At 37.3% G+C, this 144,179-nt stretch overlaps 7 protein-coding genes and 3 pseudogenes across 9 annotated transcripts; all 10 read left to right on the top strand.

Moving 5' to 3' along the window:
• Window positions 1-9,106: 9,106 nt before the first annotated feature.
• LOC113321474 (ATP-dependent DNA helicase SRS2-like protein At4g25120) lies at window positions 9,107-18,410 on the top strand. Of its 3 annotated transcripts, none has more exons than XR_003346688.1 (30): window positions 9,107-9,415; window positions 9,505-10,795; window positions 10,912-10,953; window positions 11,035-11,198; window positions 11,285-11,486; window positions 11,916-11,972; window positions 12,056-12,161; window positions 12,253-12,386; window positions 12,497-12,571; window positions 12,781-12,906; window positions 13,005-13,136; window positions 13,220-13,303; window positions 13,398-13,511; window positions 13,619-13,719; window positions 13,864-13,930; window positions 14,327-14,377; window positions 14,866-14,943; window positions 15,038-15,247; window positions 15,356-15,394; window positions 15,855-15,926; window positions 16,019-16,105; window positions 16,191-16,247; window positions 16,470-16,681; window positions 16,766-16,859; window positions 17,152-17,202; window positions 17,343-17,405; window positions 17,544-17,603; window positions 17,702-17,764; window positions 17,879-18,024; window positions 18,161-18,410. XR_003346688.1 is itself a non-coding variant. In XM_026569389.1 (29 exons), the coding sequence occupies exons 1-29, from the start codon at window positions 9,213-9,215 to the stop codon at window positions 17,966-17,968; spliced, it is 4,125 nt and encodes a 1,374-aa protein (XP_026425174.1). In that variant the 5' UTR covers window positions 9,107-9,212; the 3' UTR covers window positions 17,969-18,410. The 3 variants fall into 3 exon arrangements, 1 of the variants encoding a protein (XP_026425174.1); XR_003346684.1 differs by having other exon boundaries at window positions 18,107-18,410; XM_026569389.1 differs by having other exon boundaries at window positions 17,879-18,410.
• A 30,618-nt stretch (window positions 18,411-49,028) lies between these two features.
• On the top strand, window positions 49,029-50,384 carry LOC113274435 (1-aminocyclopropane-1-carboxylate oxidase 5-like). Its single transcript, XM_026523828.1, has 3 exons — window positions 49,029-49,531; window positions 49,654-49,990; window positions 50,127-50,384. The coding sequence occupies exons 1-3, from the start codon at window positions 49,029-49,031 to the stop codon at window positions 50,382-50,384; spliced, it is 1,098 nt and encodes a 365-aa protein (XP_026379613.1).
• Window positions 50,385-51,387: 1,003 nt separating this feature from the next.
• LOC113339446 (legumin B-like) lies at window positions 51,388-53,176 on the top strand. The gene is made up of 4 exons (XM_026584717.1): window positions 51,388-51,727; window positions 51,823-52,082; window positions 52,210-52,677; window positions 52,775-53,176. Exons 1-4 carry the CDS (start codon window positions 51,388-51,390, stop codon window positions 53,174-53,176), a joined length of 1,470 nt encoding a protein of 489 aa, XP_026440502.1.
• A 2,592-nt stretch (window positions 53,177-55,768) lies between these two features.
• On the top strand, window positions 55,769-64,626 carry LOC113274425 (annotated as a pseudogene).
• Window positions 64,627-81,456: 16,830 nt separating this feature from the next.
• Window positions 81,457-83,448, top strand: LOC113274415 (annotated as a pseudogene).
• Window positions 83,449-84,183: 735 nt separating this feature from the next.
• On the top strand, window positions 84,184-85,985 carry LOC113339439 (11S globulin subunit beta-like). The gene is made up of 4 exons (XM_026584713.1): window positions 84,184-84,592; window positions 84,684-84,943; window positions 85,018-85,482; window positions 85,584-85,985. The coding sequence occupies exons 1-4, from the start codon at window positions 84,244-84,246 to the stop codon at window positions 85,983-85,985; spliced, it is 1,476 nt and encodes a 491-aa protein (XP_026440498.1). The 5' UTR covers window positions 84,184-84,243.
• An 858-nt stretch (window positions 85,986-86,843) lies between these two features.
• LOC113274405 (11S globulin subunit beta-like) lies at window positions 86,844-91,010 on the top strand. The gene is made up of 5 exons (XM_026523805.1): window positions 86,844-88,035; window positions 89,259-89,534; window positions 89,617-89,882; window positions 89,972-90,436; window positions 90,528-91,010. Exons 1-5 carry the CDS (start codon window positions 86,844-86,846, stop codon window positions 90,921-90,923), a joined length of 2,595 nt encoding a protein of 864 aa, XP_026379590.1. The 3' UTR covers window positions 90,924-91,010.
• A 1,178-nt stretch (window positions 91,011-92,188) lies between these two features.
• On the top strand, window positions 92,189-95,177 carry LOC113274395 (legumin B-like). Its single transcript, XM_026523798.1, has 5 exons — window positions 92,189-92,231; window positions 93,442-93,717; window positions 93,809-94,074; window positions 94,217-94,681; window positions 94,782-95,177. The coding sequence occupies exons 1-5, from the start codon at window positions 92,189-92,191 to the stop codon at window positions 95,175-95,177; spliced, it is 1,446 nt and encodes a 481-aa protein (XP_026379583.1).
• Window positions 95,178-107,127: 11,950 nt separating this feature from the next.
• Window positions 107,128-113,235, top strand: LOC113339428 (annotated as a pseudogene).
• LOC113274384 lies at window positions 113,115-114,041 on the top strand. Its single transcript, XM_026523793.1, has 3 exons — window positions 113,115-113,214; window positions 113,299-113,822; window positions 113,909-114,041. Exons 1-3 carry the CDS (start codon window positions 113,115-113,117, stop codon window positions 113,909-113,911), a joined length of 627 nt encoding a protein of 208 aa, XP_026379578.1. The 3' UTR covers window positions 113,912-114,041.
• The last annotated feature ends 30,138 nt before the right edge of the window (window positions 114,042-144,179 follow it).

The following is a 144,179-nucleotide window of genomic DNA, read 5'->3' as shown; positions in this document are numbered from 1 at the left end:
CGGACCTTCGTGTTGTCCTGTATGCCCACAAGACATTGTGCAGTTGTTCGCACCATCTTCCCTTATGCTCGTCTAATTGTTTTTTGAGTATAAGGGCGAGGGTCTTGTTGGTAGCTTCCGCTTGTCCGTTGCTTTGAGGGTATAAGGGGGTGGACTTGTTCTTTCTTATTTTAAAGGTGTCGAAGAGCATGTCTATATTTTTTCCCTGTAATTGCTTGCCGTTATCAGACACAATTTCAGCAGGTATACCAAATCTGCAAATGATGTTCTGGAATATGAAAGTGAACACATCCGCGTCTCTGATCCTGGCCAAGGCCTTAGCCTTCACCCATTTACTGAAGTAGTCCGTGGCTACTATCAAAAATCGTCTCTTCCTGGATCCTTCGATGAAAGGCCCGATGATGTCTACTCCCCATTTTGCAAATGGCCACGGGCTATCGACAGAGTTTAGCAATGTTGCCGGCGCGTGGATTTTTTTCGCGAAGCGCTGACATTCTTCGCATCGTCGGGACATCCTCGCAGCATCTTGTATCATGGTCGGCCAGTAATATCCTTGCGTTTTTGCCTTGTCAGCTAGTGATCTCATACCGCTATGATTCCCTGCGTCACCATAATGGATATCCTTTAGAATTCGATGCCCTTCTTTTCGGGATAAGCAGCGTAGTAATGGTCCGAGGAAAGATTTCCTATATAGGACCCCGTCCCGAAGATCGTATCTTCCCACTTTGGAGAGCGTCTTTCTAGCTTGCTTCCGATCCGCAGGTAGGCTTCCTTTGTCGAGGAAGGCATGTATTGTCACCCTCCAGTCATCTTCATTGCTGAAATCTTCGTCTTGATTTGCTTTTGACAAGATGTCTTCTTCATCAAAGTCGTTATGGATGTCTTCTCCTACTTGGTCTTCACTATATTCTTCCATCGTATCTTGATTGGTAGCGAAGGAGAATTGAGATGCAATCGAAGGCTCGTATACCCTTGCTATTTTAATACCTTCGGCATTTTTATCCCTCAACATGGATGATATGTATGCTAGGGCATCCGCATGCCTGAGGTCCCTTCTGCATAAGTGCCGGAACTTAATGTTCGGGATTTGTGAAGCCAATGTTTGGACCAATGCCATGTAAGCTGAAAGGGTGTCATCGTACACATTATATTCGAGCGCGATTTGCCGTATGACCAGCTGCGAATCACTTGTCAGCCTTACATCGGTTACCCCCATCTCTATTATTATACGTAGGGCATGTATGACAGCTTCGTATTCAACAATGTTATTGGTATGCTCTTTGAATTCCAATCTAAGTGCCTGTATGATCCTTTCTCCAGTTGGGGTGATGATGACAATACCTATTCCTGCCCCTTCCTTATTTTTAGATCCGTCGACGAAGACTTCCCATTGTCTATGACTCGCAGGTTCGAGGATATCCATTGGATCCTTGATTGCTTCCTCGGCTTCTGGTATTCCCTTGATCTCTTCGTCGTTGTCTAGAGGGAGGTCTGCTAAGAAATCTGCCAGAACTTGGGACTTCTGAGAATGTTGAATTTCATGAATGATGTTGAATTGGTCCAGATGGGTGTTCCATTTGGCTATTCGGCCCACTTTTCCTGTGCTTTTGAGGACTGCTTCCAATGGTGCTCTGCATGGTACCCTGACGAAGTGAGTTAGGAAGTAGGTTCTCAGTTTTTGGGTAGCCCATACCAGTGCGAGGATGAGTTGTTCAATCTTAGTATAATTTCTTTCCGCGGGATTGAGTGTCTTGCTGACGTAATAGATAGGCTGTTCTATCTTTGTATTGGTTTTGACTAATACCGCGCTGACTGCGTCCTCCGTTGCTGCTATGTACAGTGCCAAAACTTCATCAGGGTCAGGTTTCTGCAGGATAGGGATCGAAGCTAGATGTTCTTTGATATTTTGGAATGCTTCCTCGCAATCGGCGGTCCATTCGAACCTGCTCCCTTTCTTAAGAATATTGAAGAAATGTTTGCACTTGTCCGAAGACCGTGCAATAAATCTGCCCAACGCTGCTATGGACCCATTGAGCTTCTGCACTTCCTTTAGATTCTTTGGTGACGGCATCTCTACTATGGCTTGAATCTTAGCTGGGTCTACCTCGATGCCCCTTTTCGTTACCAGATAACCGAGGAACTTCCCTGAGGTGACACCGAAAGTACATTTCTCCGGATTTACTTTCATGTGATGTTGTCTCATTGCATTGAAAATATTCCTCAGGTCCTGGTGGTGATTTTTACGCAGCTTGCTTTTGACGAGCATGTCGTCCACGTAGACTTCTAGGGTTCCTCCAATCCATGGTTTGAAGATAGCATCGACCATCCTTTGGTATGTTGCCCCTGCGTTTCGGAGCCCGAAAGGCATTCTGGTATAGCAATAAAGGCCATGTGGTGTATAGAATGCTGTGTGTTGCTGATCTTCTTCTGCCAGGGCTACTTGGTTGTAACCAGAGTATCCGTCCATAAACGACAGCTCCTCGTACCCTTCAACTGCTTCAACCAGTTGATCTATGCTCGGCAGGGGATAGCTGTCCTTTGGACACGCCTTGTTGAGATTAGTAAAGTCGATGCATATTCTAACCCCTCCATTTTTCTTAGGAACAATGACCATGTTGGATATCCAGGTAGGATACTTGACTTCCTTGATAAATCCTGCGTCTAGTAGCTTCCGAAGTTCTGTTTCTACCGCCTCATGATATTCTGGAGCCACTTTTCGTATTTTCTGCCTGAACGGGGGTGTGCCCTGTTTGATGCGTAGTTCATGTTGCATTACTTTTGGGTCGATCCCTGGCATATCTCCTAACTTCCAGGAGAACACATCCGCATATTCCTTGAGTAATTTGGTTAAGGAATGTTCTCTCCCTTCGCCCATGATGGTCCCGATTTTGACCCTCTTCGGGTCTTCTTCCGTTCCTATGTTGATTTCCTTAGTGGGTTCCACGGGTGTGAACATAGGCCTTGGGTTTCCGAGGACTGGGGCGCTCTTTAATTGCTATTTGGCGTGTTTCTGCTCTTTGTTGATTGTTGAGGTACTTGTTTCCGAGCCTCGGACATTACCCTCTTTCGTCAAGCCTTTTCCTGTGGTTTCCTTAAGGAATAGTTCTACGGCTTTCTCTTGCGTGGTTTCTTGATTTCTTACTCTTCGGATTTTTCGCTGTTCTTCTTGCTCGTTGTTGATATGATCCTGAGTGGCCTGGCATTCTCGTGTAGCGATTCGATCTCCCTTGATCTCCATAATTCCCTCAGGTGTTGGAAATCTTAGGTACTGGTGGTATGTTGCCGCAACTCCTTTGAGCTTGTGTACCCACTGTCGTCCAATAATGGCGTTGTAGGGGGAAGGGGTATCCACCACACTGAATCGGGTATCCAGTTTCATGGGCCCTGCGTTAACCTGTAACACAATGTCTCCCAAGGGCTTCGTGGCCGCTCCATTGAATCCGTAGATGGTGTGATAAGAGGTCATCAACTGTTCATCATGGAGCTTCATCCGCTTGAATGCGTCATAGAATAGGACATTCACAGAGCTTCCCCCGTCTATGAGGATTTTTTTGAGGTTACATCCCGCTATTGGTAATGTCAGGACCAAGGGATCGTTATGGTCTTCCATATCTTCTTCGATATCCTCGGCGTCGAAGATGACAGGTAATTCCATCCATTTTTCATGTTCGTCCACTGTTATCCCATCGACCTTATATAACTCGCAGCGATCTTCGAATTGCTTCCGTAACCTTTTTCCAATCTGTGCTGTGAGCGAGGGTCCTGTGGCTTCGGAACACGAGATGGTGTTGATTGTTCGGTTTTCTTCCGGAAGTTGGACTGGCTTGGTTCGTTTGGATCTGTCCTCGGTAACCTCCTTCCGTATGTAATGTTTGAGCTCACCCGCATCAATTAATTTTTGAATCATTATTTTAAGGTTCTTGCATTTTTCGGTCTGGTGTCCGTTGAAACAGTGATACTCACAGTAATCTTTAGACTTTTCGGATCTTGGGGGCTGCTTTCCCTTAGACCATGGCCATTCTAAGTTTTCCCTCCCTTTGATCTCCCGCAGGATACGAGCATAGCTAGCGTTGAGTTTCGTGTAAACTTGGTCTTCGAATTTTCGGTCGCCTGTTCTTCGTTCATCCCTCCGTTCCTTTCTATCTTCGTGAGGTCTCTCATCTGAGGAACCCCTTTTGGCCCATTGGTTTGTTCTGCTGAATTGGTGCGGTGAGACCTCTGCGGATATGCCCTCGGGTTTTCCCGTTGAATTTCTTCAAGTCGAGCGTGCTTCTCGATAATTATTCGGAGATCGCCTTCTGTCTTGGGCACGCTCCCGTGAATTTCAACAAATAGGGGACTCATTCGGTCCAAGCCCCACTTATAGCAATTGATGCTTACCACTGGGTCCACGCTTCCTATGGCTTGGCAGATCCTATGCCATCTGTTTGTGTATTCTCTCGTGGTTTCCTTGTAGCCGATTGCTAGTGAAAAAAGCTTATCCATCCCAGTGTTTACAGTCTTGTTGTACATGTATGTTCTTAAGAATTTCTCTGCCAGTTGGTCGTATGAGTGTATGGAGTTTGGTGGCAGATTATCAAACCATGATAACGCCGATCCCTTCAAACTTGACGGGAAGTATCTACAGAGTACGGCGTCGTTCTGTCCCCATCTTGCTAGGACGCGGTTGTAGTACCGAACATGTGCAGCAGGGTCGCTGGACCCATCATAGCATTCGAACGTCGGGACAGGGCATTTCAGGGGAATAAGGGTGTTGGCCAAGCGATGCGTCAGGGGCGTGGAGTTAGCTTCTCTCATAACCTCTTCTAACCTTCCCCCTCCTTGTTTATTTTTCAATTGCCTGATCTCTGCCATCATCTCATCTCGCAGTTCCTCCATTGCGCGTTGGTGTTCTAAATTCTTCAGATCATTTCCGTTTGATTCTCCATCGTCATAATCCGGGTCGGATACGCTATGTCTCCTTGTCGCGTCTTCATTGGTCGCTAGGACGACTCTGCAGTCTTGGTTTGGCTCTGGTGCTTTGGAGCTTGCTTCATCAAGTTGTTGGTTGGTCTTTGTGCTTAGAGCAATCCGCTCCTTTAAATCTTGATTTTCTCTGGCCAAAAGTGCTACAGCTTCTGCGTAAACCTGTTGGTTCCTTCTCAGTTCCTCGAGCTCAGCCATTAGTTGGTGTGATTGGTTGGACCCCTGATTGGGAGTCCCCGCACGTGCCGCTACAGCCGTGGTGCCGCCCTCCTCCATGGTCTGTACTAAAGGTGGCAGGGGTTCAACTTCTGTTGCTGGTGTTTCCAAATTGGAGTGAGCGCCCCTCTACGGTGCCCGAGCCGCCGGTATGGTTTGATTCTGGTTATTTGTTAGCGGCATTCCAAAGGTTAGCAGATGCGCGGGTTGGAATGTTCTGGATTCATCCACCCTCTCCCTTGGTTGGTTAAGTTGACTCATGGCGAAGGTATTGCTAGCCTCCGCAGCCTTCGGGACTACCGCGGCTTCCCCGTATTTTATCGTAGCTGCTCTGAGAGCCGCCATTGCAACAGAATTAGCGTTCATGGGTGAAGTGATTTCAGTGGTATCCTGCCTTCGATTGGTCATTTTAGTTTTATCTCCTTTCTGCTTGCTTCGGGTGATGATCGGGGTTGTCCGGGGTGTTTCTTTTGACAAAGCTTTGGATTTTCCTGCTTCCTGCGTCTTCTCCATCACGTGCCTTTTTGTTGACGAAATCTAGCGTAAACCTGCCTTCTTTACTCACAACACGTTCCTCTGTATAAATTTATTCAAACAGAAACGGGGATGTCCGCGTGAAGCGGGTTAGTTGTCGAAATACAATTTTTCAAAAGCGGGTTTATTAAAGGCGATCTTTAGTATATAAAAAAAAACTGAAAATTGTAAATCCGACGGATTAGGACAATAACCCATGCTTGGAACACTAACTCTTATCGAAGGCAAAAGGTGGGTTTTTGAATATAATACTGTTGACGAATGATCTATACAGTCAGAGCTGATAAAATCGGAGCAATCGTATGTCAAATTAGAATGAAATCACAGGACAAGATAAATCTTTTACCGGGACGAAGTCCCTGTTTCTAGCGCCAAATTGTGGACACACGAACTACGCGGGGTCCGAATGCCCGCAATCAATTGTTAAAGTCTAAAGTGATTACGATGATGATACCCTGATGTGGGTTCATTGGCTCAAAACCCGCGGGTTTATCATGGCCTCCTCCAACTTCCCCATGCGTAGCGATTATGCATGGGGTACAAATATAAAAGGAAAACAACATATATAAGTAAATGCATGCGGAACTAAATGAATGTAAAGTGCTGAAATGTAAATAAGACCAAGGTTTACGTGGTTCAGCACTAAGGCCTACATCCACGGGGTTTGTTGTTCTGCTATATTATTCACGGTTACACGAATAGTTGAATGACTTGGGGTTTACATATTTCTCTCCACTATGGGATTCCTTACCTTTGCTACTCTCTCTCTCTCTCTCTCTTTCCTGATGTTTTTTCGATCCCCTTCCCCCTTTGTGGAGATTGGGTATTTATAAGGTAGGAATGTGGGACCCATCTCTGAAGACCGTTGGAACCTTATCTTCTAGTGTCTTGTGTCCATCACGCAGAGGTCTGCGTTTCCCCCTCGATCCCGCGGAGGCATCTTCGCTCGTTCCATAGGTCGGTCGACACGTGCACTGCTCAGAGTGTTTAATGCGGGTGGTTGAGGGGTCTGCTCGTGTCAGACAAGTGTCTTATGCCCCTGTCAGTCCGTGTCAGCTGACTTTCTCCCCACCGTTGATCTTAGCTCCTCTTCTGGGGATGAGATAAAGCAACTCCTAGGGGTTTATTTGGTGCTTCGCGACGCATCGTGTTTTGATGTCTTGGCTTGCATGCTTTCCACGTACCTTTCTGTATACACGTGTCCGATAGTGAGATATATGTGTACACACAGAGTACCAAATCAAGAAGAAGTCTTGATTACGGTATTGGTCATCCCCAACTGAATCAGATGGGTTAAACGACTCATCAGTGCTTATTAAGTTTGTGATTGCTTCCCTTATGAGATTCCGATAAAAATATATTTCAGCTATTCATCCCAGCGGAACCATTTTTGGGTTTTGTTTTGTATTTGACATCAAATCCATTACACCCTGTAAACAAAATCAATCACAACTTTTAGGTACTCGTCATCATTGTCATCAAAAACCCTGCTTAGTGATAGTTATTGGATATTATCTGATAAATATCTGATATCCTGTAGCTTAGCCTATCGAAATCGATATCTGATTTTGACATTCTATAGAATATTATCGGATACCGGATATCTGATAGTGCTTAACCTATCGGCTACAGATTTCTAAATATCTGACGAATATTCATCCGTTGATAGCCCTATTTTTGTAAAAAGCGGATATGTTAGTCTCCTTCCAATACTTTCTAGTTTTTTATTTTGTTCCTAAAACATGAAATGTTGTGGCCGATACACTAGCAAAGAAAGCAACATTGTACTTTAGATTGGGAATGCACATCCCTATTTTATATTATGCATATAAGTATCGGATTCGGTGTTGGTGAAGAGTATGGAGTGGGGGCTCCGAGTTGGACAAAGCCGGAGCCATCACTACGAGATGACGTGGTAAATATGGGTTTCCCTGTAACGAAGACTATTGGTTGTCTAGTAAACCTTATCACCAAAAAGAGGTGTAGGATCCATATTGAGAGTCCTGTGAAAGAGGATACTAGATTACAGGTGTACATCATCCTAATATCAGGCTTTGTCTATAAAAGAAGGCCAAGCATTCCAAAGAGAGAGAGGCATGACTTTTTTTTTTTTGGGTGTTTACAATGCACAAACAATTTTCAGCTGATAAATTTACCTGACATTTTTAGGGCGACTTCGAAAGTATTGGGGGCGATTTTTTTATTCCCAATCCATAGACAAGGTTAAAGGACGTCCAAAAGGATAGTAAAATACGTTAATGATCGGAAGCTATTTTTGAACCGATTGTTGAGAGTAAATCGGTAGTTAAGAAACGCACAGAGACTGCCGATTAATATGAATTTGTGCTAAATACGTATTTGGGACTACTATTAATCGGAAGTTAATGATAAATTCATTTACTACTGCTTATAGGCTCAACCAAAATTCAAAAAAAAAGAGATTTTTGTAAAATTTCATTTTGTGGCTACTCTGTATTAGTTAGTTATATGAACTATTTTGACTACCGAATATGGTTGAATATTTGCAAAGAGAGCCACTGTATGAGCGGAAGTCAGGATTTTACCTCAGTTACTATCGATTAAAGGCCCAACCAAAATTCAAAAAATATATCTTGACTACCGATTATGGTAGGATATTTGCAAAGAGAACCACTGTATAATCGGAAGTCAGGCTAACTTCATTTACTACATATTATAGGCTCAACCAAAATTCAAAAAATCGAGAACTTTTTCAAAATCTCTTTTTAGGGCAACTCTATATTCGGTAGTTATATGAACTATCTTGACTACCGTTTATGATAGGATTCCGGTAGAGAGGTCTACTTTATAATCGGAAGTCAGGATACCTTCATTTATTACCGTTATAGGCTCAACCAAAATTCAAAAAATAGAGAATTTTTGCAAAATCTCATTTTGGGGCTACTCTATATTCGAGAGTTAAATTACCTAAATTCACTACCGATTATGATAGTATTTTAGCCAAAGGTCTACTTTAATCCGGAGTCAAGATAATTTTATTTACCACCAATTATAGAGGATTTTATTTTGGGGTACTTTATATTCAGAAGTTATATAAACTAAATTGACTCCCGATCGTGGATTAACTTCCCGATTATAAAGTTATATACCGATTGTAAAGGATAGTTTGACCATTAAAAAAATGGAAGATAAGGGATGGTTATATTTTACGTTTGGGTGACTATTTTAATCTTTTTATGTCGCCCCTAATTCTTTTCAATGGCCCCTTCAGGGCCAAATAAATTTATTATTAGGAGAGATTCTCTTTTGCCACAATACAGTGCCCACAACATTTCTACGGCGCCTTTACGAATAAACCATTATTACCAAATTTAAACACTTTTCCAATTAACAAAAACGCGGGCTAAAAGAAAGAAAATAAATCTAGGGTTTCTCCGTCTCTCTCTCCTCTCACTCTCATTTTCAGGGTTCAAAAATTGGGAAAATCGAATGCGAAGATCCAAAATCAAATCAACAATATGAACAAAGAAAACGTTCCACCAAACCCTAATTTCATCAATTCTCACTCAATTGAACTCACTGAAGAACAAAGAAATCGAATCACACAGAATTTCAGAGCTGCAAAAGCTCTTCTCAGTCGCAAACGCCCCTTCAATCACTCATCCTCCTCCCCATCATCTTCATCAACAGTTTCTAAGGTTAATCATCATGAAATTACAAGGTAAGTACTGTTACTCTTTTCCCCCTTTAGATTTATTCGTTTATCCTTGAAATCTCCCCTTGATTTTGAACATTTTGGTGTATGTACAGAAATGAAAATGAAAGGGGGAATGTTTGTAGATATCCACTTAGAGAAATACACCAGCAGCAACAATTTAATACTCCGATGCCGATTGCTAGGAAGAAAATGTGTATTAAATCGTGTCCTGAACGAATTAAGGATGTAGAAAATCGTGTGAATTATGGTGGGGCGGTGAAATTAGAAGGTCCTGTAGGGATTGAGTTAGTTACTCCGGTGAAGAAATTTGAGTGTAGGAATAATTTCAGTGATGTTTTTGGTTTGGGTTGTGATATTGGTGAGGAATTTGATGAGGGGATTTTGAAAGAAATTGATGCTATATGTGAGCAAAGGTCCGCCGTAAAAGGGGAGAAGTTGGGCGTGAATGGTGAGTCCTCTGGTAAATTTGAGAAGAATGTAGAAACTGAGTTAGAGACTATGGATGTTGAATTGGGGGTTGATGAGGTGGTTTTGAAAGAAATCGATGCTTTGTGTGAGTCTGCGGGGAAGACTGGAAGGTTGGGTGTGAATGTTGATTCATTGGTTGAATCAGATGAGTTTCTAGATACTAAGTTAGAGAGTATGGAAGATAAGGTTGAAAGAAGGGTTGCAAGTGGGAATACTTCTCGGGATAATAACATTGAGAACTTGCTGAGAGTTGATAATGTTGATACTCCTCAGGCTAAGAACATTGCAAATTTGTCAAATGTCGAAAGTTTTAGTGCTTCTCAGTCGAAGAACTTTGAAGACTTGGTGAAAGTTGAAAGTATTAGTACTCAATTTTTTTTTGATGATCTAGTTTTGAAAGAAATTGATGTTATATGTGAGCAAAGGTCCGCGGTAAAGACGGAAAGGTTGGGTGTGAATGAAGAATCTTTGGTTGAATCTGATGAGGCTATAGAACCCAAGTTAGAGAGTGTGGATACTTCTGTGGCTAAGGACATTGAAAACTTGCCAAAAGTTGAAAGTGTAAGTACAATTATGGCTAAGGACATTGAAAACTTGCCGAAAGTTGAACGTGTTAGTACAACTCCGGCCAGGAACATTGAAAACTTGCTGAAAGTTGAAAGTGTTAGTACAATTACGGCTAAGGACAGTGAAAACTTGCTGAAAGTTGAAAGTGTTAGTACAACTCTGGCCAAGAACATTGAAAACTTGCCGAAAGTTGAAAATCTTGTTAGCACTTCTCAGGCTAAGAACATTGAGAACTTGCCGATAGCATCTATGGAGTATATACAATCGTTGAATGACCAGCAGAAAGAGGCAGCTTGTAGTAATATATCGACCCCTTTAATGATAATTGCAGGTCCTGGCAGTGGGAAGGTTCGTTTTACTTCGTTTTCTCCTTTTTGGCTTTTGTTTTTTAGCTAAGCATATTGGTGATTCATTTTCCCCTCTGAAGTTTCACTGCAATTAATTTTTTGTTTTTGTTTTGTTAGACTTCGACGATGGTTGGGCGTGTACTGATGTTACTGAGTAAGGTACTAGTTTCAGTGTAGTGTCCCTCCTATTATTTATTTTGTGGTTTTGGTTATTGTTCTCTGACCTTTAATACTTTTTAGGGCATTGAGCCTTCCAACATCCTGGCCATGACTTTCACGACAGCAGCTGCATCTGAAATGAGGGATAGGATTGGAGCAGTGGCAGGGAAATCATCTGCGAAAGAACTTATGATCAGCACTTTCCACTCGTTCTGTTTACAGCTTTGTCGTTCACATGCAGAGAAGTATACATTCTCTATTTTGCTTAACTGATGTTTTATTTAGTAATCTGCGGGATTGCTAGACACATAATTGCTTATGTTTATCCCAGGTTAGGACGCACACCCGAGTTTCTTATATATGGTCAGGGGCAACAGAGACGAGCTATCATTGAAGCTGTGCGGTTGTCGGAAACTGGAGGAAATGATGGGCAAAATCTCGATGCATCCAAACTTGATCAGAACTCCAGTGATATGACGTCTGCACATAATTTCAAGGATAAGTCAAAAAAGTGGCAGAAGTTTGTTACTCAGGTCTGTTCTGCATACACTTGTTATACTGTTTTGCTTCTCCAATGTGGAAATTCCTGCAGATTCTTTATCCCTGCTTGAACTCTAGCTAAAATTCCCTCTTAACTATTAGTAAAAGTCCCAGCTTGAGTGACGCTGCTGAGTACTCTTCAAACTAACAGTTCCTAGCTAACAAGCAGTAGACAGTAAATTCTCACATTCTCGAAGCTGCCTCTTCATTATTCTCTTTAAAATAATCTCCTCAAGTGTATTCCATTATATTCGACTGACATGTTGCATCTGCAAAGGTATTACCTAGTGACAAGTTCATGCATTGTACAATTTTTTTAAACTTTTTTCTCTTCTTTCGGGCACATCCTAGACTGTATCTCTGTTCTGTTTTTCTTGATATTACATCTTAGTTATTTTTATTTGCTACTTTTTCCATTGCAGGCTAAAGCTTCTGGAAAGATTCCTACAGACTGCCAAAAAATGGGTGATGAGATTGGAGTAAGCGGATCTGATGTTGTTTAAAAGATCTTGTTGCTGTTTTGGTCAATGTTTCCAAGTTCTCATCTCTTTATCTGTACCAGGCTACAATTCTCGGGAACTATGACAAAATTCTAGTATCCTGCAATGCTCTGGATTATCATGATTTAATTAGCTGCTCAGTGAAGCTCCTCACTGATTTTCCTGAAGGTATATATTGCATATTATCATTTAAATTATAACTGGTTATGCAAATTCACTATTAATTTTACTTCAATGTATGATGTTCCTCAATATTCAGTATACAAGGAGTGCCAGGACATGTGGAAGGCCATTGTAATAGATGAGTTTCAAGATACTAGTTCAATGCAATATAATTTCTTGCGTATCCTTGCGTCTCATAATCACATAACTATTGTTGGAGATGAAGATCAGGTGCACCTTATCAGTTAACTTTCATTTGAAATTTCTTAAGCTCGTGATACGACATTCTATATAACATATGAAAGAGTTCTGAAGTCAAGTTGCTGTATATTTTATTGCAGTCCATTTTCAGCTTCAATGGTGCTAACATTTCTGGGTTTCGTTCATTTCGCACAGATTTTCCTAATCATAAAGAGGTGATCCTTAAGCTCTTCAGTCTTGTTTTTTTTTTTATTTTATTTTTTTTAATTTTTGCAGTTACCAAATTCTGTGGAAATATATGAGAGTACAAGGTTTTGGTATTGATTCTGCATAATGGTCACTAGTGATGAAATTTTGTCAACTTCCTGGTAATCGCAGCATTGGCAGGACTCCTTGTAAAGTTAGTTCTTTTGGTTTCTTGCAGATTAGATTAACCAAAAACTACCGCTCAACACGCTGTATTGTTGAAGCTGCATCATCTCTTATCCGTAACAATTCAAAAAGATGTCCCCTGAAACAAGTTGTTTCTGATAACTCCTGCGGATCAAAGGTATGTTCACTATAATTTGTTCTTAGTTGCTCAAGATTTACAATGTTAATATTCCATGAAATATGGTTAGAGAATTTGTCTGTTTTTACAATGTGTAGATAACTGTTAAGGAATGCTACAAGGAGGATGCACAGTGTGGTTTTGTCGTTGATAAAATATTGGAGATCAAGTCTAGCTTTTCGGATGCTAAGACTTCCTTTGGCAGTGTAGCAGTTCTTTATCGGAGGCAGGTAAAATGTGTTCTATCTTTCATATTTCATATCAATTTACAGTTTAATTGTATCTTCTAAAAAATATTTTGTTTATATTACAGATCTCTGGGAAAGCATTCCAAGCAGCTTTCCGTGACAGGAAAATACCCTTCAATGTACATGGTGTGGCCTTTTACAGGAAAAAGGTTGGTCTTTTTTTTTTCCCCTACTTCTAATCCTTAGGATGCAACGTGACAGCCATATGTTTTGGATTTGACATAGTAATTTGTGTTGTAACAGGCCGTTAAAGCCATTCTCGCAATGCTTAGAACATCATTAGCTGGTTGTGATGATGGCTCATTTCGTCAAGTATTCAAGGCCTTTTTATCTTGTGAAAAAGAAGAGAAGAAAAGGGTACTTGCAACAGTTATCTCTGCCTTGTATCATTATTTATTTCTTTGAATTTTCATTCCTCTGTTTGAATTCATGTTCAATGTCTGGGATTACTTTTTTTCTTTCAGGTGGTTGACTATATTGACAAAATTTCCACTACTAGGAAAATCAGCTTTATTTCAGCTGCCTCTGACATCTTTGCTGCAAAGATCTCTGGTACCTTTAAGAGGTCTTTCTTCTTTGATTTTGCTAACACATCATTGGGCTTTCTTTGAATATGTTGTCTACCTTTGATGCTGGAGGCCTTGGATTTCATTTTCCATTGATAACACTTCCCGACTGCTTGAACTTATGTTTTTTCTAATGATCACAGAAGTCAACTTTCCCAAGGACGCAAAGTGCTATCAACGCTTGACATGATATCAAAACTTGTTAATAGGGTAAGAGCATACATTCTGAAACTATTTAAAATCTATGCTCTATTCAAAATCTATGCTGGCCTATATAATGTAGCTTTTATGTTGAATTGTAAGAGGAGAAAACTGATCCTCTTGCAATCTGCATATAGTTGAATCCCAAGTTCTTGAACATTTTTTTCCTCAGGTAGTCAGAGTAGAGTCAGTAGACAACATGTTATCACAAGCCCAACATCAATTATTAAACTTTTTTTATGTTGTTTTGGTTCCACCATATTCCCATTACATAGGAAGAGAAAGACTGGAGATATGGCCTCAAGATTTCTTGGAACTCACCCAGCTCCAAAATCATATTTTTGTAGTAGCTGTGCAATACAACTTTATTTTAGGAAGGATGACATCATCTATTTGTTTTTACAGGAACAATCAATTTCAACTGTTATAACTTCAGTGGCGAACATGTTACCTCAGGTCTGCTTCCATATCATAGATTAACTTTATGGATTTGATAGAGTTGCAGTATAACTTTAGTTGGTTCATTTGGTGATGTCATTTTCTCCCATTTTCTTGCCAGTGTAGGTTAGTTGTGCTTGATATTCTTATTTCATATCAATTTTAAGGAAAAATTTACAGAACAGTTCTTTACCCTTGATTTCGAATGGTTTAGTTAGAAGGAAAATGGGTACTTAAGATGTTTTGAAGATAACTTTGAAATTTGTCAGTAGTTTGTCACATTTATTCGGTAAGCAGGGGATCTGGCAAGGTCGTACTAGGAGATATTGTGTATTTCTGTTTTATGCACTGCTGTATATATTCATAATTTTCACACATAAGTGAAAACTAGCTCCATTCTATTATTGCAGTTTTAAGATTCAGTGTTTTATGTAGTGTCTGTTCATCTCATCTGATGCGAAAGTTATCCCAGCAGCTCACAAACCCCTATATTTTTTTTTCTGTAGAAATATCTTCTTGAGCAACGGGCAGTTGCTGATGTTGATGGCGGGAAGTTGCTGAATGAAGATAATGATATTAGATCTGTAAGTTCACACTACCACCTATTGTTTAGTAGACTTTTGTTGTTATATTATTTGGAATTTTTAACAAAGAGATGTTGGATATATTACATGGCAGGTCCTACAGTACCTGTTGGATGATGTCTCTGATTTCTTATTAGCACATTCCAGTAATAGCGAGTTAGAGATTTGTAATAAAAATGAAGAGAAAGGCTGTGCTAATGTACTCAAGGCGTTCCTTGATAATATATCCACAAGGGAGAGTGAAAATTTCCGTGTTAGGAAGCGTGATAATGGGGATTCTGTTACTTTAACTACTATCCATCAGGTGCTCCACTTTCTTAATTCCATTTTGGTATTGTTCATTGGATTTTTGTTGGTATTTAGAGCCGATATCACATTTTATCTTACTTTGTTTTATGCTTGGTTCTTCCAGTCGAAAGGGTTAGAGTGGGATACTGTTTTCATCATTAAGGTATGTGATGGAAACTTCATTTGAGTTTTTGGAGTAGTGGTCTGATTTGTTATATAAACACCAAATGATAAATTTTGACAGCTCTACATGGATGAATCTGCGGATAACATCCATGAAACTTGACCATCTGTGTAACAGCTTCATCTGTGTTGGGAACGTCTTGTGAAACTTCTTATCTAGGTCTCTCTCGATATATGGATGAGTCACTTTACAATGAGAATGATCTCTTCAACGCGAGTTTCTCCAAGTTATATATAGTGGAGTGACACGATTTCGTCTTTACTCGTTAGTAGTTCGTTTTCGTCGACATAACTGCCACTGTGTTGTCACACCATATACTTTCACCTTAATATAGCTCTTGAAAGTGGTTAATATTTCTCTGTGTTTGATGAATTTGATTTTAAAAGAAGATGAACGTTAGCCGCCTCACATCTTTAACACCTCCATTCATTTCATTTAGGCAAATGAATCAGAGATACCTTTATTACATGAATCTAATGGTGCTGTAAAGGAAAATTGTGCATCTCTCGAGGTAAGCATGTGTTGTTTTCTTCATACAGTAAACCTTTTATTCTGCTCTTTTCAAAGTTCACATTTTTCTCACCGGCTTTAGTGACTCGATAGGAGGAGCGACGACTGCTATATGTGGCGATGACTCGTGCTCGTAAGAAACTCTATATTTTGTATGTTACCATGGACTCGAATTGGCAGGTAACTTCCCCCCTCCCTCCGTCTATCTCAATAGAAACCTTTGCAGTTGGCAGCCTGGTTAACTAACAAATTGAAACCTTTTCAGTTGCTTCAACCATCACGTTTTCTACAAGAAATTCCACGCCATCTTCTCGATGTTCAGGTATGTAGCATTTCCTATGAATTTAAGGAACATTTATTGAGAATTTCAATTTAATGTAGCTTCTGTAACGATACCTAGATCATTTTGATGCTGTTTACCACCGCTCTAGTCAACCATCTTGACAAGGAGATCCCTTTTTCGAGTAGTGTAAGTCTAGGTGTTTCGAATCTTAATTCATTTTTATAAGTTGTGGGTTGACGAATCACTCCACGTTCAATGCAGGCTGAATTGACTAGAAATGAAATGTCAAACATGACCAAGGATCCCCCAGGAGGAACTGATCAGTGTGCTGATGTTGCACTCAAGGGTCAACAGTTTCGTGAAGTAGCTTTTGTTGAAATTGGTTGTCCCGATATTCCAGGAGCCAATGTTGTGCCTGATGAGTCATTAGAGTTAGCAGAAGCATACAACAATGGAAATAGTTTTTTAAAAAGGTATCTTTTAAACATTGTCTTTTTCTTGGTTTGAATGGTTTAAAGACTCAACTGCTGCCTAATGTAAGTGCTATTCTTTTACAGGTTCATTGTTGAGGATAGGTCTACTGTATCCCATGTATTCCATCAATGGGCCAAGAAGAAAGCATTTGAAGACCCTAAGCGGTTGCTTGATAAGGTCTGTGCTAGATTCTAGTCAACTCTTTTCCTGTGATGGATTCTCCACTTATGAGATAGACCGAATTTGTGGGCAAGGTGGGATTATGCACTTATTCTCCTGAATCCAGACCCACATGCGAAATTGATAATGCCCATCATTGCTGTTTTTGTTGCCTAATATAATGTGAAATAATGCGTTGTTTTTTATGTTGCATTCACTGTTTCACTGTTGATGTCAACAAATTTCTATTTCTGGAACGCCAAGATTTTACATTGAACTTATTTCAAATTTTATTATGCAATATTTGCAGATTGGCTTTGTTATTGATGAACGGTTGAGAGCCAAAACTACGAAAAACAAGGTTAAGCAACTGCCAGTTTCAGTTTCTTGAACATTTTTTTTTCTGAATGCATCAATCAGACAAATTTAAGCATCCTAATGTGTCCGTTGGTTATTATTAGGGTAACTGTTTCTGTTTGTTGACCTTCCTCAATTCTTCAGGATGTTTTGCGCAAATTGAAATCTTGCTTGAAGGATGATGAAGCCCTCGGTTATGCAGAATATGTAAGCTCATCAATTCTCATTTCTACCTCCGAATTCGTATGTTATTATATTTGTCGGTGTGACGTGCTGATAATACACAAGATTTTCGTCATTTTAAGATTCTAGTTGTAGTGTCTGACCTAGGTTTCGGATTATTAGGTTTTGATGTGGGAGAAAATTCCTGCTGATAAGCGTGCTCATCTAATGAGAGAAAAGCAGGTAATTTTTCTATTTCTTTGGTAAGTTTTCCTTCCTAGACTTTATTCATTGATATACAATGTTCTTGAATGCTGTGCGTCATGAATTTTCATTTTCAGGAACATTTCCTGAAACTGAGAATGGAAAATGCTATGGGTTCATCTGAAGCTACACCAAAACAGGTTATTCTTGTGCTTCATTCATTTCAATATTTGAATCTATTCATTTCTCTTCTATATTTTATTGTTGTATACCAGATTTATTGATCTGCTATCTCTGTACGTCTTCTACGGCAGATCTCTTATCTACAAAGTCTAGGATGTACAGTTGTACCTACATCACGTCTCCATGCTTCTCGTTTGATTGAGCAGTACAAATCACTATGACGAGGGATGGCGGTTCTGGCGATGGTGTATTCATCTGTACTATAATTCTTACAACGGCAAGTTATTTTAAAACGGCAAAGTTATATGCTTCAAAAGTTTTTATTGTATTCCTTGTAACAATTTTGTAGTTTCCGACAGGGGAAGCATATGTACCAGTTCTTAAGTTTGTAACAGCTTTGTATTTTCCAACAGTGAAAGTTGTGGAAGATGTTCATGAATGCATGAATACTTGCATCAGTTATAAAGCTCGAAGTTACAGTGTGAGTGATTCTCATTAATGTCCACCGATTTCTATGAAATTAAATATTGGATGTGGCTATCTGAAGCAGTGTACAACTTGTGATGATTTTTCATACTGTTGAGACATGCACCTGACATGAGTCATTCGTTCATACCTGGTTTTCCTGGTAGCCTATAATATGAAGGATGGTTTTTTCAATTATGTCTCCGTAGAAATTCTTGGAGTGGTGCTCTTTCGCTTTTGAACCTGTGATTTTGTTTTGATCATGATTCAATGTTTCAGTGAAAGGCTTAGTGTGATTAAACATGTTTTTAGATATTGGAGTAAGCTAAATATGAAAAGTAAAACATATATTTAGTATAGTGAATATACATACTTTTATCAAGCTGAATGAAATCCACCCACATCAAATTGCATCAAGAGAATAAAACTGTTAAACGTCGATAGTTTTGTGAGGTGAGAGCGGAGCCCCCTGAAACCCACACTCAAAATTAATTAAACATTATATATCTTTCTGATTAAGATAATGATTTTATAAATACCATTAGATGAAAATGTGTTAATATTTTTCGAAATATAGACCATTAGATTCGTAAGGTTAAGTGATTTCTTAAAAAGGTTTCTCAAACTGTTTTGTTGCAGAATCCGCACCTTTATCAGATTTGTAAACTCTTTTTCTTATTTTTTAACATCCATATATATATATGACCCTGAAGGCGCTTTTTACCGTTACTGATAAGCTTTACATATCCCACCCCACTCTATCTATTTTAGCATGAATAATGGCTATGCCAGATCTTCAATCCATTTTAGTTAGTCAACTACTTGTGGGGTTTGTCAAACTTTTTTGTTAAACAACAATGATACACACCGTGATGTGCACCGAAAAGGATCCGACGATCTAAATATCATCCTCTCGGCATTGGGATAGGGGTGGGACATAAATGGGCCCTACCCTTCTCACACGGTGATGGCCACGGTACACGATTCACAGTTTATCAATCATTTTCGTTTGTTTAAGAATCCGGACCCTTATCAAATACGTTATTTTGTCTTTTTCTTATTGGGTGGAGTTCACCAGATATTGAACTTTTCCATATGTCTAACTGCTTAGTTTGAAAGTTTGTTTGTTCATTCAACCCATTATATATGGCTGTTCCATTTCAAGCTTTGATAATATGCATGTTTATAAGAATTTTGTTCAGTATTATGACCTCTCCACATTAATCAGCCGATGGCGGAACTTATTTTTGTTGTGCAGGTACACCATTATGAATTATGGGCTAAGTTCATCATCATCATCGGAATTTATCGTTTAATTTGCTGTTTTTTAAATAATAGTTTATCGTTTTGTAACCAAATCCTAGAAACTTAGTTACTTTTATTGTAAGATTTACATTGGTCAGAACTCAAGATCTTAATCCTTTTTGTGTAACTTGAATCCTGAACCAATGAATGTTAAATTGAATGATTATTTGTGTGCAAGTTTAATTTGGTTCTCACTTGAGTTTGATATGATTGCCATTTGAGTTCTAATTTGAGTTTTCATTTGATTTCATTTGTATTTTCAATTGAGATTTAGTCAGGCTGGACAACCATTCTGAATCTTTTTTTTTTCAATATTAAGATTTATATCTAGGACTAATCATCGTCAGTCATAAATCATTGACCGTTAAAGTCAGTCGTTGAACCGCGACTCGCATAGCCACATCTTAGATGAAACAGACGCTCAAACATCGATCCTTTCGGCGACTGACAAAGCAAGTCATAGATACGAGTTATATGACTTGCTTTGTCGGTCGCGAAACTGCTAATTTCCACTAGAGGGATGGCGGTTTTGGCAACCATATGTATTAAAATTCTTACAATAACAAGCTATTCTAAAAAAAACCGACGACCTTGAATAAATTTATTCTTTGGAAAAGAGAAATTTATTCATCACTAACCTGTTGTAGCATGTCTTTTAGCTGAAGCTTGGTGAGGAGTTCCATGTCAAAGAGTCTTCATCTTCTGAGTTTAGTGTCGGAGGTTGTCTCAAGAAAGAGAAGAAATCAGTGAGACATGCACCTGACATGCATGCAGTGGCGGAGCCACTTGAGGACTAGGGAGAATTTGAATTACATTTTTAACCATGCTATTTTAGGATTGTTAGGTATTTGTCCCCCTAAAATTTATTAAATTGCCATGATAGGTCAAGATTATAGCAAATTTTACGGATCTTTTTTTATTTCGTCTAAAAATGTACTGGCAAGAGGTTTGAGCGGTGTAAATTTTCTTTTAAGCATGAACTATTTGTAGAAACAAAATAAAAATATCAAAATGTTAAAGCATTTTACAGCTTCTTGGTAGAAAAACGTCAAACAAATTTCGAGCACCCACGGCCGCCAATCTATGTGGCGTTGTGTTTGTTCTTATTCCCATTTGTTCTCGTAGGCAAAAAGTTCTGGCTGCGCCACTGCATGCATGAGACAGTCATACCTATTTATTTTCCTTTTCCTTTGAGACTTATAATATGGAAGGGTTCTTCAGTTACGTCTTCATAGAAACCCATGAAGTCATGTTGTATTGCTTTTGAACATTCTTTTTATTTATTTTTTGTAAATATTTTTTCTCCCTTGAACTTGTGTTTTTTTTTTTTATTACATGATTTTCTGTTTTTAATAATGGCATATTTTTGTTCTTATTTTGTTCTTATTTTGACGAAAAGGTTGAGAATGGCTGCTTACTAGTTGAAGGCACGTTAGACAAGTTTTTGGATACTGGAGTAAACCAGAAGCGGAGAACTAAATTTACATCTTGTCATTGTGCTAATTCTCCGTTATCTCTGCGCACTTTTACCCCAAATGCAAACGGCTGAGTTTGAAAATTTAGTGCAATTACAATAGGCCAGATTGGAAACAGAGGTTCAAGATTGTGTTCACGGAAGAAACGGTGGAGAATGGTGGGTTTCGTATGTATGCTATGGGATCAACCGATTTGATGTCTCTAGGAAGCTTTTTCAAACGGTCTACTTTCCCACATGGATCATGGTTATTTGATTTGGTGACAGAAACATTAAATTTTACGAGTGGAATCACCAATATTGTATGGCCAATTGAGATTTTTTTTGCAACCGACAGCAAGTAACTTGGAGTTTCAGCAACCATTTGCATCTGGTGTCCTGCAAAGCAAACCTGTGGCAGCTGGTGCCCGGCAAAACAAAGCTGTGGTTGATTTATGATGTTGTTTCGCATGCACTTGACATGAATTATACCCATTGTAACTCTTTAGAGAGCCTATAAAAGGGTGGCTGCATCAGTCACGTATATTTTCATTCACTCGGAACTCTCTGAGGTTCTATTCGCGAGCCATCTTGGAACTTGTATGTTCGGATTATCTACTTCATGGTCTCTAATAGGTGTCATTAGTTTGACATCATTATAATTCGTTATCTGCCGTTGAAGTGTTGGAGTAAACCAAAAATAAATTATGATATGTTCTTGTAATCCATCAAAATTATTAAAGATTACTTGTTCAGAATAAGCAAAATGAGGAATTTATATTATAATATGGTCACGGTTGCCTGTATTAACCAGGAGTCAGTTGATTACATTGTTGTTGAAAGGTGATGATATCCAATAACAAATTCATTTAGCCGGCAATATTTGTGTCGTTCTGTTGATCTTATTCTCCTTATTTATTACTCCCTCCGTTATTTTTTAATAGGCCAGTTTCTATAAACAAATATTTCAAAAAATAGGCCAGTTTCCTAATTGGGAAAGTCAAATGTTACTTTAATTTTCTGGGACCACTTTTCTTTTAACTTCTTTTGATGACAAGTGTTATGTGGACCATTTCACTTATTTCTTTGGCTGACAAGTGTCATGAGGACCATTTCACTTCACTTCTTTTCTTGACAAGTGTCTAGAGGACCACTTTCAATAATTAGTTCTCTTAATTTCCTTAATTTTCTCAAAAAAAGAAACTGGCCTATTAAAAAGTAACGGAGGGAGTAGATGAATGCATCTGTTGTTTATTATTCAAGTTGCATTTCCTCATAGTTTTCATATGCCCGATGTAGCTATACATTCTATTCAGTAGAGGAGGAACAAGGTACGAGCATACGGCATATATTCAATTATGGAACTTAAAACAAGTTGAGAGTCTCTCACCAATTGATACCAAATAATATGAATGATTCTGATGATTTTCCGTACTGTTGAGAATGCACCAGACATGAGTAGTCATACCTTGTTTTCCTTCGAAACCTATAATATGAAGGATTTTTACTGCAGTAATTTCTTCAGAAAAACTCTTATTCACGCTCTTTCACTCTTGACCTTGTGTCATTGTTTTTTTTTAACAAAGTCGTATGTTTTCAGTAAAGGATTTGTTACGAAGGTAAAACCAATTTTTAGATATTGGAGTACACTAAAGGTGAAGAGAAAAATATATACATCCGGTTATAATGCTAATTTTTCACAATTTCGTTGAGTTAAAATATATGGACAATGACCGCTTAGTCGAGATTGTGAATATTAGGGTAAAGAGAAGAAGAGGGTTTAGAAGAATGGTTCCGTATATTCAATACGTTTTTCACACTTGGTTTATTACAAAGAATAGACAACCTATTTATACAAACAGACTTTGTACAATCCTAAACATGTAAAGTCTTGGAATGCAAGTATTTCCTAATATTTACCTTTCCTAGAATACAAGACATTCTATGTATATAAAGTTCTAGAACATTACGTTATTGATGATGCTCTAACACCCTCCTGCAAGCGCAATGGATCATCTTGAACCGTTAGCTTGAGCCTCAGAGAAGCAAACCGGTCTCTAGGAAGAGGTTTGGTAAATATATACGCCACTTGATCTTTAGAAGAAATAAATCGAACATCCAGCTTTTTAGAAGCAACTTGATCACGAACAAAATGATAGTCTATCTCTATGTGTTTTGTTCGAGCATGAAATATGGGATTAATCGTAAGATATGTAGCTCCAAGATTATCACACCATAGAACATGCGGAGATATAGTTGACACTTGTAATTCAGAAAGAAGAGATTGAATCCACATGTTTCAGCAGTAGGAATAGCAAGACCACGATATTCAGCTTCAGTGCTTGAACGAGACACTATCTTTTGTTTACGAGCACTCCAATAAATAATATTATTTCCCAAAAAATACAATATCCACTAGTAGAACGACGATCTTCCAAGGAACCATCCCAATCTGAATTCGTATAAGCAGTGAAAGACAATTGCAAAGTGTTGGAAGGTTTAAAAGAAATTCCAAAAGTAGAAGTATCTTCTAGATAACGTAATATACGTTTAACTAGACTCCAGTGATATTTTGTTGGAGCGTGCATAAATTTACAAACTTTATTGACTGTGTAAGCTAAATCAGGACGAGTAAATGTCAAGTATTGCAATGCACCAACAATACTTCAATATTCGGTAGCATCAGTTATTAAAGTGCTACGATCAGACGATATATCCCCAGTTGTGCTGAATGGAGTTTTAATTGGTTTAACACCATCCATTTTTGCTCTAATAAGAAGATCATGAAAATACCTCCTTTATGTAAGAAATAATCCGGAAGACGTACGTTTCGCTTCAATTCCAAGAAAATAAGATAAGGAACCAAGATCCTTAATTGAAAACTCATCTTGTAAAGAAGTACAAATAGATTGTAATCCTGAAGAACTCGATCCAGTAAGAATAAAATCATCAACGTAAACGAGTAAGAAAATAATACCAGTGTCATCACGTCGAATGAGAGTGAAGAATCACACTTTGAAGTAACGAATCCATTCTGCAATAAGAAAGTACTGAGTCGATGGTACCAAGCACGCGGAGCCTGTTTTAATCCATAAAGAGATCGATGCAGTTTACAGACATATGTAGGAAAGTTGGGATCAACATATCCTGGTGGTTGTTTCATGTAAACTTGCTCTTCAATATTTCCATGCAAAAAGGCATTCTGAACATCAAATTGATTAATAGGCCATTTATGAGAGAGTTCCAGTGTAAGAATGACTCGTATAGTACAAGGCTTTACAACCGGACTATAGGTTTCACCATAATCAACACCTTCCTGTTGATTAAATCCTTTTGCTACTAGTCGAGATTTATGACGTTCAATAGAACCATCCGGTTTTCTTTTAATACGATAAACCCATTTACAGCCAATGATATTCATAGAAGGATGATATGGTACTAGAGTCCACGTACCATTTAGAAGTAATGCATTATACTCATTATCGGAGGATTCACGCCAGTCTGGATTTTCCTGATCTTGTGAATAACAGGTTGGTTCAAGTTCAGAGTCTGCGACAAGAGCATATTTAGATGTATTAGGCTTAAATATCCCGTCCTTAGCCCTGGTGATCATGGGATGACCTGTAGTTTCCGAAACACTTGTAGTAGTCGGTGTGGAAAGCTCTTGAGCTGACAAAGTAGCTGTCGCAGTAGCAGATGAAGAAGCTGACGCAGTAGCTGACGAAGTAGATGACGCAATAGCAGACGAAGAAGCTGACGCAGTAGCTGACGAAGGAAGTGCAAATTCTAAAACACCAGGTGATGATTCAGCTTGAGGCAAACTGTTTGTTATCATATTAGAGCTACCAGTCGGCAAATGAGTATCGATACTGTCACCGGGAGATGGTGGAGTTGGCATAAAATTATGAGAAGATCTCAGAAAAACCGGAAGATCATGCATGGAAGCAGATGTTTCCTGATCGTTGGTTGAGGGAGATGGTGTCGACGACGCAGCAAAGGGAAAGATAGTCTCATTGAACACGACATGACGACTCACATAAATCCGAACAGTAGGTTTATGAAGACATATGTAACCTTTATGCATAAGACTATATCCTATAAAACACAAGGAGATGATAAAGGTTCCATTTTATGAGACATATATGGGCGAAGATGAGGATAATATAGACAACCAAAAACACGTAAAGATTGGTAATCTGGTAAAACGCCAAAAAGAGTTTCGTACAGAGATACTTGTGCAAGAGATGAAGACGGCACACGGTTCATTAAGTAACAAGCCGTGAAAAAGGCATCATACCAATAAGAAGAGGGGATAGAAGCCATAGATAGCAAAGTAAGACCAGTTTCATGAATATGTCGATGTCGACGTTCAACTAAACCATTTTGTTCAGAAGTGTGTGGACACGAAAACCTATGAAAAATACCATTTTGTTGAATATAAGGGGTGAGTTTGCGATATTCTGCAACATTATTAGATTAGAAAATTTTGATTTTCCGATCAAACATATTTTCGACATGTTTTTGAAACACAAGAAAGGTAGAGTAAACTTCAGACTTATGAGATAAAGGGAAGATCCAAGTAAAACGACTGTGAGCATCAATAAAAATAATGTAGTATCTATAACCTTCATTAGACAAAATATGAGAGGGACCCCAAACATCAGAAACAATTAAGTCTAGAGGATGCAAATATTAAGTCATACTAGAAGAAAATGGTAACTTATGACTCTTATGCTCATGACAAGAAGAGCAAAAGGTTATAGTTTTACTAGATAATGGAAGGGAAAATTTTGAAATAATATGACGCACAGTTCGCATCATAGGATGTCCTATTCTAGAATGCCAATTACGCAGACTTGCTCTTTCATCGACACATGCTTCTGGAGAAATTGAAGAAGCATCCAGTTCATAGAGACCACCTTCCCTACGGCCGCGTAGAAGAACCTTCCCTGTACACTGATCCTTTACAAGACAAAAGTCAGGATGAAACTCAAACAACACATTATTCTCACTTGTAAGTCGAGCAACGGTTAACAGATTATGGGAGATATGAGGAGTATAAAACGTGTTGGAGAGATGTAACTTACGATCATGTGTCCCTAGGATTGAGGAGCCAACACGAGAGATAGTAATAAAATCACCATTGCCAAGTTTGATCTGATCAGGTCCATTATACTCTGAGTGAATATGTAAGCGAGAGAGATCATTGGTAATATGATCTGTAGCTCCACTATCTGGAACCCACGGAACAGAAGAGTCATAGCTTGATGCTTGAGTAACATACGCACGAGGAGCATGTAGGATCAGAATCTCGCAGAAATAATGCCTCAGGGGAATTATCAACAACACAACACAACAACATCTCCCCCTCTTAATTCTCAACTTGTTGATGGATTAAGAAAATCAAAAGAAGAACTAACCTTGGCAGCTCGCTATATGTTGTTTATCCGATAACCTTTCGTGGCCTTGGCCAGCTTTTTCTGCGGATTAAGAAAATCAAAAGAAGAACTAACCTTCGCGGCTTGTTCAATTTCGTCATATGATGTTTATTCGATAACCTTTCGTGGCCTTGGTCAGCTTGTTGTGTGGATTTTCTCCAAAGTTGGATTAATAATTCGAAGCACCAAAAATATACTCAATCATCTCATAATCCATTGTTCTTTAATCACCAAACACGTTCAAAGTACCAACAACGTACTTAAAACTCCATATAGTATTACCCAAACGCCAAACACATCAGCATGTTATGTTCTCTTGCTCTTCCATTAGCTAACATATGACCTAAGTGTTGGTCTTGTAAATCTTCTCTAATCTCATCTCCCACCCTTATGGTCAATGAAGCATTTCCTTGGTTTTTCTCTTTGATAGAAAAACGCTCCAATTTATCTCTTTAATAGAAAAATTATCAGGATCAAATTAATAATTCAACTTCGACTTTCAGAACATACCTCACTTGAATGCACGTTGGTCCCGTAATTTGCTAGGCACATTGGTTGCCCACTTGTTCCCGTACTGGCCTAGAACTTGCCGACTCAATGCTCGTGTGTCCGTGAATAATATACGACAATCTCTGGTCTACGGGTTGACTGTCTCTATATTTTCGTCATACATTTCCTTTCTTTCGCTCCACCTCCTTTACTAACGCTTTTCGTTTTATTTTTCTCTTTATTAGAAAGACATTGCAGCTATTTCCTTGATAAGCAAAACACTTTGTTTTTCTCTATATTAGAAAAACATTGCAAGCATTTCCTTAATAAGCAAAACACATTGTTTTTCTCTTTATTAGAAAAACATTGCAAGCATTTCGTCCGCATGTGTTCTTCAACATTTTTCCTTTGCTCCTTTCGCTCCATTATAGCTTCAGATTAATTATATTGTAATACTTTGTTTTCGCCTTTCTCTTTACTAGAAAGACACCGCAACAATTTCCTTCATAACCAAAATACTTCGCCTTTGTCTTTCTCTTTTATAGAAAGACATTGCAAGTATTTCCTTCATAATTAAAATACTTCGCCTTTGATAACTAAAATACCTCGCCCTTGTCTTCCTCTTAATTAGAAAAACATTGCACGTATTTCTTTAATAAATACATGCAAAAAGTTCTCATTTGTGATTATAAATTCTCTTTTATAATGTAACAACTAGGGAAGACATACCTCCTCGGGCGTTTTTTCCTTCCATCTTATTCGCCCCCAGTACTTGCCACGATACTGAAAATGATGTCTTCTATTATTCTATTTCTTTAAACAAGTTGGTTTTGATTGCATGCTAGGCGTCACTTTAGCCGCCCCTAATATCTGAAGAGATATTCTCGAATAGAAAAGACGCCCCCTTGTGAAGCAAGAACTAGATCTATTATATCCGCTCCTCACTTGCTAGATGGATCTGGTCTTATGGTATCTTTTCCATTGCCATCTTATTTTGGGGTTCATCGTGATTTTTCCTTTTGGAATCGCCACGAAATGTTATCTTGGTGTGGCGTGTCCCTCGGTTCCGGACCCTTTCGACGTACATGAAAACTTTGACTTCTTTGCTTATCTTCAATTGATTATGTTGCTGACTAACCTCAAGCAATAAATCAAAAGAAATTTGAATTCGATCATGTTGCTATGCACGAACCTCGAACTCGGTCATATTTATGATTTTCATCTTTTTTCCTTAACTACCAGCTGGAACAGTTGGTTAAGGTCGCACGCATGGCAGCTTCGCTGGATGATGACCTGGTAGGACTATGCTCCAATGCTGACGTGGACTGTTCCATGATGGTGATGACGTGGTAGAATGGCCTGACGTGGCATCCATGCAAAAAACACAAGTTGCTGAAGTGGTAGTAGTCGATGATGTGGCACATAGATCAAACACCAAACACATGGCGCTTAGCATGGCGTCATGCTGTACTTTTAGCTCACTAAAGTCGGACATGCTAGTCTTGTAAACTTTTGAACATTATATTGTTACTTTAAGCTGGCACCATGCTTACGGCAGAGACAGACCCTTCTATGACCCATTGTTCGTCTTCCCTTGTATAATGCTTGGCTCAATATGTAGGTTGTAGCATTTGGATTTCTCCGGCTGTTTGCTTCCGTACTATATTCAAAAGCTTCACCGCCATAATCTTCACGAATTTGAATTCGTATAAGATTTCAAAAACTCGGCATCTTGTCAAACTCCTGCAGCTTCCCAAGTTCATATTCGTCCATAGATGGCTTTATTCGGAATCCTAACAGTCATTTGGTGCTACAACCCCTCGTAATGAGTTCATAAACCCAAATTACGTAGCCCATCCAAAATATGCAGCCCGTACACGTTGGTTCATGACCTTAATTCGCGCCTTCACCTTTCTTTGACGACCGGACTGAGATAGCACTTGCCCCTGGCTTTTGAGGTCACGTGAAATGATGCCAGCTCTTTTCTGTGAGCAACACCGTTTGACTCTTCTCCTCCATAGGAACCAAATTACCGTTCTTAGTCACTGACCATCGTAGCGTATTAAGATTCCAACTCCTCGTAAAATTATGGAGTCGATTCCTTGTGAAATTAAGAAACTAGTTCTTATTGATCTCAACTTTTGTTTTCCTATGATTACTCAAGCAGTTATTTTACGCCATGTTCTCAAAGCTGGCAGAATTTCGATCCCTGTAAGAGTTAAGATTTGCTTCTGCAGTCGTCGTTTCAGCCTTGCTAACTTCGTATGGTGAGTGCTGCTTTGCTCCTTTTCACGCCTAGACTTCTTTGAGTGACGATCATTGTTGTGATCGACCCTCTGCCTATGCTTCACATGATTTGTTCCTTCATGTTTATCCCTCTCGGCTGCATAGTAGTGATCATTATTGATGTCATATCGATCATTATAGCCATCATCACGGTGATCTCAGCTCTGGTTTTCGTCCCTGACGTCCTCTTTTCTTCTTTCGTTGCTTTGGCTATGTCGACAACGACGATCGTCATGAAGTTCACTCCATTTGTGTACATTGGCAAACTCTCGATGTTGGTATGATCTTGATAGCTAAGGAATTAAACCTAAAACTATGGTTATATTTACACCTGCAAGTATACAGGGTCAGATAGTAGATAATGAATAAGCAGGGGAAGTCCACAGGGACAAGGAGGGAGCTGGTGTTGTTTCTACTTTTCTAGTGACAGTGGGAATGAATTTTGTGTTGTGTTGAAACACAACTGAGCTGTTTTGGTATGTGACTGAAATAGTGACAGAAAGTAAAGCAATGCAACAGGGTACCAAGGCTTCGAATCCACCATTTTACCTACGCTAAGGAAATCTCAGTTCAATACTGCTCTTGTCCCTTGTATAGTTATCAGTGAGCTTCTTGGCTCAACTGACTAACTAGATGGCAGTGGAGGTTCTATGCCTGCTGCTCATCAAAGGGTTGGGTTAGAAAGGAGGCTAAAGGCACTAAGATAATTCTAAACCTTGTGATAGTTGGGGCTCTCACACTGCAACTACCCGCAGAGAAGCCACTTAGGTGTTTTAACAACCTAAAGGATGTTCTTTGATTAAGACTGTCCTAAACATTTCAGCACAACAAGCACAATATCTAGCTTGGATTGAATTAGCAGAAGCATCATGATTTCATCTCCCCCTTAGCAATTAAACTAGAACATGATGAATTGAACAACTGAAATTTAACAGTTGAGGTCCTGGCTATTCCAGGCCTCTTGGTGATGCTCTGGCTAGTCCAGGCATACCCTCAACACAACACCCACAACCCATATTTATAGTTACAAGTACTTTCCCCAAAATACCTAATTTACAAAATTAGGGTTTTGTGTTCTTCCCCAAATTCAACAGTAAACTAGGGTTTCGAATTTACCTAATTAGATGGGACAATTGCTCTTCGACCCATGTTTCGTCTGCCTCTCCTTGTCCATCTCCATGCCCTAGCTTTTATCTCTTCCATCATTGATATCTTCCAACCAATTTCTTCAACTCACACGTCACTGATGAGATGTGACGCTGCTGAAATTAGTTGACATATATCATGGATAGTTGGAGGTAAAGATGGGTTGCGTTTGTAAGATGATTTGGTGGCGACAGGGAGTGGTGGTGATGATGGAGCTCTCTGCAGAGAGCAGTTGAAGAGGAGAGGGAGAGAAGAAGGAGAAGAAGTCGATGGGAATTAGGGATTAGGTTCTGTTTTGGGTGAAATAGGTTTAGGTGCTATGGTGTTGGGCGGATCAGAAGGGTTTGATGAACAGCGAGGATGAGTGTTGGATTATCACATCTGGATTGAATCGAACGGCACGAGGGAAACATGCTTGGAGCGACCGTTGGATTTGTGATACATCAAAACTGACGGCTCAGATTAGAGTTAGGTGCTGTGATGTTTGACAGGAACTTCAGAGTTTGATGCACGATGATGAGGCGACCGTAGGATGATGTGATGGATCCTATCTGACGGTTCTCATGGAAATGGGTATGGATATTGGAAATGGATTTGGGTAAGGGTTATGGGCCTTGGGTATGCCAAGCCCATATCTTCTTTAAGAACAATTCTTCCTCTTCAAGCCCACTTCTAGTTTATCCGGCTCTTGCAAACATCATTCTTTGCTGCCTTCCTGCGGGAGTCTTGACCGTTTCTTTGCTCTTTTCTCTCAAAAATACAAAATTAATTAATAAAAATATTTATTCTTGAAAACAATGAAAATACAGAATATGGGATAAAATGTAGAATTAATGCACATAAGATGAGTTAAATGCCAAGAAAAATATATAGAAATATGCACTTTTTAGCACTCATCAAATACCCCCAAACCTGAATTTTACTTGTCCTCAAGTAAAACAAAACTAAGGAAATCCTACCTATACCACTGTCGCTGGTCTCTCGAATGCATTTAGCATATGCACTAAGCCTTTTAAACCACTAAGTGTCCCTAGTGGACGAGTGAAGTCTCGTGAAGGTTTGCTTAGAACGTACCTACAAAGTTCTAGGTCAAAATATAAGCTCAGATTCCATCAAATGTGACATGTGCAAGACAGTTTAAGCTTACAGCAAAATGGAGATGTCAATCTAGCTATCTAAGGCACAATCCTAGCACTGATAACAAAAAAAGACATGTGATAAGAGTGTAAAGTGTATCTACACATGTGTCTAGAATGACCTGAAGTTATGACTACTAATCACCAAGAGATAGTTTTTAGGCTAAGAACCGAATTCTAAGCCAAGCTAGCTGTCCGGCTTTACGAGAATTGTGAATGTTCACCCAATGAGTTGGTGATATTTCAGTTTACCCGCGTTATACATCGATGGCTGCACCCTCCTTGCTTATTACAACAAAAAGATGACTCTGTACATGACTCTTATTTACATTGATTACTCTCTTTTATTTTTGGAACAAGAGAGAACTATTGTCTTTAACATGACAAAACATGGAATAAATAAATACTTGATTGATTTGATTTTTTTTTTTTTTTTTTTTTTTGATTTTTCTGAATTTTTCTGATTTTTTTTTTTTTTTTTTGAAAAAAAAAACTTTGATCTTTACAACATAGTGACACTTTTGATACATGAACAAAAAAGAAAAACATAATTACATGACTCTAAGCAAGAGGTGGCCCTTATCGAATGCATCCGGTCAAATTCTATGGTTGCTTTTCTTAACGTATCCTCCAACTTCTACCCCAGCCAACCAAAGAACAAGCTAGTCAGGTCTCATTCAGTATTCTAAAGTGATTGGCAATCTAACTTCATATCAAACACCTTGAAGATCGAGGCTATACATGTATTGGTAGATCGTGCGCGTGCAAGTTTCTTATCACTATGTGAATTGTGCTAGAATCAGGGTGCCTAAATATCTAGACTAAGACTCCTAATAATTACATATTTGCACAAGAGTCAACATTTCAAGGTAAATGAGCTCCATTTTTATGATTTTTTAATTTTTTTTTTTTTTTTTGGAATTTTTAAATTTTTTCAAAAAGGAGCTCTGCTTTTTTTTTTTTCAATTATGGCATATTATCAAAGTATCTACTTTTCACCCCCAAACCTAAACTAAACATTGTCCTCAATGTTTCAAAATATGAACAAAATTATAATACAACATATGAAGAGGATCATGTTGAGTAGAGAAAAAAGAAAGAGAATACCCGATTTGACGGCGAAGGCAAAATTAGAACTCCGTTATTCAAGGCAAGAATCCAACATATGTCAGCCGAGATCATATTGGATTAGCAAAATATATACACAAGGAACAAAAGGGTTTTAAGAAATTTTATCTACTGGATTATATACAAAAAATTCACCATACACTAACAATCTAAAGAGTTGAGGATCAACCCAAAAGAAAAAGTGTTGAAACATAGACAGTTTCAAAACACTAAAATTGGACTGAAATGAGAGCGAGAGTGAAAAACCGGATGAATCACCCCCAAACCTGTAATTTTCAGCAGGTTTACTTTTAAGCACAAAATCTTTCCATTTTAGGGGTGCAGGATTCACAAGGTCTAACTCAAAATGGACTTTGTTTGGGATGGACAAACATGCATATTCCAACTGTGGCTCCTTAAAAGTATTGTATTTAGATGCAAAATAGTCCAAGAGGACTTGAGAGGCACACAGTTCCAATCCTAGGTTGGGAATATTCAGAAAAGTTGGTTTAAAATTTTTGTTACAAACCAAATCCAGGTTGGGTGGAATAATCTCAATCTGTGACTTAGGCAAGAAGGTGACATCTAAGTTTCTCACATGCATGAGATCAAAAGTACCAATATTATCAGTCACATCAGCATTTTCTAAATCATAATCAAGTTGTGTAGCATGCTCATCATCACAACACAATTTCACAAGTCCAAATTCAGAATCATGGTTATCCGAAATATCCAAATTAACATCAAAACAAGCAATATATTGTGGCTTAGGTATGGAATCAGACACATCAACTATATTTTCATGCATAAGATCATTAGTGTCAACAGAAGATTCAACATTACCTAAGTCATGCTCTTCACAGGATAACTGCACAATATCTAAATCAGTAGCCTCATCACATGTATATGGAATACTAGAAGAAACATCATTCATGAAGGTCGGGGCAGAAAAGCCTAATGTATTTGAACCCAAAGGTTCCATAACATTTTCAGCATAGACATGTTCTTCTAATATAACATCATCATAATCATCATCATCACAAATACATGAAAATCCTACTTTGTCAAAACCATTAGTGTTTTTCGTCCATACATCTGCCTCTAAAATAGGTGAATATGGATTGACATTTTCAGCAATAGAGTATGAAACACTATATCCAGAATTAAGCTCATTGGGAAAATCAACATCTGACTCATGGTGATTACCCATATCATGTGGCATGGTCCTAGTTTTCCTATAGGTTTCCCACTGATGGGTTTTCTCTACAACTTCAACTAGAAATAACCATGCATCGTCCACAGTTTTATCAATGAATTCACCATTACACATAGATTCAACCAAGGCTCGAGACTTAAAGTCTAGTCCCTCATAAAGAATGGCGACCAGTCTCCACTTCTCGAGGCCATGATGAGGACACTCAAACAACAAATCATTAAATCGTTCAAAATAATGAAAAAGTGTTTCTCCATCTAACTGGACAAAACAATTAATACTTCGACGAATAGAGATGGTCCTATGATGTGGAAAGAAATTTCCGACAAATTGATTTGTGAGTTGGTCCCAAGTGGTGATTGATTGTGGTCTCAAACCGTAAAACCATGTTTTAGCCCTTTCCTTTAAAGAAAATGTAAACAAGCGCAATTTCAAAGAGTCTTCGGATATATGGTCAGGTTGTAAAGCCCGGACAATTTGTTCAAACTCTCTTACATGGTTATAGGGATTCTCAGAATCGAACCCTCGAAATCTAGGAAGTATTTGTATCATGCTTGCGTTTAGTTCAAATGGGCCATCAGTCTGGGATAAGACGATACATGATAACTGACTTATTATGTTAGGGTACATGTATTCATGGAGACTACGGAGTTTATTCACACACTCGCCCATTTTTTCAAAAAATTTGGTTTTAATGGGTTTTGAAAATTTGGTTTGAAAGGGTTTTGAAAAGAAAATTTGGTTTTGCTTGGGATAAAATTTTGGTTTTTGAAATAAGGAGCAAATTTTTTTTTTTTTTTTTTTTTTTAGCCCAAAATTTAGTAAAGTTTGGTTCACAAAAGAGGCAAGCCCAAAATCCAAAAATTTAAGTTTAAAGCAAGCCCACTATTAAGAAACTACAAGCCTAACAAACAACTAAATTACAAGCCCAAATAAAGAAAGAAATAAAAATAAAACTAATTATTACAAACCCACACAAAAAAAAAGAGAATAAAAATAAAACTAAAATTATTACAATCCCAAACAAAGAAAGAAATAAAATTAAAGTTAAAATAATTATTACATGCCCACAGATTAAAAATGGAAGCCCACAGGTTGGGTTCTCTTAATGGGTTTAGGCTTACCTTTGAAGCACATCCCAGCTGTTCAGCTTGGTTGCAAAAGCCCAGTTGGGCTTTGGATCATCCTTCTTCAACTCCTTAACAGAGGCCCAGTTGGGTCACAACTTCTACTCCAACAACACCAGCCCAGCAGCAGCTTCAACAGTTACAGCTCCAGCACCAACATCTCCAAAGTTCCAGCAGGTCGCACAGCTGCAAGTCCTCAGCACCAGCAGCTTCTCAGCACCACAATACTAAAGTATCAACAGCAGCAGCAAAGCTGCAATGCAGGAAAATGCAAGATGATGTAATAAGCAAAGTGTGCAAGAATGATGCAATAATAACTTAAGGTGCACTAAAGATGCAGGTAACTTAACCTACACAAGATGCAAATGTAAAATACTAGGATGCAGTGCAAGAATGTAGTGACAGGAAAATGAAAGTAAACAAAAAGAACTGAAAGAATGTAGATGTGCAAGTGATATGCAAGATGATGTACCTAAAACAGAATGTAATGATAGAAAGATATGCTAAATGCAAAATATGTTGCAGCTATGAAGTTATGAAATGAACTGCAATGCAAAATATGCTAAATGCACAATATGCTAAATGCAACAGCTGAATGCACTTACATCTAAAAATGAACTGCAATGATGAAACAGGCAGTAAATGAGGAAATAACTTGTAAGAGTGACAGCAAGAGTGACAGATGAAGATGCAAGAATGAGGTTATGTGCAAGATATGCAATGAAAGTGCAAATATGCAGTGACAATGAAAAGTATGCAGTAAAATGCAGAAAATAAGAGCAAATATAAATAGCAAACAGCAACAGCACCGCTACCGAGTCCCCGGCAGCGGCGCCAAAAACTTGATAGCTAAGGAATTAAACCTAAAACTAGGGTTATATTTACACCTGCAAGTATACAGGGTCAGATAGTAGATAATGAATAAGCATGGGAAGTCCACAGGGACAAGGAGGGAGCTGGTGTTGTTTCTACTTTTCTAGTGACAGTGGGAATGAATTTTGTGTTGTGTTGAAACACAACTGAGCTGTTTTGGTATGTGACTGAAATAGTGACAGAAAGTAAAGCAATGCAACAGGGTACTAAGGCTTCGAATCCACCATTTTACCTACGCTAAGGCAATCTCAGTTCAATACTGCTCTTGTCCCTTGTATAGTTATCAGTGAGCTTCTTGGCTCAACTGACTAACTAGATGGCAGTGGAGGTTCTATGCCTGCTGCTCATCAAAGGGTTGGGTTAGAAAGGAGGCTAAAGGCACTAAGATAATTCTAAACCTTGTGATAGTTGGGGCTCTCACACTCCAACTACCCGCAGAGAAGCCACTTAGGTGTTTTAACAACCTAAAGGATGTTCTTTGATTAAGACTATCCTAAACATTTCAGCACAACAAGCACAATATCTAGCTTGGATTGAATTAGCAGAAGCATCATGATTTCATCTCCCCTTAGCAATTAAACTAGAACATGATGAATTGAACAACTGAAATTTAACAGTTGAGGTCCTGGCTATTCCAGGCCTCTTGGTGGTGCTCTGGCTAGTCCAGGCATACCCTCAACACAACACCCACAACCCATATTTATAGTTACAAGTACTTTCCCCAAAATACCTAATTTACAAAATTAGGGTTTTGTGTTCTTCCCCAAATTCAACAGTAAACTAGGGTTTCGAATTTACCTAATTAGATGGGACAATTGCTCTTCGACCCATGTTTCGTCTGCCTCTCCTTGTCCATCTCCATGCCCTAGCTTTTATCTCTTCCATCATTGATATCTTCCAACTAATTTCTTCAACTCACACGTCACTGATGAGATGTGACGCTGCTGAAATTAGTTGACATATATCATGGATAGTTGGTGGTAAAGATGGGTTGCGTTTGTAAGATGATTTGGTGGCGACAGGGAGTGGTGGTGATGATGGAGCTCTCTGCAGAGAGCAGTTGAAGAGGATAGGGAGAGAAGAAGGAGAAGAAGTCGATGGGAATTAGGGATTAGGTTCTGTTTTGGGTGAAATAGGTTTAGGTGCTATGGTGTTGGGCGGATCAGAAGGGTTTGATGAACAGCGAGGATGAGTGTTGGATTATCACATCTGGATTGAATCGAACGGCACGAGGGAAACATGCTTGGAGCGACCGTTGGATTTGTGATACATCAAAACTGACGGCTCAGATTAGAGTTAGGTGCTGTGATGTTTGACAGGAACTTCAGAGTTTGATGCACGATGAGGAGGCGACCGTAGGATGATGTGATGGATCCTATCTGACGGTTCTCATGGAAATGGGTATGGATATTAGAAATGGATTTGGGTAAGGGTTATGGGCCTTGGGTATGCCAAGCCCATATCTTCTTTAAGAACAATTCTTCCTCTTCAAGCCCACTTCTAGTTTATCCGGCTCTTGCAAACATCATTCTTTGCTGCCTTCTTGCGGGAGTCTTGACCGTTTCTTTGCTCTTTTCTCTCAACAATTCATCCAAGTTTTATTTAGTACCTAAAAATACAAAATTAATTAATAAAAATATTTATTTTTGAAAACAATGAAAATACAGAATATGGGATAAAATGTAGAATTAATGCACAGAAGATGAGTTAAATGCCAAGAAAAATATATAGAAATATGCACTTTTTAGCACTCATCAGATCTCTCGCTGCTGGAACGAGGGATAACAGCTTCTTCGATTTCCTTTCTTTTCTCTAACGCAACCTTAAGGCGTTTGTTCTCTCTTTCAATATCTTGCAAACGTTCCCTTACTGTTAGTTCGATAGGTGTTACGTGAGGTCTGCTAACCTGTGTAACCCGTGGGTCATCGACTCGAGCAGCTAGTGGTATATTAGCTTGCATAGCTGGTGAGACATTAACCTGAGAAGCTGACCGAACGTTAGCTGATTCTGCCGACAGATCGTCAACTCGAGAGCCTACTCCTCTGTTAACGAGGTCGGCCTGTCGTCGTTCATGGATGCTTGGATGCTGTTCTTGAAAACCTTCTCAATGATGGAAGCTTCGACTGATGGTTGGAGATGGTGAACTGCGCATCGAGATGTTGTTCTCTCTGAACCTTGAAAAGATCCCTCAAACCGAGATCGAGATGATGTTTCCGATGACGACATCGATGTTTCTCTTCCATCCCGTTCGTCGTAATCTCCTTGGACAACAAAACTTCTCAACGTTCGAGGTTTTCTTGTTGATTCATCAAACTTCCGATGGGTACATCTACATCCATCTCAGGTTGATTTACTCCTGATGCATCCATACGCCTCTCTTTTTCTTTTAACAACTTTGGCAGAACTTTCTGCGACTTTTTTGGATCTTCCCACAACTTTCTTAAAACGTTCAGAATCCTTCAGAAACTTTCTGAAAGTGTTCAGAAGCTCCTGCAACTCTCTGAACTGTGTTCTGCAACTTTCTGCTACGTAGTTGGAACTTCCTGTAACTTTCTGGTACGTCGTTAGACTTCCTGCAACTTTCTGGAAATTCTGAAAAGGTTGTGAAACCTTATGTGACCTCCGTAAAGGTTGTGAAACCTTCTGTAACTTCTGAAAAGGTTGTGAAACCTTCTGTAACTTTTTGTTCACAATGATTTTGAAACCCTAGTTTCGAAAATCGTTTGAGAACGGCTTCTATCAAATGGGGAGCACGGTCTTTTCTTCGTATTCTCTTGGTCGGCGCCAAAAGATGTTGGTGCAAAAATGATCACTCCAACAATCTTCGAGATGCGGGAAAGTTGATCCAATCGCTACCGTTGATAAAAATCTCCAAAGAATTGATAAAAAGAGGTGGGGGTACCTGCAAAAACACTTCGATGCTAAAATCAGCGGATGTTCTATGCAAGTGTATTATGGTGAAAAGAATAGAATTCCGTACCTTTTGATTTGAGATTTTGCCTATATATATATAGGCAGAAAATAGACGTGGCTTTAGGGTTTTGATAGTTATCCAAATAACCTCCCTCATCTGTATAAATCCCAAATAACAACCAGATTCATGATAAATTCTAATATTATCATAATCTTCACTTATTCCAAATAATTATTATCTTAAATAATAATTATAACTACTTAAGATAAATATCCTCTTTTATCAGGATTTATTTTAAATAATATTTAATAATTATCTATAATAACTATTTCATGAAAATCTTAACCTCTTTTATTAAGATCTTTTAATCCATGGAGTTGTGGGTTTCCATAACAAACCCACAGGTTTCCATAATAAACCGGATTTAGACTTCCATTATAAGCCTCATGTGATACGCACATACGCTATTTTAATAGGGTAAAAACAGTGACCTTTCTAGCATGCATTGATCCAGGTTAATCTCCAACTCTTAAAATCCATCTTTTAAGTCATTAGACATGACCCATTTCACATGAAACGGATATACTGTAAGAAATAATCCCATAAGCTGTTTAGCCAAAGAACAGTGAAAGATTTTCGATAGTTGCGACAGCCTCATTGCAAATCAAACAAAGGTTAGACTGCAACACCATACCTCTGTGCTTCAATACACTTCGATTTGGAATTGACTTATGCAATGAACCCATGTCAGGAAAATAACCTTAGGAGGAATGGTATGTTATCGAGATTCCCATAAAAATCAAAGCCCTCACCTGCGTTCATTAGATGCTCGTATAACCCCTTAGAAGAGAAGGAAATATCAATTTAATCAGGTTCTCCGTTCTCTCACGGTTAACCCTACTACACTCAGATCATGCTTCAACTCAACTTTTCAGAAATACAGGGAGGAAAAATATTTTAACTTGCCCAATTATCTCTACTTAACCTAAAATTTCTCAACAGATTCTACTGATTTGTTGTGGGTTAGGGAGGACAACTGTCCTCCCTAGTCCTCACGTAGCTCCGCCACCGCCCCTGTACCGGTTGACTCTGCCGAAACAAAAAGAAAATACATAATACATAAGATAATTACCAAAAAAATTACCATGCATCGGTATGGCAATCCAGGTCATTCATTCATAAAATCACTAAAACCATGACGCCGTCACAAAGAAAGAAATTCAAATTATGAACCCAACTCAATCTAGAAAAATTGTATGTGCCTTGGTTGTAGCAAGAAGGAATATCACTCTAGAGCGAAACCTATATATATTTGATGTAGGCAGACGATGCAAAAGACTAAAAGCTTCATGTTTATATGGTGCATCCCAAAAGGAAGGAAATCATCAGTTGGATGTTCTTACCATCACGTGCCAACATTCAACTGATACTGCCCAAGATGTCATCATAAGCTTCTCCCATGATTTTCCAGGGAAAATACACAAAATCCCCAACTTCAATCCCCAAATATAAACTGTAAAGGAAAATCAAAACTGTAACAATCAAAATTGTAAAGAAAAATCCCCAACTTCAATCCCCAAATCCAAAAAGCTTTGGTGTGAAAAGTTCTCAAATCCGAATACCCTGTGTAGTTGTAGAAAATCCTACAACACACCCCATTAACTATTCCAAGATCTAAATCTATTTCACAATCAAAATAATGATTAAAGTGCTAAATTGTAAAGAGACAAAAGAATTTACGTGGTTCGATCAATGTGATCTACATCCACGGGGTTAGGTTTCACTATGATTATTGAATTACATATAGATTACAATTGAGACTCCATTAATGAGTATTTGGAGCTCTAGTTTCTTGAAAGAAGAAGAAGAAGATAATAATACCAATTATGTTTCTCTCTCTACTAATGTGTCCTCCCTAAAGTGTGTCCTCTCCTTTTTCTCTCCGGCCTTTCTCTTTATATAGGTGTTTACATAGTGAATGACAGCTCACATATAGTGGCGTACAGCTCATATGGTCCCATTCTTGTGCTAACTTCTTCCTTATACATGTGCTAAGTTCCCTCGCACTTGTGTTACATTCTCGCACGCTAAGGAAGTAAATGAATCTCGCACACTAACAAATACTTATGCGATATTTGGATCCTACACCCTAAGTGTATAGTATCCCAACTTTTTGTAGTGATGCATTCATGTGGAAAAATATACCAAAAAAAAAAACGGGAAGTACAAGAAGCTAAAATAGATTACCTCAAGAAGAAGACAATGTTGAGCATCAAATCAATTTTGCATAGCTTTGCATGCTGTAGTATTAAATCCTCTAGATAGATTATCCCGGATTTAAATCTTTTTTTTTTGGTTTCCTAATGTAGTCACGGTTTCTGAATATGGTAGGTTTACCGCTTTGGAAGCGAAATACTAACGAATTCAAAGTTGGGTTTGGTTTTGATGAATAGAGTTTAGAACGCGGTAATGAAGATTTCCTTTTTTATTTATTTTTCCTTAATTGTTTTTAGTCCATCATATGTCGCCAAGTGTCCTCACCAAAAGCCTCTTTTAACAAAACTCTAAACAGACCAATTTCGACCAATAGGAAGTGAGGGTTTACACACCGTTCAACGTGGAAGATTTTTTTATCTAGGCCTTTAAGTCTTTAGATTCCCAAAGGAATTAAGGCGGCTCAGTTTCTAGATTCATGCATGTTTTGAAATTTAGTTTTTAAATCAGCAATTAAGGTTTTAAACAAGGCGCAGAATTTTAGAAAAAATTAATAATAATAAGTTTTACGGTTAGAATTCTCTTAAAGATTCACAAAACTTACCAAAACTCTTGCAACTGCTTTGAAACCAAAGCATGTTCGTATTAGGCTAATTAGGTTTATCGGTAGGAAGATCCCAACCTGTTTTGGTTCATTCAGCGGAAGTTTTAAATTTGGGTGTTTCTTTTTCATTCAACGGTCGGAAATCTGAGAGAATTCTTTTTTTTTGCCTACTGGAAATTTAAATTTCAAATTCTCGGGTCTTAGTTTCGGATCCGGTTTTTCTAATTGGGACAAGATTTATCGCTACCCATTTGCAAAATGGGTCTCTTAAGAGGATAAAGACGATAAAAAATGGGGTACAGTTTATTGGTTAAAAAAATATTTACTTTCAACTTACTTTATCCATCTGTTCGAAGGGTATTAGGTTTTTCACAAAAAGAAAAAGCATAGTACGTTATGGGTGGGGGATAGACAAGACCCTTTTATAAACGTGTCGTAAAAACAACGGTGTACCACTATTTAGACAGCTTGTTATCTAGACGTGTCTCACGTCGGCTGGTGTACAACAACTTAGCCTTTGCATTGGCTAGAAACAGACCCAATAGGGGTAAAAAGTTCCTCTCTTTTCAATTTACTTTTAATCTGCCTTACAAAAAAAAAAAAAAAACAAGAAGGTAGAGAATAGGGGGATTCAGTTAAGATATTCCTGGAGAATGAATACTCATTCTCATTCTCTGATATTCCTGGGGTAAAAAGACCCAACAGCTTTAAAGAATAGAAGCTTCCTCATCAGTCCCTTTCTCTCTATTTTCAGTCATAAAGTTTCTTCAAAACTTATCTTTAAAAGCCTTTTTATACTTTTACTTAGCCGTAAGAGTTGAGATCTTTTCTCAGTGTGAAAATTGTGGTAAAATGATTCCAGAGTCACAAGTTTTAACTTTCCGTAAGATGAACGGTACCCCTGCCCCTGTGGAAAAGGCAACATCCAAAAAAAGACTTTTCAAAACCCAAAAACTACCCTTTGATGTACCTGCTCTTAAAGGTTTTACACCTGAAAACTCAATCATAGGAAGGATTTTTTCAACCTCTTCTTTTAACAAAACCCACATTGCTAGAGCTTTGAAATTTAGATGGGGTAAATCCACTAGTTTTAAAATAAAACAAATTGGGGTCAACGTTTTCCTAATCTCTTTCGCTGATAGGGAAATTATGGCTGGAATTTTAACAAATGCTCCTTGGCACCTTTATGGTGATGCTTTTCCAATTGCTAACTGGTTCTCGGGAATGCAAATAGAAAGAAACATTTTAAAAACCATTGCTGTTTGGGTGAAATTTCTTTATTTGCATCATTTCCATTTTAGGAACCCACTTGGGGTTTGTGATCAGTATTTCCCCTAAAAATGCAATCCCTTTGCCTGGCCATGATGTTTTTGCTCGAATTGATATTAACATTGAAAGACCTCTAGTTACAAATGCTAGAGTTAAGGTCGGCAATAACCCGGAAAGCACAGTGTTTTTTTATCTACTTAGACCTTCCATTTAGAGTCTGTGACTATTGTCATCGTTTAGGTTACATCGAGGATGGTTGTGCTATTAAACATAACTTGCCACCGGAGGATATTTATGATGATGGACCAATCTCGGTCTCGGAGCCTGAGTGCTCCGAGTCACAGAGTTGGGCCACCGATTTCAAAGTGCTCATTAATGAGCAAATCGATAGAGAAACGGTATCAGACGTCGCATATGGGTCGCCAACTTATTTTATTTCACCAGACTTGGTGCTACAACCTTTGGAATCTCTCTCATCTCCTTCTTCAATCAACTCAGTGCAAATTATTTCTTCTGATGAGGATGGAGAAAAAGAGGAACTTTTGGATCAAGTGGATTTAATATTGGGTAAGAGACAACGCTATTGGGATTCTCCTCTTCATCGCCTTTTCTCTCCAGCTTTTTCTTACCAACCCATCTCAGGTCTAGATTTCAAAACTCAGAATACGGGCTTACTTCAAGATGTAGTGAATCAAATTCTATCTTCTCCGGATAATGCGGATGATTTTATACCCTTAGAAGACGAAGATTCGATCGAAGAATTCTTCACACCAGAGGAAGATTTGTCTCCGAGTAATCTACCAAAGCCGGCTTTCGGCATCACTTTCTCTGATTCTTCTGAACCAATTAGCTCTCCTAAGCCGGGGGTTTCAATTTCTATCTCTGATTCTCTAGTTTCTATGGATTCCCCATTTTCTTCCATGGCCTAAAATGACTCCTTCACTATTGATGTTGAAAACTCATTTTTTCATCCCAGGAAATTTCAAATTTTCTTGCATCTAATGATGTTTTTGAAACAAATAGTATTAATCAATTTGGGACTTTTGCTGAGGGAACATCATCACAATCCAGGGACACTCTCTCCATAAATGAAAAGATATAACAATTGAAAGTCAATGCTGCAGACAAGGGTAAAGGGAAGAGCCAGGTATGTCTCATTCATTTCTATTTTACCGAGAATTTTATAACTTTGACAACTCAACATTCGTCATCTAACTTTTCTTCTAGATTCTTAAAGCTAAATTTTCTTGCTCTTATTCATTCTTAGCTTTTCTCACATTCCTAAGATAGACACATACAAGATTACTGAGGTCACATCTTCTAGTTTATGCAAAAACATCAAATTTCTTCTACTTTAGATTAACTGTTGTTACAGTCATAATAACAGACACTTAAGCTACTAAGGTATAATTTAATTATCTAATTCTGGTAAGATTGGCCTTTATCTATTGTTGTTAACCTAGAGTTACTTCTCAATTGCTATCATGAAAATTCTGGCTTGGAACACACAAGGGTGTGGCCAGAAAAAGAGTCAACAACACCTTCAATCTATTTTAAATATTGAAAAACCAGATGTGTTGTTTCTATCAGAAACTAAGTCTCAAAGGAGCTTAATGAGAAACATTCTTTCTTATTTCCCTAACACCCACATTGTAGATCCAGACGGAATAACTGGGGGACTAGCAATTGCTTGGGTGGATGGTCTTCATTTTGAACATGATTAACATCATTGTTAAAAACAATTTTCATTCACAGGAATGGTACTAACTTGTTTTTATGGGGCACCAAAACATGAACATAAATTAGAAGTCATGGAGTACTTAGAAGATATAGCACAAAGGGTAAATTTAATAAAAATACCTTGGTTAGTGATAGGGGACCTAAACATAATATTTAATAGTGAGGAAAAATTAGGGGGACTTCCCTTTAATAGGAAAAAATTTGAACCTATCTTGAATCTAATTCAAAGAACTGGTCTGGAAGATTTAGGATTTAGTGGAAATATCTTCACTTGGAGTAATAAGAGAGAAGGTACTGCTAATATTAAACAAAGGCTAGACAGGGCTATGGCTAATGCAGAATGGAATATTGAATTCCAAAAAGCATCACTTCAACATTTGGTAGCCATAGGTTCTGATCATGGACCTATTAGTCTGTCAATTAACTCTAATCAGGTCCAGCTTAGTCCAACTTTCAAATTCTATGATACTTGGCTCAAGGAGGAGTCATGTTTACAAGTCATACAAAATTCTTGGAGACAGGAAATAACATATAACCCTGACGTAGATCTCTTGAAAATATAGAGGCAAAGAAACATAGTGAAGCAAACACTAGAATGATAAGTAAAAATCTAAATCTTTGTATGACACACAAGAAGAAATTGCTAGACAGCAATCTAGGAATAATACTATCGCCTTAGGCAAAAGAAACACTAAATTATTTCATGTCACAACTCTGAAGAGAAGAAAGAGAAATAACATAGATTGTTTACAAGATAGTTTGAATAATGTAGTAACCTCTAGAGATGAAATACAAGTAGTCTTAACTTCTTATTTTTTCGGATCTGTTTACGGAGACCTCTGCGAATGATGAAACTGACATCTTCTCACTTCTTCAACCTAGTGTTTCTCTTGAAAAAAATAAACAACTAACAGATATCCCTTCCTCTAAGGAAATTTGGGATGTTTTAAAGAAACTTAAATCCAATAAGGCACCTGGGCCTGACGGATTCCCTGTTAGTTTCTATAAACACAATTGGGAAACAGTTGGACCTCAAATGGTGGCTGTTATCCAAGACTTCTTCAAAACCAAGAAGCTAAATCCAGATTTAAATAAAACTTTCTTATTTCTTATTCCAAAATCTAAGAACCCAAAGAACCCTACTGATTTTAGGTCAATTGGTTTATGCAATACCCCATATAAGGTTATTGCTAAGCTATTGGCAAATAGATTCAAAAAAATCTTGGAAAAGATCATTTCAACGCTTCAATCTTCCTTCTGTTCCTCAAGACAGATTTCAGACAACATCATTGTTGCTCATGAAGTAGTGCATTCCATGAAAAAAAGTAAAAAAAAAAAACTGGGAACATAGGCTTAAAAATTGACATGTCAAAAGCATTTGACAGGGTCAATTGGAGTTTTCTTATTAAGACTTTATTTGCCTTTGGTTTCTCTTCCGATTGGTGTGAACTAATATTTCAATGTATTTCCTCTTCTTCAATTTCTGTCATTCTAAATGGTAATCCCTGTCAGGAGTTGATTCCAACAAGAGGAATCAGACAAGGGGATCCTTTATCCCCTTATCTATTCATATTATGCATGGAAGTCCTCTCTAGACAACTTACCCATTTAGAAAATATCAAGAAGGTTCAAGGAATTAAACTAACTCCTAAATCGACTCCTATCTCCCATCTATTTTTTGCAGATGATTTTCTCTTATTTACTAAAGCAGATTTAGGTAGTTGTAAACATCTGTTAGATTCCATACACATATTCAGTAGAGCCTCAGGACAAGTTATAAATTTCTCTAGACTTAATAAAATGGTTCATAAAATACACCAAGGCATCATCTCTAGACTTATGAAGATAAAGAAAATCAACATAAAAGATACTCATTTAGGAGTGCCTCAGTTCATAGATAAATCAAAGCTTAAGACCTTTGATAGTATCATTGAAAAGATGGAACAAAGAATCAAGATTTGGCTAGCTAAAATCTTATCGCAACCTAGCAAAATAGTATTAAACAAATTTGTTCTGTCTAGCATGCCTGTATTTAGCATGGGCTGTTTTGTGCTACCAAAGAAAATCACTAAGAGAATAAATGATATACAAAGAGATTTCTGGTGGTGAAAACACTCAAATTCTAAGGGTACCTACATTAAATCTTTTGACTTTCTCTGCAAACCGGTAAATCAAGGAGGTTTAGGCTTCAAAGAAGCGAACAAGATGAACCAAGCAATGATTAGCAGAATTGCTTGGAGATTGGTAAGTCATCTTGATGATTTATGGGCTCAAATCTTAAAAGGTAAATATTTCAAAAAAACAGGAGCTCTTCACTCTAAGAAGAAATCACAGGCTTCTTCAATGAATAGCTCATATTAAGAAATATAGCATATGTGAAGTTGGGGATGGTACATCTTGTAGCATTTGGGAAGATAATTGGATACCAAATAGGGAAGAGCCCCTGGAAACCTCTTTCCCTGATGGTTTCTCTAATATAACACTTGTGTCTCTGTTAATTAACAGAGACACCAAGAAGTGGAATATCACACTGTTAAATACTATGTTTGACACAACTCTTGTTACAGAAATTTTAAACATTAGAATTTTCTCAACTGAAGAAGGGAAAGGGAATTTGAAGAAAGAAAAACTTAGATGGCTGCTTACTACTAACGGATATTTCACTGTAAAATCTTTATATGCCAAGCTTCTAAATCCATCAGACACCACTTCAAAGAAGACAAGTAAATTTTGGAAGCAATTGTGGAGTATGAACACTTCAAAGAGAATCAAACTATTTATATGGAAGTGCTTACAAGATGCTTTACCCACAAAACAAAAACTAGGGCTTCAAGATGAAGAGAGGAAATGTGTGTTCTGCCAACACATAGAGGAATCAACTTTTCATCTCTTCTTTGATTGCGATTATGCAAAGTCTCTCTGGAACCTGCAACCAATGCCTGCTCAGGGAGTAATTTCTAACCATACATCAAACAAGCTTTCCATCCTCGACATGTACAAAGAATGGATTAAAGGAGACCTGAATTCCATATCTTTGGCTCTGGCAGCCACCAAATGCTAGTTCATTTGGAAAGAACGATGTCTTAGAGTTTTTGAAAATAAATGTGGAACCCCAGAAAAACTAGCTCTCGATATTATGAGACATTATGAATACTGGCATCCTACTATTCTTTCAACTGGTTTAGTGCACTATAACAACAAACCTCAAGCCCAACCTTATTGGTTATTCCCAACAAGAAACTCGCATAAATTGAATTGTGATGCTTCATGGAAATCAGCTAATACTAATGTTGGCTGTTGTTTCATTCTGCGCAACTGGACAGATACTTTCAAGGCAGCAGGCATGGGAAGCTGCAGGATTCAATCTGCATAAGAAGCAGAAGCTATAGATTTTCTACAGACCACTCAATGAGCCATCAACAACAATCTACAAAATCGGGCAATTGAAGGAGACAATCAAAACACTATAAAGTATTTACAAGGCACACAAAACTCAATCAAGTGGCAATGCAAAGCAATTCTGGATGAAGTGAAGAAGCTAGCAGGAAGCTGATATCCTTTGAAGGTTTTCATTTTGTGGATAGAAGGGTAAATAGAGCAGTAGACCATATAGCTAAAAAATGAAGAAAAGCATCACAACAGCTTACGATCTTTACTGAATCTCCTTTGTTTTTAATTCCAACAATAGCTTTTGACACAGTCAAAGCTCAAGAGATATGTAATTTAAACTCCACTCTTGTTTCCCTTGATGAAGAGACTAATCATACAGTTTCAGTCATCGGACGGACAACTCATCACGAGCTGATTCCAAATGAGTCTGAATCTACAAATTAGTTGCTTCTGTTTTAATATATCTGGTTATTTTCAAAAAAAGAAAAAAAAGATTTGGAAACATCAAAATCATATATGTCAAAACTAAAATTACTCTCTAAATCAATACATATTGATTTACGGATAAATGAATAATATATTTCATTTAACGATAAATAAATAATCTCGCTAAAATATTTTTTCCGGATCCCAAATGCATTTTATCGGGGTTAGTGCTCTCATTTTTGGCAGGAATATAAAGCCATATAAGAGAAACATGTCATCAAAAAATTAGTTTCAAACACACTGTTATTTATATTTTGTAAGAAAAATGACAATACTATGCCATAATTATGTCAATATAACCATGTCATTGGATCCTACCCCATATTCAAGTTGCATTTAATCATAATTTATTATTTTGTTTTCTTTTATTCTTCCAAATTTCCATCATTGGATCTTCAAACGAAATAAATAAGACAACGAAATAGAATATTCACTCAAATCCAAAGTTTTCATTGATGTAGTTCATGAGTAATCTTGTGATATTCATTATTGACAAGACATATGGTGAAACATCCTAGGTTGGACCTTGGAGTATACAATGTGCCTTTCTTTTCTCTCTATTAATCGCTCACCTATTTGAGTAAATATGTATTAGTAACCTAAGGGCATATAACATTTATTCAATTATGGATCTTATTGATCAAGTAGAATGGCAGCAAGTTGAGAGTCTCTCATCAACAGATTCAAAATTTAGTGTCAAAGATTTTGTATGGTCCCAGGAAGAATGGCCAAAGATCGATCACAGTGATTTCGAATCTGGAGATAACATACCCATGATAAGTCTAAGTAAAGTTATCAAGGGGAAGAAAGACGACGCTTATCGACAAACGTGCAATGACATGGTTGTTGCTTGTGAAAAATGGGGATTTTTTAAGTTAATTGGTCATGGTATTAAGCTTGAGATTATACAGAACATGAAAAATATGTGTAGTGATTTGTTCGATCTTCCGATGGAGAAGAAAATGAAGGGTGGTAGATTAAATTGTCTACCATTAGGTTATAGTGCTACTAATCCGGATTATGGGAAGAATTTACCTTGGGCTGAAATTATTCAATTACTTCAATCACCCCAACAAGTAGTTGGCTTTGCAACAAAGGTCTATGGTGATCAATATCATCTCAAATTCAGGTAAGCACCCTATTTATGCGATATTTGGAAATATTATCGGTTCTTGGATTTTCTCTATGTGAATCTTACCTGTGCATGACATTTAAATAATCATAGTGAAACATTATTGTGAGTATGTGCAGTGATGCGATGTTGGCTTACATGGACGAATTGGACAAGTTGGGTATGCTCATTTTTGAGATGTTAGCTGATGGATTGGGACTACCAAGTGATTTCTTCAGCAGAAATTTCAAAGAAGAGAAAGAAGCAACAATGATAAGAGTGAACAGATATCCAAAATGCCCGCTGCCAGAGAAATGTTTAGGTTTAGGAAGCCATTCAGATCCACACACTCTAACCATTTTATTACAAGATGATGAAGTTGGAGGACTCCAAGTACTTAGACCTGCTGATAATCAATGGGTTGGCATTAGACCTATTCAAAATTCCTTTGTCATCAATATTGGTGACACTCTTGAGGTATATTGTCTTAGAGATGGATGGACTCGTGAGTTTTTTTAACGAGAAAAGGTGATTCATTGAAAATGTAACAACGAATCAGAGCTTCATTTTGAATTGACGTCGTTCTTTTGCTTGTTGTGTTTTGAAATTGCAGGCATGGACAAATGGGAGATTGAAGAGCGTGGTACATAGAGCTGTGGTGAACAAGGAGATGAGTAGATTATCAGCAGCTTATTTTCTTAGCCCAAGTAGTCAAGTTATGATTGAGTCTCCACCACAACTCATACAACCGATATCTTCTAATGCTAAAATGTACAAGCCTTTCACTTGGGGTGATTTTAGGAAGGAGTTATTGTCTCAAAAAAGAGTCTCTGGAAAAACTGCCCTCCACAGATACCTCATATCTCCATAGTAGCCAATGGAGTATGGCACTGTTTAGCCTTTTATGGCCGCATGTTTAAGATGTCAAACCATAGATTTTGCTGCAATTACTTTTGGATTTCGGAATGGGCTGGCATTGGTTCAAGCACTCGTTCAAATAACTTACACAATAAATTTTAAAAAAAAATAATAATTAAAAATCTCCATATGCATTCCTGAATTTTGATGGATATGAGCATCTTGTTTGGAGGCCATTCTCTATTCGGACATTCAAGGATCCCATCAGACTTGTTTTTTCATGTTTTTTTTTTTTGAAAGTGAAAGTAAAAGTAAAAGCTGAGTGAAGTTTTTGAGAGCCAGATAAACTTTTGAAAGTGAAGGTAAAAAGGTGAGTGAAGTTTTTCGGAGGCCGATAAGCGTAAACTGTCTACCTCTAATACGAGAATCAAAGTCAAGCCCCTGGCGAACTGGGCTAACCTAAGCTTGTCACATCCCCAGAATTAAATGCCCACAAACGCCCCAAAATTGCTATTTGCTCTGTGACGTCTCTATTACTCAGCCATTTCGGTACAAAATATTGTGATCGATTTCAATTATGCACAGGGTGAGACAATTTTGATCATGAACTTTAAATGTTGTCCATGATCACCGGAAAATCAGAGCACTATGATTTGGCCCGGCCATGAGCTGGGCGTGCAGCGTGCTGGAGGAACTATTCTTTCAGAATGATAAAGAGTATGGTTGGTACACCATATAATATTTGTCACCACTTTAAAATCCAAACCACACGAGTTTTGTCTTCTTCTAACTGAATTTCAGAGGCTCTTATCACACAGTTGTTGATACAATGGTCAGTACAGAGCCATGCAAATTGCAATATGGCGTGAAAAAGGAAGAATATTTCACCAACAAAATGAAATGTGTCACACCCATAATCCCTTTTCTCTCCTATAAATGTCAACAAACACCAGTTGATAATTCATCTCATTCCTTAGAAAACCCCCCTTCAATAAATTAATCCTAGCTTGTTAATGATGAAGTCTTCATCTTTAGTTTGTCTTGGTTTTTGTTTTGTTTTCGTGTTGAATGGTTGTTTAGGTCAGATAGAACAACAAGGTGGAGGATGGCAAACACAGCAACAACAGCAACAGTCACGCCATTATCAAGGTCAAAGTGAATGTCGAATTCAAAACTTAAATGCTCAAGAACCAAACCGTCGTGTTGAGTCCGAAGCTGGTGTTGTTGAGTTTTGGGATCAGAATAATGAACAATTCGAGTGTGCTGGTGTTGCTGCTACTCGATATATTATCCAACCTAGAGGACTTCTCTTGCCATCTTTCGCAAATGCGCCTAGACTTGCCTACATTCTTCAAGGTATGTTCCCTTGTTACTCTTTGAATTTTATTTCATGTAATTTGTAAGAAGAATTACCTAAACGCTACAATATACTCATGCACTTACAATTCCAGGTAGGGGATTGACCGGAGCCCTTATCCCTGGCTGTCCTGAAACTTTCCACTCAATTCAACAGTCCCAGCAACTAAGAGGAAGCCAGCAACAGAGATCTAGAGATCAACATCAAAAGGTCCGTAGCATAAAACAAGGTGACGTTTTGGCGTTGCCTGCAGGAGTTTCTCATTGGTGCTACAACGAGGGTGAGACCCCACTTATCGCTATCGTTGTTTACGACACAAGCAACAATGCGAACCAGCTAGATCGCAACCTCAGGGTATATGAAATGATTAATCCTTTTTGACTTGCATAGATATCTATCACGCATGCACCCATATAGCAGTTAATAATTATATTTTAATCAAACTAAAAATAGCCAACTATATATGTTTAATTATATGTAGAGATTTCAAATAGCCGGAAGCCAGCAAACACAAACTAGGTCATACCAACAACGACAACAACAACAACGTCAACAGGTAAGAGGTCAACAAGATGTCCCAGAAAACAACATCTTCAGTGGCTTCAATGTCGAAACTTTGGCCGAGGCTTTTGGAGTTAGCACCGAGACGGCGAGGAAACTACAAGGACAGAACGACCAGAGAGGTAACATCGTTTTCGTTGAAGGTGGGCTTCGAGTGGTTAGGCCACAACAAGGAGAAGAAGAAGAGGAACGAGAACAACAACGTTACAGGACAACAAATGGGTTAGAGGAAACTATGTGCAGCATGAGACTCAAGCAGAACATAGCCAATCCAACTAGGGCTGATGTTTACTCAGAAAAAGGTGGAAGAATCACTACTCTTAACAGCCAGAAGTTGCCCATCCTTAACTACATCCAAATGAGTGCAGAGAGAGGAGTTCTTTACCAGGTACGAACATTTCTTAAAAGATTTCATTAGCAATCAAAAATTTTACCAGAACATAAGTAATTTTTGTCTCACAAAATGCATGATGTTGTGAGTACAGAACGCTTTACTTGCACCACACTGGAACTTGAACGCCCACAGCGTGATGTACGTCACCAGAGGAAGCTGCAGGTGTCAAATTGTTGGTAACCAAGGTCGCCAAGTCTTCAACGGTCAACTAAACCAAGGCCAAATGTTGGTTGTCCCTCAGAACTTCGCCGTGGTTAAACAGGCTGGAAATGAAGGATTTGAGTGGGTATCATTCAAGACTAATGACAACGCAATGACAAGTCCATTGGTTGGGAAGACTTCTGTATTAAGAGCAATGCCCGTAGATGTGTTGATGAATGCTTACCAAATCTCAAGAGAAGAAGCACATAGGCTGAAGAATAACAGAATGGAGGAAACAATGGTACTTACCCCAGGATCTAGGTCTCAGTCTCAGACCAGGGCTTCTGCTTAAGCATATATGGTGCATGTATTAGTTCCTTTTGTACTGAGAGTTAACGTTACTAGTAATAAGTCTGATCTTCATAAGGCTGAAGTTGGTTTAGTAGCTTACATCTACGAGTCAAGATGTCACAATAACGGTTAGACTGATAATGAAATAATTTTTCTTCACAATCTTCTTTACTGGCTTATTTGCATATGAGATACAAATTTTCCTTGTGATCCAAAATATGCACTGAAAAAGAATATTTTTCCATGTGATCTCAAACCATGGCTTTGACCTTAAAAATTCACGTCCCCTGAAGTTGCAAAAAGAAAATCCTTTCTGACAGGTGCCACGTCGCCTGATGTTGCAAAAAGAAATTCCTTTCTAACAAGTGCCACTGGGGACGATACCACTGACCCGAAACTCCCCAACACTGAATTCTTTACCGATAAAGAAAAAACAACCATGAGTGTCATGCTAAATTCTTTACCAATTTGGAGATGGGGTATCGTGTTGTTGCAGAGTCTGTAGGAGTGGGATATTGCACATATCAATAAGTATGTGAAGTAAGGATCATCTGATGTAAACGAGGACTATCGCGCATGGCAAAGTTCAAGTGACGTATTGGACGATGTCAACAAAATCACGAGTAAAGTTTGATGTTCTATGCGAGAAATAGTTTGTGCGAGAATGAGTGATTGTAAATGGGCGAATGTATCGCACAATGATTCCGAAAATAGTGGATCTCTTAGCTGTCATCCACTATGAGGAATCACTATATAAAGGAAGGAAGTCATCACGAAAGAGAGAGATCTTTTAGTGTGTGTTAGACAAGAAACTAGGAGAGAGAAAATTTGTTTGGAGAGTAAGTAAAGTCATTGTAAAGTCATTGTTATCCATTGTATCCAATTATAATCCTTGAAAGTTAATAAAAAATTCATTTTGATTACTTGAGTAATAATCTAGATACATTGGAGTGTGGTTGTAGGTTTTCCTGCAACTACATTTTGGCGCCAGAAACAGCTTTGGGTGATAAATCCTGTTAACAAGTTACAAAATCTTCAAAAGATAGATCTGAAACTTTTGGGAATATAGAAGAATAATAAAGAATCTATGGAGAAAGCAAGAATCGTAACAATATAAGGAAGAGGTAGAGATATACAATGTAATTCTATAACTAAAGCATCAATCTCTGATGCGGATTTTCAAGAAAGAATAACAAGTAGAATTCACAAGCGAAATTATGAAGGAAAGAAGGTGGAAATGATGGAAAGATAATCTTCATTAAAAGAATGGGAAAAAGTGAAGATTACATTTAAAGCAGAAGAAATTCCGGAAGAAAATTTAAAGAGAACAGATCCGTTGGTAATTACAGTCACAGCTGAACGAGGAGAAAACATTGTAATGAAGAAAAACTCAGAAATATGGGTGGTAGATAGAACACTTATAGATACAGGAAGTGGAGTGGATGTCTTATTTTATCGCACATTCAAAGCAATAGGATATGAGGGTGCAGAGATGACACATCCAACTTACAATGTTCATGGATTCAATAAAGCAATCACAAAACCAAAAGGAGAAATTGAGATGCGAATATTACTGGAGAAGTAGTAACAAAGATAACACTGTGCGTGATTGATATAAAATAACCATACAACATGTTGTTGGGAAGACCGTGGGTGCATGCGATAAAGGTTGTAGCATCGACATTACATCAGTGCATCAGGTTTCCAATCCCAAGTGGTATAGGTGAAATCAAAGGAGATGTAACGAGTGCGAAGATTTGCAATCAGATAGATGTAAGAAATTATGCAGGGAAAGCAAAGAACTGAAAGGATCGCTGGAGAAAAGCAAAAGAATTAAAAAATGATGATGAATTTCGGATATACATGATCAGAGCGAAAGAGGGAAAAGGAATACCAAGTGAAGTACCAGCGAAGACGAGTGAGCAGATTAAGAAGATTAAAGAACCAACACCAATGGGAGAACCGAAAGCAAATTTTACCGCAGTGGAACCAACGAAAGAAATAAATGTTGGATCAGAAGAAATGAAAATGTTAAAAATAGGAACTAAAATGGATAAAGAAGAAGAAGAAAAAACGGTAAATATCTTGCGAGAATTTGTTGATATCTTCGCATGGAGTATGCAGGAAATGCCAGGAATAGATCCGTCTGTTGCATGTCATAATTATTAAAAAGAATGTAAAACCGTTTAAGCAAAGAATAAGGAATATTGCGATTGATTATCATCCACAAATAGAAGCGGAGTTACAAAAGATGTTGGATGCAGGGATTATAAAGGAAGCGAAATATCCAGAATGGATAGCAAATATGGTGGTAGTACCAAAAAAGAATAAGGGGATACGGATCTGCATAGATTTCACTGATTTAAATAAAGTGTTTCCGAAAGATAGTTTTCCTTTACCAGTTATCCCTCAAATGGTAGAATCAGCATCAGGAAATGATAGGGTATCAATGTTGGATGGATATAAAGCTTATAATCAAATTTCTTTGGATGAAGAAGATCAAGAACATACTGCTTTCTTCGCACCAAGAGGTTTATACTGTTATACGAAAATGTCATTTGGATTGAAGAATGCGGGTGTGACATATCAAAGAATGGTGGAAAAGGTATTTGAAAAGTGGATACATAAAACATTAGAGGTATATGTCAATGACATGTTAATTAAGAGTAAAGAGGCGAAGGATCATGTCGATGATTTGCGAGAAATCTTTGAGCAGATGCAGAAATTCAATATCAAGGTGAATCCAGAAAAATGTGTGTTTGGAGTATCATCAAGGAAATTCTTGGGTTACATAGTGTCCAAGAAGGGAATAGTGGTTGATCCAGAAAAAGTACAAGCAATTAGAGATATGCCACCTCCTGCAACAGTGAAAGATGTTCGAAATCTAAATGGATTGATAGCTTCGTTGGGAAGATTTATCTCACGATCTTCGAACAAGTGTAAACACTTTTTTAACATATTAAAGAAGGGGACCAAATTTGAATGGACGGAAGAATGTGATAAAGCATCGCATATCATAAAAAATTATTTGGTGAATTTATCAATTATGCAAAAGGCCAAGCCGGGAGAAGAATTGCTACTCTATTTAGCATCAACATCGCATGCATTAAGTGTAGTATTGTTACGCTCAGATGGGGGGATAGAAAAACCAATATATTACATAAGTAAAACATACAACTCACCAGAGAAAAATTACTCAAAGATTGAAAAGCTAATTCTCGCATTGGTGTATGCATCATTCAAGCTTCACATTCACTTTCAAGCTCATAAAATCAAGGTATTAACGAAGGTACCAATTGAACCAACAATGAAGAATTCAAAAAGATCAGGGAAAGTTGAAAGGTGGAATGCACAGTTAGGAAATTATGAAATTAGTTATGAGATTTTATCTTCACCAAAGTCTCAAGTTATCGCAGAGTTTCTCGCAGAGTTTCCATTAGAAGAAGATGGATATGTAGAAGAAATGATGTATGTGGATGAAGATCATGGTAATCTTAAAGACTTATTAACTGATCGGAATTCAAATAGATGGGAAATATTAGTAGATGGGTCATCCAATGGAGAAGGGAATGGTATTGGTATTGTATTCATTTCACCAACAGGAGCGCGAACGGCTTACTCATTCAGATTGGAATTTGCATCCACAACTAATGAGACTGAGTATGAGGCAGTTGTACATGCGCTAAGGCTAGCAATTGAAATGAAAATAGAAGATGCACGAATAACTAGTGATTCACATCTGGTAATTCGCCAAGTAGAAGGTACATATAGTACAAATGAACCATCTTTGCAAAAATACAAACAATTGGTTATGGATTTAGCAACGTGAATTCCAAAAATAAGTTGGAGACACATAGGCAAAAAGGACAATAGACTCGCAGATGCATTGGCCTTCATACCCTCTATGTTAATAGATCCAGTTGCAAGGGACATAAAAATACAAACACTCTTTTTACCATCTATAGAGAAAAGGAGAAGCAACACTAAAATATGTGATGACAATAGAAAATATGGAAGAAGAAAGTGTGAGCGAAAACAAAGATTGGAGAACTGAAATCCATTTATACCTAGAAAAGGGAGAAGTACCAAGAAAAAGGTTGGAGGCACATAAATTAAAAAGTCGTGCGACGAATTATGAATTGAGGGAGGGCATTCTTTATAGAAGATCATTACTTGGACCTTCGGTCAGATGTCTTACGCGAAAATAAGGGATAGAAATTTTAAAGGCATTACATTACGAAGATGCTGGTAATCATAGCGGAGGAAGGTCACTCGCGTATAGAGCAAAGGTACAAGGCTATTATTGGCCATACATGCATGAGGATGCGAAACAAGTCTCAAGAAGATGTGAAGAATGTCAACGTCATGGAAAAAAGATACATGCACCAGGAGCGATGCTAAATTCATCAACAAATACGTTATCCTTTGGAAAATGGGGGATTAACATTGTTGGACCATTTATACCAGGAACAGGACAACAGAGATATCTAATTGTCGCAACAGATTATTTTACAAAATGGGAAGAAGTGAAAGCAGTTCAGCATATTCGTGATAAGGATATATTCACATTCATCTTTGAAAATATTATATGCAGATTTGGTATTCCTACACAGTTGGTATCTGAAAATGGAAAGCAGTTCGAGGGTGAGAATATAGAAATGTTACTTAATGCATTCAAAATTCAAAGCGGCAAATCTACTCCTTTATATCCACAATGAAATGGACAAGTAGAAGCAACAAATAAAACGATCACAGACAACTTGAAGAAGAAGTTAGAAGGGCACAACAAAGGATGGTGCGAACAAGTGCATAATGCAGTATGGGCTTACAGGACAACAAGGAGAGAAGCAACATGAATGTCACCTTTCTGTTTAACATATGGGGTAGAGGCAGTATTACCAACAGAAGTTATCATTACAACAACAAAGAAAGAAGCTTGGGAGAAGAATCTAAGTGCAGATCTAATTCTAACAAAACTTGATGACTTAGAGGAAGCAAGAGAAGTCGCTTTGAAACATATGGAAAATTGTCAACAAAGACTAGCTCGAGAATACAATAAACGTGTTAAGATAAGAGAAATCCAGCCAGGAGAATTGGTGTTGCGAGAAATCCCAATTTACCAGAGAGGGGGAGATGGAAAATTGGAAAAGAAATGGGATGGACCCTATATAATAAAAAGGATAGTTGGGAATGGAGCTTATGAGTTAATGGATCCAGAAGGGCGAGATATGCGCCGCAGATTAGATCGTCCTTAGAATAGACAATATTTGAAGAAATATTATCCATAGGAGTTTACGAATTTTGTCACACAAGTTAACACATATGCGAAGTTAAGCATATGAATCCTTACCTTGGAAAGGGATATAATATTTGATTCAATAAAAAATTTTGAAAAGTTCGCCCATATTTAAGAAATTATTTTTTAAGAAAAAGACAAATGTAAGACCTCAAATAAGACCTTAATAAAAGGCACCAGAAGTGATTTTAATAAGATTGGCTAGGAATTCGAATGTGGCATGCAACCTAGTTGGCATACATGCAAGAGGCAAAAAAGTAAGACCGATCGCATGTCATAATCGGAGAACCTAGAAAGCATAACTCAAGGGAAACCTATACCGACCCTGGAACTTGAGTCATGGAGATTTGGGGTGAGAAAAAACGAAAATGCCCATCCGGGAGAGGTACCTTAAATTCTCAGTCTAAGATAATAATCTTAGATTGAGAGACTAAGGTGAGAAAGTCTCTCCTAAGGAGTGCAGAAACTCGATCAGGGCGCCGAGGTACACGGTTGAGTCAAGAGAGCCCGGGGCATCTGGAGCGTACCTTGCCACTCTTGACAAGTCCTGACTACGATACACTCGGTCCGAAGATACCCCACTTAGGGTGCGGTCTCGCAACCATAAACCTCATCGGTAGTGGGACGTGAGACTGCGAAATCAACTGGTTGTTGAATTAACTGGACAGGAAGAGCCATAACCTTAACCCGATAGAGGTAAGCTTCCTTGAAGGGGCAATCATGGGGAAGATAAGGACGTCACCCTCCATTAGGGAGATGAATTGTGTCAAAAGACGTAAATATCATAAGACTTTTTACTCAAGGGAGTATTAAGACTTATCATATTTATGCGATAAAACTTGAAGAGGAAATAATACAAGAAAAAGATAAGATAAGATCAATGGGTCGATACACTACACTGTAAAGACCACCTGCGATCTCATCGCACAGAAATAAGGCAAGATAAGACCTTTACATAGGAAGGCAAGATAAAACCTCATAAGAAAGAGTATATATAAAAACTAATGATTGTTTGGTAGGAAATTCAAAATTTATCATATCGCACACTTGTTTTATACAATAAATCTAATAAGAGGCAAATATGGGAATTGAAATAATACAATATTATCTTCCTTGTAACAAAAAAGTTCAAAATGTATCAAAACAGAGAAGGGAAATATTGGGTGAAAAGAAAATTAAACATGTTCAGCAGCTACATCTTGTTCGACTAAAGTCTTTTCTGCATCAATATTGGATCCAGGATTCTCTATTTCGGCATTAGTCTTATCAACAGACTTGTCCTTCTCAATTTGATCCTCTTCATCCTCTTGATCCTTCTCATAATCGCTCACAAATTCATAATCACTATCCGGTTCAGGGTACTCTTCATCTTCGCCTACATTAAGAGAAGAAATCTTTACCGCAGGAAGAGAGTTGCTTAGAAGAATTCCATTAACTACAGATTGAGCACTAGCATGAGCCTTGCGAATAACTCCCCTTTCAAGGTTTTTAGCATTGATCTCTAAAAAAGATTGTTGATGTGCGAGTCTTCTTCGCGCTCTATCTCGAGAAGCATCAAGAGAAAGTTCAAGGTTCGCATGAGATACTTCCAGGTTCAAACGCTCTTTGAGAACTTTGGATAAATCAGATCTCAATTGAGCAATAGTAGATTGATGTGACTTTTCAGAATCTGCAAAGAATAATAAACTATCAAAATTGGAAATAAAGCTCGCGCTAATGAAATTTAAAGAAATAGTTAAACAGTAACAAGCAAGTCAACTCTAGATGACTACCTTCTCAAAACTTAGAAAGGAGAAGGGTGTTATTCTTCATACTTTCCATAGCTTTATCAAAATCATCACCAACTGAACCATTAAGATGGGAGGAAATCTTCTTTTCATCAGCAGAGAGAGACTTATTCTTTTCCTTAAGAACATCATGAGATTGCTTTAATTGATTATATTTTTCTTGAAGCAGATTCTTCTTCACAGTCAAATTTATTTTACTTTGAATGATTTTTTCGTTCTGGGTCTTAAATTCCTTAAGCGATGTCTCATGCTGTACTTTAAGTGAACGAAGAGCTCGCGCTTGATCTTCGTTTATTTTCTGAAGAATTGAATATTAATTGGTGCGAAAACATTGCTTCTTTTCTTAAGAAAGAATGCTTCTCCTTGGAAAGAGTATGATTTTCTTCTGACAATGTTTCATACATTAGATCGGCATTACATGACAATTTAGAAAAATGGGATATTTGACTATTTAATACTTGAATTTCTTGAATGAGATGGTTATTTTCATGGGTTAGATTATTAATCTGATCAAGTGAATATGAATGTTGATTATTTAACTGGTTTAGATGAGTCTGCAACTTCTCGTTATTCACTTGAGTATCCTCAGCAAGATATTGAAAAGTATATCTCTGCAAAACTCGCATCTGGTTTAAATCTTAATAAATGCATGAAGAAATTTAAGGAATGCTGGTAAGCAAAGAAATATATCATAGGGTACAGTAAGCAAAGGAGAAAAAGTCACCTCTAAGTTCTTGGTTTCGGTTGCGAAGGTTTTCAGCCTCAAGATTTGCAACTTGAAGTTCTCCCCTCAATTTCTGGACCTCTTGAAGTTCCATTTTCAACCTATTGACTTCATTCTCCAAGGAAGAATTTTGTTGCGAAAGTTCCAATTGAGAGCAGCTAGATTTAAAACGTCCTTCGGCAAGAATCATTCATCGATTAGAATCCTAAAGAAGAAAGAAGACAAGGATAAGGGGTTAAGATATTAAAGTTAAGTGAATACATGAAAAAAGGCACTTACCAAGACATCTGAAGCAGTATGGAAGCTTGAATCAATGTGAGAATGGATCTCATCTCTTGTAGTGCTATCAGAGGAAAATTCGCACAAAAGTTTACTTAAAGCAGAACAAATGCGAAGTTTGCAAGGGTCATTAGTAGACGATTGAGCAGAGTTGATGATGTAGGATGGAGTTTGGGAAGCAAAATTCACGTTATCCAAAGCTTTTTTGCTAAGAGAAAGGGAATTTAATAACAAAGAAGAAGACGAAGAAGAAGGGATGGATATAGGAGGAGAAGGAATAGTAAAATTTGTAGGGGAGGATACATTAACATAATTTGGTTGAGGATTAGTATGGTTGAATGAAGAAGAAGTCTGATTCGCATCCGATGAATTCGCAGAGGGAGTAATAAGAATATCTTTTGTCCCTTGATCAGCAGCAGTTTCTTTTTCACCAGGAAAAATTTCTTCAAAGGTGACAGAAATATTTGCATCAGAAGCTTGAATTGGGGTGATAGAGGCATTAGTAACAGAAGTTCGAATTGTTGCTAAAGGGATGACGTCTGCAACATCAAAGTCAAGAATAGAAAGATTTGACTTCACTACTGTGGGCTTGCGAGCTTTCTTAACCTTTGGTTTCTTGACCCCACCTATCTCACTATCAGAAACCTGCGAAAACAAAGTAGATAAGAAATAGAGGCAACAAAATTGTTTAGTTAAAATTAGATATTTCTTACTTCTTTGTTGTGTGAAGTTTTCCTCTTATGAGATTCTTTATTTGTATCATCTGAGGAACAATTAGGGTTTGGAACAGTTATGCTCGAATAGTATGGGAATTGGGTTAATTAAAAAGATAACAATTACAATCAAGAATCATAATTATCATAAGAATAAAAGGATAAATCTTGAAAGAGGAAAGCAAACTTTGCATTTTTATCCATGGCAACAGCAGCAGAAGAACAACAGCGGTAGAAGCAGAAGAACAGTAGTAGCAGGAATGAAGCAAACATCGGAAGAAAGAGAAATTTTAGTGAAGAAGAAAAGAAAAATCTATTCTTCTTAAAAATAAGTCAATAAATAGGTAGAAGAGACCACCGGTTATAAAAGGTTTGAGCCAGTAAAACCCTCCATTTTTTGATGAACAGCCAGAAACTTATATTGTTCATGTCTCTAAACTACACAAACCCTCCATTTTTTCATCCCACCTTGATTGGTATACTTCAGCACTTCAATCTCTTCCTCCTCATCTTTCTTTGTTGTCTCATCCTAGAGAGGTTATAATTTATTTATACATACAACCATGTTATCCATGGTTTCGCTGTTCGGCTCACACCTTCTCAAGCCTCTTATCTCGGAAGTTTCCCGGGAATAATTACAATACTCCCTCAGCGGATTCACCAAATCCAAACTACCCGTACACCTAGTTTTCTCGATCTGAATAAAAACTCTGGTCTGTGGCCTAACTCAGAATACGCCAGTGACATCATTATTGGAGTTCTTGATACCGGAATCTGGCCTGAAGTCAGAGTTTCAACGACTCGGGATTAACCAATTCTGTACCAAAGAAATGGAAAGGTGTTTGTGAGACAGCGCTTGATTTTCCCAAGACATCTTGCAACAAAAAGATAATCGGAGCTCGAACTTATTACCAAGGAATTACGTTAGACGAGACGAAAGACACAAAATCACCAAGAGATACAGAAGGACATGGTACACATACAGCATCTACCGCTGCTGGATCTGTTGTTAAGAACGCAAGATTCTTTGAATATGGTGTTGGAGATGCGCAAGGAATGGCAACAAAGGCCAGAATCGCTATTTACAAGATATGCTGGAGTGCTGGATGTGCTGATGCAGATATTATTGCTGCGATTAAGCTGTGAGTGATGGAGTGGATGTGATTTCATTTTCTGTTGGTGCCTACGGATTAGCAGTTTCATATGATCAAGATCCGACTGCTATTGCAGCATTTGGTGTTGTAGAGAAAGGAGTACTAGTTTCTGCATCTGCAATGAATACAGGTCCGGATCCTTCTACAGCTGTTAATATTGCACCTTGGTTTCTAACTATTGGAGCATCAACAATCGACAGAGAATTTCCTTGTAATGTGATTTTAGGAGATGGTCGGAATTTTAGTGGTGTTTCATTATATTCCGGCAAGTCACTTGGAAAAACAGAAATAGTCTTTGCTGGTGATATTGATGAATATCTGCGCAGAGGGGGAGCTTAATTCAACCCCAGCCGCAAGAAAGATTGTTCTTTGTGATCCGGGTAATATTGTAACCCACGGAAATGCAGTCAAAATAGCTGGTGGTATTGGAATTATTATGGCCAATTGGGATGTGTATGGTCCGTATGGAGACGGAATGACTGTTGATTCACCTATGATTCCAGGAGCTAAGGTGGCCTTCAATGACGCGGTTGAAATTGTAAGCTATAGTAGGTTACAGCAGAAACCAGTGGCGTCACTCAAATTCAGAGGAACCGTGACTGGATCTTCACCTTCAGCCCCTAAAGTTGCTTCATTTTCTAGTCGTGGCCCTAATCTTATAGCGCCAGAAATTATCAAGCCGGATGTTATCGCTCCAGGTGTTAATATCTTGGCTGCTTGGACCAGAGCTGTTGGTCCATCAGGTTTAGAAGTGGATAAAAGACGGGTTGCGTTCAATATAATTTCTGGTACTTCCATGTCATGCCCTCATGTGAGCGGAATAGCTGCAATGCTTCGGAAGGCTCATCCTAACTGGAGTCCAGCTGCAATCAAATCTGCTATTATGACTACAGCTTATAATTCAGACACCGCAGGTAAGCCAATCACTGATCAGGCTACCGGAAACATTTCAACACCATTCCAAGATGGTGCTGGACATGTTGACCCCAACAAAGCCTTAAACCCTGGCTTGGTATATGATATCCAGACAAGTGATTACATAGCGTTTATCTGCTCCATTGGGTACAATCAGATACAGATGTCTCTTTTTATCAAGAATAGGAAGGTCGATTGCGGGTTACGCAAATTCCCTGCAGGACCGGGCGACCTGAATTACCCATCATTCTCTGTTGTTTTCAAGTCACCCAAGGACTCGGTTATCAAGTACAAGAGAGTGGTCACCAATGTTGGGAAGCTGGGAGTTGCAACTAATTACAGTGTGAAGGTTAAGAGTCCACCTTCTGTTAGAATTGGTGTCTCTCCAAGCTTACTTCGATTCACCTGGACAAACCAAAAGTTATCTTATGAAGTAACATTCACAAGCTTGATTTAAAGTGATCCTGACACTACTAAAATGGAGTTTGGGGCAATCGAATGGAACAATGGTGTGCACGTCGTGCGCAGCCCTGTTGCTTTAATGTGGAAAGCTTCTAACACGAGTTTGATTTCTTCATTTTGAAAGTTTTCTGATGTTGTATGTAACTCAATGAAATAAATCGGTCGCTTATATATGTTGTCGGATATAAATAAAACTTTGTCGAATTTCTATTTTTTATCGTCACTTGTTTAATAACTTGTTTTTGAGGACTAATCGCCATAATTATTTGGAAGCTATTTGGAAGCCATGTGCTTGTCCTGTTTTCTCAAATCTGAAATAGAGATTTAATTACTGCGAGTTTGTCTGCGTGCTGTAAAGAATTTTCGTAAAAATTAAATTTCTCCGAACTTCCATTTTTCCCATTATTTTTATTAAGCTTGATCAATGAGATTGATCGACTACTCTCACTATTTTGAAGATTGGTCGGTGACTCTGCGGAGAATGGATATGGACTGGAAACTCTAGTCACCCGGAACAGAAGTCTTGTCATAGGCCATTCTTTCAGTCCAACATCAATAAAGGCCCAACAAATTTTGAGAAGACCTATGGTCCTATACCAAATTCCTTTTTTTGTTTCCTGAAAAGGAAATTTGTATATTTATACCAAATTCCTTGGTCATAAACATTGGTGACACTCTTTGAGGTACATTCTGTTAAAGATGGATAGCTTGAGTTTTTAAGCATGAAAATTATCACTGTATGTCTCCTTGAATTGAGTTCTAGAATTCAGGTTCAAGGTTAAATTGTACTGTATAAAAGAAAATGTAATAAGGTCAGCTGACCCCATTTGTGTTTGCTACAAGCTTTAAATTGTATTTTTTTTTTCTGATCGAAAGAGGAGATATTATTAAAAGAAGAAGAATTTAGAGAGAGCTACCAGAGGTACGTAGCTAAGAAAAACAAAAGAGTATTACATAAAGATAGATTCCCAAGTGTTGTGAATAGAACTTGCAAAATTCAGATGGACCTTCTTCCCTGCTGTTGATGCCCAGCTAAGAATCAAAGATTTAACCTCAATAACCAGGTCATCATCAGTTTTGAAATTATAGTTAACCTCAAAAGTTCTACAGTTTCTTTCGCTTCACAGAACCCAAATTATTGCAGCTGGAATTAAACCCCATATGGAACTTCTTGAGCATGAAAAATAGTTATGCTCCCAACATTGCGCCAATGAGTACATTGTGTTTGGAAAATCCCACGCCCAACTGCCTCTAGGTGAGAGTAAAGACCAGACTTTCTGAGCCACTTTATAGTGAAGAAACAAATGCTCTTGAGATTCCTCAGCATCTCCACAGATAATGCAGGAGTTATGAATACCCATACTTTTCAACTGTAAGTTATCTATGGTGTTAAGCTTCTCGTGTATCAAACACCAAACCAGGAACTTTACTTTATGAGGGATTGATGCTTTCCAGATAATAGAAACTGGGAAATTTTCAACACCATCTTCAGACACCAATTTTGAGGACAAGCATTTCACACTGAAAATACTTGAAGTTTGTAAACACCATCTCCTAGTATCAGGATTGGCATCTAAAGTAGGTGGTGTATCTCCAATCTGCAAGAGAGGAGAAGCTTAAATTGTTGCTTAAGAGTTAGATAAAATCCTTTTGAAGTCCAACTTCTAGTTGCCATCAGTGGTTACCATATCTGAAAGTTTTGAGTTTTTCTCTCCTGTAATTTTGTAAAGACAAGCGTACAGGGAGTTGAGAGGGCCATTTCCTATCCAGTGATCATTCCAAAAAGAAATTTCATTACCAGAATGAATATGAAGAGTAAAATTTGCATAAATAAGATGATTTGTGTCTGCAATTGCTCTCCAGCAAGAAACTCCATAAGTACCTTTGACAACATCTGGTATCCATCATGAGAAGACATCACCATATTTATCAATAATGATTTTGTACCATAATCTGTTTTTCTCCACACCAAACCTCCAGCACCATTTTGCCAACATAGCCTTGTTCATAATTTTTAAATTACAAACACCCGAACCTCCTTTATGAAGTGGAGCATAAACTAAGTCCCAAATAACCAGGTGAGATGTCTTGGATCCTGACTTATGTTCCCATAAAAAGTTTCTCATCTTCTTATTCAGAATTTTTATAACAAAAGCTGGTGCCTTGAACAAAGAGAAGTAATATAATGGAAGAGATGAAAGAATGCATTTAAGTAGAGTCAACTTACCCCTTTTGAAAGATTACATCTTCTCCATAATGGAAATATGGCTTCAAACTTCTCAATAACAAGATTCCGAAATATGTTTCGAGTTAGATTTAGCTCCTAATGGCAGTCCCAAATAAAGAAAAGGAAGTTTGTCTGTACCACATCCAAATTCAGCAGCCCAAGAATCAAGTTCTGGAATATTACCAATAGTAATAAGTCTTGTTTTAGAGGTTTTTACCTTTAAACCAGCAATATATTCAAAGCAGTGGAGGGCAGTAAAAAGATTGAGAAGTTCTTCTTTCTTATGATCAATAAAGAAAATTGTATCATCTGCATAACGGAGATGGTTCACCACCAAACTAGAGGGAGATACTGAAAAACCATGAAAGAAATTCAAAGTTGATGCCCTGTCCATGTTTCTGGAGAACCCTTCCATGGCAATGTTGAAGAGAAGAGGTGAGATAGGACAACCTTGTCTAAACCCTCTGGAACTTTTAAAATAACCAAAAGCACTTCCATTGATCAAAACAGAGAAGGAACTTTTAGAGTAAAAAAAAAATTGAGCCAATGACACCACTTAGTGCCAAAATCCATCTTACTCATCACAAACTCTAAATATTTCCAATTAATTCTGTCAGAAGCTTTTTCAAGATCTATTTTACAAACAATGTATGCCTTTCCTGATCTTAATCTAGAATCCACAAGTTCATTAGCAATGAGAGTTCCATCTATGATTTGTCTACCTTCAATGTACGCACATTGCACAGGTGATATCAGTTTATCCATGGCAAGCTTTAATCTAGAAGCAAGTACCTTAGCATTGATCTTGTAAACACTAGTCAAAAGGCATATAGGTCTAAAATCCTTAATGGTTTCAATGTGATCTTTTTTTGGAACTAAAGTAATAAAAGTGGAGTTATGCTTAGAGTCAATGTTAACAGTAAAACAAAATTCATCTACAGTGTTCATGATATCCAGTTTGATAAAAGAAGTGACCCATAAACAATTCAGCTACAAAATTCTGCTATAGTGTTCATGATATTTTTTTAGATGGTATCTATTACAGTTTTCCAAAATATATTAATTCTCCAAAAGAAGTGCCCCAGAACTAATTTCCAACTGCACCCCATTTACATATTGAGGCTTTGACATCAACTATAACAATTTCTTCTGATCTTGGAAGTTTTTTCCATCACTCGCCTGTTTCGTTCATTCCAAATGGCCCAACGTATATCAAAACGAATTAAAGGCCAAATCTTCCTGCCCCTCTTTCTCCCCTTTCTGAATTTCCATGCCTCCTTTGAGCTAGAACTGAACCACATTTGACCCATCTGATATTAAATCCATTGACGAAGTATGTTCAAACGCTATGAGTAAAGCTGCAGGAGATGATAAAATGATTCTGGAAGTAGATTGCAAAGAGAACACATTGTACTATGGACCTGTACTCCTCTTCGTAAGAGATTATCTATGGTTGCAATACCATTTTGGCTAACACACCACATAGAAAACTGAACTTTCGGAGGAATAAACTTGACCCAAATGCAATGGAAAGGTACCATAGACTGGGCATTAGGGGAATGTTCAACTAACCAAATGTGGCAAGATTTAGTTGAAAAGCCACCTGACACAGCATATTGAAAAGTATCTTCATGATCTGTAAGAGTTGGTGGATTATTTATAAAAGCAAACAGATCCATCATTTTTTGTAATTCTTCATCTTTGAGATTTCTGCATAGTCTCAAATTCCATGTCCCATTTTCCACCACCTCTTTAATAGTTGCATTTTTCTGACTTGATATTTTGAATATCCTTGAGAATCTTTTCTTGAGTGTAGTATTTTCCTTCCATTTATGCCACCAAAAGTAAAATGCATCACCATTTCTTACCTTGCCTGCAACCGTATCCTCTATACCTGATTTTTCTTTTTGGATTACTTTCCAAATGCCTCTCACATGTGGATGTTTAGTATCTTTGACCAAGAGATCATTTTCTTTACCATTTCTGACTTTTTTCTTTAGAATATCTCCAGGTCCATTTGTCTAGAAGAGCTCTATTTGTTGTTTTTAAATCTCTGGTTCCCAGTCCTCCATGTTTCTTTGGATTGCGCATCCTATGCCAAGATAGCCAGCTAATCTTCTTCTTTTGTGGTGTTGATCCCCTTAAGAAGTCTCTCATAAGCCTTTAACTTGGACTGGCAAGTTTGGCTTAAGCACATTATTTAGGGCTATAGATTACTTCATTTACCCAATAGAAAATGATAAAGGTGTCTAAATTTGCTGAAACTACCAATTTACCATATATTAAATATTAATATATACAGTAGAAACTTTTTTAATTAATACTCGATTATTTAATAAACTCTCTTAAATAATATTTTTGGCCGGTCCCGGATCGGGGATAACGTGCCAAATTAATAATTCGCTAAAATTATAAGATAATACATTTTTGATTACCTATGGAGACCCCATATGAAATATAAATTAATAATGCATATATATATATATATTCAATATATTAGTGATTTACGAAGATTTTTTGAAAAATGATTTAATTGTCTTATGATTTTTGCTAAAATCAATATTGCATTGAATTTCATCTCTAATTTTTCTTATCATTGTAAGAATTTTTGGTGTTGTTTTCTCATATCTCATCAAGAAAGTATTCAATGTGATTGCCGCTTTAATAGCCTCGTTTCGTGAAGGGTGCTCTACTGTAGAACTTTCATCATCTTCTTTCACATCTTTAACAGTTACCAAAATGCTCTCGATTAGTTCTTCATCAGTCAACCACTGTGTAATTTCATTTTCTTTCGGATATTTTAAAGACATCTTCGACATCAATTGAATTGCGATAACCCAATTTTTCGATCAAATTTTGCACGTCTTGAGTAATTTCACTGACTATATGTTCATCCAAATTGTCTAAACTTGTGTTATCTGTTGATCAAAGTTTACAATGACGAAAGCATCAATTTTTTCTAAACTTGTGATAAGATATTTATCTATAAGTTATAAATTAATAATTAATAATTTATTGGTTAACTAATATCTCGTTTAATTAATAAATTCTGATGGTCCCGACAGCATTAATTTATAGAGTTTCTACTGTACTACCAATTTACCCCCATTAACTCTTAATAATAAAACCTAATACTAAAATCAGATTCATTTCCATCCCCCTTATAAATTGATTCTTCTTCTTCCTTTTCTTTTTGAAGCCAAAACATTGTCGATTATCGATGATCCAAAAACGATTAATATAGTTTTTTTCTTTTTATAAAGTGTCGAAAAAAACTAGACTGAAGCATGCTACTAACAGGAAATTTCCTAGTGAGAGTAATCCCGGAATTTCTCAAGCTATTCGAGACAAACATAAAAACGCAATGGTTGAGGAGTAAGAACAATCATTGATCGCACACCAAGAGGAGGAAATGGCTCGAATCATGTACTTTTCCATCAACCCAATTCTCTAAACTAGGTTTTAGTAACATGCAATCGCTGAAAAACTGAAAATTTTGAAATCAAATTTTGAGGGTGCACCACTTACACCGATTCTTAAAATTTCATTCACCTGGTTTGTAAGTGTTCAGAATCTGTTTATACGGATACTTTTAAAGTCCGTATCTGAAAAAACTAAAAAATCCATAATTTTGACTACCTTTAGAATCAGTCTATGTGGGCATTCTATGTAATCCGATCCTAAAATTGGAACTTTTTCTGCAATTTTTTTGTTTTTGCCAAGAATCAGATTACATGTGCAGTATTAAAAACCGATTGTGGCGAGGAAGATTTTGTATGATTTTGCTAGGTCGGAATCGGTCCATGTGGACATTCTTGAAATCAGATTGTGTGAATAGATTTCGAAAAAAAGTCGTCGTTGAGTCTTTATCTATATAAGACAACCTCTTTGATCCACTCCCACATCACGCCCTAAGCCTAGAAAATGGAATGAGATCCGGAAGAAGATATGCTGCTCGTGAAATTGTTCATCCTCGTGTTACACGAACGTCTCGACGAATTATGTTCAACATTTCGGAAAAAAGTCAAATAATTCTATTATGAGCATACCACTACTCAAAAAAATCGTAAATGGAGAGATTTAACTTTTTATTTCCAATACATAAGAAGTTCAATGCAAGAGTATGTTAAAGTTAGCAAAATGGTGAACGATCATCATCCACTAACTCCTCCTCTTGAAAAACTGAGTAATTAGATATTTGTATATGTATGTGATCGTTTAATGATTGCATACTAACATGTAATAATTCATTCAATTGCAGCTGGAACTAATTAACGGCCTATGGAGAATTCGTAATGGGTAAAAGAAGTTCATTTACCGTAAGGAATTTAAGGTATTGTGTCGTCGTGCTCGGAAGTCCATTGACGATGTATTGACGTGCCATATTCAAGAATTCGCATATTGTATTGTCATGTATATGTAATGCGCTAATTTTCTAAACTGCGTAATGAATATTTTGTTTCTGAAAGTATGGAATAATCAGATTATGAGGGTATTCCTAAAAACCAATTATTGTAATCGGTTTATGTGAGCATTGACAAAAACCGATTCTGAGTTTTCTTCGTTAATTGAAAAAAACCTATCCAGAATCTGTCTATTATTGCACTAACATAAACCGATTATGGGTCGAGATTTCAGAAAAAAAATCAAAATTTATTCAAATTTTGATGATGAATTAATGGTAGTTAATGTTAGGGTTAACTTGATTAAACATCACCTAATCATCCAAATTAGCACTAATTAATAAAGGATAATTTTTTCATTAAGTTAAATATTTGGATAAGGGATTATCCATTTTGCTTCAAAATATTTTTTTGCCTTGTAGGGCCTAGTCCCCAAACTAGCCAGGTTCACTTGGGGTGATTTTAGGAAAGAGTTATTGCCTCAAAAGAGGGTCCCACGAAAAACTGCATGCCCCCGCACAAAGAGATGCCTCGTATGTAGGGCTGGCAATGGTTTCGGGTCCTCCCGTGTACCACTAGACCCGGACCTGGACCTTACTTGTAAAATACGTCCGATTTCTAATGTTTCCTAGTCTGGTTCTTAAATCTGTGGGCCCAAACCGGACCCGTTTAAAGACCGGTGTACCCGTCGGTTCCGGACACCCTTTGGGTAGTAAGAAAACTATGAAAAAGATCTTAAAAACTTAATTTCCTTCTCTTTTTAGCTTGAATCTAAATTACTTTTAGAAAAAATTATTGTTATTAATTTGTTAATTAATGTACTAAATAAAGATTAAATATAAGAAAAAAATGAAAAATGAAAACAAAAATCAAAGCCAAAACTAGCAAAATGCTTATAATTTTGCTAAAAAAATGAATAAAAGGATGAATAATCGGACACCCGATGGGTATTACCCCTTTGGACCCGTTAAGATTCGGGTTCAATCGAGTAATTACCCGTCGGATCTTAAGTTGTTAATGGGTCTAATTTTAGAATCCGGAACAGGACCCGAATCTGACGAGTCCGGTTTCGGGTAATGGGTATCCATCGACAACCCTATCATATATCCTTACTTCCGCGGTAGTTGGTGGAGTTTGGTGAAGGATTTTCTAACGGGTCCGGTTTCGGTAATGGGTATCCATTGACATTATCATATGTCCTTACTTCCGCAGTAATCGGTGGAGTTTGGCCAAGTATTTTTTTTAAAGATGGAGTTTGGACTGGGCATTGTATTTAAGTTAAGGGCACGTATTTAAGTTGTCACGTGACGCCCATCTGATATTCTTTTATTTTACTGTGAAAATTTACTTTTCCGGATGGATCATTCATTGGGCTTGATTAGTGGATACATGCATCTTTGATCGGTATATAATCTATATTCAAATTCCAAATCGTTCTATGGAATTTTTATGAAATTAACAAACTCAGGCTGGAATTTCAAAAAGTGTCTTATGAGAGTTAGATTAGACTTTTTGTCAAAGTAGGCTATAACTCAAGTTCAAAATTGCTATAGTTTTTTTTTTTTTTTAATCAGGCCTCTAACAATGACTAGCTACAGCTGCAATTAACCAGTCTTGGAGTAGTAACTCCCCATACATCGTTTTGAAATAAATGAACAATAAAACTAGGTAAATTTCCTATCCAAAGTTCCTTCATTTTCCTTGGCAGTTCTATCTTTATCAAGTTTGTCCGCAACATTATTAGCTTCTCTAAATCTGTGACCAAAAATCAGTTTGTTGAAGTAGCCTTTCATATTGTTGATTTCCCTGATGAAACTCCTAGTTTCCCACTAAGGTTTGGTCGTCCCTTTGCAGAGTTGAATTGCAAATTCTGAGTCACTTTCAACCTCCAAATCAGCAATCCCCAGCTCCATAGCCAAACGAATCCCATCTCTAATAGCCCAAAATTCTGCAACATTATTTGTGTTCTTGAAAATATGTTTATTAAAACAAGCAACAAAATCTCCTCCTTCAATCCTAATGATGCCTCTAATACCTGCAAAACCATTTGTCATTAGCAGATCCATCAGTATTAAGTTTATAAAAACAAACACTTGGGGCCTTCCAGGCAATGTGGATCTCCTATTTGTTCTTGATTGGCTGTTCCATTCCCTTATTTGCATAATAAAACTCTCTAGCATTCTGGATATCTTTAGCAAGCACCAAAGGAGAATGAAATTTCACATTTTCAAACACATACTTATTCCTGTGGATCCATATACTCCAGAGGACTAAAAGACATACATCCTTCCATTGTATACCTCCTAGTTTAACATTAATAGAGCAAATTTTCCTTAAGAAAGGTGGTGAAATAGGTTCAAGGTCAAACTGCACACCAAAGCGATCCCTAAGTTTCCCCCAGATAGGTCAAGTACAATGGCATCCAAAACACAAGTGGACACTAGTTTCCAGATCCTTATTACACAATAAACAACCTGGATGACTGCCAACACCTTTACGATAAAGAAATTCATTCACTTTTAGCTTGTTATGGCATAATTTCCAAAGAAAGAATTTATATTTAAAAGGGCATTTCAAGGCCCTAAGGAATCAACAATCGGCATTAGAAAGCTGAGGATCATTGTTACTTACCTGGAAGTGCTTATAAGCATCTTTTATAGTAACATCCCCAAAATTGCTTCCTGACCATATAAGACTATCTTGATTATCATCACCGTCACTAACAAGAATAGCCCTAACCAGATCCACTATGTAACCAGGAATTCTGTTAGTAAGTTTTCCAATACTAGACATCCATGGGTCTCTCCAGAAATCAACATTAGAACCATTATCTACACACCACTGCACACTATTCTTAATGGCGTTCTTACCTTTGACAATACTTTTCCAGCAAACAGAAGATCTAGAATTAGCATCAACATCCCAGAAATTCTGGGTTTTAAAATACTTAGCCTCCAAAAGCTTAGTCATAGTACTACTAGGACTAGAACGAATTTTCCAAGCCATTTTAGCATGGAAGGCTAAATTGCTTAACTCCAAGACTTCAATACCTATACCACCAAGGTCCTTGGGCTTACAAACAGTTGACCACTTAATATTGTGCATACCCCTTTTATCCTTGTCACCTCCCCAAATTGCTATAGGGTTCATCATTTTACTTGGAGTATTAAAGTCCATATGATACAAAATATCTGTAACCCTGTATTAATGTTGCCCAAATTGGTTAGATTTTTATTTTTGGACCAACATTTACCTAATTTTTTTTGTTACAATTTAGGAATGTCTTTTAAAAAAACCAGTATTGGTGCAGTTTTCTTAGCTATGAGAAAAAATAATTTGGCGCATGTTTTTTTTTTTGACACGAAGATATACTTTTTCTCTTTTCTCTTTCTTCTTTATTTTCTCCTCCCTTCTAAAAAAAACTCTAGGGTCTTTTCATCTTTCTTGCTACGATCTGGTCCAAAAGGACCAGATCTGAGCAAGAATTCCATTTTATTTTCTAGTTTTAGGTAATAGTTTATCGAATAACATGTTTGTACATCATATTTTATGTATTTTGACATGTTTCTTCGCCGTTTTGGGGCGATTTGTCTTCGTCATTGTGGGGCGAGTTCTTCGATCTTTGATAGCTGGTTCGTGGCTTGTTACTCTTGATTCAAAAACATCAACGATTCGATCTACAAGTTTATGGGCAAAATACTCCTTCCTTCCAGGAGCATCTCTTTTCAAAGAAGAATACAATCAAATCAAATGGTCGGAATTATTTCCGGAATATACCATCATCTCTCCCATATACATGATCAAAAATTGAGTATCTCTGCGGTTTATTGCTCTTTGTCTTCACGATCTACTTGTAGTTGATATCTTTATTTGTATTAGGGTTTTGATGTTTTTGTTTATCTTGTAAGCGAACATGTAATCACTATTTGAGTGAATTGAAATTTGTAGATTGACCAAAAAAAATAAAATAATAATAATAATAATTTGGATCCTTATAAGGGTTCCCGGAGGTCGAAAGTGTTCACATAAAACTTCTAGCCAGAAATAGTGTCGTTAGTTGGATGGTTTATCGTATGAATTTTGACAAACAATGCTAGGTAATTCGAGAATTTTCCCCAAACTTCTCCCCATGTGGTGGCACAAAGATATTGATCCAAGACTGTTTAGTCGAAGCCACTACAGGCTACTAATGGATAATGATAGACCATTCAGTTAAAAGGTTCACATGCTATTTGGACATGCTCCCAGAATTTATTTTTGAATAATTTTTTAGAGATCATGGTTTTTTTGAGGGGACCATGATTTTATTAGGCCACCTTCCCTATAGTTATATGGGGTGTCCTAAAGTGTTGAAATGACTAACTTACCCTTAATATCAAGACCCCCTTCATTGTATGGTGTACAAACCTTCTTGCATGATAAAGTTTTGAATTTTCTAACTTCACTATTGGCAGACTATAAGAAATTCCTTATAAGTTTTTCACAAACTTTTATACTGAAGAAGGCCATTTATAGACAGTCATATTTTATAATGGAATACCGCATAACACTGACTTGACAAGAACTAACCTTTCAGCAAAAGATCATAATTTTCCTTTCCATTTTGCTAGTCTATGTTGAATCATTTCTACCACTGGCCATACCATTACTGAAGTTACTCTTCCAGGAGCTAAGATTACTCCTAAGTACTTATCAGGAAATTTAGATAATTCCATGTTGACCATCTCACATACTTGTTGTTTCCTAGAAAAAGAGACTCCATCTATGAAGCATTTACTTTTATCTTTATTGATTAGCTTCCCTGAGCTAGCTTGATAGTCATCAAGTAAAGTGAATAAGCTATTTAAGGATTTCTTGGCTCCATTGAAAAAAATAAAAACATCATCTGCAAAGAAGAGATGAGTTGGATGAATACAATTTTTAATTACCATAGGAAGTATTTTACCTTGATTCACTGACTGAGAAATGTTTCTAATGAGAACATCTTCCATAAGCGCAAAAAGAAGTGGTGATAATGGATCACCCTGCTTTAAGCCTCTTCCTATTGAAAAAAAAAAACACAAGGTCCACCATTGATCATCACTGACATTCTTGCTGATTCAAAAAGTGTAAGTAACCAATCAAACCATGAGGATGAAAAACCATATTTCTGCAGAACTTGAACAAGAAACTTCCAGCTTACATAGTCATAATCTTGAGAGATATCAAGCTTGAAAGCTACATTAACTCCCCTTCTTTTTTTCTTCATTTCATTTACTATTTCTGAGGCAAGCAAAATTTTCTCATGAATACTCATATCCTTGATATAAGCTGCTTGTTGAGGAGATATCAATTTGGCCATAAGAGTATTCATTCTTACTGTAATGATTTTAGTGAAAATCTTGAAAAGAACATTGCTTAACCCAATTGGTCTAAATTGGTTTGCCTTTTTAGCTCCTTGACATTTGGGAAGAAGAACTAAGAAATTAGAATTCATTCCTCTTGGTATGAACCTTCTTTTCCAACAAAACTGAATTGCTTCCACTAAGCGAGAGAAAATGATATCCAGGTTCTATAGAAAATACCAGAAAAACTATCAGGACCATGAGAACTCTCTGGATCCATTTGAAAAATGATATTTTTGATTTCTTCATAACTTGGCAGTTCATCCAACATTTCTTGGTCTGAAGTACTTACTAATAGAGGAATGACATCCAATAATTTCTCTGAAATATTAACTTCTTGAAATTCAAATTTTTGTTGAAAATGTTGAACTAAAGAATCAACAATGAGAGAAGGATCAGATATGATATTACAATTGTTATTTTCAAGCTCTCTAATTAAATTTGTTGCTTGCCTTATCTTCATCTTGGTATGAAAGAAATGAGTATTTGCAGCTCCTTCTTGAATCCATTTTTCCCTTGATTTTTGCCTTAGCAGCACATTAGCTTGTACTTCTCTACTGGCATGTTCATTTTGAGCTGTAACTAAATTCTTTAATGCTTCCTCATCAAAAGGATTCTCATCAGAATATTGCATTGCCACACTAAATTTTTCTTCTGCTTCCTTTATCTTAACATGGACATTTCCAAAAACCTTCCAATTCCAGCCATTTAACTCCTTCTTTAAGGCTTTTAATTTCTGCATAAAGATATAAGCTGGATCACTTGAAATATGTTTTGCCCAACACTCTTTTACAACTGATAAAAACTCAGGATGATAAATCCACATTTTCTGAAATTTTCTTGGACAATTAGGAGTTAGGAATATTAGAGCAACCTCCCAATAGTGGTGCATGATCTGATACTATTCTTAAACCAACTTTATAACCCCAATCACCAAATGTCTGTAGCCATTGTTGATTAAAGACTGCTCTATCTAGAGTACACAAAATTCTGTTCTTGCCTTGCTGGCAATTTGACCATGAAAATTTAACCATGTTTTAGGAGCTTGAATGAGCTCACAATTGTCTAAACAAGTTGAGAATTCCAGCATTGAAGCTCTGTTAGGAGACTTACCACCCATTTTTTCATCAAGTGAAATAACTGCAATAAAATCTCCCAAAGATATCCAAGGTTTTTTTAACTCACTAATGATTTCCATCTCAGACCAAAAGAATCTTCTTTGAACTTTCTTTACATGAGCATGAACTCCTGATACAAGAACATCTCCAATACTCACTGTGATCATTTGACTAGAAACAAAAATTACATGTGGAGTTGAAATATTTTTACTCCAAAACAACCAAATGTTACCCTTATTTTCAGATGTAGAATTATGAATCACCATACTTTGCATTCCATCTAAGTTTAACTTTTCACAAAAAGAAGCACTGCATTTAACTTTTGGTTCTGCAATCCAAACTAAGGAAGGACTACATTGTTTAACTAAAGACCTTAATTTATCCTGAGCCCTAGGTCTTCTCAGGCCCCTGATATTTCAATATACTATCTTCATTTAACAGGAGGAGGAGGATTTTTAGTACCTCATTTTCCTTGATTTTTCCTGAAATTATAATTATTATTTGCTGGAACTTGTTTAGTTACCTTTACTGGATCAGTTGGACTTGTAGCAGTTGATGGAGATGCTGTATTAGATACCATTTCCTTTTCAAATATTTTGGACCAAGAGGTCACTTTAACAGCTTCATTGGATACTTGGCCAGTTTTTCCATTCACAAACTTAATAGTAGTACTTCCTAAACTGTTAACATTCTTTGGTGTTATGACTATTGGAACTTCTTTAATGACAGCTTCGTTAACTATTTCACCTTCTTCACATTCAAGAGGACTGAATTTGCTTTTTTGTGACAAATTATTTCCTGTAGTTAACTTGATAACTTGTGATTCATGAATAGTGTTAACTATGGAGTCCTCACCTGCTCTTTCTGATACATCACAAATGTCAAAAGGAATTTGATGCTGCTTTGCTGGTGTAGTAAATTGCTTTTGAACATTCACTTCAGCTGCATTATCAACTTTAGATTTATTCTGCTCAACTTTGCATTCAGTGGTTAGATGACCAATGATTTTGCAGTTATGACAAAATTTAGGACATACAAGAATTTAAATATCTTGAGAAAATCCTCCAAACTTTGTACCAATCCAGATTTTGTTAGGAATAGAATGAGAAAAATCTACTTCAACTAAAATATTAGCATAATAACCTACTTCGCAATTTGCAGTAGCAGTATCAATCTTAATAGGAGTTCTGATTTTTTACATATTTTGAATAAAATTTCCTCCTTCCAAAATTCCAAACCTAAACCAGGTAACCTAACCCAAACTTGAGCTTCAGATGTACGTTGTGATGATGGTCTGAAATTTGAAACCCAATTTCTAACTTGTAATACTTGATCATTCACTTCCCACATGCCATCTTTGATGGTCATTCGATCAACTTCATTATCCAATTTGATTGTGAAGAAACCTCTTCATAATGGAATGAGTTTACATTCACCTACTAATTTCCATTGTTGACGTAGAATAATAGCAACATCCACAAATTTGATCTTCTGTAAATATATATAATCTACCAATAAGTGAGAATTTCCATGGATTTAGACCCTCTTCAAAAATATCATCAGGTAAATCTATTGTTGGAATTTTTGATTCTGAGTTAAACCTAAGTTTGTTGAAAGAGAATCATCAGGACAAGGTTTTCGGACAAGGATCCATGAAAACCACCTGAATTAATGATCTCTAATCATGAAATATGAAGAAAAAAAGAATTAATGAACTCGATTCCACCTGAATTGATGAAGCTGAGCACAAAAATTGAGATTCGAACGAAGAAAATTTTCGCTGAGTCAGTCGCCGATTTGCAGAGCGTTAATTAGCACAAGAATAGCTTATCAAAAATTCAAATTTATTTGTTAGTGAAAAAAATGAACAAAGATATTCTCATAAACCCATTACTTGTCATTCGTTTTTGGTTGAATAAATGAGAAGCAATCATCAAAATGAGTTGAAAATGGAAGTTGCAGAGAGGTTTAATGGAGGTTTTTTTCAGACAAAAGTTCGGTTTACGTCGCAAAAAACAAGTCCCAGCCGAACTTTTAGTTCGGTTACGTCGCAAAACGTTCGGTTTCGTTGCAAAAAGTTCGGTTATCACGAATTAATTTTTTCTTAACCGAACTCAGAGTTCGGTTGATTCGCAAAAAATACTTTTAACCGAAATCCTTGTATTAGAACTCCTTGCAAAAAATACTTAACCGAACTCAGAGTTCGGTTGCTTCGCAAAATAAGGAAATCACCGAACTTTAAGTTCGGTTGGTAGAGCAATTTGATATGTAACCGAACACACAAGATGTACCCAAATAAATTTTTAAGTTCAAAATTCGGTTACCTACCATTTTATACTAGATAACCGAATATATCACTGTAACTTTGGGTTTTTTTTTTACCGGTGAGTTCGGTTAGATACGCTTTTGGAAAAAAATTTGCGAACCAACCGAACTTCTTACACTTGGAATAATTTTTTTTTAACGTAAAGTTCGGTTGGATAGTTGGTTGGTATGAACTTTGCGTACCAACCGAACTATGTACAGTTGGTAAAATTTTATTTTCACGTAAAGTTCGGTTAGTTATTGTTTGCAAAACAACCGAACTTCTAGACCCTAAAGTTCGGTTACATTGCGGGCAAACTGAACATTACACTGTACGACTAAAACCTCCATTAACGAGCGAGTTCGGTAACCTGCGTGTTTGGAAAACGTAACCGAACTACACTTTCAGGTGTGTTCGGTTACATGTTCTTGACATATGGTAACCGAACTGGCCCAAATCTACATAAAAAATTTCATTTTTTTGAAAGTTTGGAGCAATTAAACCAACATTATCTAAGTTTGAAGCATACCTGATAACCCAAATGCTCTTGCTCCGGTTGTGGTTGGTAAAATCCATTGTTTTCATCTTGAGATTGAGTTTGGGGAAGAATACAATCACCATCTAAGAAATAACTCATATCCGGATCATTGTGAAGATTAACAAATACTCTAGGAGAGGAAGGAGATGAAGATTCAGATGTGCTATCATCAATTGAATCATCACTTGAATACTCAAGATAGTGAACTCAAAACAACTTTTATTTTCCATGTTTTTCTTCTTCATCTTCTCTAACTTTACTCTCTCAATAATTCTACTTCTTTAGCTTAATCATTTCACTAATGATTTCACTAATCATTACCCAAAATTAATCAAGAGGGTAGTTTAGGTATTAATATAAATATATAGATAAATGATGACCTAGATTTACTTCTAAATGTCTTACTAAAAATAGAACCATGGTCCCAAAAAATGGTTCTTATTTTTTTGATTTATGAAAACAAAAAAATCTGAAACTAGTTTGGTACACAATTTCAAACCGACTTCTAATATTTTTTCTTTTAAAGGAAAATATTTCTGCTCATGATTTTTGCTTCTAACATTTAAAAGGGTTATTAGATAAGATAATAAGAACCATGCCATGAGGCAGAAGGTGGGACGTGGGATGTATGTACTTAGTAGGTTGGCGATATTGATTGCAAATCTTGAAAATCTTGCAAAGTTGCAAGTGACACACAAATGTTCACTTGTTGAGCAGAGTCCTATCCTATATTAATTACGTTTTGTTTAGTCAAATTCACATCAGTTCATCTTTTTATCCTTCGGGTTAACCCCTGGCTGTCCCTTTATTTCCTTTTCGAAAACACCACTTCTTCTTTCTCTCAAAATTAAAATTTTCAACACTCTCTTTCACAACAAAACCCCCAAATCATTTTCTCTAAAATTCTAAGTAACGAAGTAAAACCCCAGAGTTTTTTTTGAGTTTATTTTTCTGATTGAGTGTTAGTATATTCAAAATGGTTGAGAGAACAGAGGAAAAAAGAGCAGCAGCTGCAGCAATCGGTATTGATTTGGGAACAACATATTCATGTGTTCGAGTATGGAAAAATGATCATGTTGAGATTATTCCTAATGATCAAGGAAATAAAACGACTCCTTCTTATGTTCCTTTTAACGATTCTGATCGTCTAATCGGTGATGCTGCTAAGAATCAAGTCGCCAGGAATCCTACCAACTCCGTTTTTGGTAAAGCTTTAAATCTGCCCTTACATTATCATTCATTTAGTAATCTGTTCTGTTATTTTGTAGATTGTAGATATTACAAATTTGTTTGATTGATCGTTCTTAGAGATAATTAGCATTCTAGAGATGATTTTCTGAGTATATATATATGATCTGGTTTCTGTTTTTGTAGATGCAAAACGTTTAGTTGGTAGAAAATTCAATGATAAATTTGTTCAAAGTGATATTAAGAATTGGCCTTTCAAAGTCATTGCTGGAGTAGATGACAAACCCATGATTCAAGTCAGTTACAAAGGAGAGGATATGCGAGTTACAGCTGAGGAGATCTCATCTATGATTCTCGCAAAGATGCAACAAACTGCACAAGACTATCTTGGTTCAATTGTTACTGATGCCGTCATTACACTCCCTGCTTACTTCAACAATGCACAGCGTCAAGCTACTAAAGATGCTGGAACCATTGCTGGCCTTAATGTAATTCGTATCATCAGCGGCTGCTATCGCTATGAGCTGGATAAGAAGGTAACAGTGATAAAGAGAAGAATGTTCTTGTTTTTGATCTAGGTGGGGGTACTTTTGATGTTTCGATACTCAAAATTGAAGTGGGTATTCTTGAAGTCAAGGCTACATCTGGAGATTCACATCTTGGAGGAGAGGATTTCAATAACCGGATGTTAAATCATTGTGTTAAAGAGTTTCAGAGGAAGCACAACCAAGACATTAGTGAAAACCCAAGGGCTCTTAGGAGGTTGAGAACAGCATGTGAGAGTGCAAAGAGGGCCCTCTTCTCTACTACTTGGACGATGATTGAGGTTGATGCTTTGTGTGAAGGAGTTGATTTCTATATGTCCATTACTCGTTCTAAATTTGAAGAATTGAACTTGGATTTGTTCAAGAAATGTATGAAATCTGTTGAAAAGTGTATGAGGGATGCCAAAATGAACAAGAGCAGTATTCACGAAATTGTGCTCGTAGGTGGGTCTACTAGAATTCCCAAGGTGCAGTCTCCATTGCAGGATTTCTTAGGAAGGGAACTCTGCAAGAGCATCAATGGTGAGGCTAATGAGAAGGCGAAGGACTTGTTGTTGTTGGATGTCACCCCTCTTTCTCTTGGTGTTAACAGACTTACAGGTGTTATGGATGTTTTGGTCCCAAGAAACACCATGATACCCACAATGAAGGAAAAAATCTTCTCTACCTACGAGGACAATCAACTCTATTTTCGTATTCAGGTGTATGAGGGCGAGCGAACAAGAGTTTGTGATAATAACTTGTTGGGTGATTTCGAGTTAACAGGAATACCTCCAGCACCTCGCGGTGTTTCTAAGGTGACAGTATGCTTTGAAATAGATGCAGATGGTATACTAACCGTATCGGCTGAAGACAACACATCTGGTAAAAAGAATGAGATTACGATTAGAAATAGGGAGGGGAGGTTTTCGGAGGCTGAGATCATGAGGTTGGTTGAAGATGCTGAGAAATACAAATTTGAAGATGAAGAGTACAAGAGGAAGATGGAGACAAGGAACTCCTTGGAGAATTACATATCCGACATGAGAAGAACTATGGATAGTATTGGAGGGAAGCTAACAGTGGAAGATAATAAGAAGATTGAGGCTGCACTCGAAAATGTCAGTCAGTGGTTGCGTAACAATGAATCGGGGGACTTAGGCGATATGAATGACCACATGGAGGAATTAGAGAATATATGCAGCCCTATCATAACTAAAATGAATGGGCGGCCTTCAAAACAGCTAAGAAAATAAGATGTATCAGCAGCGTTGTACAGGCAGAGCTGAATGCTGAATTGAGGAAATCGACTTGCAGGTTCCTTTTATGCTTTTGGTAACTATTTGCTTAGCAATCTTGAAGTCTTCATTTGTTTATTAGCCTCAAATTTCTTTATCAGTTTTTTGTGGTGGTTTCAATTTGCTCTGAATAGATATTTGATTCGCCAGTTCATAAGTCATGACTTCCACATTACGATTACGTGCATTTGCTTGGTAAGCTGTACACATTTGCATCCATTGATCACCTTAAACTTGAATAATGGAACATGTGAAAGACTCAGAGAAACTGTTAAAATACCATGCTAGTCAATGCTTATCTATATGCATGATCAAGCAAGGAGTTGCACTCGCATATGATTACAAGCTTCCCCACTCAAAAAGTGATGCCTCTTGTTGTTCCTTCTATGCTGTATTTTGAGACATCTCTCGTGACCACTTCACTTGAAGAACTTTTTCTTTTGATGAGCATCATGTGGTTGGTACACCAAATAGTTCTCGTCTTTACTTTAAATTCCAAACCCACATGTTTTGTCTTCTTCAGCACAGAGTGCACTGACGGAACCATGTTTTATCACACAGTTGTTGATACCATGGTTTGCACAGAGTCATGCGGATATGCAACATGGCATGCAAATGAAAGAATCTTTCACCAACCAAATGAAATGTGTCAAAGACTTGATCCCTTTTCTCTCCTATAAATGTCAACAAACACCATTCCTGATCCTTCATCTCATTCCGTAGTAAAACCCCCTTCTACAAACTAATCCAAACATGTTCATGATGAAGTCTTCATCTTTAGTTTGTCTTGGTTTTTGCTTTCTTTTCGTTTTGAATAGCTGTTTAGCTCAGATTGAACAACAAGGAGGAGGATGGCAAACACAGCAACAACAGCACCAGTCGCGCCATTATCAAGGTCAAAGCGAATGTCGAATTGAAAACTTAAATGCTCAAGAACCTAACCGCCGTGTTGAGTCCGAAGCTGGTGTTGTTGAGTTTTGGGACCAGAACAATGAACAATTTGAGTGTGCTGGTGTCGCTGCTACTCGATATATTATTCAGCCTAGAGGACTTCTCTTGCCATCTTTTGCAAATGCACCTAGACTTGCGTACATTGTTCAAGGTATGTTCCCTTATTACTTTTCAGATTTTATTTCATGCAAATCGCAAGAAGAGTTACCTAAAAGCTACAATATACTCCTGCACTATTCCAGGTAGGGGATTGACCGGAGCCCTTATCCCTGGCTGTCCTGAAACTTTCCACTCAATTCAACAGTCTCAGCAACTAAGAGGAAGCCAGCAACAGAGATCCAGAGATCAACATCAAAAGGTCCGTAGCATCCAACAAGGAGACGTTTTGGCTTTGCCAGCAGGAGTTTCTCATTGGTGCTACAACGAGGGTGAGACCCCGCTTGTCGCTATCGTTGTTCACGACACAAGCAGCAATGCCAACCAGCTAGATCGCAACCTCAGGGTAAATGAACTGATCAATGCCATATATGTTCATCATACAGACAATAACTAACAATATATGTTATGTATATGTAGAGATTTCAAATAGCAGGAAGCCAGCAAACACAGACTAGCTCATACCAACAACGACAACAACAACAACGTCAACAGGTAAGAGGTCAACAAGATGTCCCAGAAAACAACATCTTCAGTGGCTTCAATGTCGAAACTCTGGCCGAGGCTTTCGGAGTTAGCACCGAGACAGCGAGGAAACTACAAGGACAGAACGACCAGAGAGGTAACATCGTTTTCGTTGAAGGTGGGCTTCGAGTGGTTAGGCCACAACAAGGAGAAGAAGAAGAGGAACGAGAACAACGTTACAGGACCACAAATGGGTTAGAGGAAACTATGTGCAGCATGAGACTCAAGCAGAACATTGCCAATCCAACTAGGGCTGATGTTTACTCAGAAAAAGGTGGAAGAATCACTACTCTCAACAGCCAGAAGCTACCCATCCTTAACTACCTCCAAATGAGTGCTGAGAGAGGAGTTCTTTACCAGGTACGAACATTCTTCAGAAGATTTCATTAGAAATCATAAAATTTTACCACCCAGTGCGAAGAATGTTTTATCTCACAAAATGCATGATACTGTGAACGCAGAACGCTCTACTTGCACCACACTGGAACTTGAACGCCCACAGCGTTATGTACGTTACAAGAGGAAGTTGCAGATGCCAGATTGTAGGTAACCAAGGTCGCCAAGTTTTCAACGGTCAACTCAACCAAGGCCAGATGTTGGTTGTTCCTCAGAACTTCGCCGTGGTTAAACAAGCTGGAAACGAAGGCTTTGAATGGATATCATTCAAAACTAATGACAACGCTATGACAAGCCCATTGGTCGGAAAGACTTCCGTTTTAAGAGCAATGCCCGTACATGTGTTGATGACTGCTTACCAAATCTCAAGAGAAGAAGCACAGAGGTTGAAGAATAACAGAATGGAGGAAACAATGATACTGACCCCAGGATCTAGGTCTCAGTCTCAGACCAGGGCTTCTGCTTAAGCATATATATATAATGCATGTATGAGTCCCTTTTTTACTGAGTTAGTAGTAAAAAAAAAATAGTAGTAATAAGTCTGATCTTCATAAGACTGAAGTTATTTAACTTACATGCATCTACGAGTCATGATGTCATAATAACGGTTAGACTGATAATGAAATAATTTTTTTTCACAATTTTTTTTTATACAAAATTGGTTAAAAAGATCAAAATCAACAATTCCTGGGTGAAAAAGACAGTTAGATTTTGATACTGTTTAAATGGACAAAAATGTAAAAATAAGCAGGATGTAACCAGTTTCATCGTGCCCATTTTCAAATATTTTTTCTTATTTTTAATTTACAAAGGATGTATCCAGTTTGATCCTTGCTATTTTTTAAATTAAGCTAGGATAAATCCAGTTTCATCCTTACTATTTTTTTTGGTCATTTCTTTCAAAGTATTTTTTACTCGTCCATTTGAACCGTGATTTAAAAATATTTGGACAAATGACCCATTTTCCATTTTTTTTACTGGCTTATTCGCATGAGATAAGAATTTTCCTGTATCCAAAAAATGCACTGGAATCGAATATTTTTCCGTGGGTTCTCAAATCATGGCTAATACCTAAAGTTTAGGTCAATCGAAGACTGCCATGCTAACTGTCGCTTGTGCATCTGAGTCATTGACACAGATCACAGGGTAAAGGCAGTATCGCTGCTCTCGCAAAACAAGGGCCTGTTATTTAAAGCCCATAATAATAAGTCAAGGTAAACTAAGAGCACCTTATTGGAGAAAACCCTAGCTGTACAGCAAGAATCACAACACAATAATCACTTTGCGGAGAACCTATATACAAATTGCAGCAGCCGTTCTTATTGATGGAGAATTTGAGTTCACATGTTGTACTAGAAATACTATCTCGATTACCCAAGACCAGGGAAGGAATCAAATCCAGCTTACAATGCAGAAAAGTATGCGGACTATGGCGAAATCTCTTGGGGAAACCCAAGACAGGTATGCTTTTCGCAGTTATGCCTAGATATCATTGGGATATCAAACTTTACTACAAAGAACAATCTACTGAGATGTTAAATTTCAAGTGCACCGAAAAACAACTAGATTTTTACGAGACAATTACAGATATACGGACTATGTGTATTAGGGAGAGGGACTTCAGCCTGGTTGGTTCTTGCAATGGTTTGGTATGTTACAGAACTCATGATTACACACTCGGTATTTTTATATACATTCTCAATCCCATCACTGGTGAACAAATTCGTCTTCCCAAGATGGTTCCATATTGCAAGTGTGCTGCATTCGGATATTGTCCCTCCATCAACCCCTTCACTGTTCCCAAGATGGTTCCATATTGCGGGTGTGCTGGATTCGGATATTGTCACTCCACCAATGTGTACAAAATTGTCCAGATTTGTTTCTTTGGAAATTCCAAGGGACGCGTCGTAGTTTACACTCTTGGTGATGGCATGGGGTGGAGAGAATTAGGAAAAACTACCTATGAGTTCCTGGAGTCGGGCATTTTTGCTCATGGGGCTCTTTATTGGTTAAATAAGAAATCTAAATATTCTGTTGTGGCTTTCGATTTAGAAGATGAAACATTTCAAGATATCCCATCACCACCTTGTCATCATATTCCATCTGATTCCTATATGAAAGTTATTCTTGGGTCGCTCGGAGGGAATCTGTACATGCTTCGTAGTTACTACAAGGAAGGTGAACGTATGATGGATGTATTTATATTCAAGAAGAAAAACATGAACGACTGTGCTACTCGTGTAAAAGAGCGTGCATACTTTAACTCTTATAGGTGGATCAATGTGTTTCGCGGAAAATGGGATTCAGACTTAACCCAGAATTGTCAACTATTATCCCTGACAGAGAGTGAAATTCTGCTATTTCAGAATGGCGTTCTCTCTTGTTATCACCCTACAACTTTTAAGAAAATATGGTATGCTTACGCAGGAGGAGATTTTTGTCAATCAATTCCCTATATGCATACCGTTGTTTCGTTGAAATATCTTGGAGAAGAGCTAGTCGATTGTGAGGATCCACGTAAATGTGTACTTGCATTGCTTAAGTGAAGGCTAGGATGAGCGTTCGAATTCGAGTCGAGATGTCTACAATACTAGAATCATTATTCACAATATGGATTTTCTTTTATGTCTTCAATAATTTCCATTTCCTAGTGACTTTTTTTATATATATGTTCTTTATCTTCGCATTAATTTTGATTCCGACTTGAATTTCTTTGTATTAAAATTTTTCAATTAATTCACTCTGAATTTGGTGCTGTTTGAATTTTGAATCTGCACTATGTGGTTAAAGAGAGGTAGGCACTGTGAATTTGGTGCTGTTTGAAATCATTTTAATCTAGGATGCATGTGCATCTTCTGTAATGCCTTCCTTACTGCAAGTGCATTTACTACATACCACTTCCTCTTAAATAAGATTAGGTAGCTAGCATATATACCACGTACGGGAAGAGTTACTATCCCTGCTGTGTCAACACGCTAACCACCATGCATGCTCGTGACAAAATGTACGTACGCAGATAATAAAAATCTGGGCACGTCAGAAAATGAGCCATATATGCGAGTGAATGGTGGGATCAAAAACAAATTTTTTGGATACTCCAAGACCTGGCTATCTACCATATTGTAGAGAATTTAAGCACCACAGTGATTGCTCTTCTCTTCAATATGGCAATTATATTGCTTGCTCTAATAATGGAGTAGTTGAGATATTGAAGTCCATCCGCAATATAAGATACCAAGCAATTAAAAAAGTGTGCAACACTTTTAACATACCAAGAATATAAGCATGTCAATCGGAAAGTATATAAGTTTTTTCGGAAAGTATATAGTAGGATGAAAAAGGACACCAACATTAGCACGTATATAGTAGAATAAAACACTACTTAGAATCATCTGGTTACACCAATAAATTTTGTCTCTACTCTAAAATCCAAACCCAGGCTCTCTCTTTTACCGATCAAGCAACAACCCCCACAGAGAAAACAATTTTGCACCAAAGAACCATGCATATCTGCAACATGGCGTTCAAATGGAAGAATCTTCTACCAACCAAATGAAATGTGTCAAACATTTCATTCCTTCTCTATCTTATATAAACCAGCTAAACTCCTTGCTAATAATTCATATCATTCCCTACTGAAATCCCTTCAACAAATTCAGCTTAGCTAGTGATCAAGATGAAATCCTCATCTTTAGTTTGTCTTGGTTTTTGCTTTCTTTTTGTGTTAAATGGTTGCTTAGGTCAGATTGAACAACAAGGTGGAGGATGGCAAACTCAGCAGCAACAACAACAGTCACGCCATTACCAAGGTCAAAGCCAGTGTAGAATCGAGAACATAAACGCACAAGAACCTAACCGCCGTGTTGAGTCCGAAGCTGGTGTTGTGGAATTTTGGGATCAGAATAACGAACAATTCGAATGTGCTGGAGTCGCCCCTACTCGATATATTATTCAGCCTAATGGACTTCTCTTGCCATTTTTTGTTAATGCACCAAGACTTGTCTACATTGTTCAAGGTTTGTTCCCGGATATCACGTTTAATTAAGTTCACGTTCTTGTAATGTCTAGCTTTACCTAACACTGCATGTACCACTGCAGGTAGGGGTATGTCTGGAGCTCTTATCCCTGGCTGTCCTGAAACATTCCACTCAATCCGACAGTCTGCACAACTAAGAGCAGGAAGAAGCCAGCAACAGGGAGCTAGAGATCAACATCAAAAGATCCGTAGCATTAGACAAGGAGATATCTTGGCTTTACCTGCTGGAGTAACTCATTGGTTGTACAACGAGGGTGAGACCCCACTTGTTGCTGTCTCCCTTCATGATACAAGCAGTAATGCTAACCAGCTCGATCGCAATCTCAGGGTATATGAAATCAATCCTATTATATGCCGTAGGAAAAATCAGACACACATGCACGTATATGGATGCTTAACTATATGTATGCTGCGCAGAGATTTCAATTGGCCGGAAGCCAGCAAACACAAACTACCTCATACCAACAACGACAACAACAGCGTCAACAAGTAAGAGGCCAACAACAAGATATCCCAGAAAACAACATCTTCAATGGCTTCAATGTCGAAACTTTGGCTGAGGCTTTTGGAGTGAGCACCGAGACCGCAAGGAAACTACAAGGACAAAATGACCAGAGAGGTAACATTGTCTTTGTCGAAGGAGGGCTTCGAGCTATCAGACCACAACAAGGAGAAGATGAAGAGGAACGAGAACAACGTTACAGGACCGCAAATGGGGTAGAGGAAACTATTTGCAGCATGAGACTCAAGCAGAACATTGCCAATCCAACAAGAGCTGATATTTACTCGGAAAAAGGTGGAAGAATCACTACTCTCAACAGTCAGAAGTTGCCCATCCTTAACTTCCTTCAAATGAGTGCCGAGAGAGGAGTTCTTTACCAGGTAAGGACATCATTAAGAAGATTCTGTTTACCATTAAAAAATCCAGTTTCAAGAATGTTCTCTCACACAATGCATGATGCTGTGAATGCAGAACGCTCTACACGCACCACACTGGCACTCGAACGCCCACAGCGTAATCTACGTCACCAGAGGAAGCTGTAGGTGTCAAATTGTAGGTAACCAAGGCCGCCAAGTCTTCGACGGACAACTTAACCAAGGCCAGATGTTGGTTGTTCCTCAAAACTTCGCCGTGGTTAAACAAGCTGGAAATGAAGGATTCGAATGGGTATCATTCAAGACTAACGACAACGCTATGGCAATTCCGTTGGTCGGTAAGACTTCTGTATTAAGAGCCATGCCCGTAGATGTGTTGATGAATGCTTACCAAATCTCAAGAGAAGAAGCACAGAGGTTGAAGTATAACAGACAAGAAGAGACAATGGTACTTACCCCAGGATCTAGATCTCAGGTTAGGGCTTCTGCTTAAGCGTATATATAAGGCGCATGAATTGGTTCATTTTGCAGAGGTTTAGGTACGGCATTAGTACTTAGTGGTAATAAATCTGATCCTCATAAGGCTGCACTTGGTTCAGCTTGCCCGTACGAGGCATGATTTAATAATAACTATTAGAGTGCTGATAATAAAATAATTTCTATCATGTTTTTCCATGTTTTGTACTGGTACATCACTATCGCTTCATCAGTAAGTATGTGACCCGGAATATTTACCGCAACAAAATTGAACACAGCCTAAATATTTGCTTAGGCACCCAAACTCTGCATGGCGATCCATATAAAACTTATTGATCAAACATTTTAATCAAATATCGGCGACTGGCTAATGATCCGAAATCTACACATAATCTAAACGTTGCCTTGATGCGTCTTAAAATCTACACAGCCGTCTAAAATATACGTTAAATTTTCTTGGTGACCCAAAAGGGGGTGCCCCTGGCTCAAAATCTTTAGCATTGCCAAAAATTTGCCATGCAAGTACTTTTTCTTCTTTCCCAAAAATTTGCCCTGCAACTCAAGATCTCCATATAACCCAAAAACATTTTCATTTTCATCACCTATAAATCAGGATTTTCATTTGCTTTTTGTTCCCGGCCGGGTGATCATAATCAGTCACTATTGCCTTAAATTTGATCGGAAATCCACTATTATTTAGTGGATTACTAAATGGCTAAAAATTTAGTAAATCTCCGCAGTGTGCTAAAATTTACTAAGTGGCTAAAAATTTATTTAGTGATCCCAAATTGGCTGCAGATTCAAAATTAAATCTCTCTTGGGGCCAACATTCGCCATGTGAATCAAAATACAGTGTAACTCTTATTAAATAATAGCATGAATCAAAATACAGTGTAACTCTTATTAAATAATAGCGTCGGGATTGACAAAATTTATCAATTTATCGCGATATTAAATAATCACATAAATTAATAATTATTAAATTATATGCTAATTAATTTATGAAAATATTTACTTCTGAAAAAAAATAATCAACAGAATGAACTAGTATACCTTATTCCACTGCAAAATGTTTTCGTCATTTTATGATTCGTTTAATGGATGATACTGTATCAAAAAATCCAAATGAAGCGTTAAATTATAAAGGAACTAGAGAATTGGAAAATTTAATTATTGAATTGAATTATTACAGTGAAATGGATGTTGAATTTCTTTTAAACTGTCCTCAAAAAGATCTTATTTCAGAATTGTTGACTGACAAAAAAAATAATTGAAAGTGTCATGGGAAAAGATGAAAGTGATGATGTGGAAGTTGAAGATGAAAGTATATAGTTATAGAGCCACCTTCCCATAAAGAGGTATCAAAGTTGCAAAGATATTGAATAGGTTTTTATTGCATCAGGAAATGACAACACCAAAAGCTCTTCTAATGTTAAGAAAAATCCAAGATGATATTCTATGTGACATCCATTTTAAGGAAAAACAAGTCACAATTGAATCATTCTTTACCAAATTAGCATAAATGTAAAAACTAAATTCATAAAAATTGGACAGTTATTAATTTATATATTTGAAGGGACCTATAGAAAGCTAAAGAAAGTTATTATTTTATAAATTTAGCGAGGTATTAATTTAGCACGTTGGTCCCGACTCGGGACCGGCAAAATTTATTAATTTATCGTGGTTATTAATTTATCGCGGATTAAATTATAGGGGTTCCACTGTATGGTAAAAGCTACATTGGATAACATCCGCTTAATGCAATATAATAGCCTAAAATTTTAACCTGTTAAAAGAGGAACCAATTTATTTTGGTGTGTGCCAAAATTTATATAAGACAAAACATCCATGGTAAGGGATTAATTGTAAATTAGTTTCCATTAGCAACCATGTAAATTTATTTTGATCTAAAATGAATTTGGGTTGTAATCTAAAATCTATTATTCCTACCCCAAAAGTTATCTTGTGATCCAAAAGTCGCGGCATAAATTTGTTTAGGGCTTCCTTCAAATAGAGCAAGTCCTAAATCTACAGTGACCTAAAATCGATATAGGTTTTTGCTTAGTTCTATAGGAATAGTTTCGACTCTGACCTTGCAAAATTGTTCCTGGTGACCACAGTAAAAAAAATAGTAAAAGAGAAAAATATCCTAAATTATGAGTACATTTGATTTTACTACATCAACTTGATCATATTTTTTCGGTTACACCAATCGATTTTGTCTCTACTTTAAAATCCAAATCAACACACTTTTTACTTTACAGAAACAAACTGCAAACAGAAAACCACAAAGAGCCATGCATATCTGCAACATGACATGTAAAAGGAAGAATCTCTTACCAACCAAATGAAATGTGTCGAACACCGACGCCCTTTTTCATCCTATAAGTACCAGCAACATCCATTCTTAATAATTCATCTCATTCCCAACTGAAATCCTCTTCAACAAATTAAGCTTAGCTTGTTCATGATGAAGCCCTCATCTCTAGCTTGTCTTGGTTTTTGGTTTCTTTTCGTGTTGAATGGCTGTTTAGGTCAGATAGAACAGCAAGGCGTTGGATGGCAAACCCAGCAGCAACAACAACCGTCACGCCATTACCAAGGTCAGAGCCAGTGTCGAATTGAGAACATAAATGCACAAGAACCTAACCGCCGTGTTGAGTCCGAAGCTGGTGTTACAGAGTTGTGGGACCAGAACAATGAGCAATTTGAGTGTGCTGGTGTTGCTCCTGCGCGATATATTATTCAGCCTAATGGACTTCTCTTGCCATTTTTTGTTAATGCCCCAAGACTTGTCTACATTGTTCAAGGTCTGTTCCCTACAACAATTACCTTTAATCAGCATTCCAATTTCTACTAGTAGCTTTAGTAACACCTTCAGAATTGCATGTACTACTGCAGGTAGGGGTATGTCAGGAGCTCTTATCCCAGGCTGTCCTGAAACTTTCCACTCAATCCGACAGTCTGCACAACTAAGAGCAGGACGAAGCCAGCAACAGGGAGCTAGAGATCAACATCAAAAGATCCGTCAAATCCAACAAGGAGATATCTTGGCCTTGCCTGCTGGAGTAACTCATTGGTTGTACAACGAGGGGGAGACCCCACTTATTGCTGTCTCCCTTCATGACACAAGCAGTAATGCCAACCAGCTCGATCGCAACCTCAGGGTACATGAAATGATCAACCTTCTTATATATGTTTTCACTAATGATTTATGTCGTAGGAAAATCTAACACACATGCACCCGTATAGCTGGCTATATCATATATATGCTAAACATATAGACTTAACTCTATATATGCTGTGCAGAGATTTCAATTGGCTGGAAGCCAGCAAACACAAACTACCTCATACCAACAACGACAACAACAACGTCAACAGGTAAGAGGCCAACAACAAGATATCCCAGCAAACAACATCTTCAGTGGCTTTAGCGTTGAAACTTTGGCTGAGGCTTTTGGTGTTAGCACCGAGACAGCAAGGCGACTACAGGGACAAGATGACCAGAGAGGAAACATCGTTTTCGTTGAAGGAGGGCTTCATGCTATCAGGCCACAACAAGGAGAAGAAGAAGAACAACAAGAACAACGTTACAGGACTGCAAATGGGTTAGAGGAAACTATTTGCAGCATGAGACTCAAGCAGAATATAGCCAATCCAACAAGGGAAGATATTTACTCAGAACAAGGTGAAAGAATCACCACTCTCAACAGTCAGAAGTTACCCATCCTTAACTTCCTCCAAATGAGTGCTGAGAGAGGAGTTCTTTACCAGGTAATAACATCAGATTTCATTAAGGATTAAAATTTCTACAATCTAGTATTCTAGTGTGAAATTTGTTTATCTAACACAATGTATGATGCTTTGTTAGCAGAACGCTCTTTATGCACCACACTGGCACTCGAACGCCCACAGCGTGATCTATGTCACCAGGGGAAGCTGTAGGTGTCAGATTGTGGGTAACCAAGGTCGCCAAGTTTTCGACGGACAACTCAACCAAGGTCAGATGCTGGTTGTTCCTCAGAACTTCGCCGTGGTTGCACAGGCTGGAAACGAAGGATTTGAATGGGTATCATTCAAGACTAATGCCAACGCTATGACAAGTCCATTGGTCGGTAAGACTTCAGTTTTAAGAGCAATGCCTGTAGACGTCTTAATGAATGCTTATCAGATCTCAAGGGAAGAAGCAAACAGATTGAAGTATAACAGGCAAGAAGAGACATTGATACTTACCCCGGGATCTAGATCTCAGGTTAGGGCTTCAGCTTAAGCATAATGATAGTTTTTGTTTCTTTATGGGGGTTTATGCAGGGGTGAGTAGAAATAAAGCTGCTCTTCAGAAGGTTGAAGTTGGTCCAGCTATCACATGTATGACTCATGTAATAATAACCACTGTACTCCTTTAATAATGAAATAAACTACTACCTATTACTCTCCTTCGAATATTTTCCATCAGGCCAGCACCATGTTCATACGGCACATGTTATGTGTTGATTGCCAACTACTTTAATCAAAACTTGAATGCACAATGTAAGAAGTTTATCTAAAAATAGGGAGGCAAAGATCCAACCAAAATTGTTAATCACTTAAGTACTAATGCAGGTGGATCTCTTACAAGAATACTTCCCGTCAGGCCAGGTAACGATGACATTTGTAAATTGAGAAATTCTCTATGAGGAGGTTGTATTCCAACATCAAGCTAAAAATGTTCAGCGATAGGGAGCTATCGACTTCCATTTAGATTTATACTTATTAGGTCCTTGTCGAAGTTGCAGACCAGTCCGTACCTTGTAGTTAGAGCATAATGGTCAGACTCCTTAAGAAGATTGGAAGCTATACAAAGTTAAATCTGCAAGAATTTGAACTGCACCTCGGAGAATTCTGCAACAACTAAAACTGTAAATTACATTAAATTTGATACAGCAGCCTGAAGATCACTAAATAAGACCAAAACAAATTTAATACAGAAGAACAACCCAGTTTCATGAGTTCTAGGGGAGTAGCGCGTAACACACTCACATTGACTAGCTTTTCTCCTCTATAGTTTATTCTTCTTCACCAGCATCCTCGTCTTCCCATTTTAATTGTGCTAGATGAGTGCCTGTGCCAAGTGAATGTAGGTGCTCCTCGTAGACAAATATATAGTCAGAGGGAACCATTGATTCATGCACTTTAAGAGTTTCAACTGTGCCGTCTTTTAGGTCATCCAAAACAACATGTAAATCTGCTGCATTCAAATTTAACCCTACCACAATCTTTCCATTCCTTGAAGATTTCAAGGGAATAAAATCAAGAACTGACCCAAGGTTATACTTTGTGTGCTTTAGGAGGATCACTTTGCTTTGGTGAACAGTTTTTTCCATGATTTCTCCACCACATTGTTGTTCAACTCCCACATTGTTATAACCTTGAAAAGATCACGAATAAAAAAGCAAAGTGATCCTCCTAAAGCACACAAAGTTGACGGGAGATCTGTACTGATCGGCAGTAACGTCGCATCAAACTCCTCTGTCTCAAACTCAAAACGAACAATACATTGGCTTTGTATGCCGGATTCCACATGCGCTAACCAATGAGCAGCACCGCCAATAGGCCTTCGAACCGCATCAGACATTCCCTGCCAATACATATCATATATCTCGACGTCATCAGCTCTTGTCCATGAATTTGATTTCAACGTATAGTCGTATAGACCTGAACCTCACACAAACCTTCCTGCAAAGCCTCAGTTAAATGTACCACTTTGAAATCCTAAATGCGTGCAGAATAACCAAAACCATATTCTTCGTAGTTCCTATCCTCAGCCTTTGTTCCAGATGGTGGATTCGGTATTCTCTTACACTCATCCGTAGTTGGGTTCCACAACATAAGAACACACTTGTTGAAATTATTTACATGCCTTAATAAAACCAATGCAAAACAATATCCAAAAACCTCAATTCCCCAGAGAACTCCCCTCCTGATCATAGACTCAACGGGGTATTCGATATGAGTACATTCTTCACATGTAAACAGCGATGGATCGTAACTAAAGGTATCGATACCATTGTGCAAATGCAACATGAGGTTGAATTTGTCCATTTCATAACCAAACCTACTCCGGGCCTTTAGAAGTTTGTAGGAGTAAAATATCGCGCACACGTTAGTAATCAAGCGAAGTAAAGAATACAACCTAAGCGAAGAGCATCGCACACAGCAAAGTTGAGATGACGCACCAGATGATGTCAGCAAAGTCACGAGTAAAGTGTGAAGAACTGTGCGAAGAGGTACGCTATGCGAAGATGAGCAATTGTATATGAGCGAATGTGTCGGATTGTATATGAGTGAATGTGTCGCATAGTGATCCCGAAAATAGTTGGTTTCTTAGCTGTCATCCACTGTGTAAAATCCTATATAAAGGAGAGGGGTCATTACTTGTGAGGAAGGTCTTGGGTGAGTCTTGTTCAAGAAAAAGAGAGAGAGAAAGTAAATTTAGGGCAAATAGATCATTGTAATAGTTAATTAATCCTTGTAATTCTATATACATTTCATATAATAAGAAGATGATTACCTAAATTCTCATTGAGTGATAGTGAAATGTAATTGTCAGATTTATGAAAACTACATTTTTGGCGCTAGAAACAGATCTGGATAATAATTCCTGTTAATAGATTTGAAATTCTTAGGGAAATTAAGGAAGAATCATAAGGGATCCATGAAGACAACACGAATCATACCAATTCAAGGAAGAGGCAGAGATATACAGTGCAATAACATAACTAGAGTATCAATTTCTGAGGCAGATTTTCAAGCAACAATAACAGGGAGAATTCATAAAAGAAATTACGAAGGCAAGTAGATAGAGATGGTAGACAAAGAACTTTAATTACAAGATTGGGAAAAAGTGAAGATTTATTTTGCGGCGGATGAAATTCCAGAAGAAAACTTACAGCGAACAGATCCATTGGTAATTACTGAGCGAGAAAAAAATATTGCAAAACAGAGGGAATTTGAAGGATGGGCCATTGATAGAGCATTGATAGATACAGGAAGTGCATTTGATGTATTATTTTATCGCACATTCAAAGAAATGGGATATGAAGATGCAGAAATGACACCTACATCCTATAATGTTCATGGATTCAATAGAGCAATTACAAAGCCGAAAGGAGAAATTGTGATGCGAATATTACTGGGAGAGGTTCAAACAAAGATAATATTGTGTGTGATTGACATTTAGTCACCATACAACATGTTGTTGGGACGACCATAGGCACATGGGCTAAAGGCCGTAGCGTCAACATTACATCAATGTATTAGATTCCAATTCCAAGCGGTATCGGTGAAATCAGAGGAGATGTTAAGGTTGCAAATACTTGTAATCAAATAGATGTGTGAAATTATGAAGGGCGAGCAAAGAAGCGAAAGGATCGATGGAGAAAAGCAAAAGAACAAAGGAAAGAAGAGGAGTTTCGAATATACATGATACGAGCGAAAGAGGGAAAGGGAATACCAGGCGAAGAACCAGCGGAGGAAGATGGACAAATTAAAGAAATTAAGAAACCAACACCTATGGGGGAACCAAAAGCGAATTTTACTGCAGCGGAAGAAACAAAAGAAATAAACATAGGAACTGAAGAAGAACCAAAAATATTAAGAATTGGAACTAAAATGGATAAAGAAGAAGAGGAAAAAACGATAAGCATTCTGCGAGAATATAATGATATTTTCGCATGGAGTATGGAAGAAATGCCAGGAATAGATCCATCTGTCGCATGTCATAAATTAGACATTAAGAAGAATGTAAAGTCGTTCAAGCAAAGGATAAGAAAGATTGCAACTGATTATCATCCTAAAATAGAAGTAGAATTGCAGAAGATGCTAGATGCAGGAATTATAAGGGAGGCAAAATATCCATAGTGGATAGCAAATATGGTAGTGGTACCTAAAAAGAAAAACGAAATTAGAATTTGCATAGATTTTACAGACCTAAACAAAGCGTGCCCTAAAGACAGCTTCCCTTTACCCGACATACCTCAAATGGTGGAATCAGCATCAAGGAATGATAGAGTCACAATGCTAGATGGGTATAAAGGCTATAATCAAATTACTTTGGTATAAGAATATCAAGAACACACTGCTTTCTTCGCACCAGGAGGTTTATACTGTTACACGAAATGCCATTTGGATTGAAGAATGCAGGTGTGACTTATCAAAGAATGGTGCAGAAAGTATATGTAGATGATATGCTAATTAAAAGAAAAGATGCGAAAGATCATGTTGATGATTTGCGAGAAATATTTGAACAAATGCGAAAATTTAATATTAAAGTAAACCCAGAAAAATGTGTAATTGGTGTATCATCAGGAAAATTCTTAGGCTATATTATATCCAAGGAGGGAATACAAGTTGATCCGGAGAAGGTACAAGCGGTTAGAGATATGCCACCACCTGCGACAGTCAAAGATGTTCAAAAGTTAAATGGATTGATAGCAGCATTGGGAAGATTTATTGCAAGATCTGCGGACAATTTTTCAATATACTAAAGAAGGGGACCAAATTTGAATGGACAATGGAGTGCGACAAAGCATTGCAGAGCATAAAAGATTATTGGGTAAACTTATCCATTATGCAAAAGGCGAAGCAGGGAGAAGAACTGTTATTATACATGGAATCAACATCTCATGCATTAAGTGCAGTACTGTTACGTTCATATGAAGGTGTAGAAAAACCAATATATTACATAAGCAAAACATATAACTCCGCAGAGAAAAATTATTCAAAAATTGAAAAGTTGATTCTCGCACTGGTATATATGCATCATTCAAGCTTCGCATTTATTTTCAAGATCACAAAATTAAAGTATTAACAAGAGTACCAATTGAAAACGCAATGAAGAATTCGAAGAGGTCAGGAAGAATAGAGAGGTGGAATGCCAATTAGGAAACTATGAGATTGGTTATAAAATTTTATCTTCACCACAGTCTCAAGTTATCGCAGAGTTTCTTGCAGAATTTCCAATAGAAGAAGATGAATATATAGAAGAAATGATGTAGGTGGATGAAGAACATGGAAATCCTAATGATTTATTAACTGAGCGAAATCCAAACAGATGGGAGATATTGGTGGATGGATCCTCCAATGGAGAAGGAAATGGAATTGGTATTGTATTCATTTCACCAACAGGAGCGAGAATGGCTTACTCATTCAGATTGGACTTCTCATCCACAAATAATGAAACTGAATATGAAGCAGTCGTCCACGCATTAATATTAGCAATTGAAATGAAGATTGAGGATGCGCGAATAACTAGTGATTCCCAGTTGGTAATTCGTCAGATAGAAGGCACATATAGTACCAATGAACCATCTTTGCAAAAATATAGGAAGTTGGTTATGGATTTAGCAATGCACATTCCAAAAATAAGTTGGAGACATATAGGGAGAAAAGATAATAGACTTTCAGATGCAAGATCAGATCACACAACTACGATAAAAGTAGTATCGGTCTGTCTTCACAATCCCAATGAAGTCTTTAAGTCGTTAACTCGAGTTTAGAGAAGAAACTCAAGAGTTAACTCGTGTGGGGATTAGGTTGCTCAATGCTAGATGTCTCCTTTATATAGCCTTCAAATCAGGGTTTTTCCTTAGGTACAAAGCAAACTCTATTCACCGTTAGATGAAAACCTGATTTAGATTCAAGCCAATATCTCTCAACCGTTAGATCAAAAGACATAGCTTGTCACACACACTTGGGTACACGTTTACTGGGTTTGAGAAAAACCATGCCCAAACGAGTACATGTATGTTGGTTCAACATGATAACCCAAAAGGTCAACCATATGAGCATCTCATATTAATCATGTTCTTCTTTACCATAACTAGTTCAATTGACTCAAATGAACTAGTTAAGAGTTGTTCAATTGCTATGAGATCTTATGTAACTAGACAAGACACAATTGAAACAAAGATGATTCGATTCGATTAGAATCGTCTCATCAACATTATAGCCACGGTTTGCATAAATCATTCCTTAATAATTAATGTTTCATGTTCAGAGCACATCTTTAGATCATAACCTCTTAAGCTCACAAACAAGTTAGCGGACTTAAGTTAATCGGTTGAGTTTTCCAAACTCAGCAGAAATTCTCGAGTCGAGAACTTCCGCCAGTTCGCGGACTGAGTTAGAGGACTTAGCACACAAACGAGTTTTGGAAATCCCAGCAGAAATTCTCGGTCGAGAACTTCTGTCAGTTCGCGGACTTGGAAAGACAATTCCACAATCCTACCGATTTCTCTTTATCAACAAAGTTCGAAAACTTCGGTTCAAGGAATACACTGTTATATAATCTAAACTCTCATTTCAATCATTGAAACATTCTCAGAGGGCGATATTCAGTCGTGAAGAACAACAGACCTTTCTCGTCAGATCAATTTCCAAAGTGATTGAAACTTTCATGACTTTCGTCACTAGGTGAAGATAAACCTGATCAAAGAGAAACGCTTTACCAATACAAGATTTCGAGTAAAAGATAAGCAATGAATACTCAGCTCGAAATATCAAGTGTATATGATCTAGTCTATATAGAACAAAACTTTTGTCTCATAAGAAGTAGGATAAGAATAGATAGACTTTCGAGTGATAGATAAGTTCAAGTATTCACATACCTTTTCGTTGATGAAGTTCCACGGTTCCTTGGTGTAGATCTTCGTCGTTGTCGTTGAATCACCATGAAGTCCTTGAGCTCAGCTGCACTTTTCCTATCCTAGTCCGAGACTTATCTAATAGGCTATAAATCAAGACTTTATAGTTTTGATCACTAACATTGACAAACATGCTTGATATAGAAACGCATGCGAGGTTGACCGAGCTATGCTCTAACAACAAGAACATAGAAAAATGGACCCAATTTTTTAAGCCCAGATCCTGCACACATGTGTAATCTATTATGTGCACTTTAAGAATTCCCAAGCTAACAAAATAGATGTTGATAATTACTTGATTTTCAAGCCGTGAGTTTAGGTTATTTATTTTCTTCACACATATTTTGGATCTTAAAATATATAATATTAGTTTTGCTTATATGTCTTATTATTCCCTTCGAATTTTGAGCACTTGAATTTAGACCTGTGTTGGCGTTATTCTGAAATACTCGAATCAGTTAATACTTTTTACGTGTTTATAATAATTACATATTTAAGTCATATAGACACGTAATGAAAGATTTCTGGATCTCAAACCAAGTGGATATAAAGTTGGATTTATTAAGATTTGTTCTCACAACCAAATCTTTTTCGTTTATACATTTTCTCAATCATTGCTGTAGTTTATAATTGAAGTTCGGAAGATCCAATAAACCCTCAGCCAGGTTCCAAATTAAGCTATAAACAGACAAAAATCAAAATCTAATGTTTTTCCGGACCACGTCCTGCCCTTCATCAACCATCTCTTTATCTATCTGACAACCATATTAATACCGTAATATTAAAAACACTATACATCCTTACTAATTTATTAACGTAAATCTTATACTCCGTTCGCACCAGTTAAATATAAATTTTAAAACAGTAAGATATTTTTATTTAAACGTCTTGGTTACAAAGAGAAGTTGGAAAAGAAAACTTAAGATAATCCATCGAAATGAAAACCATCTTAAGATAATCACACATAGTCGTAAGCTTTGTACCATTTTCCAAACAAATTCCAAAAAAGAAATACAAATACCGGTAACTTAACGTATTTAACAATAAAAATAAATGAATTTTAAAGATTCAGATTCAAGAAGCATGCTTAAAAAGAGTAAAGGGGTAGTTTAGGAACACACCCAAAATAAAGAGAGACAAATATAGCAAGATTTGTTATAAACGGCAGTTTATTATATAGATGCCCCGGCAGTTTATTATATAGATGCCCATTTTAGTGGAACCCTGTTACTTGGGAACCAAGTATGTAAACTCTATAAATAGAGTCTTAAACCCTTTGTATTTCACACATCTAATAAGATTTTCTCTCGTTTTCCGTCTCCACTTTGTATCTTTCCTTTTCTATTTTCTAGTTCCACAACACGTAATCAGCACGCTCTGCACCGAGTGTTTCTCTAAACTTAAAGAAGAAAAAGTGTTTTGATATTTTTGATTTTTTCTCTAATCCGCATAAGATAGCACCATAAAACAGGGAAGCTTTCGGTCTAATATCTATTTTGTTTTACATATTCAATGATAACGTGATATGATTTGTTTAGTTCTAACATCGACTATTGTTCATGTTTTGCATGTACCCACTCATCTCGATTGGATAGTTGAAGCAATAAATCATCTGACGTTTGTGCTTACAGAAGTGGATTGGTGCTTCCGTCAGCATTAACGGAGCGTTTTTAGAGGCAGCCATGGCGGTATATGCACAAACACAGGTTTGAGCATGAGATGTCACAACTTACACGGTCTTATACAATAAAGTTAATTTATTATATTTAATCTTTCTTTCTTGATTTTGTCAACACACAGCAGGATATATTTCCTTCCAATGGATTTTATATATCTTCGTAACCCTAACACGAGAATCTAATTATAATTTTCTCGGTGTTATTTTTGGGTGCAATTAAATTCCATTGTCTAATCCTAAAATGGCATGGCCTATTTTTATTTCTTTATGGGGTGTGTGGACCAACTTTTGTTAACAAGTTCCAAATCCTTTCTTCTCTCATCTTTTACGTAGAGAAAAGAAAAAGAAAAATATCGAAAGATAGTTTATAGTTTTTATCCCTGTAATGAAACTATAATCACCAAAAATTGGTCTTGGTTTGGAACCACATGCATGGTTGAAAAATCTACGGCCAATTAATTTTGGTATCTTTATCATATAGACAAAGATCATGTGATTTACTCACATGGTTTCTATTTTTTTACAAGAAACCATTAATCAACCACAACGAGGATTTCTCTTTGGGATGACTAGAACGACAATTTTTTTTCTTCTTTTGTCGATACAATTTTGGTAAGTCGTAGAAACTAATCGATGTTGATTTTATCCATTGCTTCTTTAAGATGAGAGAAAATATATTGGCATATTTTCTAAATTTTGCCAATATGGTGTGATTTCGAAAACGAACTTACACCATCAAATATGGTTTTATTAAATAAAAAACCATTGACTTCTATTTCTCTTAGAAAATCATTCAACAACCACAAAATGGATTTTCTCTAAAAATCATAACGATAATGATTTCTATATTTTCTCTAAGAAATCAATTAGCCAATTAAGTTTGGTTTTTCCCTATCGATCTTAAAGGGATGTAGCCTTAAAATATTGTTATTATTACAAATACCAATAAAACGAGGAATTGTTGCATTCCTTAGGGATATTGAGCAATTATTGTTTCCTCATGATAATCTCCACTTGTTGGAACACCGAAAGACACATAATATCAAAGGGTGCACCCGGCTTGTAAGCATATATATCATTAGTCCTTGTAGTGACTAAATTGATCTTAAAATTTAGTTTCTTTTGGAAAATAAAGTGTCCATAATCTCAATCCAAATCTTTATCTCGTTGGATCGTTGGCCTTAGAGTTCACGCAATTATATGGATATTTATTTACATATTTTATATGTTTTTGTAGCCAATAAAATCCTTGGTTGATGATTAATTTTGTATCTCAAAAAGACTACAATTTTATTTTATTTTTAGGAAAATTTCTTTTATGACTCTTTAAATCAGAATCTACTGTCCAATTTGGAGTTGTTTATAATCCAGAAATTATTATGAGTATATGTCCTCGAAATAATCGGATAATACTCTACGAAACTTGTTTTCGTTTTATGAGGTAAAAATACTTTCACCATAATCAGGGGGAGACTATACACTACCAGCAAAAGTTGGTGTTAATTAACTTCAATGTTATATCAGTTTCTCTCCATCATGACCAAATCGAAAAAGGCTGCTATTAACTAGGCGTAAAATATATCTCATTTACTTTTATATAAGCGTTTGCCTCTTTAAGAGGAAAATCCAGTCACATCTAGTAAACTAAGTAGTGTTCCATGAGAGCCTATTGGTAGTGCTCCAATTGAGTGTACCAAAATACCATTCACATTCTCAAAATTAATATCTCATCCCTTGATGATGATGAGATCAAAACGCCCGTGGGCGCTGGTACCAGTAAATTTTGAATTTTTCAAAATATGCATATACTTGAGAATTGTGTGGGATCGTGGTAAACAAAAATGATTGTCCAATATTCGTTTAAAGTATCTACTGAAATAAATGATGGTGGTTTTGAACCCTCTGCAGAGGAATATCGACATATGTGATTGGTTGGCATATAATCCAAATTTTGTTGGATTAATTTCTCGATTGACAAAATTTTGGATCCAAAACTAACACCTTAAAAATGCCAAGCCTATTAATTACAGGTTGGTGTAGTCATATTGCGTCGTTATACGAGAAATGTATTCGTTGTAAAAATAATTTGAGGGTTTTATTTTTATTAGACCCTAGGCTTGGTTCAATAATTGCTCTCCTTATATAATTGGCATGGTAGTCCTTTAAGGAATCATATATGGTCGGAGAACATTTTCGAATTTGTGATCCTTGGAGGATTCAAATTACATTCATGCAGCCACTTGACTCGACTATGTCAGGTTTAACAATCCTTTATGTGTTTTTATAAATTTGGTACAAAACCAAAAATACGGATTAATTAGTTGATGAATTCAACGTTGTAGGTCTCTTGAGGAGTCCTTAAAAACATAAAAATCCATGCTTTAGCAGCATAAAAATTATTTTTCTTAAATCTGCAGTTTAAATATTGTGCTTGCATAAAAATTGTCTATCTTATATAGACTAGAGTTATGATGCTTATTTTTATAATACTCGTATAGTTGAGTTAGCATTCATAAATCATCAAAAGTTGTACTCTTTTCCCTTCGTTTCAGGTTTTACCCCATGTAGTTTTCCTGACAAGGATTTAATGAGGCAACATCTCACTGACGTTTAATGTTCTTTCAAAAATGTTGATATTTATGCTCTTTTTCCTTCGTCCAAATTTTTTCCCATTTGGTTTTACTGGCAAGGTTTTAGTGAGGCAATTTATTCAACATGGTGGTCATCCAAGGGGGAGTTATATCAATTTCGGTTATCTGGTGGATTCCCACCATTAACTAGGTCATTTTGTTAGACCAAACAACATAACAATCTCCTGGAAATTTGGATATTCTTTTGAACCATAGAAAGCTATGACCACAGATATTGTTTCGTTCACTTATAATAACGTATCTGCACCTTGGCTCTTTTATCGAAGAAAATCCATAAACGACTTCATCAAATCATCACGAGCAGTTAACATTAATGCATCACACAAGTTCTCAATGAGTTGAAGAAGAACATAGACTCTGGAAAAGTATTAATCGAAGAAAATACTGCTTGTGCAACATAAAAGAAGACTTCATCAAATAGAAGAATTCTACACGCAAGCGTGGCTATCTCCAGCATTCAAGAAATTTGTTCATCGAAATTGGGAAGTCTCGACTCAAACATTTTAAAGACAAGATTTAACTGAAGTAATTATCAGGGGGAGTATCATAGTGAAAGATATTTTACTGGACTATCACGTTGTACTCTTTTTCCTTCGTCAAGGTTTTGTCCCATTGGGTTTTTCCTTATCAAGGTTTTAATGAGGCAACATATGCATGTCACTCTGTTCTAAGTTCTTCATAATTGTACTCTTTTTCCTTCGATAAGGTTTTGTCCCTTCGAATTTTCCTGACAAGGTTTTAACGAGGCAATTAACTTAGATACAATGGTCATCTAAGGGGAGTGTTATAAACAACAGTTTATTATATAGATGCCTACTTTAGTGGAACCCTGTTACTTGGGAACCAAGTATGTAAACTCTATAAATAGAGTCTTAAACCCTTGGTATTTCACACATCTAATAAGATTTTCTCCCATTTTTCGTCTCTACTTTGTGTCTTTCCTTCTCTATTTTCTAGTTCCACAAATCCAATTTTATCAAAAAAGTAATGAAATTTTTTTCCACGACGAAATAGAGGGAAATTCGAACCCCCTTTCCATAAAAACTCCTCTCTCTCTCAAAATCCTTTTAAATTCCCCTCATTCCTGAAATCGAAAGTCCCATTACTATCACCACCATTCCGCCTTTCTATCTCCAAGACTTTCCCTGCTTATCATGCGCACCCACCACCACCACTGCCGTCACCATAGCCACCTCCGCCTCCGCCTCCATGGCTCAACTCCCATGCGACGGCGATGGAGTATGTATGCTTTGCAAAACAAAACCAATATCAGAACTCGAAACCCTAATCTGTAAAACATGCATTACACCATGGCACGCCAGTTGTTTAACAACACCCCTGGAATGGGATTGTCCTGATTGTTCGATGAGTCCTGTTGATGATTCGGTGATTATGGTTTCTGCTGTTAATACATCGAGTTCATCGAATGAACTGGTGAGTATGATTCGTGAGATTGAAGGTGATACTACACTTACGGATCAAGAGAAAGCTAAAAAACGGCAACAATTGTTGTCTGGATCATTAAAATCTCCAGATCTTGATGATGATGAGAAGAAAAGTGGTGGAAATGATATGATGAAGATTCTGGATGATAAACTTAACTGTTCTTTTTGCATGCAGTTACCTGATAGACCTGTTACTTTAAGTATTCGTTTCATTTCATTGTATTAATTTTATTTTATTTTGATTTTTCTGATGGTGAATATTAATTGAAGTTTAGGCTTTTGGATAATTTGCTTAATTAATTTTGAAGTTTTATTAGCGAAGTATCTATAGAATTGATTTGATGGAGGATTTCGTTCCTCATTTGGGGATTTTTTTTTTTTTGTTAGTTGTTTGTTTTTTGATTATTTAATATTGTTTATTTTGTCTCTCCCTGAGTCCCTGTAATTTGAAAAAGAGTAAAAAAATGCCATAAACCAGGAGTATTGATTTGATATGGGAAACTCTGTATTTGTTTTTTGAACTTTCCATCAATATATTATGTTCATTGACATTGCATTAAAAGTATTACTCATTGTTTGGAAATTTCTGAATTTACATTATGGTCCTTAGATGTACTTCAATTGACATTTGTGTCTTACATTTCGACAATGGGTATCGTCTGAATATATGATTGTGCTTATCAATAGGTTTTTATATTTGGTATTAGAGACCTTCATCTGATGTGATAATTATTTTGTTTTGTGTGTGTGTGTGAGAGAGAAAAGGAAAGGAATAATAGTGATGGATTCAGCTTGTATTTGGTTTTTGGTTGTTACTTGTTTCAGACTCCTTGCGGTCACAATTTCTGTTTAAAGTGTTTTGAGAAATGGGTGAAGGTGAAGGCGAAGAATCCAGGGATACCAAAGTGTCCCCAGTGTTTCACTGTGGTTCCTAAGAGTATGCTAATTAATCCAAGGATTAACTCCGCCCTTGCTGTTGTAATCCGTATGTCAAAGGTAGAAAGGCATAGAGGTTCAGTAACAGGTCCAGTGAAAGTCTATCACGTTGTTCAGAATCAGAGTAGACCAGATGAAGCTTTTACAACAGAGAGGGCAAAAAAACTGGGAAGGCTAATGCTTGCAGCGGGAAGATCTTTGTCACTATCCCAGCTGATCACTTTGGGCCCATACTTGTCGAGAATGATCCTAGAAGGAATCAGGGAGTGTTGGTTGGGGAGTCACGGGGGGATAGGCTGGAATGCAGACAATGGGGAGCGCACTTTCCTCATGTTGCGGGAATTGCTGGGCAGTCTAACTATGGTGCACAGTCTGTGGCTCTTTCAGGAGGTTACCAAGATGACGAGGACCATGGAGAATGATTCCTCCATACAGGAAGGTTAAACTTATAAACTCTTATGATGATATTGTGTCTTTGTTTAGGTCGTTTTTGCTCATTTGGTATCTTATGTTAATGTTTTATTAGTGGATTGCCCGTGCCATAATGGCACGGGGCGGAAGCAGTGCCGGAGTTCAAATGGTGTATCGCTATATCCATCAGTTTGTTGCCCTTAAATTGGGCGACATTCCGGATCCGGACCCAAACTGTTCTAATTGATCTTAGCCGTGGGATTTTTTATTTTTAATCCTGACCTTCCATGGCCAAAGTAAAAACTTGTCAACCTAAAAGCTAAAACCTTTTATCCTCCCCCACTACGACGCTACAACTTAAGGGCAAAAGAACTCAAAAGAACTCATAGTATGATGGATCTGTATCACTATTAAAAGATTTGAGAAGAATCAAAAGATGGGTTTTGTGCTAAATATTTGATTCAAGTTTTTGGTTGTTGATTTTTGTTTCTCCATCTTTTTACTTGTTTAATCTCCGTTTCATTTTCCGTTAAAAAATTGAAATCGTTTATAAATCTCTTTTCTTTCTATATCAGCCAACCCAATTTGTAAATTTCATGTGAAATTCTGGGTTACACATCGTAAATTTCCGTTTTAATATTATGAAATTGCAATTCAAGAACAACCAAAATTTTGACCTTTCTGAATTTGAATTTTTCAATTTATGACTTTACGTGGAATTATAAGAATTTGTGTATGATTTGGTGATATGAATTTGAAGGTGGTTTTGGTGGTAGTGTTGGTGGCGGGGGTTGGTGGTGTTACTGGTTACAGTGGTGGCGATGGTGTTGGTGATTGCTGGTGTTACTGGTTACGGTGGTGGCGGAGATGGTGTTCCATTCTTGAATTAAAGGAACGATAGTGGTGGTGCTATATCGGCGATGGTGAATTGAAATATGATGGAGAAATCGAAAATTGTTTGATGTCGAAATTGTTTCTCTGCAAACTACTCACCGTTTCCCCTGCGTAACAATAACAATTGGTTTGAAATCGAAATTGTGTTTGTTTTCAAAATCCAATTTAATTGGGAGAGGTGCAACATTTAATTTCGATTTCGAATCCAATTGAATTGAAAGAATGACAGTGGTGGTGATGGTGTTGTACGGTAGTGGGGGTTTAATAGTCATGAAGATGAAGGAAGAAGAGATCTGATGGTGAAGAAGGAACTGAGAAAAGATGGAGGAGAGAATTTTTTCTCTGAAAGCAAATTAAAATAGGTCGTTGATTGTGATGATGGTAGTGATGGTGATGTACTGGTTTGTCATGAAGGAGATGATGAAGATGAAGGAGGAAGACCTTTTTTCTTTGATCAAAAATTTAATGAAATCCTTTGTCTGGCAAACAGTGGGGGAAGAGACCTCAGTGGCAATAAACGCACAAACAAAGAGCAGTCATTTGATCAAAAGTTTGAGAAATATAATGAAGCACTGCGTGTTAGTTGCCGGAAAGGATATCCATTACGAGTTGTGAGGTATCTTCTATCCCCTTTCCTTCTCAGGAAATAAATCCATTCAAATTGAAATGTAGATAGTGAAAAGGGATTGTTTTATCCCTTTTTCCAATGCAGTGAAAATCCATATTTATACATTGCATGATTTATGAAAGATCTACCCACTTGGGCTTACGTTTGGGTTGATGATCAAGCTGCTGAATATTTATTGTCTACTGCTGCCATGAAAATATGAACTAATTGTGTTCATTCAGTTTATTAGATTTTCTTATGGTGTTTTTTGAAATTACCATGGGCTGCCTGTACATATGCTTGTTTCTTAGGTAAACTTGTTTCTTTTTTAATGTGTGTTTAACTTTTAGACATTGAAACTTTCAGGTCTCACAAAGAAAAGCGCTCATCATATGCTCCAGAAACTGGGATTCGATATGATGGAGTTTATAGAATAGAAAAATGTTGGCCAGGTTTGTTGGTTTCTTTTGTCTTCTAACTTTACATCACACTCTGAGCACATGTCTTTACTTCCCTACCAGTCCTGGATTGATCTAACGAGAAAGTATTATTTACAGGGCCAAAAAGTCTGTAGGTATCTCTTTGTGCGGTGTGATAATGAACCTGCTCCTTGGACAAGGTTCTTTTTTCCCCCATTATGTTTCGGTTCCTTTTCTCTTCCTAGTCTGGGAGATCCATAGCTACAATTAGTAATAACGTAATTCTCTGCATCATCAACTGTAGTGATGAGCACGGAGACCGTCCCAGACCTCTGCCTGTTATTAAGGAGCTTAGCGGGGCAACTGATGTTACAGATAGAAAGGACAGTCCATCTTGGGATTATGATGTGTGTTACACTGCTGTTTTCTTTCTGTTTCTTTTTTTACTGAGTTTTATTCTCTTTTAGTATTGGTATTCCTCCAGATATTGCTATTTTCATGTGAACTAGATTTATTATCATTGTAACAAGTAAACATTTTCTTCTACTCTCAAATCCTTACTTTTCAGTCCTTAGGTAATGTTTGAGCAATTCTATTTTGACGTGTTTATACATGTTTTATGAAAAGGTTAACTGGGAGTTTCCTTGTCTTTCAGGAGGAAGATAGTTGCTGGAAATGGAAAAAACCTCCACCTCCAAGTAACAAACACGTGCAGACGGGAAATCCTGGAGATGCTGAAGATTTTAAGAAAGAAAGGAAAGCATGGAAAAAGGCACAAAATAAGTCCCTTACAAATATGTATCTGAAAGGTTTAATCTCTCTCTCTCTCTCTCTCTATCTCTCCGTTACGAACAAAATTAATTACTGGGACCATGGTGGTGTCCAATTCTTAATTTAACGGCATGTTGCTTAGATTCTGTCTCGATTCTTGTTGCAGGGTTCAAATGTCAAATTTCCCTGGAAGTGATGACCCTTCCCCTGACAACTCCCTGTGCTCACAACTTTTGCAAGCCTTGCTTAGAGAATGTTTTTGCTGGTAAGACTTTTGTTAGAGAGAGGTCTTCTCATGGGAGGACACTTAGAGCAAAAAAAGTCAATAATGAAGTGCCCGTCGTGCACGATCGACTTATCTGTGTTCCTTCAAAACCCTCAGGTATGAAAAATTTTCACATCGTCACAGCTAAGATCTGTCTGCCAACATTTATGTTACAAGATCATCATGCACACATTATGTATTTTTTGTTGTAAAGAAATGAAGGCCATGATGCACTACTGGTGTTTGCTTTGTTCAGTAAGGGGTATTAACCATGAGTTTGTATCAGGTTAATAGAGAGCTGATGGGTGTCATAGAAGATCTCCAACGCAAGGCTAAGGAGGAAAAACATGTGGACCCATGTGAAGAGTTAGATGAGTCCGAAAATATGACTGTAGCCGCTGAGGAAGGGAGTGACAATTCTGACTTGATGGAAGGTAATCCAGAAACTGAGGGTGAGCCTAAGCAGATGAATAAGCGCTTAAAGACTGTAGCTTCAGATTCATCCGAAAATGTAGAAGGGTCCAAGTTCAAGAGTGACGATTCTGCAGTGGAGGAGATGGAACTTGATGTAACAGATGGACACGATGTTCTGGAAAATAGTGCAGCTGCAACCAAGGTTAAAAAGATTCGAACAAAAAGAATTACCAAGAAGAAAACTGAGGGTGAGCATAAGCAGATGAACAAGCACTTAAAGACTCAAGCTTCAAGAAATGTAGATGGGTCCGAGTTCAAGAGTGGCGAATCTGCAGTTGAAGAGACGAAACATGATGTCGCTGATGGAAACAATGTTGTGGAAAATAGTGCAGCAGAAGAAACTATTGAAGCTGAAACTAAGCTTAAACAGGTACCAGTGGATGTTGTTATAGGCAGGGGGGATGATTCACCATCCAGCCCTCTTCAAATTGGTTCGCATGATAACACTGAATAATGCTGGTGGTAAGAAATAGTGTTTTGTGTATAGGTATAGGTAAAAGGAAAATAGGGTTGGTATACTTTTTAGTCTGATCTGAAGTATGTTCTTTTGTGCATCTTTTTTGGGCAACAGAGTTTTTTTGGGGGGTTTTAGTTGAAAACAGGTATATACTCACATGGATCAATACAGAATAGTCCAAGCAAATTTATCTTTCTAATTTATTTTGAACTTATTATGAACTTTTTAAACAGTGGTTCTTTATGAACCGCATGAAAAATGAACGATTTTTTTGGGATCATGGTTTTTTTGGGTACCATGGTCCTATTAGGCCACCTACCGTACAATGTTAAGGTATGTCCTAAAATCAGATGAGATTACTAATTTGGCCCTTACCCTAACTTAATAGCTACATCTAACTTAAGCGGAACTCAGAAAAGCTTTTAGGCTTAGGAGTTTATATTTTGGAGGCTTATACACCCTTGTTCAGGTATCTCGCTAAATTATCGTTTGTGTGTTTTAATATATAAGTGAATGAATGTGTATTGTTACTAATCATATTACGAATGTATTGTTTTTTGCCTCTTCTCATAGGTTTGGATATACGGCCACTTGGCCTTATGGGAAGCCTACAGCTGGTAAATATGAATTTTTGAACTCACAGGAAAAGAATAAGGAAAAAAAGGTGTTGGAGTTGAGGGAGACATTGGATAAGTTAACAGTGGAAGATGTGGTTTTCCATCCTTACAACAATGCATCAGATGAAGACGAGGAAGATGTTGATGTTATTAATTTCTCACCTGTTGCGGGTTATAATGGACGGTTGTTTCATCCTGGAGGTTGTACAATGTATAATCCTGGAAGTGTACTTAGACAACTTTCTTGTGTCCAAAGTGTCCCACAAGTGGAAAACTTCAACTTCAAGGTAAACAAGGTCGGAACTAAGAACAGCGAGAAGAATTTCATCCCCAAATACGATCCTGCTCCATCAGTGGACCACTGGAAGAACTTTGGGGATTATCTTGTTCTAGTCGAAGAGTTACAAGATTCGTTTGATGATCCAAATGCCGCTGACGATGGATATATGGAATGGTATGAACATTCTTCTCATCCTCGTGTAATAAACAGTGTCCAACAAGCCCGTGATGATAAAGCAAAAGCAACGGCAATAGAGAAAGAAGCTCAGAAGATCATGAAGCATACCCCTATGTGTGGTGATGAGGCCTTGATCTTGTGGAATTCAGCGGTAAGATATTTATTCTTATTTTTGTTTTTCGAAATGTTATAAAGTATTGAAAAATGATAGTTACTTATGTTTTTGATGAGAAAAAGTGAAGGCAAATGCTAAATTGTTGAAGAAAATGATGGCAAAAATCCGAAGTGGAGAGCCGATGGACACTCGAGAACAAACAAACCTCTACAACCAAATAACTAATGTTTTTGATCCCAACCTTGTCGATACAAGCCAGGTTGATCCAAGCCATACCATGCCTTCGAAGAGGAGTCGCCGAGAAGGGGAAGGTTCAAGTCGGATGGTTCAACAACAAAGCAGTGGAGATGACACTCCTAGTGACGAAGGACGACCTAAACCTCCTAAACGCAAGAATAGAAAAGTTTCTCGTAGTGGTCGTGGTAAATGAGTGATTCCAACAATTAGTACTTTGTTTTATTATGTTTGGAAGACTTTTTTATTGCGGATTTGATAGTTTGTTTACTTATGTTTGGAAGACTTTTGTTTTGCGGATTTGGTAGTTTGTTTTCTTATGTTTGCTTCCAACATTTAGTTATGTGGATTACTAAATGAATTTCATAATTTGGTTTTTAATTTGTGTTTTAAGGGATTAGTTTGGCTATTTGACTCATATGTGTTTCGTTAAATTCAAATTTTTGGTTATTTGACTCATATGTGTTCCATTAAACTCAAATTCTTAAAGAAATTATTAGGAAGTTCGGTTAGTTGATTAAATTTGGTAAACCAACGAACTTGATAAACAACAAGTTCAGTTGTTTCGCAGATTTAATCAACTAACCGAACTCATGAACAACAAAATTTCAAAAGTTACAGTGTAATGTTCGGTTACCTGGTATTATTTCGCAGGTAACCGAACAACAGTGTTCGGTTACCTGCGAAATAATACCAGGTAACCGAACATTACACTGTAACTTTTGAAATATTTTTGTTGCTTAGTTCGGTTAGTTGACCAAATCTGCGAAACAACCGAACTTTTAGTTCGGTTTTGTCTATGCATTTCCTATGTAACCGAACTCTGTATTTTGAAATTTGAATGACACAAATTTCAAGTAACGGCTATTTTTCATGCCGTTATACACCTCTTTGGTTATAAATATGTGTCTCATAGTTAACATTTTGTCTCAAAATCTTCTAAAACTAGCAGCTAATAATGCTAAATTTAGTCTAGATGAAGATCTCTCTCTTTGCAGAAACTACAAATTATACTATCCAAAGAGGGGTGAAGAACGAAGAATGAATGGTATTATGAGTCAAAGTTATTGGGGAAAAATTCATGAGCAATTTTGCTCCGACGCAGGAAACCCTCATAACCATGATCATATAGCTTTGTTACTTCGATTTGACAAGATTAAAGAGAGAGTTGTGGAATTTATGGTTTTGTTTCGGATTGTAAGGCGGTATCGACTTAGGAGTGAAAAAAGCGAGGATATTCTTTTAACAACAAAAAATGAACGGCGAAGATGGAAGACAAAGAATTTCAAATATGAAGTTCATTTCCGCATCCTTGTGCACTTTTACGTAACGCGTTTCGGATATTAAATGTTATGCAATTTTAGCTTTAGTATCACCCACAACTTTTGTTTGTTATTTTGGTGTTGTATTTTAATTAATTATTGAACTTTTAAGTACCCGAATTAGTGAAAATGCTCCGTCCATAAGAAGTTCGGTTTGTTCGTTATTCTGCGGGATCAACCGAACTGCTAGTTCGGTAGTATCTCAAGTATATGTATGCCACCGAACTATCTGTTCGGTTACCACCATAAATTTGATAGGTAACCGAACCTATCACTGTAAACAAAGAGTGACTTTTTGTATAAAACCAAATTATGCAAACACACTATAATACACCCAAATTCCAAAAAACACAATCTTTAATTCTTATGATGATGTTCACAGCATACATATTCTATCTAAGGGTACATTTAATCATCCCCGAGGGAAATTGAACCTTCGTGTATAATTTTGTCCGATTCCTCCAAAGCTTTCCACATATCCATGTTATGTTCATACATAATGCACCAACCCGACATTGTATCGGGGTTAAATCCATTCCAATAAGAGCATCCGCATATCGGAGGAAATGGACAATTGTCTTCTAACCTAAGGCCTATAAAATGGTTCTGGTTAACGAGCGCAATCACCACTCTCCTACGTCTAAGTTTCTCGACACATATGGTTGTTTTGGGAGTGTATGTGAAACTCGCACCTTTTGAGAAATAGTGAACCACGCAATTGAATGCGTCGGCGATTAAGTGCCCGCATATCGGCATGGCCATCCAATGATCACTTGTGATTGGATGGGCCCTGTGGAGACGTATTTGAAACCTAAAAAATTGAATATTGAGACTAGCATCACCATCAGACAACATTGTCTTGTAAAATTCCGGTTTCTCCTTTAGCTTCATCAACATCCTTTGACGGTCATAAGTGATTTAATTATCATCATATAGTTTGTCACCTTGAGTGAAAGGCCCTATTTTTTGTACGACTACATGGAAACCACAATTACCATCCGGAGGGACGTCATGGGTGGATATGACGTAATATCTAATGTAAGGAGGTAGCTTTTCCAAGTACCTTTTATCATCAAGAGGTGGTGTATCAATTGGAGACTTTAGATTCACGTCTCGTTGACTTGGTTGGCTCGGTTCTGACGGAGTAGGTTGAGAGTGTAACTTCGGTCCTTTTTTGTTCATATCCCGTTCACTCGACTCGCCTTTTTCAATAATTTTCCTTCCCCTTTTCTTAGAATCTTCTTGGTACTTCTCCGCGATATACTCATGCCCTGAAGGATTTCTAGTAAAAGGAGTAATTTCACTTTTCATTTTAGCCAACACCTTTGCATATTCTCTAACTTTTTTTTTTGTTTCTTTGGTTTCGGCCTACCTTTGCCCTTGCCTTTATCCGGTTCTTGCACATTCTCCGAAGTATGCGGAAAAAAGATTGATCGCATATCATCCCAAAAGATTTGCCTTTCGAGTTTGTTCATGTTCCGGTACATTTCGATAACCATTCTTCCCATTTCATTGTCACCAAACTCTTCTCCGACATCGCCCTTTGGAGGAGGGACAAAACTTAATTGTTGCAAATATGGATCAATATCGCTTAAAAGGATTATGCCATGTTCATACTTAGCTATCATGTGGCGACAAGGGAGTCCCATAGACTTACTCATGTTGCAAACACACACCTCGTCCGGATTGGTTCCCCATATGTCGATCAAATTCACCTCAACCATTAACCTCTTAATGCAAGCATGTGAAACATTATAGTGGAGTCCCTTGAACAACCGAAGGTCCGCCATTTTCTTGATGTTATCACCTTTGTCTACAATCTTTTTGTACTTCATGATGCAGCTTTTTTGGAACTTCTCTTTAATTCTCTCAATATCGCGTTTGAAGTAACTCTCCATTGCGTTAAACACAACCACAAAATTATCGACACATTCAAAGAGATTTTTCTTCAACCAATGGTGATCCGATTCTACCAAACTTGTCGCTTGATTCCAAAAGTGTTTATAGTTGTTGGTAAAAGCATAAATGAAGAACTCTTTGTGAGGTTCCAACCATTGCTCCACCACATACGTTATTATATCCTACGGATATTCGGGGCTAGACCAATGTTCTCTAAATTCGGCAAGATTTATATAATACTCTTCTTCGGTGAGAGACCAAGTCAATGCCTCCCATTCCCCGGAGAAGGAAACCCATTTAGCGTGATTTATGGTGTATTGTTTATCGAATTCTTCTTTTGCGTCCGCTTGTTCATCTTCCGATGGCTTACTAATTTCTTCCAATCCTTTCCTCTTAGGTGTACAAAGTTGAGGCTTGCACCTATTCATCACATTGCACCATATATGAAATGTACAAAGCATATTATGTGCCAATGGGAAGACTTTCTCTATTGCATTCATCAATGCTACCTCATTTTCCGTCACAATAACCCCGGGGATATCATCATCTCGGTAGATCGCCTTCACTTGTTATAGCGCCCAAGTGTAACTTGGTTCTTGCTCGTCCTTTAGAAAACAAAAAGCAACGGTAAACGGTGACTTCGTCGACGTACGACCAACAATGTTCAACAATGGCATCTCGTATTTTTTTGTCTTGTGAGTCCAATCCATTATGAGAACTTCATGGAATGATTGAGCCAATTGAACACTCTTCGGATGAGCAATGAAGAGATGAGTAACTTCTTCTTCCGGACCTACCTTCTTTTGAACCGCGTAGCCTTTCTCTTGAGCCAAAAAAAAAACAATTGTTGCATTACTTGTCTATCCTTCCATTCATTCCTTTTAATTGTCTCAATTGCATTTTAAATGGTGGACGAAGATTATACGTTATCCGGGTTATCTTCCTTTAATAAGCGAAGCATAACGGTAGGTGGAATACTTATTTTCCTATACTTAGCAATTTTTTCCATTTCTTGAGGAGTGAGCCTTGCAGCCATTGCATGTCCTTCAAGATCTTCTGGGTGAGGGTGGTTATGACACCCTACCAGCTTATCCATAGTTAGAAACCATTAACTCGTTAATTTGCTCTTGCTAAATACTAACTTGAACGGGCATTTAATTTTCTTTGAGCATGTTGTGTTCTTCCTCGTCATCTTTCCTTTATACACATAACCCTTCCCCTTGTGTCTGACATCGGGATCTCCACTTCTCTCACAAACCATTTCAAAATGAGTTTGGCTTTCTTTTCCATTCAAAACTAAGACACACTTGACTCTCTTAGCATGTTCTCTAGCCAAATTCTTCGCATCAATAGGTAAGTCACATACCAACTCATTAGCATAATGATGAGATGTATCTTCGTACAACATACCAACCGGAGAAGTTTGGTCATGCATTGGTATAGGTTGGCATTCCATCTACAAGAAATATAACAACATCAATTAGAATTACATTAAAGTTCGGTTACATAAAAATTTTATCGCAAAAACCGAACTCTAAGTTCGGTTCATTAGGCAAAGAGTTCGGTTCATTAGGCAAAGTTGAAATGTAACCGAACTAAACACTGTAACTTTTGATTTTTTTTTTCTGAGATCGGTTGTTTACGCTTTTGTTTCAAGTTTGCGAAACAACCGAACTTAATACATTTAGTATACTCTTACATTATGTCAAGTTCGGTTAGCTAGTTCGTAAACATGCAGTTTGCGAAACAACAGAACTTTGTACACTAATTTAACTCTTATTTGTACGTAAGTTCGGTTAGATATGGTTAATTGGTTGCGAACCAACCGAACTTTGTACACTAAGTTAGATCTAATTTTTACGTAGAGTTCGGTTTGTTAATTTGTTACGAACCAACCGAACATAATGCTGGTAATCCTAGAAACTTCCATTAACGGTGAGTTCGGTAACCTGCGTGTTTGGACCAAGTAACCGAACTGCACTTTCAGCCGAGTTCGGTTGCTTGTTCATCATGCGATGGAACCGAACTACACATTCAGGAGAGTTCGGTTACATCTTCTTCACAGAAGGTAACCGAACCGTCCCAAATCCAGTTGAAAAACTTAGATTTTTAGGAAAGTTTTGACCAATTCAACATACATTATTTAAGTTTGGAGCATACCTGGACACCCAAATACTCTTCCTCCGGTTGTGGCTGATAAAATCCATCATATTCATCTTGAGATTGAGTTTGGGGAAGAATAGAATCACCATCTAAGAAATAACTCATATCCGGATCATTGTGAAGATTAACAAATATTCTAGGAGAGGATGGAGATGAAGAATCAGATGAGTCTTCATCACTTGAATACCCAAAGTTAGTGAATTGGAAAAAAAAATTTATTTTCCATGTTTTTCTCCTTCATCTTCTCTAACTTCACTCTCTCAATAATTCTACTCATCAAATAAAAAACCCATCTTTTAATTTAATCTCAGTAATTAATTTTAACTAAATCATTTTACTAATCATAACCTAAAATTAATTATGAGGGTAGTTTAGGTATTAATATAAATATCTAGATATAGGGTGACCTAGGTTTACTTCTAGTGAAAACTACTACCACACCCGCTTTTCAGTTTTTCTCAACTAAGAAACCCACGTGCTGAAAACTTAAAGCGCGCACCCACTTTTTGGGGAAAATTTTTCTCCCGCACCCATTTTTTCTAAAATTATGTTCCTCCCAGAAAAAGAAAACAAGTTGTTCTCTTTTACCAATTTCATGAAGTTGAGATCATGCAATTTGAGATAATCAATCTCAATCAACTACAAGCAAACAAAGAAATGTACAGTTCAAGTTTTTTTCAAAAACTTCCGGTAAATCGATAAGCATCCATCAATCAGGAAACTAAAATCACTTTTCCAATTTTGCAAAATCAATCATATTAGGATAATTCAATCAATTCTACTTCAATTGATTTCAAAACCCACTTTTAGATTTTTAGGAAACAGTGATTTGTACCATGAAACGATCGATTTGAAGAAATTCGATAAGAACCGAACATTCAACGAACCAGAAAACAGAGTTTCCTTCGGCGTCGGGTAGAAGCGAAAGATTCTCGGTCAATTTTTGATTTCATAGAAGAAACAATAGAGACTAAAACCCAATCATAGAAGAAACAGTTGAGCCCTTTAAAGATCTACCGGAAACATTCATAGTTCCATAACCTTGTGAACTAAAACCTAAACGATTCAATAACCCTATTCGGATAACTATGTGTTCTTCTTCATTTCTTCCTATTTGAGCACGACTCAAAGTATAAAGCTTTCATGAATTTGACGGTCGACGAGCTAGGGAAAGACAACAAGAAATTGGAGACAGACAGTTGGACACCATAACATTATTTACTTATTTTCTTCTTCCATTATCTAAGACCAAATTATTGTGTTATCTTTACCTTTTAGAACCTATCTACACCTGTACGTCATGCACTTATACGTGGCTAGTAGCATGTGAAATATGGAGAAACTTCGTATAGTATCTTGATTAGAAAATAATTATACGGAGTATGCTACAGTGTGACACATTAGAAACATTTTAAGTTAGCTTATTTTATTTGAAATATAATAAACATTTTGGGTTTCTAATTAAAAGAAATGGAGGTGTACATAGTGATGCATAACAGGTTATGCATCTACAAATTTATTGCATAACTTGTTATGCATTCTCGAAATTGGTTGCATAACACGTTTTGCAGTTTTTTTTTTGCATAACTTGTTATGCAGTCCAGAAAATGCTTGCATAACACGTTATGCAGCTACTTTTTTGAAACCGACAAAAAATAAGGTTGCATAACTTGTCATGCACCTACAATAATATCTACATAACATGTTATGCAGTCGTGAAAATATGACTGCATAATACATTATGCATCGAGAAAGTTGTTGCACGATCTTTTATGCATCGAGAAAATAGATGCATAACCTGATATGCATCCGTAAATATGGATGCATACTGCATTATGCATCAATTTTTTATGTACACACTAAAATCAACCAAAACAACGGTTACATAACTTGTTATAGATGCATAACTTTGTTATGCAGATGCATAATTTGTTATGCAGTCCAGAAAATGGTTGCATAATTCGTTATACGTCTGCAGAATGTGTTATGCATCTTTTTTGGTGGTTGCATAATGGTTATGTAGTCAGTTTTCGAAATTTTGCCTAAAATGATGATCACCTCCGATTTTTTCGTGAAAAACAAAAATTTGATATTGTTGTTTGTACTCGTTGCGTAGCTCTCTTAAAAAGATTTCCAACGATATAAAATTTGTAAAATTCTAAGACGCGGATTTTTAGATATGTTATATCCAAGTTGTTTTGTCAATTATACCCCTGATACATAATCCGGCATGCGGATGCATAATCCGTCATGAAGACATTTTTAATAATTTCATTTAATTATGGGTGTCACGGTACCTAAAATTAATTGTGGGTCTGACAATGAGAATATTATTTTTTTGGACCCGCGTCTAATTTTTCCTTCCTTCTAATGTCTTTACCCAAAATAAAATCATGGTCCCCAAAAAACCATGGTGCCCAAAAAAATCGTTCAAAAAAATACTCTTTATGGCCCCCAAGATGACCGTTAAGAGCTCTTCATGCGATGAACCACAAATATGGCCTGAGATATTAAATAAGAAAACTGGCTCACCAGTAAAAAAACTAAGGACATACTTCCAGATAGGACGCTACTGCCGAATCAATGTGGCTTGCATTTGACCAACAATACGGAGACCAATCACTAAACCATCATAAACAATAATTTCACACACCAAAACTATATACACGTAAAATCTGAGTTTCTTCTTAGCATGGACAAGATGTATGATCATGTAGATGAGTTCTCTAGCAAAACCTATTCCATTGCTGATGGTGAACAGATAATTTCCTATACCATATAGATTCCGAAGTGCAGAGCCCGGAACATCAAAAACAAGGGGGAAGCGAAAATCCATGAATTCTCGTTAAGATTTATAGTGGGCGGATGCTTCTTTCTTAACAATCTTTTGGCAATACGTAGGTATATGAGAAACGAATAAAACCAAGGAACTTAAAGTTCCGAGTAACCCAACTTGAGAGCGGAGCAAATCCGCATTGTAGGCATCAGATTGTAGGGGACCAACGTTGTCAAGTCTTCAACAAACAACTCATTGAACTCAAAAAAGGCCAGATGTTGGTTGTTACTCTGAACTTCTCCGTGGTTAAACATGCTGGAAAAGAATGATTTGATTGGGTATCATTCAATACTAACGACAATGCTATGACAAGTCCATTGGTCCGTAAGACTTCCTTTTAAAGAGCAATGCCCATAGATGTCTTGATGAATGCTTATCAGATCTCAAGGGAAGAAGCAAATAGATTGAAGTATAACTGGTTAATAATAACCAGTGTATTTCTTTTATTATGAAATAAACTCCTACCTATTTGTCTCCTTCCAATATTTTCCGTCAGGCCAGCACTATGTTTATATTGAACTTCTTCTCTAAAGATATGATGTGTTGATTTCCAGTTACCCTAACCAATACCTGAATGCACGATGTATGAAGCTTTAGGTCTTATCTAACAATAGGGAGACAAATTAAGATACAATCAGAATTTGCTACGTAATCACTTAAACATTCCTGCAGGTGGGTGGGTTACAAGAATATTCTCCGTCAGGCCCTCTAACAGTGTTGTTAACTGAGAATTTCCCCACATCAAGCTGAGAAAGTTCATCTAGATATAGTTTGATCACTGTCGAAGTTGCAGACCAGCCTTATCATTTAGTTACAGCATAATGGTCGGACTCATTAGAAGATTAGAAGCGTATAGAGAGTAAAATTGTGCATTACATACTAGTATTGAAACAGCATGCCAAAGATCATTAAATGAACCTAAAATCCAAACTTTAAGACAGAAATGAAACTGGAAAAGATAATAGGATGATGCATCTTTGTTATGAAAAAGACCAAACAAGATAAAACTCGTTTTAACACCAAAACGCAATTAACATCTAACGGAAGCGCGTAACACACTCACATTGACTTGCTTTTCACCTCAATACTTCATTCTTTTTTACCGTCACCATCATCATCATCATCATGCTCTTTATTTTTATCATTCTCATCTTCTTCCTGGGAGGCTTCCCATTGTAATTTCCCTAGATAAATACCAGTGTCAAGTGACTGTAGGCTCTCCTAGATATACAGTGCGTGGAAACCTTTGTTTCATAGACTGTTAGAGCTTCAACAGTGTCGTGTTTTGGGCCGTAAAAAACAATACGTAAATATTTATCAGAATTTAACCATACTACAATCTTTCCATTCCTTACAAATTTCAAGGGCATAAAACTATTAATTGACCCAAACAATTTTGTTAGCTCAATGTTGAAAAGTTTGGTCCCTGATTTCTCCTCCCCATTGATCTTCAACTCCCACAAACTTGTAACCTCGGAATCATCAATAAAAAAGCAAAGTGAATTTCCTAAAGCACACAAAATTGGTGGGAGATCTGAATTGAAGTGCGGCAGTAGCATCTCATCAAACTCCTCGGTCTCAAATTCAAAACGGATAATTAATTGACCTTCTAAGGTAGCTTCCACATAGGCTAACCAATGGGCAGCTCCGCCAACTGTCTGTCGAACGGCATCAGCATGCAACATTCCATGCCAATGCAAATCATCTATCTCGACGTTATCAACTCTTCTCCATGAATTTAATTTCAGCGAATAGACCTGAACCTCACACATACCTTCCTGCAAAGCCTCGGTTAAATGTACCACTTTGAAATCTTTAATTCGTGCAGAATAACCCAAACCATATTCTTCATATTGCCTTCCCTCAGCCTTAGTTCCAGCTGGTGGATTTGGTAATCTCTTATATTCATTTGTAGTTAGGTTCCACAACATAAGAACACACTCGTGGAACTTACTAACATGCCTTAATAAGAACAAACCGTAACAACATCCAAAAACTTCAATTCCCATCCCCAGAGACTTAACGGGATATTCGATATGACTATATTCTTCACATGTAAACAAAGATGGATCGCAACAAAAGGTATCTATATCAACGTGACCATGCAACATGAGATTGAGTTTTTCCATTTCACAACCTACGCTGGGCTCTTAGAAATTTAGTATGTTTTAATTCATTGTTCCAGAAATGATTTACACACCTGAATCGTGAGATCGACTTCAGTGGTAGTCGAACAAGAATGTCTAAGAGGATGTCCCAATGTAAGTTCACCATAAATCTACCCTGCATAAAATTAAGCAAAATCCCATTTTTATGAGAAATCAAAAATCAGGCTTAGTTTCTACCAAGACAATTAAAAATGTAAACAACCCATCATTGTTCGAGTTCAAAAATAAAATATAACCGACTTCTACTTGGTGATTACTTGACTGTTTTCAACGAGACAAAAATCAAAACACCTGAGAGAATAGTGAGAGACAGTACCTGGAAGATTGAAGATTGTGAGGTGTTTTACTCGGACCGGAGGAAAATGAGATTTTGAAAGAGGGGAAGGGGGAACCCCGAAAGTCTTTTTTTATTAGGGTTTTTTTAGGGTTTCTTCAGGTGTTTTGGATACACAAATTACTTTTGGACCTAGTTAAGTCAAAATGTCAAAAGTTAATTTAGCGAAAAATGAAAAAGTTAATTTTTTCAACGATGCTACATGCACAGAAGTTCACATTTCGTTTTATCCCGAAAGGGAATCGAATGGATAGAGTTCAGTATATATTTTATTTAATTTTGCTTGACACGAATAGAATCCGAGTCAAGAAGGTTACCAAAGGTTTAACAGAAGGTTTACTGAGGATGCTCGGAAGATTAGATTTAAAGGATGAGGGTTTTTTATACAGCTTGGCACGGGGCAAAGAAAGCTGGTTAACATTTATTTTTTCTTTTGACGTTTCGCAGTTGCTTTTTCCCTTGATAGGTTGTTTCAGTTGTTTGCTAAGCATTTACTTAGTGTGTGTCGTTTTTAGCATATTTCTCTGTGTTGTTTGTGCCTTGCTTTGCCTTGGCTTTTGCTGCAAGGGTTTGTGCTTTTCAGTTTCTTATTTTATCTTCAATAATACAATTTGATCCTTTCTCCTCAGAAAAAGTAAAATAACATATGAGACCCCTCGTGTCCCTTGATCAGGTCCAGCCTCAAAATATTTTACTGCAAACAAACAACTTTATTAAACTTGAGAAATAAGAAGCTGTTAAACTAGGGATGTGGGACTATTTGTCCTTTTACACCCTCCCTCACGTGTAAGGCCAGTCACTCGGCCTAACACGTAGATCTACGCACGTGTGGGTCTTAGGTGTGCAGGTGACATTGGTCACGGTCCACCCCACGTATAGGTCATACGAGTGACCAGTCATTCGGTCACGGGTGTACATGTCAAGTCACGAGTGCTACTAATTCGGCCTACACCCCGTGTATGGGACCTAGCTCTGATACCATGTTAAACTCTGCAGGCATCCAACTCAAAACCAATTGGCGATGAGTGGAGCGGACTTTCCATATTATATTTTAAGTTCATTATGCGAAAACTATGGATGGGGGACTATTTCTCATTTCACAGAAGCTGATTATCAGCCAAAAGACATTAGACTACAATAGTCTAGTAGTATTACGAATTACATTCAGAGGATCTTGAAACCGATATCTAGTTAACTTGTGGGGCAACTGCCGTTGTCGTCGATGATGGTACAAGAACATAAGTTAGCACATGGTCGACTGATAATGTCCGCAAGACAACATACTGTGAAACAATATCTCTTGAGTGTTGTTGAGCAGCAGCTCTTCGCCTGAGAAATTGCTGGAAACAACCAAAGAATCGTAATAACTACCATAATTGCCATGAGAGATTTCCTTTCCATTTCAATCCAGATAAATTTCTCTTCCTTAATGACAGTATTTGAACAAAATGATGTGGTTGGTTATGTACCATCTACTTGTGTATATATAGTAAGCAGTTAAGCCTTAAGGGAGAAGATTTGTTGTTATGCGTGTGCCAACCACTCTGCTTTCCGTGGTGCTGGTAATCTTGGCATGTCTCTGTTCTTCCCATGATTACATTTTTGATTATCAATAACCAGATCCCACCTGGATACCACCTAAGATTATTTTGATAGCCCTCGAGTAGGAATAGATGCTCCTTTATCGGTATCTATCATATCGCATAGGTGGGAATTAACAAATTTGATTATAGCTTTTATTCTTCTTTTCAAAATTGAAGTCTATTGGAAAAAGTTCGATAATAATAGTGATTGGAAAAAACTCATATATCAAAGTAAAAGATGATGCAGATTAAACAAAAAGAACTTCTAAACGTGTATTTCAAACGTTTTGGTATCCGGCTGGAGCACACTCCATGGATATTTGTTTCTCTTTGGCGTCGTTATTATCACTTGCCTGAGAAGTTTCATGATCACTGGTACATCCTTTTGTTGCCGACTTGACGCAGTAGACTACATACCATGTCAGCATCAATGGTGCATAGAAAATGCAACGACATATATACATTGAGGTCATAGCATCGTATTTATTATTAGAAGGCACCGGATTGTTAGAAAGCAATGCAAATATCCACCAAATCATACTGTTGTTGAAATCAGATAGTAAAGGCCAGGATGATGCATACTGCTCCAAGCACTTTGTACTTTTATAAATCAAATCCGCACTCTGGAACGTCCAATAAGTCGCCGTTAAGAACCCGTCTAAAATGTCGCAGACTTCTCCAGTAAACAGTGCCAATGCAGGCTGTGGAACACCACCAAAACGGAGACCAAGCACTAAACCAGAATAGGCAAGCATTTCACACACCAACACTATATACACGTAAAACCTCTGCTTCTTGTTAGCATGGACGAGATATATGATGATGTATATGAGTTCTATAGCGAAAGCTATTCCGTGGCTTATGGCAAACTAATGATTTCCTTGTGTAATGAATGGGGAACCATATAGAATCCAAAGTGCAGAGCGGAGTATCAAAAGTAAGTGCGAAATGCAAATCCATGAAGGCACATGATTTTTAATCAGTGGAAACTCATCCTTTGCTTCTTTCTTAACAATCTTTTGGCAATATGTAGGTATATGAGAGACGAATACAGCCAAGGAACCTATAATTCCGAGAAGGCCAACTTGAGAGCGGAGCAAGTCAGGGCTAGTCGGCATTCATAAAAATGAGATGAACAAAAACACCACTATTGATGCAGAAAGTAGATGGACATATAGGGTATATATATATATATATATATGCAAGTATTAGGAGAGGTTCGACTGACTCGAATTCCTATTCCAATTCCAAGTCTAATTGATCAAGTTATTAGTCATTAATTATATTATTTGCAGGTCACACTTAAATCTGCTGGACGGAAACTCAAGCAATATCCCGTGTATCCAGTAACCCGGTAAATTTTCTTTTCCCCCCTATTTTTTTGGTTTAAAATACGATTTTACGCACTTTGTTAGAGTTTTGTGTTTACCAGAATACGAAATAAATTGTTTTCATGCAGTTCAAAACACTTTTAGAAGGAAGGTTATTATTGAGGCGTCACATTCCAGTAGAGGGACTTCACTTGGATTCTTAATGTCCAAAAAAATAGTTATGGGATATCCTAACACATATACAAAATGTCTAGTTTACTCTTTAACTAAAATAAAACTTAAAAATCGTAGAAGTGATTTTATATCCAGGTTAGGATTAATTCCAACCGTAAAATTTTATTTGCATGTAGTTTAACGTCCAGGTTTGGATAAGTTTCCAAACGTAGAAGCTCATTTTACGTCCAGGTTTCTTTTAATTTCAACCGTAAAATCCGATTTTACGTCCAGTTTTCTTTTAATTCCAACCATAGAAGTGATTTTACGTCCAGGTTTAGTTGAATTCCAACCGTAATTTTCACTTTTACGTCTAGGTTTAGTTGAATTCCAACCGTAATTTTCAATTTTACGTCTAGGTTTAGTTTACTAAATTTTCCTTTCGTTAACCTAGCCGTAAATTTCAATTTTACGTCCAGGTTCCTTTTAATTTCAACCGTAGAAATTGATTTTACGTCCAGGTTTTGATTGATTCCAACCGTAGAAATTGGTTTTACGCTCAGGTTTGGGTCGATTCCAACCGTAGAAATTAATTATTATCTAATTAAATTAAATAAAATTAAAATTAACTAAAGGGTTATTCGGTCATTACAAAATTATTTGAAATAAGGGATTTTTGATATTACTGTTGGGTGACCTGTTTTTGTTCTATTAGGTGACGCCCCTCTAATGAAATGTGACGCCCCAATAATAACCTTCTTTAGAAGAGGGGCGGAACTAGGATAATAAACTCTATTGATTCTTTTTCTTTTTTTAGTGCAAAGAAAGAACTTTATTGAACTTGCAATAATATGCTGATTATCAGCTGCTTAATTGCCTATTACATTTCGAGGATCTTCAAACCAATATCATGTGTATTAGGATCAACCAGGTACAGGTTAGCTTGTGGGGCAACTGGCGTTGTCGTCGACGATGGTACAAGAACATAAGTTGGCACATGGTCGACTGCCAATAATGTGCGGAGCACGACATACATTGAAACAAGCCCTCCTGAATGTTGTTGAGCAGCAGCTTTTCGCCTGAGAAATTGCTGGAAATAACCAAAGCATCATAATAACTACCATAATTGCCATTCGAGATTTCCTTTCCATTTCAATCCAGATAAATTTCTCTTCCTGAATTACAGTACTTGAACAAAATGAAGTGGTTGCTCATATATAAGCCTTAATAAAAATATGTTGTTATGCGTGTTCCAACTACTCTGCTTTCTGTATTTCCGTAGTGCCTGATAATCTTGCCATGTCTTTGTTCTTCCCATGAATTTTTAGATTATCAAAAACCAACCCCTCTTTTTCTAAATCGTTAGCTCACCTAAATTCCAACTAAGATTATCTGAATATTATTTGGTTGATTGAACTATGCAACATTTTTAGTGCTACTAGCCAGCAGAAACAAGTTACTTTATGGTGCTTCGGCTATATGGCATGTGCTGAATGTGTAATCGTTACCGGTTTATTCTTTCAAGGACTTTATAAAAGAAGTTTACAAGACGGATTATTAGAAAAATTCAATCACACTGAACAAAAAATAAACAAACAAAGCAATTTATAAAAGTACTTCCCATGGATATGGACTAATATCTATGAAAACTTCCTTCCAAACCATTGACATGTACGGCTTGCAAAACTAGACCTCCTCCGCTTGATTACCCGGACTTCCCATTTTTTTTTATTGATCAATAAACAAAGAATATACTGATCAAAGAGAGGGGTATAAAAGGATTGTACCACCCAAAGTTAATATAGAAGCAACAAACAGAAAAAGAAAGAAAAGCTATGGAGAGGAATACTTGATTTTCTATTGATATTTGTTTTTCATTGGAGTCGCCTTGTACGTCAGCACCACCACATGAAGAAGTTTCATAATCGCAGATACTTCTTTTGGTTGTCGAGTTGAGGGGTCTAAAAGGATTGTACCCAAAGTTAATATAGAAGCAGTAAGCCACATACCATACCAGCATCCCGACTAAATACAAAAAACAACGAAAAAATTACATCCCCATATAACCGTATCGCAATCATCCAGCATGTAAGGCGATGGATCGCTAGAAAGCAACCCAAATATCAGCCGAATCGCGCTGTTTTGGATGTTGGCTAATATAGGCCAGGATGATGCATACCGCTCCAAGATCTTTCTGACATAATGTGAGTCCGTTAACTGTAATAGAACGTAAGTCGTACCCAAGGCCAAGTCTAAACAGGTGCACATATTTCCAGTAAACAAAATCAATGTAGCTTGCGGGAGACCGCCGACACGGATACCAAGCACTAAGCCTGCATAAGCAAGAATTTCAGACCCCAAAACCGTGTACACGTAAAATCTCTGCTTCTTGTTAGCATAGACGAGAAATATGATGATGTAGATGAGTTCTGTAACGAAACCTACTGCGTTGCTTATGGCGAACAGATAATTTCCGTTGGTAATGAATGGTGAACCATATAAAACGAAGAACGCAAAACGGAGTAACGACTAGATGTGAAGTGCAAATCCATGGATTCTGTACATTTTTGATCAATGGAAACTCATCCCTTGCTTCTTTCTTGATAATCTTATCTTATGGCAATATGTAGGTATATGAGATACGAATAAAAACAATGAACATAGATTCCCTAGAAATCCAACTTGAGAGCGGAGCAACTCAGGGCTAGTCGGCATTGTTGATGGGATGAAATTAGTCGAACAAAAATAAAGTTGAGGGATATATAGGTATGTATGAAGTTCGATATCGAGTCTAATTCGAGTTCTTTAGTTATTAAAGTCTGCGAACATCCAACTCAAAACCAATTGGAAATGAGTGGAGAGGTCCTAATAGATTATAAACCGCAGGATCTTAAATAACCCAACCATGTGGGACTAATAATCTCAACACGCCCCCTCACGTGTAGTCTCGGCGGGTCTTACAAACACGTGGACAATTAAATCGGGTGACGCGGAGTAAAGGTGCGGTCAACTGACTCGACACAATTAGCCTGCTTTGATACCATATTAAAGTCTGCGGGCATCCAACTCAAAACCAATTGGCAATGAGTGGAGAGGCCCTAATATATTATAAACCGCAGGATCTTAAATAACCCAACCTTGTGGGACTAATAATCTCAACATTAGTCTTTCCTAAAAGGTTTAGGGTTAGATGGATTATTTGCGGATCGCACGGAAAATCTAGCAAATCCAGTGTAGCCACTCGGGAAGGAGCCACATTGGGCTTAGTCGGGATATTAGTCATGAGTTTGTATGGTTTTTGTCTTTATAATTCCTTTTTGGTTAAAAATCCGAAGGCAGGAAAGCTTACTCTTGTAAACAGTGTCCTTGCCATATATATGTTCTCCCGGTTTCCTCCTATGAAGGTCATAAACACTATAGAATCATCTGGTGGATTGGGAAAAAAGTCTATCCAAGTGGTGGTGGCGGCTAACTTCAGAAAACATGCTCACAGGATATTCTCATTGATGGACTTTTGGTTGTCTTTGGGTTGGGGTAGCAAAGACAACCAAAAGTACGAATATGAGAGTAGGTTGGTTGACGTTGATAGAGAATGGACACCGGAGAAGAGAAATTTAGGATTTTGGAAGGAAGAATGTTGTGGAGGTAGATGGCCATGTGTAAGGAGTCGTCCCAATATTTGGGAGGGATAGATGCATGAGACATAAGCGTGCAAGTGATGTCATTGACACGACGAATCATTCGCTCAGCTTTGCCGTTTTGAGAGGAGGTATGAGGGCATGAGAAACGGAAAACTAACCCATGTTTGTGAGCAAATTCATGAAACGATGAGTTGTCGAATTCACGACCCATGTCACATTGAAAAGATTTGATTTCACGTTCAAACTGAGTTTTAACGAAGGAACGAAATTCCAAGAACTTGGTATAAACTTGGGATTTTAATTTGAGAGGAAAGATCCATAGATAATTTGTGAAGTCATCTAACAATATAAGATAGTAATTAAAACCGGTCTCAACATGTAATGGTGAGGTCCATAAGTCGCTATGAATGATATCAAAAGGAGCAAAAGTAACAGAATTTGATTCAAAAAATGGCAGACGAACATGTTTACTAACTTGACAAGAATGACAAAGTTTGGTAGACTGAGTTTTATTACATTGAATTGAAGAGTTTGCACGTAAATTATCTAAGATAGCTTTCCCTGGGTGGCCAAGACGGCTGTGCCAAATGTCATGAGAGCACACGGTAAGGGATATAGGATGAGACAGAGACGATGTTGAAGGTGATACGGCAGAGGCAGTAATAGGATAAAGCTCCCCGGAACTGTTACATCGAAGGAGAATCTTCCTCGAATTCAAATCTTTCACAGAAAAACTAGACGGATCAAATTCAACAGACACATGATTATCAGTGGTGAATTTACGAACAGAAACCAAGTTTTTGATTATGTCGGGAGCAACAAGAGTATCTTTGAGTTTTAGGGTGCGGGACGGAATATCTATGAACTTGGTACCGGAGGCAGTGACTGGAATACTGTGACCATTGCCAACTAAGATGGAATGAATATTACTAGTATTAAAAACAGTATTAAAAGTACTTGAATCCGCAGTGAGATGCGATGTAGCACCGTTATCCATATAGAAAGCGTCGTCAGGTGAGTATAAACTCATGGAGCTGTACGCTTCGGCAATGTCACTGGGTTGAAGATATTCCGTGGATGGAGTAAGGTATGCCTGTGCACGTCCAACGCCAGATGTTCGCCCGCGTGACTGACCAGTACGGCCACGGCCTTGGAAGGAACCGCGGCTGGAAGGTTGCTGCCAATGTGTTGCCGGAGGTGCTGTAGGATACGGACAAGGTGGTACTGCCCATTGTGGTGGACAGTGGATGTTGTACGTAGGATGAGGTGCAACGTAGAGCTGATAAGGGGACGGAGGTGTTGGCAGCAGGGGTGGTTCAGTGGCTGGAGCAGATGAGCGATAACCACCACGTCTGGCATGACCACCACGCTGTGAGCGCTGGTTGTTGCGGTCTGCGGGTGGAGCTGTAGCGGCAAGAGCAGTAGGTGCAGACTGTGATTGCTGTTGGGAGCGTCGAATCTCTTCGGTACGCAGCTGGGATCGAGCGGCATCAAACGTCGGCATTGATTGTTGGATAAAAGAGGCTACCGTGTTGTATTCTTCCGGAAGGCCGTTGACAAGTTGGATCACAAGGCGTTTGTCATCCATGGGAAAGTCAAGATCAAGTAATCGATCGGACAGGGATTTTAGCTTATCGCAGTAATCATCAATACTAGTGCAATCAATAAACTTAAGATTGAAAAACTTACGTTCAAGAGTCGCAGCGCGGTTACCTTTGTTGTCTTGAAAGAGTTTCTTAAGATGATCCCAAAGCTCGTTAGCAGTTTTGCCAGATTTGAGGACGGTGAGCATTAAATCCTTGGCCATGGTGGAGAACATCCACTGTCGACAGAGAGCGTCGAGTTGGAGCACGGTGTCGGCGTCAACATCTGCAGGGTTTTTTTCTTCATTGATGAGAAAAAGAAGGCGATGAGCCTGAAGATGGAGTTCAAACAGAAAAACCCAAGATGAGTATTCATCCTGTTTGATGTCTAGGATAATAGGGATTAGGGTTTTGATGTTGTTGATAGCAAACGCCGGATGGATTATGTTTTTATCTCCTGCCATTGTTGATTTTGGTGAAGAAGGTGAAGAAGAAGAAGAGGATCGGCTATTAGGTCGATACCATGTTAGAGTTTTTGGTATAATGCCTTCCCCTCTTTTGAGAGATAATGGCCATATATATTATTATTATTTTGGTCAATAGAATATCCTGTGACCGTAAATAAGGTAGAGTATCTTCTATTACTCTTTGGAGACAAACTATTGTCTCTAAGTATGGTTCGACTGGTTTGGACAAGGAATTTAAAGTGCCAAATAAAACCTCAAGGTATTATTAGTCTTTGGAAAAACATTTACAGAAATTGATCTCTTTAAAATTATGCAAGTAGGCGATTCTTCTTCTGTGCTTTTCTTGAAACGGAGAGTCGACAAATTAATCAGGAAATGTTTCTGTGAAATCTTGTTATGCAAAGTTATATAGCGAAGGAGCAAGACATGCCTATCTTAAAAGAGTATTGTTTGTTGAAGATCCTGGCCTCATAGAATTGGCTTCTTTCTTTGGTTAGTTACTTAGTTTACAATAAAAGATTGGTCACATTGGACGCTCTTCACAGGGAGGGGAAGTTAATGGTCAATGGCTGCCTCCTACGTCGCAAGGCTGGTGAATCAGTCCCTCATCTCCTATTGTATTGCAGTTTTACTTCTCTACTCTGGATGAATTAATTTAGGACTGCAACTGGAACCAATTGGCGAATGGCAACTTCTGTCCATTATCAAGTCTCAAGAGCTGGAAGTTTAAGCTTGTTTATGGCTTTTAATCGCAGCATCCACATGGACCATATTGAAAATTAAATACTTGAGAAAATAGTACAAAGAGTTGGATAATTAATGAAAATATTTAGTCATGGGAACGCTGAAATATATATTATAATCATGATCTTAGTACCATCATAAAGCATAATACATAGAAATTATAAAATAATGATGATGCATAACTAATACTGTAATCAATTGATTAATTTTACTTAATCAGGAACTTTATTTAGGATTCCGCTAGCGTACGTTGTCCTAGAGGCACCCCAAAATGACGGCTGAAAAATCTATCGCACTCAAGCTTATCTGTATAGTCGCTACACCATTGTGTAAAATATCCGCAATGTTCTCCTATATGCCGGCATGCACTAATAGAAGAAGTTTGAAACACAGAGAACACTTATAAAACCAACACAAACACAAAGAGAAATTGAGTAAACTTCGTAATGTCTCTGTTGTTATTGGATTTCTTAACTTGAATTTCGGATGGTGCGAAAGTTCATTGGAGTGCATATATAATAAGTTATGCACTCGGCATCTCCACCGATATAGTTAGCCTGTATGAAAATTGTAGATAATAAGCTATGGTGATCTATTAAAGTTACCTATTTAGGGAAAAATGATTCAAGGAAATTATCACGCTATACATATTGATTCTTACATTGTTAATGCCATCATCGTCTTCTATGGGTGTCTTCCATATCTTGTGAAGTGATAAAAATATTTTTTTATCAATCTTTGTGCTTCTTTAGCATTCGCCAATGTCTCAAAACATCTCTTGAAGTAGAGATATGAATCCCACACAAATCAGTTATTATGGTAATAAATACAACTGTAAATACAAATTGGGACATCAAATGAAAATAGTTGCAACAGTTTACCTGATTGTAGCTTTGGAAGTACCTCCAATTCTTTCATCCAATTGAAAGACCATCAATTTTGGGTACATAATTTTTATGATACACTGAGAAAAGAAAAACTAGACATAGAGTAGTTTGGAATTGGAAGAATATATTACGTTTAATACTGATCTTATTGATCTCTCCATAGATTGATAAATATGCATGTTTCACCTAACTCTTACATGCAGTTGAACCAGCCCATTTATTTATGACTAAGGGTATAGTTAAGAATCTCATCTTACATGATACATAACAGTTCTTTTCTTAATCCTTTGATCTCGCACAATACAAGACACTGATTTTACACCGTAATCCTTTAACAAATACCACATGAGCATCACCTTTTTTTCTAGTTTTACGCGAGGATGATGTATACTCTTCGAAGCTCTTTGTGCCGTCAACCAATTATACAAGGACAGAAACTTGGAATAATATGAACTTGCGAACAACTCTATATCTATGCACACACCTGCAATGAAAGACATCAATGTACTGATGTAGCTTTCCGGAGACCACCAATGCGGAGACCAATCACTAAACCAGAGTAGGCAATAATTTCACTCACCAAAACTATATACACGTAAAATCTTTGTTTCTTGTCAGCATAAACGAGATATATGATGATGTAGAGGAGTTCTATAACGAAACCTATTGCCATGCTCATGACGAACAGATAATTTCCATTTCTAACGAATGGAAAACCATATAGAATCCACAGCGCAAAGCGGGACAGCGAACCTAAGTGAGATGAAGTGCAAATCCAAGAATTTTCATGATCCTTTTTGAACTGAGACTCATCTCTTGCTTTTTTGCTAACAATCTTTTCACAATATGGAGTAGGTATATGAGAAAAAAATAAAGCCAGGGTACATATATCTCCGAGTATTCCAATTTGAGAGCGGAGCACATTAGGGCTAGTCATCAATATTGTAATGAGAATGGGAACGCTATTAGTTGAGAAAAAACGAAACGGTGCAGAAAGAAAGTAGATAGAGGCATAAATCAGGATGGAGAAAACAGGAACACAATAAAACACAAGCTGTTTGTAGTTACTACAGTTACTAGAAGTTGGATTCAGGCCAAGATGACGCACACTCCTCGAAGCTCTTTGTGCGCTCAACCAATTATGCAAGGACTGAAACTTGGAATAAAATGAACTTGCCAATAACTGTAAAACTAAGCACAAGCCTGCAATAAACAACATCAATGTAGCTTGCGGGAAACCACCGGCGCGGAGACCAATCAATAAACCAGTATAGGCAATAATTTCACCCACCAAAACTATATACACGTAAAATCTCTGTTTTTTGTCAGCATGGACGAGATATACGATGATGTAGATGAGTTCTATAATGAAATTCATTGACATGCTTATGACGAACAGATAATTTCCATTTCTAACGAATGGAAAACCATATAGAATCCAAAGTGCAAATCGGAATAAAGAAACTAAGTGGGAAGAAGTGCAAATCCATGAATTCTCATGATCTTTTTTGAACTAAAACTCATCTCTTGATTTTTCCGTATCAAATTTTTCGCAATATGGAGTAGGTATAATACGAGAAACAAATAAAACCAAGGCACATGTATCCTCGAGTATTCCGATTTGAGAGCGGAGCACATTCGGGCTAGTCGACATTGTAATAAGAATGGGAATCCTATTAGTTGAACAAAAACGCAGCAATGCTGAAAGAAAGGAGAGGAAAAAATCAGGATGGAGAAAACACGACAAAGTCTCTATCGTGCACAAGTTGTTAAGAATGTGGAAGCTATGGAGTTTTGTTGATATTCCGTCCGGTTCATAGAAATTTTATAACTTTCTTTTCCATGGATTCGGTGTTTAAGAATGTGGAAGCTCAGTTTTAAGGATGGTAATCGAGCAAAAATATAAATATACAAGGGCTGTGCAGGCCCGTGCAAATGCACGGGCTAGGATCACAAAATTGCTTCCGGTGCGTTCTTCAGATTGGGGCCAGCAAGGCGTGTTTAATGACGAATCTGAAATGCAAAGCCTAGTTTCATATAGTTGCTTCCTTTTTTGGATCTTTTACGACACTTTGGAATATTAGCGGTAAAAAAAGGATCCGAAAATGTTCAATGTTTTTATCAAGTACCTGATCAGTCTTAAGTCCAAACTGTATGTTGTGCTAGTAACTTGGTACGCAACTCCTTTATGTATTTGACGTTCTTATTGTGGCATCAATTGCAAAAGAAAAGGCACTAACCATTTCATTCGTAGTTGCAGCACCAACATATAAGTGGTGCAGGAATCTTAGCATTACAGGGATTACAAACTGTTCATGGAATTCTAACCAATATTGATATTCCTTCGCGGTCAAACTACATACCTTAACTTTACTCATGTAAAAATCGATAGGAAAGGTAAAGGTCATTGATTATTTTGGAATTCCTTAAGAAATTTCATCTGAATGGTTGATAACTAACACTATTTAAACTCTTCCCACAACAGAACTTCGCACACTAGTACTTTTCGTGTATTCATCTGAATGGTTGGTTATGCCATTGATTATTTTGTATATTGATAAGGACGAAATATAATAACAGTCATTTTCTTAATTAATACCTGCCAATAGTTCTGCATTAAGGAAAAAAGAAAAAACAAGTTTTCGTTTGTTCCTATTACTGAAAACACTCCCTTCTGAATTAATACATTGCCCTTCTGAACATTCCCTTTCTTAACAGTTAACATAACAACACTCATCCGATCCTCATATGCAAAGCACTCAACCAACCGCATCAACAATTTTCCAAATCCCTTCCCCTACACCCGCTATTCAAGCTGCGCTTCATAAACATATATCACCAGTACCTTTTCTTCCAATCCAAACTGATACTAAGAAGACGCTACAAAATGCCCCTCTAGCAGTTCAATCACATCGTCATCCCCAAATTAAATATACATATACCATGCTTCCAGTGCAACAGTTTCCTTGCGTTTAACTTTCTCATTCGCAACCCATTCTTCTGGTTCATATGTAGCTTCCATATTGTCCTTAAGGAGCTTCCTGATTAATTGTTTCTGAAATAAAGATAGGTGTGAGCCAACTCCTGACTCAGTATACATATAAACCAATTAAATACTTGAAGAAGTTCAAAGTTGCTGGAATCAACCCTCCGTTTGCAAGGCAAACTCTAGAATTATCTTGCCTCTGCATGCTTGATGAATGTTTTTTTTTGCAAGCATCAACCTTTCTGAAGGAAATCTAGTCAGTGAATTATACAGGGGCTTGGTGCTCCAAGATACAGAGATGCAGTATATGGGTCCAATCTGCGCAAAAATACAAATAAATACACAAATTAAAAGAATAAAAATATAGTTTGCTTCAAAAAAACAAAATTTCAAAGGCGGCAAAAATGAGTATGTACCTGCTGGTCTTGTAAGTGAGAAATTATAGGAGTCATCACCAAAGAAATACAGTTAAAAAGGAAACAACCAAAAGTTACATAATTTTGAGAGGAGAAAAGGATTCACCCTTCTTTTTTTTTAACATTCCTTTAGACCAACACCAAATACTGTTGAATCCAAGTTTTCCATTGCCAAAATTGTCAGCAACATTTGAAAGATCTCCATCTTTATTATTGTTGGTGACCGTAGTGTCTCCAACTTTAGATTGTTGGCAATATTGGTCTTGTAGTGAAGACGGTAATTAAGTTCAAGATTAACTGTGTAACTCATATATAGTCTTTAATGTGAAGTGTTTTTATTCTTGCTTTTCCACTAATTCAGTTTAACAGGGTTGTGGGCTTCTATTTCTGTCGTTGTGGTTATTTCATCCCGCAAGCCGCAACTACATCTATTTTTGGTCTGCTGATGGATAGACGTTGAGAAAGATTGTTACAAGTTAAAAGGTTAATCGCCGTACTTTGAACTAAGTTGTGCGAGGATGCTTTTGTGGCATGTAGTATCTTCCTTGTCAGTGATATTCTTTGGCTTGATTCTCCTTCTATCAGACACAAATAATTGAATTGTATTCAAATACAAATAATAAATTAATGTGCGAGGAATAAGAAATTTGATCCGGTAAACTGTGCAGATGTATATTTTACCTGTCGTGATTCCAATTGTATTCGAATACATAGAAAATGAATGGGAATCTTCATATGGAGTGTTTGATTCTCCTTTTGTTTTGTTTTGTTTTGTTTTGAGCCCACAAATCGATAATTCTTTTTCTTTCTTTTGGCTATCATCCAAATGCAGATTGTTGCTTCATGGTTGTGTCTCTTCGTTTGCAAAATAAATTATGAAAGGGGTCATGGTTATCCACGAAATGCTGATTGTTGCTTCATGGTTTGTCTCTTTATTGCGCTCTAAACTATGAAACGGGCATATATTCTTCAAAGTATATGAATCAAACATTAGATCTTCCTCAAAAAAGTCTTTTACTGTTTAAAAGACATATCTTTTTCACATATTCTGTTTGTTAACCACCTTTCACCGACGTTGCTCCTCATACTGTCATACACATCCTGTTCCGACGTATCTTTTCAAGTAACAATTAAGGTAAGGTTATCAAAAAGATGCATCTCATCTGAAAGGATGCATGTAATACCCCTATGCCAAAAGATATCCCTTCTGACCAAAAGACGTACTTTCCCGATGATGATTCCTTTCATGAATACCAATCATCTGTCTTCTGTTTTTGCATCTTGACTCAAGTTCTTGGCTCTTGAAGCAACGGCAAAACTCTGTAGATAACACTCATGGGATGGTTCATGTTAACAGCAATCAATGGGAGCACGTCTTGTTGTAAAATATGAGTAGATATCCTGTCATTTCGAGAAAAACCTTTTCACGGCTCGTGCAACATCCAAATCCAAACTGAGACAAATCCAGAGACTTGAATATTCCTCTCTTGTGGTAATATATGTTATCATCATTATTTCACAAAACATCCTCTTATACCGCTTCTAAGAATGATCACTTCGTAAACTGATGGCATCATAAAGAAACCCTAATTGCTTACCAAAACTACTGGATTTTCGGTTTTACCCTCATAAAGCATATGACTAAGCCAAAGAATACGTTTCGACACAGGTCGATGTTTTGGTACTCCCCTTAGGCCTTAGTTAATCAAGCGATAGACGGTAAGAAAGAAGAAGACAATTGACCATTAGATGGTAAGAAAGAAAAAGTGAATTGGGAATAAGATTCTTACTTGTATAATAGGCTGCATGCACAATAGACGGATTACAGATTCAACTCTTAAAGGATGGAAGAATTGCACATGTGACTCAGAACTTGAATCACCAAGTTGAAATAGACTTTCTTCACCCCCCAACTCTGTTTTCGTTAGACTTTCGAGAGGTTTAATAGGGAATAAATATGGTTTCAAAGCGAAGAGTCGCAACACTTGAACATTGTGCGAAAAGTTTTTATTCTATAGGGGGGACTTCAAGCCTAGAGTCGTATCTTCTGGTATAATGTTTCTGCCACGTGGCACGATAGTTTTCTTGCATTCATGAAAGTAAACCTGGTTGTGCCATGTCAGCATCAACATTCCCCTTTATATAAAGAAGAATTGATACACAGATTTTATTTTATTTTTATTTTTTTGCTTGCCCCTTATATATTTTGAGTATGCTATTTTTGGTACTCTTTCCTGTTTTAATTAGATCATATATGGAAACTAAAAAAAAAATCCGACAGATTTCCAAAACCCTAACGCTTTAAATAGAGCGAGTTGTGAACAGCATAGATGACCTAAAGTATGAGAGGCCAATCGGGCTATTCCCATTTTTCAGTTAGTTTAAGAGTTGTTTATTTTGTGTCTATCTGTTGTTTCTTGCGTTTTGTGGATTTTCAGGTTCTATTTTCGGGGCTGCTGTGGTTTTCTGCTGTAATCGCTACTCAGGTAAAGACTTTTTCCCACGGCTGTCCTGGTTTTGGTTTTCAAGAGATGTTTGCGTTAAGTAGTACCGTTTTGAATGTTTAATAGATAATAAACCCTAGTTTTGTAATTCTGGTTTAGGGTTTTCAAGAGTTGGGTTTGGTTTTCAAACTAGTAACGTTTCGATTCTTTAATAGATAATAAACCCTAGTTCTGTACTTCTGTTATTGCTTCTAGAAACCGATAGGTGCTGAGGACAAACATGACATAGGTATTTCTGGACTGAATAGTTGGTTACTTTAGATTGTGCGTTGATACTGATCAATGCCCAAGATTCTTATCTATAAGGTCGCAGGTAGCTTACCCTGAATCTCCTATACCCATTTTATAGATACTAGTTTTGCTAATAGATCTTTCACATCCAAGTATTTTGAATATCATGTTAATTGCTACTACTGTACCAAATTCTTGAGTATTCTACGGTAAACATTAAGAATTCTATAAGCAACTGAATTGCCATTTTACATTTTTAAATTCACCATTTGAGTATCTTCCATTTCTTTACTATATCGAGTTTCAGATTTGTGTTTATGTAAAATGGCACTCAAATTTTTATGATTTGAATCATCAAAGTTGGACAAGTTCTTAGGTGGAGTCATGGAATCATGGAGTGACTGTAGAATACTCAAAAAGTGCTTGCGTCGAGCATATATATTTATTTCTTTTTTGTTTAGAAAAACAACCAGTGATGACTATAAGTTCGCTAGTAATTTTTCGTTTTAGCTTATAACAATGGTAAGGATTAGACTGGAAGAGGCCACACACACTGGTTTTGTCAAGATCTTTCTAGAAGAGGCTGATGCTGCTTCTGTCCTTAGTATCTCAGTGATGGAAACAGAAATTCATCTCGCTTATAGCCAATGTTACTCATCATAGTAAACTACTATTGTCAAAAAAAATTTTATTGTTTGCTGAAATTGGACTTGCCACATAGAATTAATGATTCGTTAAACCGATAGGGGTTGTTCGGATTTGAAAATTCGAATGGGTGGGAGAGAATTTTTACTTACTCTCATCTCAAAATGGACTTGCCAGTTATCCGTGGAGAATGGTTCATGGAACCTTTAGGCCATAAGAAGTGGTATAGGACTTGGAGATGGGACTCTCAACCTTATTGCTCTGTTATTCTTGATAAAAAAAAAATCCTGAGAAACCTTAATTCCCTAGCACAAATTACAAGAAGAGATGTCAAGTCTTCCGGAAGAAATGAACACAAATATTTTATTACCCGTTAAAACTCTCTGGAGATATGGATGTGTTTGCGCTAGTGAACCTGGCTAAAAGCCTCTCCTGGGTGGAGGTGGAAAACAGCAGCATCAAAGACCATGGTTGGCTTGTCACTGACAATAGGTATACGCCTTGACAAGGCATCAACCGGCACATTATTTCTCCACCAACCTTCACATTTATCTTGAGGTCTACATTTGCAATTATTTGCTCATCTTAAAGACATGCTTTGTCAGACATCACTGGGAAACAAGTCCAAGTTCAGTCTCACAAACACGCTTCAAGTCACCATAAATGTGAAGGTTGGTGGACAATGAGCAATTACAAAAACAAAGAGCGAGGAACTCGACTTGGTCATTCTCATTTTTACTGACAGCACGATAAATGGTTCACTCTATGGTGACTTGAAGTGCAATAGTGAGAGTGAACTTGGATTTGTTTTCAGGTGTTGCCTGACAAAACATATCTTCAAGATGAACATACGATACCTAGCAAATTTGTCCCCTTAAGATAAATGTGAAGGTTGGTGGACGAAATATGTGCTGGTTGATGTGTTGTCAAGGCATATACCGCTTGTCGAAGGAGACATTGTTTTGTGATACACGAGTCTTAGTTCTGCTCTTTATTTCTCTTTTGATTTCTTGTATGTGGGTACTGGGAAGCAGTTTTTATGAAATGCAAACCAATATTTGTCTTATCTGTATAAAATGTCGCTGTCTACATCTCACCAGATTGTACTGCAAAAAGTAATGAAATACCCAAACGTAACTTCTTGTAATATGCTTTATATCTCTTTCTTTTATAGACCCAACTTCTTGTAAAATGCTTTATATAATATAATGTGAAACAGTTTATTTCGGTTTCTTGTAATATGCTCTATACCTGTCTCTTTTTTGCGTCATAGACCTGACTTTAATAGCCTAGCTTACTCTGTTAGATACTGCCCGCCTGTTCCCTTCATTTGTTCATTAATTTGTTGAAATGTATGCTGAAAAATGTTGTGAATCTTGTTTGGCCGGGATGAGCATTTTGAAGTTGCTGGTTCAAAGCTCTCATCCTAAGAGGTCATTTTATGCTATCGTTGCTGGTTCAAAGATCTCATTCATACCATTTTGTTTGGTCAAATAAATACTCCTGAAACGGAGATCATGTATCAGTATTTGCTGTCCCAAATGGTTGGAGGGGAGTGGATATGGTTCGGGTACAATTAATATAGAGACACTTCATACCTCGCTGCTGGGTCGACTGTCATATAGATTTGAGTCGTATCTGATATGGACAGATGCTCTACCGATTGGCCATCCACGTCAGCATGGGCAACCTCCTAAGTCCTATGGGATAACGAATTTAGCAGAGAAACGCTGAATCAAACAGCATTGAACGCTGAACCAAACAAGGCTCACCATTTAATTTTATTTCTCAGTCCTTCTTTTCCTCCCTTTCCACGTTTTTTTTTTTCTTCTCTCTCCTTCTTTTCCTCCCTCTCCACGCCTCTCTCTCCCTCTTTTTCTTCTCTCTCCTTCTTTTATTCTTTTTCTCTCCCTCTTTTCCTTCTCTCTATTTTTTCCTCTCTCCATGAGAAAAAATTATATAGCACTTCAGTGTTTTGGTTATTTTTTGAACGCTGAACAATTCAGCTTTTGAAACTAGCTGATAGTTGGACTGCGAGCAAATACTAGGTGAAAAAACTATCAACTATCAATATTAACTTTTTTCTCACATTTTTTTCATGATTTGCAACACTTTTTACCAATCTAGCAGTTTAATCTAGCCCATAAAAATTAGCCTTAACGAGACGGGAGTGACAACATCGCAACAATTATTCCTGGTGGTGTGTCGAGGGTATCTTTGGAGAGGCTAGGAGTGGCCGACAAGATATTCCACATCTCAAGTTTGC

The sequence above is a fragment of the Papaver somniferum genome, chromosome 1 (assembly GCF_003573695.1).
Source record: "Papaver somniferum cultivar HN1 chromosome 1, ASM357369v1, whole genome shotgun sequence".
NCBI classification, from domain to species: domain Eukaryota; kingdom Viridiplantae; phylum Streptophyta; class Magnoliopsida; order Ranunculales; family Papaveraceae; genus Papaver; species Papaver somniferum.
This window is presented reverse-complemented; position numbering and strand designations above follow the sequence as displayed.

What these genes read in the sequence shown, in the direction of transcription:
- LOC113321474 (XM_026569389.1), top strand. Translation starts at nt 9,213, where the DNA reads ATGAACAAAGAAAACGTTCCACCAAACCCTAATTTCATCAATTCTCAC. An exon ending in GGAAATAGTTTTTTAAAAAG is followed by an intron (nt 16,682 to 16,765) that starts GTATCTTTTAAA and finishes ATTCTTTTACAG; the next exon opens with GTTCATTGTTGAGGATAGGT. An exon ending in ATCTAATGAGAGAAAAGCAG is followed by an intron (nt 17,604 to 17,701) that starts GTAATTTTTCTA and finishes TTTCATTTTCAG; the next exon opens with GAACATTTCCTGAAACTGAG.
- LOC113274435 (XM_026523828.1), top strand. Translation starts at nt 49,029, where the DNA reads ATGGATCTTATTGATCAAGTAGAATGGCAGCAAGTTGAGAGTCTCTCA. An exon ending in CAATATCATCTCAAATTCAG is followed by an intron (nt 49,532 to 49,653) that starts GTAAGCACCCTA and finishes GAGTATGTGCAG; the next exon opens with TGATGCGATGTTGGCTTACA. An exon ending in ATATTGGTGACACTCTTGAG is followed by an intron (nt 49,991 to 50,126) that starts GTATATTGTCTT and finishes TTGAAATTGCAG; the next exon opens with GCATGGACAAATGGGAGATT.
- LOC113339446 (XM_026584717.1), top strand. Translation starts at nt 51,388, where the DNA reads ATGAAGTCTTCATCTTTAGTTTGTCTTGGTTTTTGTTTTGTTTTCGTG. An exon ending in ACTTGCCTACATTCTTCAAG is followed by an intron (nt 51,728 to 51,822) that starts GTATGTTCCCTT and finishes TTACAATTCCAG; the next exon opens with GTAGGGGATTGACCGGAGCC. An exon ending in AGAGAGGAGTTCTTTACCAG is followed by an intron (nt 52,678 to 52,774) that starts GTACGAACATTT and finishes TTGTGAGTACAG; the next exon opens with AACGCTTTACTTGCACCACA.
- LOC113339439 (XM_026584713.1), top strand. Translation starts at nt 84,244, where the DNA reads ATGTTCATGATGAAGTCTTCATCTTTAGTTTGTCTTGGTTTTTGCTTT. An exon ending in AGCTAGATCGCAACCTCAGG is followed by an intron (nt 84,944 to 85,017) that starts GTAAATGAACTG and finishes ATGTATATGTAG; the next exon opens with AGATTTCAAATAGCAGGAAG. An exon ending in AGAGAGGAGTTCTTTACCAG is followed by an intron (nt 85,483 to 85,583) that starts GTACGAACATTC and finishes CTGTGAACGCAG; the next exon opens with AACGCTCTACTTGCACCACA.
- LOC113274405 (XM_026523805.1), top strand. Translation starts at nt 86,844, where the DNA reads ATGGAGAATTTGAGTTCACATGTTGTACTAGAAATACTATCTCGATTA. An exon ending in AGTCGATTGTGAGGATCCAC is followed by an intron (nt 88,036 to 89,258) that starts GTAAATGTGTAC and finishes ATGGTTGCTTAG; the next exon opens with GTCAGATTGAACAACAAGGT. An exon ending in ACTTGTCTACATTGTTCAAG is followed by an intron (nt 89,535 to 89,616) that starts GTTTGTTCCCGG and finishes GTACCACTGCAG; the next exon opens with GTAGGGGTATGTCTGGAGCT.
- LOC113274395 (XM_026523798.1), top strand. Translation starts at nt 92,189, where the DNA reads ATGGGAAAAGATGAAAGTGATGATGTGGAAGTTGAAGATGAAA. An exon ending in TGTGGAAGTTGAAGATGAAA is followed by an intron (nt 92,232 to 93,441) that starts GTATATAGTTAT and finishes ATGGCTGTTTAG; the next exon opens with GTCAGATAGAACAGCAAGGC. An exon ending in AGCTCGATCGCAACCTCAGG is followed by an intron (nt 94,075 to 94,216) that starts GTACATGAAATG and finishes TATGCTGTGCAG; the next exon opens with AGATTTCAATTGGCTGGAAG.
- LOC113274384 (XM_026523793.1), top strand. Translation starts at nt 113,115, where the DNA reads ATGTGTATTGTTACTAATCATATTACGAATGTATTGTTTTTTGCCTCT. An exon ending in TTATGGGAAGCCTACAGCTG is followed by an intron (nt 113,215 to 113,298) that starts GTAAATATGAAT and finishes ATAAGTTAACAG; the next exon opens with TGGAAGATGTGGTTTTCCAT.